Below are 144,179 nucleotides of genomic sequence, written 5' to 3' on the forward strand. Positions count from 1 at the left end.
TCATAATCTTAACCCATCAATCAGACCACTGATGCCTACCTGGAGTCTCTCTGTAGTCTTACAAGCCCTTACGAGAGCTCCCTTCAAACCCTTAGCAACAGTCAATTTACGCCTTGTTTCCTGGAAGACAGCGTTTCTTGTGGCGGTTACTTCAGCTCGAAGGGCTAGTGTACTATGCGCTCTCCGCATAGATCCTCCTTACCTGAATTTTCACAGAGAAAAAGTTGTCTTGCAATTAGATCCATCTTTTCTTCCCTAAGGTAGCCACCTCTTTTCATGTGGGACAAGACATTGTCTTACCTGCCTTTTTTCTGTCCCCGACGACTCCTTTAGAAAGATCGTTGTACTCACTTGACGTTCGGCACTGCCTAGCCTTCTATAGATTGAGGACTGAGTCTATTCGACGCTCAAATAAACTCTTCGTCAAATACTCCACCCGAGATCAAGGCGATCCGATCACTCCTCAGAGGCTTTCCAAGTGGACAGTCCATACAATTACCCTGTCTTATCAGCTGGCTAGTATTGACTTACCTACAGTTCCTCGAGGCCACTTGCCTAGGGCTGTCGCTACATCCTCTGCTTTCACGTCAGGAGTCCCAATGGATGACGTATGCAGAGCAGCTACTTGGGCAGCTCCTTGCACTTTTGCTAAGCGTTATCGCCTAGATGTTCACGCTAGGCAAGACTGCTCCTTTGGCAGGGCCGTTCTTTCATCTGTTCTTCGTTGAGGACACCTCCCCTCCTCCAATAATGGTAAGCTTGTTAATCTACCCATATGTGTGATGCACAGAGGCCACGACGAAGAAAAGCAGGTTGTTTACCTGTAACTGATGTTCTTTGAGTGGCCATCTGCGCAGTCACACAACCCACCTGCCGGCCCTGCTCAGTGTCGGTGAGTGGACATTTTCGTCAATACCGATATCATTTATAGTAGGGATATTTTTTCCACATGGGGGCGAACGTTTGGTCTTCAGAGACTGAACAAAATGGCGGATGCTCCGCTCTTTATAGGCTAGAGGGGGAGGGGGAGCGGAGCTTTTTCCCGCCAAAAACCGTTAGCTATCAATCTCCGGCCAAAAGCACTGCGCAGGCGCAGCACCCATATGTGTGACTGCACAGATGGCCACTCGAAGAACATCAGTTACAGGTAAGCAACCTGCTTTTCCCTCCTGTGCCACCACTAGACTGGATTCTGAAGTAGCAGGAGTATGGGATCGTCTTTGGGGGCCACCCTACATAGAGTACATAGAGCGCTATTCATAGGAGCCATTCATTCCACGCTTTGGATGCAGATCTGCTCTCCCAGAGAAGGGGGGCTCTGGCCAGGTAAAGTCCTTCTGATTTCCGGGGGCCTGCTGCCCCCCACACCACAGCTCACCCCGTCCAGCATGTTCTGCTGCTCCTCTGTGTAGCACTATCGGGGCTAGAGAGGCTACCATGGGAAGAGGGGCAGGGAGATTCTCCCACCCTAGAGATCACCCCATTCACAAGGGGCTCATGCCTTTCTATAGCAGGGCGGTCCAACTTTTTGTACCTCGAGGGCCACATGAGGACTTCAGCACAGAACCTGGAGGCTGCACAGAGAGTACATTTAAAATATGGAAAATTAAGTGTATAATTTAATATAAACAATTAACGGATTTAATTAACTGCTAAAAGCTGGAGAATTGATTTTAAGAGGATTTTAGGACTAACTGAATGAAAAATAACACTTTGTGGGCAGCTGTTTCTCCAACCACAGCCCAAGCACAATGACCGCTCCTCTAGGGTGGCCCATCCCTTTCTTCCCTGTTTCTCCCTCCCAGAAACCCTCCCATGGGACCCCCCCCCGGCCCCCGCTTCCTTCTTAGAATTGGCGCACTGAGCCTCTTCTGTTTGAGCTGATGAACTCTCTCCAGCATGTTGACAAGGGCCTTTGCGCCCATCAGCTGGAGAGGTGCATGCTGGGATGAGTTCTTGTGAGGCTGCCAGCCTGACCTCCTCTCTGCCTGATCCTCGGAAGAGAGCGGGACTGGACAGTGGCCTCAGGAGAGCTCACTGCAGCCATGCTTGTGCCATCACTGGGATCCAGACCGGGGAGGGGAGCGGGGGCTCTGAGTGGCACGAGGGCCACAGAACAAGGCCTCTGGCTTCAGCTGCTGGACCACCCCACTCACTAGCATTTACAAGGTGTGGCCACAGAGAAATGGGGTTGGGGGGGTCCATTTCCATCAGAGCAGCCAATCCAGCATAAATCAGGATTCAGCCCTAGATGTTATGAAAGTATGCAAAACTGTTGCTCTGTTCATTAGCAACCTGCCTCCCAGGGCCACGGGGGCCTACTAGCTGAAGCTGAAGCTGGTTAATGGTATTACAGGCAACTGAGAATATCTGAGCTGCCACAGGAAGACTGGGGTACATCAGACCTTGAATGCAAGCGTACACTTCCCAGGTTCAAGCAAGCCAGCATGCTTACTGCAGTTAGCAGTTTTTTTATCATCAGCCACCCAACAGCCAGTCACCTGTTATCACGGTTTCCATCCTCCCCACTCCATCCTCCCACTGTTGGCATGTATCCCATCAGCCAGCACTCCTACAATCCCAAGCTGCATTGCTCCCTGCCTATGTCTCCTGCCTCTTCCTGATTAGTCCACATGTCTAGGCTAGACGGCTGGGGGACTTCCTAGAGTGACTGCTGCTTCCATCCACAATCTTAGGTTTAGACAACAAGCCATGGTGGTCCAGATAACCCGTACAATAAACTGGTTTTTATCTTCTTTTTGTGATTTCTTAAGACCAAATTTTGTTGTAAGCCGCCCCGAGGCTTCGGCGAATGGGGCGGCATAAAAATGTTTTAATAAATAAATAAATAAATAAATAAATAAATAAATAAATAAATAAAATAAAGTCATGCCTGACTTGTCGGGATCCTATAGACCACAGCATGCCATGATGAAATACCACAACTGAGTTTGGGTAACACAACTGACCCACAATGGTAAAAAAAAAAACAAACAAACAAAAAACCCCACAATGGCTTGTTGCACTGTCTGAACTCAGCCATTATCTACACAAGAAACATGAATCATGCTGCTAGTGAAGAAGGCATGTCATAAAGTCTCATAGCACACTGGTAGCATATCATCGTTATCATCATCATTGTCATCATTGTCATCATCATCACGTTTGACCTAGAAGTCATGCTAGGGTAAGATTATGAAACCATGGAAGTTTGTAAAAAGAGGAACTAAACTATGTGCAAGAACTAGAAATATACTGAAAAAACAGACTGGGTATTTCAAAAATGCAAAGAGGTCAAAAAGGCAGCATTGTGATTGAAATGTCTTAATGAACCCTCCTGAACCCTCCTGAGGGAATTGAAGGTTACTGACACTTTGGGGAAAAACAGAGATGTAGGAAGAGGCACAAGAAGATGGGAATGGACCAGAACAGGAGAGGTACAGAAGGCAACAGATTTCGGAGGATGGCAGTATCTGTTCCAAGGCTGGCGCTGCTATTAGGCCAGTGAAGCAGGCGGCAGATGCTGGAGGCGTGGAAGCGAGCACTGTGTGCCATAGGGCCCGCCCCGTTCTCCCAGAACGAGCCCGCTGCCTTCAGGTGCAGGAGGGCGCCATGGCCAGCATGGAAGGAGGAGTCAGCTGCCAGTCCAGCCAGCTCATGCACATGGCACGGGAGCGGACGCCACCTTGTTCGTTGCCTCGCAGGGCAAAAGGGCTTGGGCCACCCTGGTCACATGCGATGCGCTGGCTGGGGGAAGGGGTTGAACGGAGCATTTGCGGGAAAGGGGGAGGCGGCTCCCAGCACCGCTCACCTCTGCCAGCAGAAAGTATTCTTTTAGGGTGGAATGCGCACTGAGAGCTGGCTTTAATTCCCATAAGCGTTTGACAGGCTGCATTTTATTGGAATGAAAAGCTATTTTATGGGCAGAGATCTCTAAACCATGCTAGTAGCTTGGAGCTGAATGCACTATAAAAATGTCTGGGCTGATCAATGTGCTTTGGGTTGAAAGTCGCCTGTTTTTAGGAAGAATCAGTAATTAAAAGCATGAGCAACTGACTGTATACCCCATCCTTCTTGGCTTTTGGAGGCGCGCGTGCGCGCGCGTGTGTGTGTCTAGGCTGTCCTGCCTCTGCCACAAAACGAATGAATAATCAAAAACTGGGCAATGATATGCAGCAGATACTGCTAACATGCCCAAAGAAGCAAAGGAAATATTATTGTGGATCAAAAGTACTCACCTACTGAGAAGGAGGACACTTAGCACTGCCAATGGTGAGAGAGAGCGAATACAGAGATGCTTCACTATTGTCTTTGCCTGGAGTTTAAGAGGTACCAAGAGAAGGTGTTACCCCTCTGTCAGACTCCCTGCCCAGTCAAATATGGGCAGCACCAAGCCTTACAAGTTTTCAGCACCAGCTCAAACCAGTTTGTTCAGCCAATCTTTTGACTGAATTTTCCTCTCTTTATCCTGTTGTTTACAGCATACTGTTCTTCTGTGTTTGTGTTTTTTTCCAGAATGTTGTATAATTTCCCTGTGCATTATGGCTTGCACCCTGCTTTGGGATTATTTTATAAGGAAAAGCAGGTAAGAATGAATGAATGAATGAACCTGGTTCCCACACTTGCAAAGAAATGATAAGCAAGGAGCAAAATCTTGACATCACTGATGGTAAAGATCAATGACTAACCTCATAAGAAGTATTCCATCACCATTTCTCTCTTCTGTTTTTTCCCCGGTCTTGTCAGTCTCACTTCTATTTGCAGTGTAATTTCTTTCCCTTTTGCTAGAAGACAATCTTCCCAAATATCTGACTGGCCAGTACACCCAGTTAAGCAAGAAAGAAAGAAAGAAAGAAAGAAAGAAAGAAAGAAAGAAAGAAAGAGGGAGGGAGGGAGGGAGGGAGGGAAGGACGGACGGACGGACAGACAGACAGACAGACAGAAAGACAGACAGACAGACAAAGCAAGCAAGCAAGCAAGCAAGCAAGCAAGCAGCTGGTCAAATCCGTTCATAGCCTGTGCACTGGCTGCCGTTCCTGCTTGAATGTTCCACATTAAAATATCCAGTAGCTTGAAGAATTTCCTTCCCAGAGGCTAGAACTTTAGGGGCTGAAACATATTTGATAGCTTTTTCCTCTGAACAGTTGCCGTGCTGTTCAAATTCCATACCTCTTATAATTGCTAAAGTAAAGGGAGAGAATAGAATGATAAACTGGCAGGTTTTAAATCATATCCGCCTGTCTTTTTCCATCAGCCTAGCTCTTTCCATTAGCTTCCAGGTGTGCCATAATCCCGCGTGTTGGTTCTGAGTCTCTGCAGTCCTCCAGCATTTTACATCTTTCAGGGCCCCTGGGTGGCTCAAGAGCCACCACTTCCCTTTTCAGAATCCAAAATAAAACGGCACCGTGAGAGGCCTTAGCGCCAGCCAGGATCTGACCTCTCTCACACAATGCTCTACATGACTCACACGACAGAAGCCCCCGCTTGCTGGGAGCTCTGTCTCCTGCCACTCTGTGCTGCGTGGCAAGGCTATGCTAAAAGGGATATGCATCCTCCTGAGCCTCGCGTCCGGATTGCTGGGTTCAGAGCCCAGAGCACTGGCCCAGAGACCACGGGAGCTGCTAGGGCAGAGGTTTTCTGCAAGGTGCCATCCGAACAGGGTATAATTCACCCATAGGCCAAACGTTTGCCCAGAATGGACGAAGGACCTTCTTTTGCCCTGTGGCCAGGCTAGAGGAGAAGAGAGACCTGAATGAGACCCTCACCCCACCTAAGGAGACGAAGGGCTGAGACGTCGCCCGAATGCCAGCTCAGCTCACCGGAGGCACAAGCAAGCGTTGGTGAGCCTGCGACCCAGGACTGCAACCCAGAGCCTGCAACCCTGCAAGCCCATTGGCCTGCCTGGACTTGGTGCCAAGCCCTCTCGCCCTTGCCAGTGTCCCCACCTATCCATGCATGCACAGAGGCAAGCAGGCCTCTTGCCCCAGCCTTCAGCCGCACTTCTGATAGCGATGCTAAATCTGGGAAAGCTGCAGGGAAACAAACACTCACCCATCCACAGCTCCAAAGTGGCACTCACGCAAAGTCACGACTGGGGTGGGAAGCCTAGATCATCCGCCTACAAGTTCTGGCCTTTGGCTGGCTCAGCCACAGCACCCAGGGCGTGCCTGGTGCCCCCTAGCCACCTTTGCACAGGCGAAGGGAAACGCCTTCCTCACACGGCAGCCACTGCCCCCTTTTCCCCAATCTGCAAAGGAGAAATGACACTTATAAGTGTGCCAACCAGAACTCAGACCCAGAGTTTGGAAATCTTGCATGGTGCTTCAGAAGCTCGACGCGTCTTGTGGGGAGCTCCAGTGCTGCCGCCACCCCCACTCCGTGCTGCATGGTGAAAGATCTGCAGAAATATCCCGTCCACACGGACTTTCCTCTTTAGACTGAACTGCTTCTCTTCAAACTGCTACATGTCTCAGCAGAAGTGCAGGCCCTACAAAGACTGGATTCAGAGCTGTGCTGCCCATTTCACTGTGCTGCTCATTTCATTCTGGGACCTGCTGTGGCACAGCAGGAGATTGAAGCAGCAAACCACAAAGGCGGTTGTGTGTTCTTTCAGCCCCCACCCTTTTGCCCTGGAAGTGGGGAGACCCTTGCTTTGTTCGGCACTTGCTTGCCCAGAGTTGGAGCTCCCAACATGTCAGGCTTGGACACCTCCAATGTCTGCAAAGTCAGTGCTTAAAGGACACCCTGATTTTTAAAAAATTTCCCCACTTTCAAAACAGATTTGTTTGAAATGAGTATAGATCTCTTGCAATTATGCATGGGCTTCAGCAAAAGTGGACCGGGCATCCAAAGAAGTAACCCTTTGAGTTGGCTTCCCTGACACGTGTCCATATTCTGTGCTGCAAGGTCCTCAGTCCATTGCATTACAGTGAATATCATCCATACTATTTTGTAGAATCAAGTTTTTAGCCAGCAAAGGATGCAGAGAGTCCATTTTCCCCTCCATGTGTTCATGTGCATGAAGCCAGCAGAGCTGTGTGCACATCAGTAGATTTGAAGTCTGTTCCAGAAGAAAATTCATCTGCACATCCTCCTCCCAAATAGAAAATACGTGTTTAAAAAGAAGCATTGGTGTTATTGCACCCCCCAAAATAGCTGAATTAGACGGTCCCTTATTAAAGAGTTGTTGCATTGTCCAGCGCACACAAAACAACTATTTTTGCTGACAAGACCCATCCTATGATGCTTCGATGGGACAGGTACATACCAAAGTGGCGATCCACTGTTTAGGGACTCCTGCTCGAGAAGCTTTCATTTAGGACATGAGATATCCCTGGAAAAACTCTGGCAAGCCCACGTTCAGAAGCCCACCTTTGGACCTGGTTCACAAAACTGGAAATTTCACACAATGCTGCTACATCCCTGATGCAACAGAGAAATCCCCTTGCTGGGAGCTGCCTCTTGCCAGTCTGCACCACATGGCAAGAATGTGCTATAGATAAAAGGCCTCCTCCCACATCCAGTTCAAGGGGGCCCTTTCACAAAGGCACTCCTGGGATTCTGTCCATGATTTTCTCTTTTGCTGAGGCAAGTGCCTTGGCTAGAGAAGCTGTTGTCCTACTCTTGTCCCCCACTTCCTGTTTCCTGCTTTCAGCGACAGCCTCTGGAAGCTCGAAATGCAACCAGCGTGGTTGCGTGTTGGACTGGTCCTTTGAAACCAACCAACTCATGGAAGGGGCCTGACCTTCTAAGCTCCGTAATCCCCTCTGGGGCACTACTAGTACAATCAGAGCACGTGCCCCCTTGAACCACTCCTGAGGGTCGATCCTTCTATGCAAAATCACGTGCAGCAGTAAACAGGTTGTCTCTGCACTCAGCCATCAAAGCTAAGGCTGTGGTGCCAAGCTGCTCTGCTCTGTTGGCCCCAAGAGATTCTCTGACAAGTAGCACTTCTTACAGGGTCGAGCTTGTTACTCGCTGAGCACCAAGAACCTTTGCCTAGAGCAGGCAACTTTTGGCTCGCCCGGTGTTTTGGTGAAAGTCCCAACAGCCCTAGCCAGCATGGCCAGTGGTGGGGGATAAAGCGAATTGTAGCCAAAAACATCTTGCCATTCATGGCTGGAGGAATGATGTACCTTCCCTGCCTTCAAACGAAGTCACGTTTAGCTAGTTACTTGGACTTGGTGATAACAATAACACGCAAAGAGGATGTGAACGTATTTCCTGCTAAAGAGCTGTCTCCCTCCGTGAGACGTTTTTTCAGCTCGAAGAGAGAAATTCTGATTTTAGACAAGTGATCTTGGGGTGCAATCCTGTGCATGCGTAGACAGAAGTCCTGACATTTCTCAGCCAGCATGGCTGGGAACTGAAGGACTTTTTTCTATTCAGACATGTACTGCTGCACCCTTAATGCCATCCAACTGGGGACAATACATGTTGCTTAAAGGAGAACAGACGTGGTAGAGCACATAATAGAGTTTCCGCAAAGCTTCTTCTTTCCCACTGAGCCGACTGGCCAAATATTGCACAAGAATGCCACATCAGAAACCACAGGTTTGTAAAGTGCTAAATAGGCTTTATTTTTTTGCTTATACTTTATACACACATTGGACAGCAATACATACTTTATACACAGAGAGACCAGAAAATCAGTACACTTACATCTAGTGTTTCCCTTTCCAATAGACAAAACCCGGGGATTTGATGCAGAAAGCAGCACCTGAACCCCAAATCAAGTCAAATGCTGCAAGGAATGCAGCAGTCCTGAGCGAATCGGAATCAAAAGACACTGGGAATATATTGGGAGCAGTGAGACTGACTCTGGACTCCCTCACTACATTCATATGCACCTGATTTTCTCTAAGGAAAGCGTCCCAAACCTTGTACCCTCCAAATGCATTGGAATCCAACTCCAACTATAATGGTCATGCCAACTTGCTGAGTGATGGAAGTTGTAATCCAAAGCATTTGGAAGGCAGCAGGCTGGGCAGGTTTAGGCAGATGTGGTGTGTTCCAGATGTTTCGTACAACAGTTCCCACAATCCTTGACCAGTAGGGACTGTGCTCTAAAATACTTGGATGGCCTCAGATTTTATGGGGGATTTTGAGCAAAAGCACAAAATTGGTTAGCAATTCTCAGGCTCTCAAGAACACCCCCAATTTCTGCAGCAGGTGCACGGAAGGAGGCCAAAAAGTTCCCTTTCTTATGGGTGAGGGTATGCATGGACAGCCGAAGGCCTGAGTGTCTGTGTGCTACCCCAGCCCGAACCCTCACCCAACACAGAGTGGGGCACACACCCCATGGGGAAGTGTGGGAAGGGTCGAGTGTAAAGCCTGAGGCGAGGCCTGGTTACTGGCAGGCACTTCCGCAGCTCTGGTGCAAAGCCATCCCTGCAGAACCAGGGGAGAATCTGCCATGAACTCCATCTTTGGCTAAAACTGCCTTCACCCACAGTTCCTCCTGAGCAGCTTTATGCCATTATGGCGAACAAGGACAGTGTTTTATGCTATAAAGGAATTGCACACAGTCATGCCAGCCATCCAGTGTGGTGCTGCTAGAATATCAGTGCACCAACTTGGTTGCGTGAACTAGTCTGGGCTATTCCCTGAAGCCAGGCTGGGCAGATGACAGGTCTCCAGATGCTTTGGACTTCGACTCCTAGAGGCTTCTGCCACCCTGGCCAAAGGTGAAGATGGCTGGGACCTGAAGCACAAAACATCTGGGGAGATCGACTTTCTGCCTGGCCCAGCTCTAAAGCACTTGGTTAGAAGGCATCATCCAATTACTTTGAAATTAAGTTAGGCAAAAGACATGCCTAGCCCTAAAGCAGTTTGAGGCAGTTCAGTGACTATACCAGTAATACACAGTAGTACAGAGAGTATCAAAGAGTAATAAAGAGAACACGGACAGTGCTCCAAGGGAATCACGGGGCTTATTTCCGTGAACTAAAATTCAACTATGAGTTCACTACAATACACAAGTTGGTCAGAATACAGTTGCTACTCCTGTCTGTGCTCACAGAAATGTGTGTGCACACCAGTGGAAGTGCTACTCAAGGAGCATGCAAGGCACAAGTATTGTACTGGGGAAGGGCAGAAATGTCCTGCTGCTGAGCAGCTATTCCACCATGCTTCATCTCTGAAAACGGAGAGTAGCTGGAACTCCAGAAGTACATACAACCCCAGTAACAAGGGCGGACAGGGCAGAAAGGTCCGCATCCTCACACGGGGTCAATGTCAGCAAAGGCTGCACAGAAATGTGTGTGGTCTTGTCTGTGATCTGCACTTGGGTGACCCCTTAAACCATTTTCCACAGGCTGGCCAACAAATCCTCATTCCTTCATCCTCCCTCAACCTGTGCCATTCCTAAAGTCAGGTCACTTAGGAAAGGAAGCACCATCTGGAAATAAAATGCACAGATGGAAGGCACACCAGCAAATAAACACAGTGACCACATAGTGCAATTTGATACCAACACCGGATGTACATAGTTTTGGAGTATTCCAAGCCTCACTCAAATGTATCTTAGGGTACAATCCTATACATGTTAGGCAGAAAAAGGCCTATAACATCCAGCATTCCCCAGACAACATGGGAAATGCAAGTTTTGTCTAAACATTCATGGGATTTTCATCCTTAATCAATTAAATTGTCTGAAACAGAAAGAAATCCCTACAAGGGTAAATATCAACAGATTCTTTGGGTTCTTTTTTTGTACAGGTTCTTTCCAGTTTTTATGATATGAGCTTTTAAAGCTACTTCCTTCAATCGGTTTTTGTCATTATCATTTTACAATTTATTCCAAGCCGCTGTATTGCCTGGAACAAAACTCTGCAGCCAAGGATTCAGGTGAAAACTGTACATGAAATCCAAGATGTGCACATGAACTGAAATACCTGAAACTGGAGGGCATTATTTACTATCATGCAGGTGGCAATCTCATGGAAAGGCTCCGTTCTATGTCTAAGTCTCTGAATCTCATAATGAAATGTTTACCTTGGTCATAATTCTTCCCATGACATTGGATAGGGACAATGGAGTTCACTGAGTGCATCTCAAATTTTATGAAGACAAGAAAAAAGCCAGTTATTAAAACGGTGGCTGTCTGTACTGCAATCTTGGCATTGGTTCAAAAAGGCATTAATTGTGTGAAAACCATGCAACTCTGCTGCAAAGAAAAGAGGTGACAGAGCAATAGTCTATGTTAGCATACAGTGACCATTACTATATTCTGCAAAAAGGCAGAAGCCACCTTGAGTTTAGAGTCAAAATGTCAAGGACTCTGTCTATTTTTGGAAGGGCTGCTTTCTTTTACAAATAGAAACATAGAAACAGAATGAGAGCGAGTCAGAAGAGGCCTCCCAGGCCATCTAGTCTGACCCCGGCTCTAGTCAGTTCCGCTCACAACATGCCCACCATGTGCTTGTCCAGCCTATCCTTGAACACTCGCACCGATGGGGCCTCAGCCACCTCCTGTGGAAGCCCATTCCATCCCCTAGGAAGTACTTACAATTGGACAATTTAAGAGCATGTTGCTCAAAATCAATATTCAGTGCATAATTATGACAAACTACCTAATCTGTACAATCCAATGTGCTCACTTACTTGGCTTGACATAAACAAGGACTCCCCCCAAAAAATTTGTTTGACTTCCAAACAAAGAAAGAGCAACTGAGGTGCATGTTTTTTACTTGAAAGTGAATTTACAAATGGAAAGTCATTTCTCTATAGATGGACAGACGGATGCAGATACGCACACGTGTCTGTCTATGAGCCAGTGAGAGCAGATCACCGATGTGGCTGGAATCAGACTGATGCTTGGTGTCACCTTCCCCAAACAACTCACTGTGCAGTCTGACATCTCAGTGACAAGCACGCTGCAGAAACAGCTTGTTAAGTAAATCTCTGTCTACCGAGCTACATAAACACTGGCATTTTGCACCCATCTGCACATGGATGCTGCCTAACATAACACCAGAGTGCTCCAGATGGAAGAGGGGCTCTCCCCCTTTCCCCCTGCATTACGTTTAGAAGTAGTGCATTGCATTTAGCTCTTGTGAGCATTGCTCCAAGAAAGGCAATTTCTTGGAAGCAGCTGATGTATTGGCAAGATGGTTAGTGTGACAGATTCAAAGCGACTTTCTGATTTGGAATAAAAGCATACATTTCCTTGCCCTTAACTTGGATCTTCCAAGGGAGCTCAGAAGCTGCCTGGGGTTGCCCCAAATTCCTAGGCTTTGTCTTGCATCTCAGGGGCCAATCGTACATTGCAAAATTTGTCTAATTATCCCGCATCATCTGAATGTGCTGAGATGTGCAGCACAGTTTCAAAGCCACCCGAGAACCCCCATAGCTTATTGCAGCGTCCCGGGGTGGCTTATAACCCATATAAGACTGAGCTGGGCACCTACAACTGCGATACTAATTCTCAGTGCAACATGTGTGAAAAGCAAGAAAGAGCAGATCAAGGAAGGAACAAGCAAACACCAAGTAGCTGAGTAGGAAAGGAGAAGAGCGTGGTGTTCTCCTGCCATCTTGTGGTGATTTCAGGCACTGCACGTGGATGAAGCAGCGGCTGGGTGCGGTCTTCCAGCTCTTTTACATCAGAGCTCCTTCTGGCTCTTTCAGACTAAGGCACCTGACAACCCGCGCTCTCTCGCTCTCTAGCAAGAGAGAGAGAGAGCGAGCCACAGCCCTGCTGAAATTAAACAACAGTGGAGCTGTTCCAAATTAAACAACCCATTGCTGCTGCAGCCAAATAAAGACTTCATTCAGGATTAATATTTTCCCCCATAATCTCTAGAAAGCACATAGGCTTCTAAAGATTAGAAGCCTTTCCAAGATATGCATGAAAAGCCCTGGCCATTATCCATTCTACGGCTTCCCCACCATCCATGGTAGCCTTTCCCAACATGATGCCCACCAGATGTGTTGGACTGCACCTCCTGCAGTCCTCAGCCAGAATGGCCAGGCCAGGTTGGGAGAGCTGGCTTTTGGCTCTCTTCATTACATAAACACACCTCAAGCTTATCAATTCCCCCCTTCTGCCCTCCAGAGCAGCTGGAGGAGAATGGATGCTTTCCATTTTTAACGAAACACGGTTTAGTTAAAAGCCATCACATCCAAACCTGGACAAACTGGAGTTACTCTGAATTTTACACTCTTAACTATGGATTCTTGAAATGAGCCAAGTTCTAATTATGGTTTAGAAAGCCAGGCTACTCCCCTAAACTAGGAGTGAGCAAACTGAGGATATGCTGATTGCAGGCCACAATGTCCGGAAGGCCATCCCTGCCCTAAACCATAGTAAAGACTAACCACAGTTCAAGATTTGGACGAAGCAATGAACTTTGGTTAATTGACCACAGAAGCAAAAGCTTCTGATCCTCTTTCCATGCACCAGTGGAGGAGAAGAGAGCACACAAATCCAAGGCTGGTGCACAGAACATGCAGCACCAAATTTCACGCCTGCACATGGGCATGCATCAGACTCCAAGCAATGTTCTAGGAGCATTCTACTAGTCTAGTCAGCTCACCCGTTTTATATGATTGACACCTTACAAACAATTAAATGGACATACATAATAGGCACACACACTAAAGGTAAACATGCATTTGGTTCCAAAAGGGGGGGAGGGGTTTTCTTTCCTTTTTGGTTATATATTATTAACACTGCTATAAGTATCATTAGATATACAAACAAAATTTCCTAAAACATGCAACGCCTCCTTGCCCCCATTTCATCATAAATACACGAGCCAGTCAGGGCTTTGGACCATGCTGAATTCCTTCCCACACGTTAAAAAAAAGTACCCCTGGAACTGGCATAAGAAAAGACAAGGAATCTTGCACAGCAAACAAATCTATGACAGTTTTTCTTTTCCCCGGATTATTCATGTCACTCTGAGCTCCTGGAGTACATAAGAACAGAAAGAGAACATACAGTGCTGACCTTTAAAAGTTAAACTACACACTCCATGTCTTAATAAGGCTTTGGGTGCATTTCTTTCAAGTCTTGCTGATACGTTTCAAGTGTTGCTCAAAAAAAATGTTATCTAAAGCCAGCGGTCTTTGTGCTTCGCCTTGCAATTGCTAAGGGATTAGCAGACACACCAGGAAAGATGTCTTCTGTGGACACTTCCATTAGCAGCTACACAAGCTTTACATATTAAGTGGAATCCTTGGCCGGGGAAGGAGCGGCATCCAGTGCAGCCCATGAAGCCGGGAGACCCCCGCTAAGCAACTGGAAATGAGATGAGGTGGCACCTTCTAGAGCAGGGCAGGCCAGTGCAATTGGAAAAAGGGAGCTCCAAAGACTGGAAATGAGTGTTTGGGCCGGCTTGTCGGGCTTCCTTAGGAAACGCTACTTTCCCGTGGGCCAGCAGGTGCAGAGCAGTGGGAACGTGAGCAGAACGGAAGGCATCTCTTCTGCTCGTCTCCGTCCAGCAGAGGAGCTCGAGGCAGCTTCCCCGAGGGTGAGGACGCCCTTTCCCCCGACAGGCGACGGCTGGGCCCCAAGGTGCAGCGCAAGCACCAGAACAACACTTGGCCCCGCTGGGAGTGGCGACCGCTTTGTGCCTCCTCTGGACCAGAATCACGTAATACTTGAAGACCTTGCAAAGCTCAGGGCAACACTAAAATGCAGGTATGCTTGTTTTCCCACACGATAAATAGGTTGCAATAACATTGTACAAAAATAAAAATATCCCCCTCCCACAGGAAAAAGACATATAGCTGACATTCTGAAGTCCCTTGGAAGCAGGATGACACACTGCTAAAGCCACGCGGTTATATCTTTGGTATAAGAAAACAGCATATCTCCTTGCAAAGCTGCCTTTCCAGGGCCAGGGGCATTCAGTGCCAGCCAGCAGAGCTAGTTTACCCCCGGTGTTTCCTCTACGAGTCTTCCATGTATAGCATGCAAATGTTCCTAACGTGTCTTCTTATGATGATTGGGGAAAATCCCAGCACCTTCCTGGCTCCTCCCAGGACTTTTGAATCTAGGATGAAACAAAAAATGGAAACACGATGAAACAGAAGACAGCAATGGGATGACACATTCCTTGACATGAGCCGGATATGCAACCCTCACCATCACCACAATAGCAAATGGCCTCCGGCAAACAATAGGTTGTCCCCTGCCCCCTTAATTAAGAGAATTTCTCTAATTAAGCCTTCCCTACTCTGGTGCCCTCCAGATGCATTGAACTACAATTCCCATTATTCTTGGCCAGCAGGGCCACTGACCCAGGTGAGGAAAGCTTTTCTATTCAGTGCTTTGTAGATGAAGCAACAGAATGGTCTGTGATTTAAAGAAGAGTTCTTAACCTATCTTTGAAGGAATAATTATGTTATCATGCATGGGATATGTAGTCATAATCACTTATTTTACTTAAATTCACAGTGAACTATACATTAACTCTAGAGTTCTGACAACCACATTGTAGGGCTCATGTCAGCCCCAGGTATCTGCATCTTTCCTGGTGGTATTTCCTTCCCAGGTATGTACACAAGAAGTGGCCCATTACCAAGCATATGAGGAAAGGTGGTTCCCAAGAATGCTCATGTCTGGATTATTCTATGCCCTTCCACAAAATTACTAGATTATGGGATATAAAAATCATTACTTCGAATCACAGCATCACACAGCATCGAACAAGAAAATGTCAGGACTCTCAAACCTCAATGTCTCAAGTAACAGAAAATTTAGGATAGTAATACAGTAAGTGAAATCGACTGAGTGGAGGCCAAAGCCAACTAGATTATTTCAGTCTCTCCGAAATCAACAAATGTAGCTTATAAGAGAGCATAAAGAACTATCTGTGAGGTACACAATCACTTAAGGCAGAAGATTTCAGTATAGAAAGTATAGGGGGAAAATACCTGGAAAAATACCTGGCAAAGAGACATACTGAAGGAACAGCACCCTGGCCAGCAGAAAGGCCTAGCGATGCAAGCATTTCACTCAATTCACCTCTCTGCCAAGGCTCACCCGCGTTGCCCAACACCTCTTGCTCTCGCCTCCCAAGATCCAACAGCCTCCCCCAGCCTGGCACCTTGTCAGCCTATAACTCCCATCAGTTCCAGCCAATATGAGTGGTAATCCAGCACATCTGAAGAGTGGTCAGTTTGTACTAGTATACAAAATTATATATATGAATACAAAGGCTACACTAGAATATGAAATAACATAGCATGACATTGTATAGAATAACCGTGATAGGAAATATGTGATGCAAGAATGATCTCATGGGTTGGGGTAGGCTGTATTGAATATGAAATGCGTAATCTAGTATGAAATGATACAAAGTCACATAGTTTCTCTCTTTCATGGTGAAATGTTCCCAGTGATGAAGTAGAGAGAGTGTGCACCTGCATTCAGAAAAGCTGATTGTGGTATAGTCATCACAGAGCAAGCCATCAGACATCAGAACAAGCAGTCTGTTTTCACTTCTATCATCATTGGTGGCATACAGATAGGGACCAATGAGAAATGAATTTCAGCCCATTTTTATTAGGATTTTATCCAGTTCATACTTTTGGGCTGAATGCAGTTTCAGACACAAACTGCAACCAAAATGCATACATTTGCAAGCTTGCAGTGTGATTTGCGGGCCAAAAACATCATTCAACAATATACGTACGTTTGAATAAAAAAACAAAAATCCATCCTTTTGTTAAATGCACACAAATATACTTCAATCAATCAGAGAAGGAGTATGTTTCAAAAGTGAGCACAACTGCATTTAGAAAAATACATACTAATACATGGCTGTATTTTTATGTATTTTTTATTTGAAAGCCCCAAAGTTCATAATTGATATGGACACAAGTTGGAATGAACTTCGAGATGGAATTGGTGGAATTTCAGGGAGCCTGAGTTTTGCAGATTCACACATTTCTACAGACAGATGGAATCCATCAAAGAAGAGTCCTTTCTTGTTCTGTTTATATTTTCAGCCTCTAGATGACTTCAGAAGAGCTTGCCAGCCTTACCAAATGTGTAAGTGACTTCGGAAGAGCTTGCCACTGGAGTCTCACGGATCAGTCACATCTGAGAAGTTCCTTCTTTACCCATATATAGAACCTTTCAAACTATGTTTATGTCAAGAGAAATAGGCTTATACACCTACTTACTAAAACTATTTAGTAACTCAGAAAAAAAATAATTTTAATTGATTGTTTAATTAAAGCATTAATTACCTGGGTTGTAGCAATACATGAAGAAGGCTAAACCTGCAGCAACACTGAAGCAGGCAAGAAAAAATGTAGGACCTAGAGAAGAAAAGAGAAATCAGCCACTTATTAAAAGACCAGAGAAACTTAAAATTATATTTTTGAATTAATAGTTCATTGGCTGTTTTTCTTGCTACTATGCTTAACTACATTGATGTGAATGCAACCAGAATAATTATATTTGCATTGTGCTTCATGTACTATAATATGTAATCTCTAATTGCTGAAGTAATATTTTTTATTTGCAATTAATGTGATTATGAGTATGACTGCTTCTGTTTCTTGTAACTTGCCAGTCTTTTACATTTAATATTTGCAGGACAAAAAACAGAACATTTTCTGAGTTTTTACATGAAATAAATCTGGCTTTCCATTACGTACTTGCTTGAATATCAGATTATACAAGCAAACAGCCTCAATAATTGCCCTGTGGCAATCTGGGGTATCTCTGTGAGGACTGTACCAGTGGGTCCCTCATTTTCCATCCTGGTTTAGGAAAGATGAGAAGGAAGGCCTCCTGAGCAGCATGTGGCCTGCCGAGAGCTCCACTGCAGAACTCCAGAGGAGCACGCCTACTCTTCCAGCCCTCGTACCCCCCAACCGCAAAATGTTGGTGGTTTCCCAGTGTTTGCACTGCTTTCCTCCCATTTAAAAGACTGAAATGTCTCTCCTGGAGTTAGGCTTTTACTAGCAAATATTTACTAGCAAATATTGCTGATATTTTGGCCTCCTCCCCACGGGAATGAGGTCCCCAAGAGCTTCCCCACAGCGGAATTTGGCTTGCAGGCAGAAAGAGGTTCAACACCCCAGCAGCAGAGGCTGCTCCATAGAGACGGTTCCTTCTCCCTCCTCCTCCTGTCTTCTCCTCTATTATTTCAGGACAAAGAGTCAGAGCCACCTGCTGATCCTCATTTGCATGGAGGCTTTGCCCATGCTCCCACCTGCACCTAAAGCTTCTGCATATGCAGTGTAGGCTCCATGAAAACAGTGTAGGCTCCTTGAACAGAAGGCGCTCAGGGCAGGGTCAGCTGATGCAACCCAAGATGAGCCTGTGTCTTGTAGAAAACATGGGGATCACAGGTGAGAATGGAGAAAGAGTAAATGCCCAGCTGGCAGGAGGTCACGGGTACCTGGTCCTCTCCCTGCCTTCCTAAGATGCAGAAGAGGAGCCAAGGAGGGCCAGTGGTGGAACTTGGTGGAGCTGAGCAGGCATCTCAAATAGTCATTGCAGAGCTATTTTAAGATAATCTAATGTACATCTTTGTAAACCCCCATGTGCCACAAACAAACCCAGCAGCTAACAGTAATTGCAGGGAGAGGGAGATTTTTTTAAATTAAATTAAATAAAATTAAATTTTATTTATTTAAAGTATTCATATGCCATCCTGTCACGAAAGCCTCAGGATGGCTTACATAAATGAAACACAATAAAATAAAATATAACATGAATAAATTATCGACCCACACTGGCTGTAGTTAAAAACATACAGGACACAATATTAAAACTTATTAAAATATTGCTGAAATAAAAAGGTCTTAACCTGGCACCGAAAAACAAATAACGACGGCGCCAGGCGGACCTCTCTGGGGAGCGCATTCCATAGGCGGGGCGCCACTGCAGAGAAGGCCCTTCTCCAGGTATTTTCCCTCCTAATGTCTTTCACAGAGGGTTCCCGGTGGAGGGCTTCTGCTTAAATCTTAAGATTGGCTTAACCTTAACTTAAACGTTTTCATATGGAATCAGAACTTATTACAATATGTGCAAATGCTCAAAGCTGTCAATGCAAATGTGGCTTAGCAGGCTTTGCACCTGGAGTCCCACTGTGGTTAATATTTTGGTCATCGGGGTGCAGACCTTTGGGATATCCCCTGTGCAAGGACCCTAGAAATTAATGTGCTTTAGCACAGCACCCATTAATTCCAGGAGTATTAGCACAGATGGTGTGTATCCTAAATTGACCCCCCCTCAACACCTAGAAAATCTTGGATGTTATGACATCAGATTATCAATTTGGATAACCTAGGAACTACCATCCGGAAAATACATCTTTAATCTATTAAAATCAAAATATGTGTACACATCGAAGAATTTAAAATTGTCATGAAAACGATTATAGTAACATAATTATTTTCCCCTGTCCAATATTGATTCAGCCAGTAATACTTTATGCATGTTATTTACCCCTGTTATTTAGAATATATTTCTCCTTCTCAGGGTTTATCCCTGTGGGATCTGAGGTTTCTAGAAACAAAAGCAACACACCAAGAGTTAGTATTCAGTTGTATTCAGTCCAGCATACTCCGAAGCAAGTCATGCAAAGTGGAAGGAAAGGCGTTACTGGTGTTCAATGTAATATTCTTTGACGCAAAATTGCCACTGTCCCCTCCCCTCAACATTATGCTATGCCAGCCCTCAGACAAGGAAGGGCGGGAAGGCCTAAGTAGCCTACAGGCTTCGTGCCCTGACTCTCCCTGCCCCAATTTTAGCTAAATGATTTGCTTCTCCCAGAAGCCTTCACAAAACTATTGCTAAATGAGCCAAAGCAAAAGGTTGGGAGGCCTGCCATTCCCGAATTTTAGCACGGTGTGACGGTTTAGCTGTGGTTTGGTCCAGTGAACACAATCACAAAATAAATCGGAATCTGAGGCAAAATGCAGCTTCACCTTCTGTACCTCACAGTATATACAGAGCATCACTCCTTTCAGAAATGGCTCATCGTTCAGTTGGCAGGAAGCAACCCACAACTGGTGTGTGGCTGTTTCATTGCTGAAATCATGCGCTGATGCAGCTTCAAAGCATTCCCTCTTCCGTGGTGCAGGAGGCCACAACGCGCAGGGGCCCCACTGCACAGCTACAGGGGGAACCGCCCCTGAGTGGGGCCGAGGTCTGTGAGGACAGAGGTATGTTCTAGCGGAGCCGGAGTGGTGCTTCTGTCCAGGGGCCACATGTAATGCCAGGGTTGTTCTTGGGGATGACCTGCTAGTGGCAGGCAAAGGCAAAATGAGATGGGGCCAAGGCAATAGGACCAAATATCGCAAATTCCAGCATATTTTAGCTTCAGGTCCTTGCTGTCACTAGCTAACCTCAGGAGAAACATCTTGACCTTTTAGAATAAGGGAAACTGGGCAAACCTGGCAAACCACCAAACTGATGGTCAGGGGAAAGGGATGAGGTCTTCTCAGGAACCCCACAGATTTGGCCCATATCCCTGTGCTAGGGTGCCACTGATCACATGGTGATAATTCCAGTGAGGCTTTGTGTGAGCCCCAGGCCCAGCCAACACATCCCTGCAGCTGTGCACTGCAGGACAGACATCAAGGCATCTTCTGGAACTCCTTGTTCTTTACCATCGATCTTCTCACAAAGTACCTCTGAGAACTAGATGAGGCATCTTAGTTTAAATCCTATGTGGCATAATTGACCCCAGTGACAAGACCAAAAAGCAGAGGGAATACTGCAGAACTCCAGATTTGTCCCAGTTCAAGGATTTATAGGGCAAAATGCAACCAGCTTGTCTTACACAAGTGAAGAATTACAAGAGGCCAATCTATTTTACTTTCCACCCTGAAAAGGCTTTAATTACAGAAGGTGCCATTGTTTAAACAAATAGTAACTGACTGCAAAAAACATTTCTTTAACTATATTTATTTATTTATAGCCAATTCACAGTCTGTGGCATTTTCCATGCACTTTTCCCCTCAGTTCCACCTGCAGATAAATCTGCAGGCAGCCCTAAGCAGAGCAAGGGGAACGTTGCACACAGAGCTGAACTTCCCCTTTTCTTAAAGTCAAGCAGGTGGGACCCCTCACCTGTGAGCAGACTTTTCTACCTCACCACCGTTATTACTAGCAGCATGAGAAACAGGCTACCTAGCACGGCAAAGATAGACTCAGTTGCAACAATGGAAAACTCCATTTTCTTTGTATTTTCAATAAACTCATACGCAATGTACATGTGTCAAAATCATATACTCCTTAGCATTTGACACTCGCTTCAAATGCTGCAGATGTACAGCAGGACAAATGCCAGGTGTTTAGAATGAATTTGCCAGGTAAACATGGGTTTGGACTGCTGGCAAGAGGTTACAGCAACCTGAGACGACATCCTTTCCTCCTGCCTCGTTTCCTACACAAACTGCTCCCTCCAAACCCAGAGGAACCCCTTCTCCAACCTGCTACCTCCGGCCATTTTGGACTGGGACTCCACGGATCTCTGACTCTTGGCTGCGCTGGCTGGGGCTGATTTGAGCTGAAGCCCGTGAAAGCTGGACAGCACCAGGTTGGGGAAGTCTGACACAGGCATTGTGTAACTGAGAGGGAGACCCCGGGACTTCATGACTCACTCAACTCCAGCATGATGTGAGACTTGCACCAAATCACCATGCAAAGTTTTAGCAATTTGCAACATGTAGATGAGGAGGGGAGGGGGTCTGAAGCGTGAGTTTAGGGGGAAGCTGCTTCAACTTTAAAGGCAGCCCAAAGAGCATGTGGCTGACTGTTCCTTCTGCTTTGTTATTCAAGCCTGCTGAGCCACAGCTATGGATGGAATTAATTAACTTTTGTGTTCTCAGAAAGGCTAAAGAACAGAAGCTTTCCAGTACTGCATGATTAAGAAGGTCTGGAAAAAATCCTGGAAACTATGCAGGCTTTTGAAGACACGCATGCAACCACATTTGTCTCTTTTAGTAAAATGGAAATTGCACAAAAGCTGCAACAGACGAATGGCTTCTATTGGCCAAGGCCTGCGGCCTTCCATTTGCAAGCTGGGTTGTTAATATACTGAGTCAAGGATTCAAATTAGCTGACCCCTGTTGCTATGTTATGTTATGCATTTCTATACCACCCAGTAGCTGACACTCCCTTGGCAGTTCACAAGTTTCTCAGGCAGGACCATAATGCAATAGAACAACTGTAAAATGTATAATATTTCTAAAATGAGTAGGTCATACTAAAATTAGATACAATATCACCAATTTCTACATTAATCTTTCCATTGTACAATGAAATGCCTTAGGTGAAAATAGCTAGATATTTTACTACCACAAGTGATGAGGCTGATTACTATTTTGTCCCAATAATACTGTAGTGTTACAAAGTTATAACTGTATTCATGGTGCAAGCCTATGCATGTTTGTTCAAAAGTAAGTTCCATAAAGATCTGTGGAAGGTGATTGTCTATGACTGCATTCCAGCCTTCCCCAACCTGGTGCCTTCCAGATGTTTTGGACGGCCAGGGGATGCTGTGAATTGTAGTCTAATACATCTGGAGGATAAAAGGTCAGGGAAAGTTAATGAGACTTTACCGTGCATCTCCTCCATACCCAGATTACGCTCCACCGTGTTTAACAGGGCTTACTCCCTGAGCACTGAGCAAAGGACTGCAGCCTTGTAGCAGCTTCAGTGTACAAGGTGCTTTACAGCTGGGGCGCAGAATCTCTTTCAACAAGAAGGCTGCTTTTCCTTTCAGAGAAGGTTTCAGGGACCACATTCCAGTAACAGTGGGTTGCTGACAGCCAAGAGGGCAGAGACCCATAGCTGCAGTTGCAAGCAGTAAGGAAGTCTTAGGAGAGATTTCAACCTTTTAGAATGGAGGAAAAAAACTGCACAAAAGTCAAGAAACCAGAAAACAAGCCACCAAAATAAAATAAAATAAAATAAAATAAAATAAAATAAAATAAAAAAGGGGTGGGCCATCTGGGGAAATGTAGGAGGGCTGGAGTTTGAGGTTGTCCACTCCTGTTTACAGAGCCGCGTGAACAAAGGGTCAGTATCAGTGATGACATGCAGGGCCACTAGCAGTGAAAAAGCTAGTTTGATAGTGGAAATAATTGCATGGTGAGACTGAGAGCCAGTTTGAGACAAAGCAAATTTGGCTTCCAATCTCTGCTCAGGGTCTGCTCTTCGCACACTATTCTTATTTTAAGAGTGAATCTCAAACCATAAATCTACAAATGAGACAATTCATGTTTGGAAATACACCTGTTATCTGGATGCACATCTCAGACAGCTAAGAATGATTGCAGTTCCCTCTCTTGAGTCACACAGACCTGAGTCTGCTGACACAGAGAATGTGTGGAATAGCCTCCAAGCTCCTTTGACAGATCTGGGTAAGCCACTGGCTGGGTCTAAACAACTCCTCAAAGGATGTGTATCAGCTACGTGTGGACGGTCCTTTGGGGTGTGGGTTGCTGATGCTACAGAACCATGAGTCGTCATGCTGTCTGAACCCAGCTGTAGCTTGTTAATTATGAACAACCCATGAAGAGAACTCATAGTTTGTTTGGGTATGAAATGTGGGTTGTTCACCATGGTCTGCTATCTCTGCTGAGTTCAGACAGGATAAGCCACATTTCAGTAGCCACCTATGGTGCAATGACAACCCACATCCAACCCTTCAGCATGGGGAAGCATGCTGTCAAAAGCAAGCTACTTCCTTCTATCCTCCCTCCCTCTCAGTCCTGTCTGTCTCAGAGTTTTTGCTCCACTGAATTCCCTAGAAAGAAAAGGCAGGATACAAATATGATTATTATAATCTTATCAAATCAACAGAACACAAGGAAGGACAGTGCTGACACAAAGCTGCTGCCTAAACTGAACACTCAAAAAGTATAAAGGAAAAATAGTCCATCTATGATTCCTCCCTACTGCCTGCAGTGTGTCCCTTAGAAAACCCTACCTTAAAAATCAGTGCAGATTTCCCTTTCTGTACCGATAAATAAGATACCATGAATTGAGAAATCTAATGAATACTGATGTGCCTTCCTCTGGATACAGCTCAAAAGTGACACAGGCTGAACGCTTCAATTTGCCTGGACTTTAACCACAATCAAGGCCAGCCAAAGGTCTCACTGTGATCAGGATTTGACACTAGGTCCTTCCTGTGTAGGATGGAACTGGTCAGGCAGACATGATAATTAGCCAAGCTAAAAGGTGTATTCCTGTGCCTATTTAGACTTAAAAGAAAAAGAAAAAAGAGCCCTGCAACGCCCAGCATTTCCATCCCCACTGCTTTGTGTACAGGATGGAGGAGGGCCGTGGGCAGAGGTGCTACAGGTGCTCTGCATCCACGGTGGACTGACCCATTGCCGACACCGATGCGGCCAATGGAGGGGCATGTGCAAAGCCGGTGGGAGGCGGCTGTGGAGTCGCGCAGACAGGGCACGTGCGGAGAAGAGAGCTGCTCGCATACACCACTTGGATCAATCTTGAACTCCAAAGATTAGCTCGGTGACTGGAATGAAGACAGACCCAATACACATTTGAACTTCGCAAACCAATTCAATCTGATTCATGAGTTGACTGATAACACTGCGCTAATTTAATTCGAGCTAATTTAAATGTGGATATAATTGTGCTAGTTTTTGCCATGGCTACAAGGCAGAAGCAGTTTTGTCAAAGTAAGCTAGCTTTTTTGCAAAAAGTGCCAGAGGTATTTGTACCGGGATAGAAAGTAAGGTGAACTGCATGTGTAGGGGAGAGTGAGGGAGGTTCAAACTGTAACTTACCATGCAGTAGCTGCTTTAAAATGTGCTGTATGCATCACATGCGGACTCCAGCAATGTGGCAAGCCCGCCGTTAACATCGTATGCATTGATTCCCTGGAAGTCACGGAGGTTATATTACCAGCAACTACACATGCCCGCCCTCCATGCAGCCAGACCGATGACATCCTAGGTGCAAGGAACAGAACTGCTGCTCCACTACACTGCGCAAGATCTCTTTGGAGTTCAGCCAGTAGGATTAAGGGCGCAGTAAATATTTGCAAAAAGACAACATCTTCTAAATCAAGTGAGAGACTTATGGAAGTAAGTAATTCTAGTCTAGGCTATAACTGTTTATAACTGCTTGGTCGGAAGGCTTTCCATGCGTTGCTTTCCATTGAGTTGCTTTTTAACAAGAATTCTGGACGACTAGAATCTTACCTTTCACCAACTTTTACCAATGTAAGTTTTACCAAAGACTCTCACTGATCGTAACTGGCTGTCAGACTGAAATAGTAAGGGCGCAGTAAATATTTGCAAAAAGACAACATCTTCTAAATCAAGTGAGAGACTTATGGAAGTAAGTAATTCTAGTCTAGGCTATAACTGTTTATAACTGCTTGGTCGGAAGGCTTTCCATGCGTTGCTTTCCATTGAGTTGCTTTTTAACAAGAATTCTGGACGACTAGAATCTTACCTTTCACCAACTTTTACCAATGTAAGTTTTACCAAAGACTCTCACTGATCGTAACTGGCTGTCAGACTGAAATAGTATAGGTCTTCAAATACATGGCTAGCTGATTTGCAAATACATTTGCCTTTAAAAGTCAAATGGAACCCTGGAGACTGAAAAATCTAATGCTCTTCTGGAAAGTAAATCATCCACCATGTTTTTCCATGTGATTCACTCAGGACCAATCTAGATTAAAAACAGCCTTGCTTGGATTCTGTGTAAAACTGACCTAAATAGGTCATGGTAGGCATGTCATGAGTAGAGCTGGCTGGAGCCAGGGGTCTGACTAGATGGCCCAGGAAGCCCCTTCTGACTAGCTCTGTTTCTATGTTCTATGTTTCTAAATATCTGAAATCACTGGACACACACAGATCCAGGTACTAGACAACCAGTCAACCCCAAACTCTGATTCCAGAAGCTATTTTTCAACATTTGTAAAAGAAAACACAAAATAACTGTGTGGAGTCCAGAGCTGCTAAATTTTAAAAATGCCAAATCAGTGTGTAGCTTCAAATAAAGCAGATATAAACAAACACTTGGCTGACAGATCACACAGGCAGCTTTGAACATAATAACAAAGCGACTGAATAAAAGTGTTAACATCCCAACTTACTTAAAATTCTCCTGCTTGGCAAGTTGTTATACAGCTGCTGGGCATTGATCTGTAAAGCACGGTAAAATTCTTGACATGGTTTGTCACCCTGCTTCTGCAGGTGGGCTAAAAGGTTTGACAACCGACTATGAAGAGAAGATTTGGGATTCCGAAACTGCAGGAAAAAGCACTGATTACAAATACAATAAAAGAATTGAATCCAACTTTCAAATCAAGTAACAAAGATGACTTTAAGGCAGCCACTGTTTCACTTCAATGACATAAGAAAAAGTCCAAAGCTGGCTTTGTAGCATGTTTAAATGTACCGAACGCAGAGCATAAGATTTTATGCAAACTATGTAGGATGTTTTACTGATGTGACAGGCAGCTGTGGCCAAGGAAGACTAAATAACAGGATTTCTCCATCATCTAACACGGACCAGTCCACACTCCATTGAACAAACACACAGCAGTGATCAGTCATTATGTGCATGCATTAATAAGGACTAAATGGGCAAATAAGGAAACACCAAACATGAATCCTGCCACTTTGGCCTTAGGGACCAAGTATGGCGATTCCCTTGCACACAGACATACCAGCAGGGGAATGTCAAAGCACTGGGGCCTTGGGGCTGTGCAAAGGCAGGACCTCGCTCCAGGCTGCTTTTCTTCACATGAGCTCAACAGTGTTGTGGCACCAGAGAAAACCAGGGACTTGGCTGGCACCAGGAGGAGCTTCTCTTCCTCCTGCTGTTAGCTGAGTCTGTTTCTCTCTGCTGGAAGAAAGTGTGGAGCTCCATGCCTCTCCTAGCACAGAAAATGAGAGACAGAGAGAATATGGAGGTGATGATTTCAGAGAACGGTGAATGGCACTTCCCTCAATATGACTTCATACCCAGTATGTCATCTGGCTCACGGTGGGCCTGGCAGTCTGGCCAGCTGGCCTCCCATCTCAAAAGGGTACTTCACCTCCATCCTACACGTTCCCCACTTCCTGATTTGACAGAAATCCCCAGATACATAAAGAACAACTTAACAGGATGCTCACTGAACTTGCTCACAACGAGAATTTAAAATCCCAGCCAACGCATCCATCACAAGCATTCGAATGTGGAAGTGCAGAAAGGTTTAACTGAATGGGTAACAGTTCTATTTGGGATATAATTGCTATTTCATTAGTATTAAAAACTATGCAAATATGTATGAGTATAAACAAGACATAATTGTATTTAGTGGGATAACCAGATGTTTGGATTGCACACAAAGGGTGCTCTGTCAATATGAACTGAACCCATGGAAATGCGAATGGCAGTTTCAGAACAAACACGGTGGGTGTTCTATTCACAGTACTTTGAGACTTGGGATTGTCAACCTTGATTTTTTTCCTGGCAGAGTACAAAGTAGTCTTGAGTGTGCTGGGAGTGGCAGGCCTCACTTTTGGTCTATGTATGCCCAGGATTGCACCCTTTCTTTAAGGTGCTAAGGTACAGATCTGTGATTCAGCACATGGATCTCCCTCCTACATCAAATTACACAGGACTTGCTCTTAAATGGTCCTATGCATGCTTATTTGGGAGCCAGAACAACTAGGCTTAGTGCAACTTGACTAGGCCTGGACTATCCAAATGAAGAAGCAAATTCCAAGATCTGTAAAATGGGGTAAATAAGTTCTGGGAGATCTTCCACTTGTTTTGTCCTTTAAGTATACGCTGCACATGAGGCTCTAAGCCAGGGGTCTCAAACTCGCGGCCCGTGGGCCAATTGCCGGGACGGGTGGGGCACGGGGGAGGGGTCTTGCGGCCTTCAAAGCGCCGGCCTCCAGGAGCGACACGGGATGAGCAGCCCACCACCACCACGGTGGTGGAATACTTGATGCAGCCCAGCCTCACCCAGACTCTATTTCCAGCGGCCCCCAGGTAAGTTGAGTTTGAGACCCCTGCTCTAAACTGTAATTTGTGGCATGATTCACTTCCTGCTCTGCTGCATTTTGACTGAGTTCACCAGAATTTTAAACTTGAATGGGTAAAGCAAAAGTAGAGGGGAGGAATGCTGATATCATGTGTGGACAAGATTTTAAATAGGGACAACAGATGTATGTATACCTTGACTGGGCAGAGAAAGGTTTTACTTCAGTCTTCACCCTCAGATCCACCAGAATTCACTGCTTTTTGCCCCCCTGAAGTGGGAGTGGAGAAATTTGGATCTTCTAGGCACCACTGCCACTATCCCAAACCAATAAGAAAACTTTACAAATTGGTGACCCTAATCTTGTCAAATGAGTGACCTACAGCACATGATCGATGTCCAGTGAAAATTAACATATATCTGTAATAAGATATATCTTCATTTTTCAATTACCTTTTCAGCTTCTTTATTGGTGAGAATTTGGGGGTAAACTCTGTTTAGCTGAAGGATAATTTTGTCAACCAGCTGCTCATTCAGTCTGCCATTGCTCGTTAGAAAAGCTGTGTCCTGCCGTAAACGATCGCAGTAAGTCTGATCTGCAAAACAGAAATGGCACTCTTGTAAACAAACCGCCATTATCACACGGAATGACTCAAGTTAGGTGCCACATAAACCACTTTCAGTTCTGAAGCTTTCACACCAGGACATGACTTCCCACGCACTGTCAACCTTCGGGCACATCTTGCAAGCAGTGTAAATGCACGCAGCCTTAGAGAGGCTGCCCTCCTGAGAGGAGGAGAACACAAATGTTAATGAATACTTGGCTTACCTACCACATTTTTCAGCCATTCGGAGTGCTACAGATACAACCTGCAAACCAGATCTGTATCGTTATGGTATTTATTATGCAATGTACTCACCTGCCTCCAAAGAGCTCAGAGTGGCATGCACAATTCTCCCCACACCTATTATTTGTCACAGCAACCCTGTGAGGTACGCCAGTCTGGGCACTGCAGATTAAATGCTCTTAGCTACACTGCACTGGATCCCATCACCATATCAGAGATGGAGGCTAAAGATGCAAGGTAGGAACTTGCCAGGCCACCTGAGAATTTCAAGGCTAAAGTAAGCTTCCTAATTCACACGTGTAAGCACTATGCTATACCAGAACTCTTAGGTGGTGTGTGTGTGTGTGTGTGTGTGTGAGTGTGTAAGTGGGCCTTGTCTATTTCTGCCAACACAGTAGCTGCTACTAATGCACTGCAGACCACAAATGAGTTACGGTTCACTGCAAACAAAGCTCCTGGGCTGGAAGAGATTTCTAAAATCTCCACTAATGCAGAAATATGTGTCCTGCAAGCTGCTCAAAGCCAAAGTAAAAGGTGTTTGTTCTTTTAATAGCTGCTTGGCCAATGGGGTTAGAAGGCCCATAGAAGCACCCCTTTTCCCCAGGATTTGGCACAGAGGGGTGGTTTTCAGCAAGAATACTGCGTGGACAAGGCCCCTGTTCCCACTGTGGGCTTTAACAGGGATGGGCAAATAAATGACATTACAAATCACCAGGAGTCCTTGAACACAATCTTATCCCATGCCCAATTCCCATTCACCATTTCTTCCTACACTGCAGAAACATGAAACTTGCAAAAACTGAGCAAATATCAAACAGGAAATTTGTACAAGTTTCCTCAAACTTCCATGGTTTTTCTCCATAGTCTAAAGCAGGTCTGATTCAGACCACAGAGGGAATTTGTGCAACTTAACATGCCTGTGCAAATCACACTGGGAACCTGGAGATAAATGTATGTGAACATGCCTCCAACTATCTGCAAATATTTCTGGTCAACACAGCCTTACACTCAGGGTTTGAATGGGGCATCCTCATGTGTTTTACAAACAGAAATGAAATCACATACATCTCTAGTATGTAATGGTGATGGAAATTCTGTGCATGTACATGCACACACAAAACTTTGAAATCACACACTGACAAAACACCAACTTTGAAAAATGAAAAGATGGAGAAGAGCTGCACCTAAGAGAGGTGGACAAAGGGATGGTGCATACAAACAGGAAGGAAAATATATAGGAAGAAGCCTGGATACCCCTGAGGGCCTGTTCATGCTTAGGAGATTGTCCAAAATTACATTTGGACTGCATTTAGCTGAAAAGACACCGGAAAATAATGTGGGCATGATCAAATTCTATATATCTCCCCTCAAATCCTATCCACGAAAAAGGAAACTGTGCTCTGCTTTGACCTCAGAACAATTTCAATTTGGTATTTTATTGCTGCATAGTCGACTGTGAGATTGTCTCCTAATCAGTGCTTCAAAATCCAGAGATTCCTGCAATAAAAAGAGTGTGGGATGGCCTTAACAGAGAAAGATTTTGCCATTCTGCTTTCAACATTTTATCGCCTTCAGATTCTACATCCTTTCTTTCAGTGTAATTTTCCATAGGGCCAAAAATGTATTCATAAAACCTCCCATAATGATTGTAATAAGTTAGGGTTCTTTGAAGCCTGAGTCATTCCCATTAAAATAAACCAAGCTATTTTCTGAAACTGCACAAGTTTTCCAAGTGCATAAACTCCACTGGAACTGCTGGCAAAAGTCACCTGGAGGTCTAAGCTGAACTGTCCGCAGAATGTAGATGTTATCTAGCAGTACTCCATGTTTCCATCTACACACCAGCAGAAATGGGGGGAACTCAAACCAGCAATTGGAGGCTGTTTGAGGGCTGAACAGGTGCAACCTTAATCCAAGCAAGACAGATTCCAATGGGTTTGGAAACCAACTAATCTGAATGGAGATCCACAACTGCTCTGGGACAGGGTTGTACTCCTCTTAAAAGAGAAAGCACATAATTTGGGAGTCCTCTTGGACTCTGAACTGACTGGACAGGTGAAGGACAAGTGGCATAAGTGAGGAGGGGGGTGTTTTACCAGCTGAGGTTGGAATGTACAGAGGTTGCAGCCCAATCCAGAGAGGATGGGCCCTGACTCAGCATCTGTGCGCCAGGGTGGGTCACTGACCGGGCTGCCTTCAAGGACAGTTCAGGAACTTCTGCTGATGAAGGATGCAGGCACCTGAATGCTGAGCTGATCAGATGGCGCCATATGTGGCTGCTGCGTTGGTTAGTGCATTTCTGAGCCCATACGCAGCTGCGGCGTTGGTTAGTGCAGTTCTCAGTGCATTTCTGAGCCTCGTTTCAGGTTTTGTTTTTGATCATTAATGCTAGAAATGGTTTGGAATCAAATTGCCTGAAGCACCACGTTCACCCACATGAGTCTGCCTACCCCTTGAGATCAATAATACAGGCCCTTCTTGATTGTCCACCTGAGGGATAGTATTGGGGCATGTCTATATGAGAGGATTTTTTCTGTAGTGGTCTCACACCTCTGCAATAGGCTACTATCAGGGATACACCAGGCCCCCTACTGCAGCCTTTTAAGGCAGCCTTGAAAACCTGGTTCACTTCAGCTTTCCCCAGTTATGTTGCAGTAGATCATGGGTCCTCAAACTAAGGCCCGCGGGCTGGATCCAGACCGCCATGCCCATTTAACTGGCCCACCCCACAGGTTTTGCACCTGCCGGGTGTGCGCGGGCACGCAGCTTGCTTGCAAGGAGGTTGTTTGGGACTAGCTCGGGACAAACTATCTGCTTGTGAGCAAGCCGGCGTCTCGCCATGTGCGCCCCCTCCGTCCCCGCCTCACTTGCGCATCCCCACCCCCTCACCGGCCCGCGCCCCCCCCACTAGCACCACCTTGGTGGCCTGTGCCCACCGCTGGCACCTGTCAACTGGCCCCCTTTAGAAAAAGTTTGAGGACCCCTGCTGTAGATGATTTTATTGCTGTGTCTGTTGTTCATGAATTTTATATTCTTTTATTACTGGATCAGAATATTTCTTTGTGTATAAACTCACTGGGAGTGGCCTTACCCTGAAAGGAACGGAGGCCTAGAAATATTTTAAATACATAAATGAAAGCACCATCTGAGGGGCCTTGGGATCCTGAGGACTGTCTCTCTGAGACACAGAGTTACAACTTCAGAGATGGAGGGTGAGCTCTGGCCTTGGAAAGAGGATGGAGAAAGGGCAGTCTGCCAGGAGGCATGATGGGAATGGGAGGGCAGAGGCCATGAACTCTCTTGGCTTTCATCCTTGTGCCCAGCAGCCAACTTAGATGCAGAAGCCTGGCTAGTGAAAAAGGCAGTAGAGGATTATGGAGAGGCCAAAATAACTTCTGCTGCTCACCCTGCCGAGCTGGCAGCAACCTGGGGGACCCTGGCTGTTTTTTGACGCCTCCAAGATCAAGCCATCAATCATTTGGGCAGCAGCTTTGCAGAATTATGCCTTTACTGTTTCTAAGGACAAGCAATACTTTGCTTCCACACTGTCTTGGTGTAACTCGATAAACACAAGTGCGTTACCATAGAACAAACAGCAGAACGTAAAGAGGCCCGTACTGCTTCAGACCAGCTTAAGCTGAGATCCCAGTAGTCTGCTTGTACTAAACATTGCAAAGCCCATTCCCTCCACTGGGAGAAATTCTTTCTGAAGGGCCCTTTTAACCACCCTAAATAATTTGGTGTCATCAACCAATTTGGCCATCTTGCTGCTCACCCCTAATGCCAGATCATTTATCAACCAGTTAAAAAGCACCAATTGCAACCCAGATCCTTGGGAGACTCCACTCTTTACTTTCCTCCATTGCAAGCACTGACTGTGTGCTCCTGCCCTCTGCTTCCTGTTCTTTAATTAGTTCCATAAGGGAACTTTATACTTATAATTGCTACATTTTCTAATGTGTCTTTGATGGGAGACTTTATCAAAAGCCATTTGAAATCCACATAAATAAGGGCTATGGAAATTGCATTTCTGCCACGACTGGAACATAAACGTGTCTGCCCTACTTGAGGCTGAGGAGAGTTTTACTTGCAACTGCGGTTCTTCGAGTGGTCATTCATGCACTGACACACTCACTCCCTTAGCCCAGATTTCTAAGGGAAGCCCAAAGGCAGGCTATGAATGCGGTATGAAATCAGGGAGGCACCCAAAGGAGGAAATGTCAGAGCAGCATGTGACTTCAGCTGGCCATCATGATCTCGATGACTCACAGACAGGGCCTGATGTGCTTGTGCAGAGCAGCACTCAGGATATTCTAGGGCTAAACTTTTAAAGAGCCCATCCCTTCCACTACACATGCTCCAGGTGTAGTACCTGCCTGCCTTTCAATTCCACCTCACAACAAGAAAAGTAGAAAAACGTCATTTCTTCTCTCCTTTCTTTTTTTCCTGCCCTCTGAGACACCAAGCTGAGTATTCTTCTTCAATCTTCTACCCTATTTCCTCTGAGCTCCTTCTCCTTTCTTCCTTCGCCCCTCGGGACGGCTTCAAAAGTGCTTCCACTGCAGCGGGAAGAAAGCAGCATCATGGCATTGACCTGGAACGGAGATGCAGGCAGCAGGCATTCCTGGCACATGCACAGAGGGAGAGGCTGGGGCTCCCACCAGAGTGTTCCGAATGCTGTTCTGCAGAGGCACATCAACCCCTATCTGTGAGTCACAGAGATCATGATGACGAGCTGAAGACCCCATTGCAATAACGTTTTCTCCTCTGCACGCCTCCCTGATTTCATACTGCATTCCTATCCCGGCTATGGGCTTCCCTTAGCACTCTGGCTGGCCACTGCAGGAACAGAAAGATGGATTAGAAAGGCCTGATCTAGAAACACAGAATCAGAGTGAGTCAGAAGGGGCCTCCCACACCATCTAATCTGACCCATGGCTCCAGACGGCTTGGCTCATGACATGCCTACCGGTGCATGTCCAGACTATCCTCGAACACCCTCACTGACGGGGCCTCAACCACCTCCTGTGGAAGCCCATTCCACACCCTCGGGGTCCTGACTGTCAGGAAGTACATCCTGGCATTCATATTGAACCTTGGTTCCCTGAGCTTTGCTCCATCTCGACCTGATCTGATCTAGCAGGGTTCTTCCTATGTTCTTAACTCGTTGCACACTCTTTCCTAGGAAAACCACTGAGCACAGAAAAGCCTATTTTTAGGGAAACATGCACAAGTTTACAGGGAAAATGTAGAGGAACTGTGCAAGGCAAAAATGCAAGGCATTCTCTTTGTTCTCTCAACATCCAGTGCTGCTCATGCAACATGCAACAGCATATAACAACGAAGAAAAGTTACATCAGTTTGTCTTTTCCAAGAACACATTTAGGAAAACTGGGATCATGCCTATAGTTGCAGCTCCCTAAATTATGCCTCTAAACAATTGCTATCATTATCTGATGCTTTGTGCTGATGGATAAAAACCCTGCATTTTAGGCAGCTGAGATAAATATGCAATGTAAGCTTTTTTGGGCTTTTAGATGAGCTTTTTAATTTTCTTCAATCAACAGCAAATGTGAGATAACTTTGCATACAGTAATGGGAATACTCCTCTGTTTCCCCATATATAGTATGTCTCTCCTGTCAGCCCCATCATCACTGCCACCACGCATACACCCAATTCTGTTGTAAATTCAGCCAGCTCAATTTCCTGACAGGCTCAGTTTGAAAGTGTTAATTTGATCTTTGTAACTTAAAGGTGTATTTATGGAAAAGCTAGCCTGGATACTCTTACAAAACATAATTAAAGTTATACATTATGTTTATCCAGATCAGATCCAATGGCATGTCCTGTTTACATGTATATTGGATAACTAACGTAGTAGTAGTAGTTGTTTTTACCACATATTTACCTTTTTCCCTGTTGCAAGGAGGGACTGCATTCATTCTTGAGACTTCTGCTACCAATTTTACCCAAATCATCTTTTTTTCTAACACGCACATCCTGCTCTAACATTTATCATTATTTCACCAGTATGTACTCCTGAAGAGCTCACAAACATCACAATTTGAGGATGCCAAAGACAGTGCTCCTAATAGTATTTGTATTTGTATCCTGCCTTCTTCCAGGAAGCTCTGAGTTATGCTTGTATGTAGTCCTCCCTCCTTTACAAATGAAGTTCCCAACAACGCTGTGAGATAAGTTAGACAAGAAGTGAGTGACCAGCTCACAGGATGGATTGGATATTCAAACATGGGGCCCCCTCATCCTAATCTTTCCCTCTCTGACCACTAAATCACACTAGTTCACCACTATATCAAGCAGTGGGCGCTTTCAGCCTTCTGGGAACTGTTTCCTTACTGACCTGAACCCTGCTTGGTCATCCTCTCTCCCCACTATGGAGGGGACTTTCTCACATGCATTTCTAATTGCCCAGAGAAAACAACGCAGCAACTGGGCCTTGCTTTGTGCTTGGGCCAGCTTTACTCTGCCCGGGCAGAATGTGAGCGAGCTCGTTTCCCTGTGCTTTTCCACTGCCTTCTCTCTACAAGGCACCCAGCTCTTCTGACTAGAGAGCTCGGCCTCCAGCCTCTCCAAGCTAGACTCAGCCCCTGACGGACTGCATCGTTTCCTAGAGCAGAAAGAAGCCTGCAACCTGGAACAGCAAATTGCAACCAAAAAGACAATATCACAGTGTGTGTGTGTGTGGGGGGGGGGCGGTTGTGGAGTGTCTCTTTAAGGAAGACCCACAGCTCGAGTTTCATAAGTAAGGCAGCTGGGGGAGAAACATCATTTGCATTCAGGTGTCTGTTGGAGGCAGTGGGGCAGGAAGCAAGTGGGGCCAGTTTGGGAGCACTGCAGAGTAGAAGGTGCTGTGGCCGTGAGGGGTGTCCATACGGGTTGCAAGGACAGCAGGCCTGAGCTCTTTGTGCTCTTTGCTTTTCCAGTCCTCCCCTGCCTCCGCCTCCGCTGGTTCAGCAAGAGCAACCCTGGAGGCAGCAGTCCTTCAAGTATGGAGGGGTTGCTCATGAACGCTGATGAGCTAATGGAAAGTGGTGGGTTGTGGAAGGCCTGGCTCATGATACCAAAGCCTAGTTGGATGAAGAGGGAGGTATTACTTCTCCCCAAAGTGTCTTCCTGGTTAACTTTTCCAGCATTGAGTTCGACTTGGGTACAGGAAGGGTGGTTAGGGTAGCCCTGGTCTCAAAGGATTTCACCCCTCTGCTTGCCATGGATAATGGAACTCTGGACTACATGTTACCTCTGCAGGGCTGTAGGCCTGTGACTGAGTTGGAGATTACTGGGGCTCCTTTCTGCAGCGACTTGATGCCCCTGACCCCACTTCCTGAGCCTAGACCAAGTGCCTTGGCTGTGGTCTTGAGTGGCTAGGGCATACGGGGAGAGAAACCCTTCTCCCTGGAGCTCCCTGCTGCCAGCCCTTCTCCTGGAGTTGCGTAGGAGAAGGAAAAATACATTTATTATAAATATTTTAAAAGCTTTTACAGCACTCTAAGAAAAAAAGAAGCTGCAATTAAATAGAAAGCATTCATCTGCACAGGTTCCAAAACTTCTCCGAATGACAATCACTAGAAAGCATGTCACAAGCTGCCACCTCCTTGTTCTGGGAGGGAGCCAAGGTCCAGCTGGGCCCTCCCTGTGAAAGAAGCCACCATTCAATGTCCTTTTCTCAGGGCTGACCCATGAGCACGCCTCTCCGGAGGAGCACATAAATCTAAGGAGGAGATTCCATGAAGCCAGCTCCCGTGAAGGGGGCTTGGCAGAATAAACCAGGCATGGGAGGGCAGCTCTGATGTGATCATCCATCCCCAGCAACTGATGAATACAGATGCTCTTCCAAGGCCTTTGGGGAACCTTTCTACAGGCTTAGATCATGGACTGATTGCTCTGGATGAGGGGATGACCCTGTGATTGATAAAATCGCTCCCAAACGTCCTCGATCCAGTTTTATAGCTGTGTCAGCTCTTTCATATTCTGAGGAGCTGAAGACAATAAATGGCAGGACAAACCTTACACTAAGAATGCCACAGGCAAAAGAAGCATAATAAAGCAACCTCCCATTTTACTCTGTGGCCAGATGGCCAGCAGGAGGGCAAAATGAAAGCCTTTCCCTCCACTCAGAGGGATGCTCAGGCATGGGGGGAAATGTGTGTGCAGAGGGGTATGCCCCAGCTGGGTCATACGAGATGCCCACTCTTCCTCTAAATTCTTTGGGTCCAGATTTGTTTCCATTTATATCTGCCAAGTCCCAATTCTAGGCATCCAAGAATTACCCAAATATTCTAGGCAGCCCTAAAGTCCCCACAATTAAGTCAGAACCTTGCACAGATAGTGCTATTTGGCTTAATTGTTAAGGTTCATTTTGTTGTTCTTTCATTTTTGTATCACTTTTATTTTAACTGACTTCACGCAATATGCTACAATACAGTGGCTTATAAGCCACTCTGGCTAGTGTGTCATCTAAACCCATGATGAATTTGTCACAGTGGCTTAAGGCGGTCCTCCAGGACCAGGAGTTTAATGGCATAAAATGGGACATGTCAGCTGTTTCAACAGGCCTAGTTTTTACTGCAAGTGTTTTCATTTTTAAAGCTCTTTTAAATGCCATACCAGAATTCTATATTTCATTTTATTCATATCTTAATATTTATTTGTTCTTATTATCTGTTCTATTCGTGTATCTATTATGAATTGCTGTGATTTATCCAGACAGCCTCAGCTATTAGATGGCATAGAAATGAAATAAATGATAATTCTAGGATGCAGAGTTCAAGCAGAACACTGGCTTTGGCCTCATAGTTGCTCTATCCGGACACAGAGTATGACTGGAACCATTCCCTACAACTGCACCCTTTACGGAATGATTAACAGGAGTAAGCAAACTCTTTTTCAGATTAGTTCCCAGCTTAGTTTTCTTTAATATGCTTGCTTTTAGTTTGAATGTTATTTATTTGTTTGCTTGTTTATTTATTTAAAACATTTTTATGCCGCTCCCATCGCAACAAAGCCTCGGGGCGGCTCAAAAAATATGCTGTTGAGACACAGATCCAGAAAGGGTGTGTGGGAGAGGGAAGGAAATGGGGTAAGGAGGAGGGAATAGGGAGAGAAGATAGATGGACATTGCTTCATTACATTTTGTGTTAACAAAGAACAAAAACAAAAAGAAAACACAAAGGAGGGTTATTTTAAATGGCAGGGGATTTTTAATATATATATAATGCAAAAAAGCGAGACTCTAACCCCAAACTGTGGGGGTTGCATGCAACAAGGAAGGTGTTCAGCAGGAGGGGCATCAATACTTGGTGTGGAGGGCTAACGAGCTTGGAACACAAATCACAAGAGAAGCTGAGGGAATGGAGCATTAAAACATTTGAATTTTAACTATTGTTGGTTTTCATGACTTGCAAGCCACCTAGAGCCTATGGGTCTATGGGTATATAAAAATCAAAATAAATAAAATCAATGAATAAAATAGTATTTGTGTGCCATTACGGATGGAGAAATCCCTCTTAGACATCCAAAGTACTCTACATTCCCCAGAACTCAGTTTGCAAACATCTGCATTAATGTTTCCCACCAAATCATCCATTCCTATCCAATTACATCCAGCACAGCTTCATAGAAATGGGTGTGAGGATGTGAACTGCCCCCGTTAATATCATGTTTTGCCATTGGCTTCACTGAGATACACATCACAACTAACAAGACAATTGTCTGATAATAGCAATCCTGCAGATAGATGATTAATTATAATTCTGACTGCACTGACCACAGAATCTTAAACAGGGCTCTATTGTACAATCTTGTCTGAATGGGACACCAATGCAAAGCTACTAACCCTCCATGCACACAGCTAGACAGAGACAAAATATTTCATTCTGAAACATCACTGTGGATCAACTATTTATCTTTCAATATTTCTGCTTTGACAACTGTTCTATCAACATTTGCAAAATGCTTTAAAAAAGATGCAGAATATAATCTTTTAATCCAACTCTAGCTTTATTCCTTCATGAAGCAATAACTATGGCAGATCATAGACTTTAGAATCACTAGATACTGAAAAGAATTCAGCCTTATCTTAGACTCTACTGTGGAAACAGATATGCAAGGTGGACTACTGAAACCAACTGACAAGAATTTTAAAAGGCTCTGCTATTTTATCAGATTAAAAGAACACATTTTAAAACATACATTGAGGAAATAAATCTAAGAAGTCCTCTGGAATGGAATGGAGGTGCATATTCCTCTTTCATCTGCTACAGAGTTCCTAATTTTGCCCAATCAATTTTGCCCAGTCAGAGTAAGGGTCATTCCCCAAGGTCTCTCTGGTGAAGGTATTCTCTCCATTTTGCATTAAGAGGATGCACTTGCTAATTAGGGAGTGAAAATTATTTTTTTAGATCTTAGTTTGCATTATAATACTTAATACTCCTTCACTGACTGTCCCGCAGTCAAGCATTGGCCACCTCTTTCTGGCTGGATGGTGTTAGCATTTAGGTATGCTAAGAGATTTCCCCAGCTGGAGAGAAATGGCATACAATGACTAATCAACAGTAGTTTGATCCATATCCTCCCATGATAAATTAACTTTATTTATTATATTTATATCCCACCTTCCTCTCACTGTGGAATTCAAGGTGGCAGTTCTCAGGTGATCTCCCCTCCAAGCTCAGGCCAACCTCAGGCCTGCTTAGCTTCAACATGGTGGAAGCTTGACATGCCTTCAGACCATACTCTTCACACCATTTATGGGAAAATCTAGTTTGGAAAGCAAAGAAAGAGCCCTTTCTGTTCATTGGGTTGACAGTGGAATCTCTACTTTAGATCAGCTAGTAGGATCAAACATTGAGTTTTTATGCTCTTCAATTTTGTGGCTTAAGTATCACACACCAGCTTGTAATGGGTGGCAAGATATCCATCAGCATCCGCCGGAGTCTATAGACAGGTCATGCACTTCCTATATTTGGAGAATTTAATGGGGCTTTACAGAAAGCTAACCCTACAATTATTGCTTAAATGTCTTTTGGGATGCAATAGAGCTCGGATTTTTCAAAAGAAAGGAGCACAGACTCAGAATGTTCCATGCAGTCTAGTCAGTGGAAAGCTGTTCTAACTCGCCCTATTGTAAATGTACATTGAAGTCTGGCACAGACTCAGTACACAAATTGTGTGCATACTGGACACCAGAGAGGCTTGTGAAGAAGAAGCTGGCTAGCTCTGCTAGTTGCCACTAACGTAATGTGGATAATGCCTTGATGAGGCATGTGATGCTGAGCTTGGCCTGCGGTGGCTCCTCTCCGGTTGGAAGTCATTTGGATATCAGATTTGTTCTTGCAAACTCTGTGTTCATTGTGGATGTCTGGGTGCTTGTAAATTTCATCTCTGTAGTGGGGAATTAACAGAGAGACAGCAAAAATGGACTTTCGGGGCCTTCTGCAAAGAGGCTCAAACATCAAGCCTGGACAGACAGAAATGTTTCCTTCAGAATCTGAAGTTCTTCCTGCTGCTGGTGCATTTGAACGTAAATTCTACAGTCATCAATTTCATTGGGATGCTTATTGAAACATCTGGACTGCTTATATTGATTATATAATGGAAAGAAAAGTGTCAAACTCTTTCTGTTTTTCATTAATGCAGTTGTGAAAGTCTATGCTTTTATGTCACATTTTTCATTTTCTTTCTTTTTCTCTTCCAAAGCTGATTACTCCTTTCTTTCCTTTTTGTCATTTTTGCAAAAAACCCAAAAAAACAAAAAAACACCTATACTTAACAAAAGAGAAGCTTTGCTACACAATTTGAAAAAATATGAAAAAGGTAAGTATCATCCAATATTTAATCAAAAGCCTATTCCAAAATAAACCACATCCCCATAGATTACACTGGCAAACAATCCAAGGAATATGGAAAACAATAAAGCAGGTATTTTAGTGCGCCAAATAACAAGTAATGCTAACAAAGCAAATCTTCACCAGCTCGGCCTCCAGGCAGAACTTAAAATGACAGAACATTACTCTCCTCAGAAAGCAGGCAATTATAGTACTAACAGTGACTGCTGAATGACCAGGTTATTATGGTAACTGCAGATGGTTTAAGGCCCCTCCCTTCATAAATTCTGTTCTTGGAAAGAATCAAATGAATCCATAGTTCATTTTAGACTCTGCAAACAGACGGAGAATCTGATTGCTGCTGGCCACAAAGTATACAAGGATATAATTATATGGGCATCATTATATGAAAGAAAGAAGTTACAAAGCTATTAAAAAACACTGCTTTCCAGATATAGATTTGGCGGTGGGAGTGTTCTTCCCCCATTCATTTTTGATCCTTGAGGACACAGAATTGTCCCATGCGTGTGCTTTTCTGCAGTCCCTCTGATCACTCGCCAGTGGAGGCAAGCCATGGAGAAAAACCATCTCTTCCCTGCTGCACTTGTGAGCTTCCCTGGGGCATCCAATTGTAGAGAGTGCTTGGCTGGACTGACAAGTATTCAGACTGAGCACAAGCAGCTCCTCCGTTGATACATAGTTCTTAAAAAACACAACAACACTTAAAAGGAAGGCACAGAATCATTATGGGCCAAGGAGCACCATGAAGCTACTCCCCAGAGGGACTTGCCTGGTGCCTACACCGTGGAAAAACCACAGTGCTGGGTAAAGACCTTATTGGCCAGGGCGACTTCTTTTATATTGTTTATTTATTTTATATTGTTAATTTTAATTTTTATATTGTTATTTTTGTATTTTATTGTATTTTATTGTGTTGTAAGCCGCCCCGAGGCTTTGGCAAGGGGCGGCATAGAAATGTTTTAATAATAAATAAATAAATAAATAAATTTATTCTCATGGGCATTTAAATAACTGTTTCAGCTGCCTTTAGTACTTTAGTGTGTTGCTGGTTTTACTTTGGTTTTATGTGTTGAAATAGTTTTATTCTTCGTTGTTCATTTTATTGTGCATTCGTTTATTTTAAGGTATTGTAGAGTACCCAGAAGCTTCAAGAGCATGTCCTGTTAAAGGTATATTTTAAAAGCTGCACTGAGGTAAGAATTGGACAGATGTAGTTTTCCTTGCTACTCTCTGCTGTGACTTGCTGCACTATTCAAAACTATTACAATGTCATCCTTATGACAGCATTTATTTGTTTGTACAATACATTAAAAACATAGAGCCCACACAACACCACAACAAAATAATACTGAATAAAAAGCCATCCTGAGTGCTTGTTGGAAGGATGGGATATAAATGTAATAAATACATACATACATACATACAAGATAAAACTAGCAACAAGGAAGAAAACCTTGTTTTAAAACCATTACCATACCATGAAACCAAGTTGAAGCCAGTATAATAAACAGAATGGGTTTGGAAATGCCATAATGTAGAAGCCAAGTGAGCCTCTCTAAATGTAACTTTCCACAAATGGGGCGCCATCACAGGAAAGGCCTTCTCTCTTGCACCCCACCTGCTTTATTTGGCAAGGGAACCTGGAGGTGCTCTCAGAATGCCTACAATCTGAGGTCCATTTTCTAAGTGCTTCCCTTTCCTTTGTTAAACCACTGCCATGCCTCACAGGACAACTGCCAAAGGAACCCAAGAGGCCCATACTAAAGTTCTTCCTAAGGAAGGAAATGTGGACTTCCCACATTACCTTTGTCAAAAGCATGTCCTCCTTCCTCAGCTGTCACCACCAACAGCCCTTACAGCAGGCTGCACTCGGGGGGTTGAGAAGGCGATTCCACCAGCCCTGCTGAAAATCTAAGGGAACAATCCTATGGTCCCTAGGCGAGCATTGGTGGAAATCCCTCCAAAGCTGTGGACACTCCTTCAACCTCAAAAGCAGGACTGGTTTGCAGATGGTGCAGAAAAACAGCTGCAGCTGCTCTCCAAGAAAGGGCACGTCTTGGTGGACAGGGAGTTGGATAGAATGGAGCAGCAACTTATCCTGGGCCTCCTCCAGCCTTCCTCCAAAGCACTTTGCCTGAACAAGCTAAATCGTCAATCTATTGGGCAGGGAGGCAAAGAGCCCCTCTAGGTCCTCCTTTCAACCTGCTGGCCTCTGAGTTCTGAAGCTTCCAAATTTGTATTGGAATTGTGCCGGTGATTGTTTTGTTTCCTCCCCATTCCTTTTTGTTGTGTCTTTCTTGATCGTAAGCCTGCAGGCAAAGACTGTGTTATTTTACTGATGCTGGTCTATGCTGAGGAGGAGAATATTTACGCATTTGAGAATGAGCAGATGCCTGCAGCCCTACATTTACATTTCTCCTCCTCCAGGATTTACAGGCACCCGGATATTGCTGGCACCAGCTTTTCCAAGCTGTTGCTGTCAGCTAGCCATGCTGCATGGTCCACCTGCATTGGACTCTCTCCATGTGTAAACTGCTGCAAGAGTGAAAGCCGTGTCTGCTGTTGCCATCAAGAGAACAGAAGCAGAGCAGGATGAGAGCACAAAGTGGGCGACGGGCGTGCAGAGAGATGGACCCAAAGCAAGGAAAATAGGGATAAATAGATAGGGGTGCACAGAGGAGAAAGCAAATGCTAAAAAGGAGAAAGAAGATAGGTTCAATGAAGATGGGTATGTGGACATTTGGATGTGAAAAAAGAAAGGAGTCTTTGTCCTATGATATACAGAAAGAAAAAGAGGTAGAGTAAAAGTGTTTAAAGCAAATCTATAGTTGTGCATAGAGAAAAGATTCTGGGGCACCGAGAGAAAAGAGAAATAGTGAAAATAGCACTAAAGGAAACACTGATTAGAACAGTACCTAATTCCTGTTCTGCAGTTAAGGCAGACACACAACACTCCAGGGTTAATAAAAATGAAAGCATGGCCTTGGAGAGACGGGTTGCAGCTCTCAGTTCTAGGCACGTAAGTACTTCAAATACACTTACGTGTTGAAGTTCATGCAGGGTTGGGATGGTAAGTATAAAAAAATGGTAAGCAAGGATAGAAAAAAGGGGAAAAGACACGTTTTACTTCTTGGATAAATATTTTTATTGCAATGCATATAACACTATTATTTCTATTTCACTAGTTTCCCCAAGTAGTATTTGCAACGAAGTGTTAGGTTGTAAAGTACTACACCGAAGCTGACTCAGTTACCAGTGACTCACACAAATAAACTTCCTCAGTAGACATAATTAATTCCATCTTGGAGGACTTAAACTGGCCGCCTACATTACAGTTTTGATGACGATGATCTACTACGAACCCTAAGAGAACTCAAGAGTTTTCAAAGTGGATGAAAAGCAAGTTTTTCTCTCTCGCGCGCGCACACACGCATTAGAAAACGTATAGAAGGCGTGAACAAACGTATACCAAGTAAACAACAAGACTATATTTGTAACAGAGGCACGGAAGCAGGCAATGCTCCCACCTGCCTGGGAGTAGGTGCTGTGGAACTCAGTGGGCACTTATGTGCAAGTATGCAAACGCTCAGTGGAAGGCAATCCGTTGCAGACGTAATATCTGGGAATAAACCCCACTATCTTCTCGAGTCTGACAATAAGAAGCGGCCTCCCCTGCAAGCAGACAAAGCCACGGGCGCCGAGCGGGGCGCAGCGCGCGCTCCGCTCCGATCCGCGCCGGAGCTTTCCCTCCTTTCCGCCGCGGGCTCTTCCCGATGCGCCCCCTGCAGCCAAGACTTGGCGTGGCCCGCGTCCCTTCCCTCCTTTCGTCCCGCCGGGAGAGGCGCGTACTAACCTGGCATCATGGCGGCAAGCGGAGGAACCCCAGCCTCGGGCGGCGCTTGGAAACTTCCTTGCGTTGCGCCGCAGCGGCCAGTCCCGCCCCTGCGAGTGCCGGTGGGCCTTCGCCGCTCCTTCGCCGGCGGGCAGGCGGCCCTGAGCTACGCGGGTCAAGTTACAGGCGGGCCTCGCCTCTGCACGCCTCTTGCGCAAGCCTGCCAGAAGAGGGAGCCGTCCCGAAGTCGCTCCGAATTTGCACTTTGTTTCGCGCGGGATATTTCTCTCTTGCCCAGTCTGAACAGAAACGAGCGTGTCCAAATTCTCCTCTCCTCACAAGCGGTTGGATTCGAAATGCCAACACCTACAGCTTCATGCAGTGGCACAGCGAGGTAATTTGAGACCCTGGACTTAATAGTCGTATTGGGGGCCTGCTCTAGATAGCCCTTTTGTATTATTAGGATTGGGAAACGTTTTGTTCAGCTCCCCCCCCCCCCCCCACACACACACCATTCCACACTCTAAACCTGTTTTGGCATTCCTGTTGCACTACAACAGTGATACTGTCTACCAAGCCTGTTTTGAAGGCTGGGAGCAAAGTTGATTCCACCCATCTCTTATTATAGTCTGGATTTGGCATCAGTTGGTTCACACTTTCTTGGTGAATAATGTACTATGTCACAGAGAAGCCGTGGTCTGAAAATTGGATCCTACTCCATTTCCTACTTGCCAGGTTCTCCCAGGTTTTCTCCTTCCCAAATAGCTATATGCTAGCTATCTGGATGAATAATTACTTACTGTTGCATTCTGTTCACTGACACCTAGCATGTGATTGTTACATAGGTTGTTAACAGTGTAGAGGATACCTTAGCAGCTGTGGCTGCTGACACCAAGGCCGAACTCAAGAGGAACTGTCTGCAGTGCTGAACCTGGTTGGGGGAAAGGGTTCAGCACCACCGATAGCTCCTTAGACTGAAACCCAGCGCGGATGTGCCACTTCACTGACCTTGAACCATCAGCCTCCTGTGGTACTTAGAATGGCAGTGCAGTGCCATACTATATGGCAGAGGCTCAGGGCCTAGGCCAATGCTGGACCTCTGGGATTCTTGGGAAGGTCATGTCCCGTTCACCAACACCACCCGTCTTTTCCAGGCTGGTGGTTTTCTAACCTTTGTGCAGTTTTTTCTCCATCCTAAAAGACTCAAAACACTGGGAGTACATCTGACTGAACTTAAGGAACTTACTTCTGAGTAGATAATGTTTAGGTTTGTATAGCAAAACAGATTTGCAGAAGTCATTGTTCAAGCTGTAAAGGGTTACATTTGCAAATTCATTAATTTGAAGGTTTTGGATGTGTTCTTTCATTTGAGATTGTTCCTGTTAGCATTTCCAATTCCCTTAATTGTTCCTATGAAGTGAGATATTGTACTCCATAATTCTATTTCAGGACTATGAATAAAAGTTGGTGGCAAACTTAATTGTCTGTTTAGTTTGAACTGTGAATATGAATTTAGACTTATAAAATTAATTGCCATAATTCTGCAATTCCTAATAGCAATTTATTTTTAACATTTTTTAAGTGTCTCAAATACTATTTTCTACATTTTGTCCTAGTTTGCATGTGTATTTTATTATTTACATGCGCTCGTTAGTTGAATAGTGCAATTAGAAACATGAACTCATCTATCTGTGTGCAGCTAGGAAATATAATACATATTAACAGTAGTTTTGAAAGTGTTTTTGTAGTCTGAAACAACTACTGCCTTACCTAAGCTTTGAGTCTGTAATCCTGTGCACACTTGTTTCAAAGAAACTCTATGGGAACCAGTGACATGTAGAAATAAGTACATTTCTGATCTGATAGTGATGATTACGTTGCATTTATATCCTCCCCTTTTCCCTCTTGTGTGGAATCCAGTGTGGCTTCCATAGCTCCATGTTATCCTCATAGCAACAACAGCATGGTGAGGAAGGATAGGCTGAGAGTGAGTGACTGTCTCAGAGCCAACCAGGAAGCTTCATGGCTAAGCGGGGTCTAGGGTGTATGGCAAGCCACCCCTGGTCAAGGAGGAGGCACTTAGCCAGCAAGGCTAGTAGCCACTGAGAGCCCCCTCCCTTATGAATCTGTCCAAATTGGTCCAAATCCAAATTGGTGGCCAGTTTGAATATATGGATTGAATTTCATCCACAGTAAACAATACTTTTTGTGCTTAATACCTTATCTGCCTCATGGATAGTTGACCTTGCTTCCATCATCACATATCCTGAGAAAACAGCTGAATTACAGGCAAGGCCAAGATCCTTAGGTACCCAGCATTTCATTCTTCAGCCTTGAGAGGAACGGCCGTGTGAACCATGTCTTCTTAATATCTCAGACTGAATAGAATGCTGTTCTAAATTCAAATGTCAGTTTGACAATTATGTAAGATATTTCCCAGCCCACAGCTCTGTGAGCAAATAGACTTCTGTTGTTCTCACATTTCACAGACATTCTCAGAGCGGCGTGGCAGGGCCTTCCGCAGCCTCCGTGCTGTGTTGTTAATATTAGTTATGTGGGCATAAATCAGTGCAGATGTGGGAAAGCAGTGGAAGAGATGGGAAGATGCGTGGTGCATTCATCTGGAATAGTATAGCTGCTCTCTCATTTTACCACCCAGTGTGTTGGCAAAACAGCTCTAGCCTAGATGCAAGAAACTGCAAAGGCTCAGGAGACATAGTTCACAAGAAAATGTGGAAAATTATTATAGCAGCAAGCAAGAATTTGTGGCAAACTAATCATATGATTCTCATCCCAGCAAACAGATCTACAATATGGTTGTTCATTGGAAACACTGACCATGAACTAGCAACCTCCGAAGCAGCCTCCATAGTTTAGATTATAGGAACACACCCATAAAGATTGTCCTATCTAAAGAGAAGTGTTGCTCAAATCCCTTTGTACTTTTCCCCAGAGCTCTGGTTCTCTTCACTGTTTTTACTTTCACACACATCCATCTAAATAATCCTTAACGGTTCTTCTATCCGCCCACTCTGTGGTATCAGCCACAGAATCAATTCTGGGAGAAGTATTTTTAATTGGCAAATTTAACATTATTAGAAAAAAAAAGTTCATTGCTTCATTTCAGGTTGTTTAAATACTCAATCATTATATGCCAAATCTAGAAACTAAAAGGGGAAAGCTTTACACTGAAGGATACATCCCCAAATGGGATATTTTCTATTAAAAGGAGTCACTAGTCGATCTTCCTTGCAATATGAACTGATCTCTTTGTTAAAGGTGCTAAACAGAATACAATTCCCCAGCAACAAGTATGCAAAGCCTATTTCCAAACCGAGGTCTTGGAGTGAATCAGACTTGCAGCAACTCTCTCCAAAGCCATTTACAGCCTCCCTCGTTCCTTAAGCAATGCTTCAGTTGTTGCCTCTTTTTTTAAAAAAATCTCTTTTCAGAAGCTCATTTGTGAACACTTCCTTCAGGAAAAGAATATTCTACTTACATTTTTGGAACAGCATTGTCCACAGATTTGCCAGCATTTCCTGCTACAGCTGAGAGACTCCCATGAAATCTGGCAAGTTGGAAAACTGTCCCACAAGTTGCTGTCAGGGACGGAAGTTTAGTGACGAGCCTGTGAAAAACTGAAAGTAAAATCCCCAAGCCACCTTAAGGCTTTGGCCAGCAGAGGTCTTCATTGTGCCCTTGAAACACAAGCAAATGCCAGCTTTGTTTACACTGGGAGGGAAAGTCAATGTCACCTGATGGTATTTATTTGTCCTTTCATTCCCAAGCGGTGAGATGTCTGCAGTTTTTAAACACTTTAAGAAAGCGCTCAAGCATGTATGAAAATAAAATAATTTCTCTTGAACTTTCTGAGTCTGTACCAACATTTGTTCCAGCACTGCATACATTCTTAAAATGGATGTACTGGCTGATAGTACCATGCTATTAACTCTTGGCTCCACTGCATGTGAAGGTCTCACACACGTACACACATGCACATGTTGCCATAGCTGTAATTCGATACAGTGGCGCTCACTGTCATCCCTTGAAGAAGGGAATTGTGCAGTCCGTCCTCTCAAAGACCGCCCACTCCTCCAGAGTGGGCAGCAAGCTATACTATAACTCTGGCTGTTGGATCTCATTTCCAGCTGAAAAGTTGGCTAGATAAACCTGCCAGCTCATGACTGAAGATGTCATTGCAGGCTTCAAACATGAACACCTTTAAATTAATTTAAAACAATGTGGTTTGAAAACCAAATAACCCTGAAGTGACTCCACCAGCACCCCCTTGGTGCCAAGCTTCGGGCATCTAGGATTCACCGAATTGGCACTGTGGCATAGACAGACAGGAGCATTTTAATTATTATAAACTGGAAGTGTTTTAAAATATTTCCATGGCATAGCTCTATTCATGGCAATACTGGTGCTGTAGAATTTAATATCACTCTTTGTTTGAATTGCTCAATTTAATTTTTTAAATTATTATCTAAAAATGTGCCCTGGCTCCAGAACCTTAAAAATAGGTTTAATTCAAGTACAGTACTTATTCAAGCTGCAGATGAAAAACACTAATTCAAAAATCTCCCTTGTACCTCATGAAAAAGGAATGCCGAACACAAGTGTGGGGATCGTCTGGAAAAAAAAATACGCATCTTGCTTCAGAAATGTTGTTTTACCCACACGCAACTATAAATAGGTTAACTTATTAACCAGCTGGAAGCCATGTAACAGATTGGCAAAGCAATCCAAGCGCTGGCAAGGCCAGCTGAGGGGTCCCTGGATGCTGCCTCCTGCAATGGCACTCCCTTCCCGGGGATGGATTGGCTCCATGAAGCCTCGAACATGGAAGGGCTGAATGTAGCTGTCTGGGTGGGACACTTTGGAGGGCTTTCATTCATAGGGTGGGAGACGACTTGATGGTACGTGACAACTACAGGCATGCCGAGAACTGTCCAGTAAATGGATATCATGCTTAGGGCCAACCTTGCTGGGCCAGCCTCGGAGGTATGCATGACGGGGCACCAGCAAGGGCCTGCACTGCAGTAGGAGCACACTGACGGGAGCCCTGGGATCTTTCATCCTGGCCCCCTGCTCCTTGTTCTGGCCCAGACATCGTGGTGGTGAGGAGGAAGAGGAGCAGCCACTGCCTGGCCTTTATGCTCACTGGCGCTGTCTGCCAAGCAGCAAGTGGAGCAGGGCAGAGGGAGGGAGAGGAGCAAGAGCAGTTGGAGGGCAAGCCACCTGTGGAAGGTAATAAAGAAGGAAGAGAGACACTGCCAGGGAGGTGGGCCACTGGGGTGTTTTGCCCAAGGAGCCTCAGTAACCTGGAGTAACCCTACAACCTTGCCACAGAGTCCAAATCTAGGGACAACACTGGTGATCTGGGTCGAAGTCGGGGCCCCGTCGTGTACAAATGGGCCAAAGGATCAGGTCAGGCAGGTAAGTCCCGCAGCCCAGGAGACACAGTCATGGCCGCACTGGCAGTGACATACTGGGAGGCAGGGACAGGGCTCTGTATCGATCAGCGAGCAAGATGCCCGGATTGCCTGGCTTGATTGTTTTGCAGTGGTCCTAAAGGTAGGCTTTATAGAGCTCAGGTTTCCCTGCAAACTGGGAACAAGTGGCCAGTAATGATTGCATGAGTGTTCACTCTGTCTCTGCCGTACTGCCACAAGGTGTACCCACTAGGGCCTACTGGAAGCCAACCCAATTCTGTGCAGCTCATGCAGTGGGAGTTCGGAAATGGGGGGCTTGCTCGAGGCACCTTTGGCCCACGGCGGTGTGCTGTGTCGTGCTGCAGCATCAGCAGTGGAGCCACAGGCTCTCCGAGTCCCAGCTCATTAGCCGCTAAACACCAGAAGAGGTCAATGTTATAAGCCTGGTCTTTTATGTGTGTGCTTAATCGTCTGAACTACGTTCACCTTTCGCAACTGCTTTTTTCTGATGATACATAATTTTTACATGAACAATAAAAAAAGCTCCAGGGGGTCTACTTATCCTAAACAAAAGAAATTTGCGGGTGATGCACAAGCATCACCAAATCATGTGAATGCAATTTCTTTATACAGTTGTAACTCCACAGTTTATATGAGCAGATTGCTTAAATAAATTACAATATTCTACTAAAGTCAGCTCTGTAAATCTTCCTGCCTCTTCTGCTGCTGTGCTGCTGCTGCTTCTTCTTCTTCATCCTCATCATCATTTCCTGGGTAACTACAGCATCTGTATTTGTTCAGCCTGATAGGTTATTTCCATTTTGGATTTTTCGTTTACAATAGGAGTGTTCAAACTTTTGAAGGGATAAGGACAGGGCCAAAAATGCTGAAAATTATTTTAGCTTCACATTGTTCCTGCCAATAAGCCTTCAAAGGGCTTTCAGTCTTTCAGGCTTTTAGAACTGATAGCAACTGTAGAGAAGTCAAGAAACCACCAGTTAGTAGACAGAGAAAGCTGTGCTCCTGGGCTTCAGCTCTTGGGCCCTTACAGAAATTAAACAGGTAAGTAAGTGAAACAATGGTGCATTCCCCCTCTGTGTCTGTCCTTCTGAATGACCATTTGTTGAGTAAAGCCCATCATGAGCCTCCCCGTATTTGCCTCTCCTCTGGACTCACCTCTATCTGGTCAGACCCCGGCCTTTTCCTTAATCTCAGCTTTCCCCATCTGCTACATGGCGAAACCTGGCATGGGTTAGTGGCTGCAAGGCTAATTCATAAACCAGGAGGTTACTGTCCAAAGGGGCAGGCAACCTGGGGTCTTACAGACTCCAACAAACGGGATTGTGGGAGTTGTAGTCCAAAATATCTGGAAAGCACCAGCTTGTCTTACCCCACTTTGTCTGTAAATACAGTAGATAGCCTTGGGCAAGCTGTTCTTTTAGTCCTTCCTTATCTCCACCTTTTCCACCTCCCCCATCTGTAAGATGATGATAATAAACTTACAGGAATGTTGCAAGCATTACTGATATACTCTATATTAAATATTTATTTATTTGTGATACTTATATACTGTCCTAGTGCAAAAGCCTCAGTACTCTGGCTAATACTCCAGGCACCCTCATGCTCAGATATTAAATCAGAGGTTACTTTAGTTATTTATTTGTTGCATTTGTGTGCTGCTCCATAGCCCAAAGGGCCTTTTCTGTTGTAGCACCTTGGTCTTAGAATAGCTTCCCCACATGTGTGTGCTTTAATATCTTTAAAGCATCTTTGAAAGCTGCTTTATTTTATGGATAGCTTGTTTTATCTGCAGTCATGTTGAAGCTTTTTCACTGCAACATCATTGTTTATGTTTGATTTACTGTTACTTTTAAACTGTGTTTATTTTTATATGCGCCATCCTGGGCAATCATATTAATGAAAAGGCAGCAAACAGGTCTTCTAAATAAATAAATACACCCTTAAAGGGTTTACTGAGTTATAGAAAATGGAAAATTGCCTTATATTCAAAACAATGAAGCCACGTGTGCATTTAAAAATTTGCCTACTTTAGAGAAAACCTTTATTGCAATTTCCACATACTATCGTGCAAAAATACATTTTATTTATTTCTTATATGCTTATAAAAACAGAGGATAAAATAACTTTGCAGTCATGTGCATTTGTCCTTATTGTTTTGCTGTACTTCACACACAGCAAAAATACAAACAGTTAAGAACTGATATGCAAAAACATACCAGAATCATTGTTTTCCAAATATTACTTTTTAATTCATTTTAAGCAATTCCTGGAAATGGCAGTTTACTTTTAAGTATAAGGATGCATTGCTTTATTTGAGTCAAACAGGAATTCATTTTCAAATATTTTAAATAGATCTGTTAAATTTGTAGATATACTCTGATATGCACTATAACAGATACATATAACAACCAAGTCCTTTTATTTCTATGCAGTCTTTAAGGCACGTGCAGCAAGTTTCTGTATTCACATTTTGCTTTGGTCCAGCAAATCCTTAACTGTGTTTTGAGGTTGCTTATCCAGGTAAATGAGTATCCAGTTTGCCATGCATAGGATTGTCATGTCCATAAACCTCTACAATGTGTATTGTACTGATGGTATGTATAGTACTGTGAGGTCCCGGTACTGCTTGTTTACCAAGTGCACTGCTGGCTTTGCTTAATTTGCATTGCATATCATTTCCACCACAAAAGCCAGTTTCTGAGATGTCTCCAACCCAGTCTTCATGGAAGCTGTAAAACAAAATGAAAAGGGAACTTGTTTCTTGAATTCAGAAGAGCTATAGCCTTCCCATCTTGTAGCCAATGAATAACATTAAGTAGCACACAGGCAGGAATCTAGAAGTGCTTATTTACAACAGAAGAGGGCAACTTTGGACACCCCAGCTGCTGGACTGCAGCTCCCATGGTGCCTCACCATTGGCTGTGCTGGCTAGGGATGATGGGAGTTGCAGGCCAACAGGATCACATGTTACTTACCCTTGATTCAGAACCATAGTGTGCACTAGATTCACACAGGGGAAGCCAAAATAAGAGTAAAAATAATAAAGTAATTGTAGGAGTGTAAAGGCATTTATTTAAACTCATCTGCTGTAATTTCCCTTCAGTGGCATAAAGCCAACCCCCACCCCCACGCACGCACTCTCACAAATTAGCCAGATTAATAGTAAGCTTTGATTTGTGGTAATGCAGGGGAAGGTCCTTAATAACCTGCACAATAATTTTGCAAACCCTGTTCCTACATAAAGCCAGAGGAACTAATCACTTGATTCCTCATGAAAGGTGATTTGGGTCCTGGAACTGGTGAGGCAGAATTTGGCTGCTGGAATAACCGGGGAAAGCTGCTTGCACATTTGCTGAGAGTTAGAGTTCTGGGAAATCTTGAAGCTGTCAGCTCTGACCTCTGGTATTAGAAACCTATTTGAAACATCACTGTATGGGGGAGAATCACTGTAGCTATAACTAGCTGCATTTCTTGAAGGCGTCTATGTGCAGTTCAGTTTACCCTTTTTATGCTTCTTACTGTGCATTACCACATTTATAGCAGTTTACTGCTGGCCAAAAGTGAAGTTTCTTCCAGGAAAATATTTTTCTTAGATTCACACTGCAGCACGCTTGGAAGTGAAAAGATGGCATGTCAGTACCATCATATACAGCACCAATTTCTGGTAGGATGTTTACTTGGTCATCACCACAGTGACCATATCAATGCAGGGCTGATCAATTCATCCTCCTTTATATCATTATCAGCTTGCTTATGAATTTATTTCTCACACTTCTAGATCTTATATGCACACTTTGAACAGCTATTTCTGGAGGGAAATAGTGTCAGTCTCTGCAGAGATACGTAGCGTACAGACATGTCTGAAAATTGCAACAGAAGGACATGCTGTGTGAACTACTGAGAATACATTTCCATGGATAGATGAAGGAAGAGTTGCATTGAATTATACTGGCCATATTGGCAGAGTAGGCTTTGCTCCATTTTGTGTTCTGTTAGGACCTGGTTCATATATAATGACAAGCCAGAGTATGGGCTGAGTATGAGTGGTTGTCATTAGATGGGAACCCAGAACCAAGCATTACTTCAATAGGACTCAGAGACATTGGGCGACAGTGTTACCGCTGCAGTGCCACAAAAGCATATGGGGTACAGGGAGGGGATGAGCAAAGGAGAAGGAACTTAAATGACCCAGGAATGGAAAAGTAACATGCATGTTGCACAGTTGTCTGGCAGACAAATCATGGGTAAACTCCGGATAAGCAACAAACATGACATGAGTTGTCATTACATGAGAACCAACTCAGACCTTGATGCCCTCCTAAAAGCATCACTTGAAAAAATCTCTGCAGGCAAAATGCTTTCAGAAAAGGAATTTAATACTTGTTGAATACAACACAATTGACATGAATTGACTTTTTCAACCTAGTGTCTCATGCGAGCTGCTGGAACAATGTTACATAAGATCTTTGTATCATCTCCGAGAGAAAGCCATTTCTCAGAAGCCATATCCACCTTTTTCTTAAATTAGTTCAGCATAGCTAAAGAGGGAATCGATACATTTCAACAGGAAGCGTGTTGGAGGGGGACTGATTGCTTAGCCATTCAAGGACTATACATTGCAAAATATATGGTTGAAAGCAAGTATCTAGAGAAGCTGCAGAAAAATCAAAGAGTAAAGATTTTCTAATCAAATGCTGGAAACTTGCATCCAGTGTAAGCATTTATTGACTTCTGCTTTTTGACTTACAGACAGCAGCTTCTGAGGTGTTAGTGGGGATGGCTGGAACTTAAAAACGTTACCAGCAACATTTCACAGAATATCATGAATGTTGCCAAAAGTGCAGGCTCCTTAGACTCACCCAGTTCAGTTTTCTGGAGGCAATATAAGTCAAAAGTCAAATGGAAATAGCAACAAAAGAAGTGAGGCAGGCAGATACAAAATACTTGAGGGGAAAGGTGCATCTGTCTGCTAAATTTATAGTTGGCTGCTCGATGCTGGATGATACACAAAGAGAAAATCTCTGTCAGGAAGCAGTTGTAACACAAAAGAAATGCCCTCTGAGGTAGGAGTCTAAGAAAAGTTTTGTGTTCCTTACACTGAGCTTGCTTTTTCACTTCTGCAGTGATCGCAGAGGGACATTATTCTCTGCAGTTTTCTGGACTGTGCAATTGAAAGCAAACTAAATCATGACAGTTAGATCTTAGAATATGGCTGCATATTAAGCAAGTGCCATCAGAGACTACATCCTTAAGCCTTGGTAGATTCTGAGCAACTCAACTCAGAACGACCTGATTCAGTATGATTTGTATAGTCATTATTTATCATTATCATTGTTACATTTATACACCATCATTCCTCCTCTTGCAAGGAACGCAAGGCAGTTTACAAGAGATCTCTTCCCCTCCAATTTATCTCTACAAAAACAACCCTGTGAGGTAGGTTAGGGTGGAAGTCTATGGCTGGCTCAAAGTTGCCTGATAAGCTTCATGGCAACATGCAGACTAGAACCCAGCCAGCCTAAGTACTGGTCCAATAGGGTGAGAAGCAGGAAAGGACCCTGCTCCCATGAACACTGGGTGGGTTCGCACAAGATGTGGAGCCACCCTGTGAATCAGCCCACATGGCTTATTGTTTGCTGAAAAGCCCGCTGGATCCCCCCCACTCACTTACTCGTCCCACTGGCTTCAATATGTATCCCAGGTGCCTTTGCAACACAAGCCCTCATTTCCTCGGTCCTGGCATTAGTTCCCTTCCAGCTTGCCAGCTACCAAGCTACCCAGACTTGCCAGCTACCAAGAGAAACACCCGGCCTCAGCATCAGTTTGCCAAAGAGAAACGGGTCCTTGTGAATGGGGAAATGCATTCGCCGGCTTTTTTTTTTTGCGGGTGTGTGTGTGTACTTTCACTGTTGCTCAAGAGCAACGCTCCACCTCTGCTATTTATCCAAGGATCCCTATATCCTCCTCATTCGCTGCAGGTCTTTTATTGCTAGCTAGCAAACACATTTTTTTTTTTAAGTTGTTTCCCATGACCACTGTAAGTATATGCACCCCCAAAGTAAAAACACCCCCCTCTTCAGCTGCTTTCAGCTCTTCCCTGCCTTCCTGCTTGTCAGTTCCCCTTGCTGGGACCGGTCACATCTTGATTCTCGTTAGCCCAGCCCTGCTTTGCATGTACACACTCAAAAGGTCTGTTTAACTGGATCATCGCTGCAGTTTCCATTGCTTCTCGGAATGCTAGTAAAAGCAGGGCACTCAATATGGAGTACACTGATAATGCATTTACATCCCCTTGAAATCAATGGACAGGTTAGAGGGAATTGCCAAACTAAATTCTTCATTTCCACCACAGTTTTTTAGAAAGAAGCAGAATTCAACAGAGCCAGCTGTCAGGCTGGGCCCTGATTCAGCATAAGCAGCTATTTGTCCATGAACATGTGGCCCTGTATGTAAATCTCCATGTGCTTTTAAAAAACGAGCAACTCATGGAACTTATGGCACATATAAGGGGAATGCAAATATGTGACAAGATTCTAGGATAGGGATTTCATGAGATAAGCCTAATCCTGAGCTGTGCTGTTGACATTATTTCCTGAAGAGCATGAGGATTTTCTTCATAAAGGTCTGATCATTTTCATCAGGAGGGCAGCCCCCATAGGGTTTGTGCAGGACTGTCCAGCATATCCCTAAGTCCCCCATCTTTTTAGGGCAGTGGAAAAATTTGGTCAGTCTTACAAAATGGCTGCCAGAGGTTTGCTCATTCATAAAATGACTGTCATTGTAGGAATGGCTGGACATTAAGAGAGGTATCCACAGGCACAATTATTAGAGATCCCAGATACATGGGATGCACAATTATTACAGAAATTGACATATGAATCAACAGGGTTGAGAGAAGTGGCCAAACCTAGTTATTTAATAAAACATAGTATCAGCTTACTAGTGCTCTTCAACCACTGCAGCTTAGGATGGTGTTCTGGAAAGGCACTCTAGAATTTTAAAAGCCCATCTTGGAGATAAAGCTCTGTTAAAGCACTATACATGCTCCATTATTTTCACCCAGTGGCCTCATCTTTCCTTTGTTATTATATTTAAACTCTGTAATACTTTTAATAAAAGTTTTTCTAAGCATCTAGACAGTTTGATATGACACATGTGGGAATATTCTCTGATAGCTATATTACTCTCTTTAGCTTTGAACTCAGTCTGGAATTCTCCATCCATTATTTCTAAAAAAAAAAAAGGCTAGGAAAAGACAAATGAATACCAATGGTCTTCAGAAGAATCGCCTTAATTCCCCTTTGTGTTGTTCCAACCCAGGCAGGATACTATTGCTAGTTGAGCTTGCAATAAAAAGACTTCAGCACAGTAAGACATTATTATGCTCATCTATTTCCTGACTGATGTTCGAAATAGCTTTGCAAGGAAATTTCTTCTGAAAGAGGGGTGAGTGGAAAAATTGTTCTTTTTTAATGCATATCATTTCAGTAGTAATAATGTAGCTATTACAGAAATCAGTATGGCTTCATTATTAAAAAAAGCATGCACCCAGAGTACAATGTTTGCAACAGGAAGATATTACACAATAAGGACAGTATAACTACATCATGACAAATATGACTAGCCACGCTTCCAGATGAGGCAATTATTGTACAATTGCCCTCTATCATTCACAGAATCATACTAGGAGCTCAGATACTATTACATGCAATGTGGGTTTCCCTCCCACATTTTATCAGTGCTTCGCACCTCATATTTCTCATGGGGGGGGGGGCCCTGTTCACAAGAAAATTACCAAATAGGTGTACAATGCCTTGGTTGGAACACAAGGTAGTGGCCTTCCTTTTGGAACATGGCCATAAAGCACAAGCTTCCTGTGATATTTGTAAGCCCCAGGGCTGGCCCAAGACACTGTTGCCTGCAGCAAGGAACAAAATGGGGCCGTGCCCCTGTCTATGGACAGACTTCTGTCGGACAGGCCATTGAAACTAACCTCAAGATGAGTGACAGGACACCATCTACACTACATTTTAGGGCAACATACTCACTTTGGGGGAACAGGGCAGAAACGAGGGAACAGGGCAGGCCTTGAGGGGAAGGTGGGGGTCTTCCACCACTGCCCTATTCACCAACATCTTCTACCTGAAGCACCTGCGTCTCTCTTCCTCATAATAGGGCCAGCCCTGGTAACCACATATCAAGTTTAGAAGTGTTGCTTTGAGAATCTCAGTGTTGTTTTTGATCTTCCTGAGAATGAGGCTATTGTGGCCTATAACTTTCTGACTGTGGTACGATTCTGCATGATTTACACTTTGGCATACTGTGCATGATGTTGTTCAAATAGGCAAGACGTTGCTCGTTTTTCAACTCCCTCAGCTTGTTTACCACAGCGCGGAATGCGGCTCAGTCGCTGTGCTGGTCTGTGGTAGCAAAAGCAGTGAAGTGGCCTGAGCAGCCTTCAAGCTGAGCTCATCCATTGTGACTCAGGCCTTTGGGTACTGGAGTGCTCCTCACTGGATACAAACAGGGGGCAAATGAGCACTTTCTTGGCCAGCATTGGTGTCATTTCCAGAAGAAACACAATCCTAAGCATGGCAACTCTGACATAAGATGGATTGGACAGATTTCATCAAGTTGGCACTTCTGCAGATCCCAAAACAAGCAGCAGCACTCAATTCCAGAAGAAGACAGGCCAGTGGAGCTTGCAGGAGGGGCCTCTATCCAGCACCTCATTCCAGAAAGAAGTGCTTCTGCTCATTCTGGCACTTCCTCTCTCTTGCATAAGTGCCGGTACCTGTTTGTGCAGCAGAGCTGATGGGACCCACCACTTCTAGCTGGAAAATCGGCAGGCAGAAAGGCTGCCTCTGGGGAACCAAGTATTTATTGTATTTAGGTTTAGGGTATTTATCCTGCCTTTTTCCCTTCAAGGGAGGCAAAATTCTCTTCCCCTAACCCTAACCCTGTGAGGCAGGTGGGCCTGAAGTCACCCAGGGAGTTCTAGGGCTAGGACCCAGGCATCCTGAGTCCCGGTTGGCACTCTTAACCACTACTCCACACTGGCTCTCTTTAAGTAGGACAGGAGTGCCAGAGCACTCTCCTGCCTATGTCCCCAAGCAACTGGTGCAAATAGACATACTCAGTGCTTTTTTTGTCATAGAACGCACCGGACGGAGTTCCGGCACCTTTTTTTGATGGATTTTCCAAGTTTTAAAAGTAACTTTAAAATTTAAAAGTAAATTTGATGTTTGGTCCACATGGATTTGAATCGCCCTGTTGAGCGTAGCAGGTCGGTGGCAAAATTAAAACAGTGCATACGGGTTGCTTGTATGTCGAGTCCGATGCATGCGTACTTCATCCGCGCTGGTTGTGATGGCGCTGCGTGGCTTGTGATTGGTTGTGTGGTCGTGCACTGAGTGCTTACTGCGGGCAGCGACCATTATGTTTCGTTACACAACTGATGTGTGTGGGTGTGTGTACAGTGATTGACTACATGCGAAAGGTAAATAATTTATTTTTTAAAAAGTTGGTGAATTGAAAACCTTTTTTTAATTTTTAGTGGAAAAGTATGACCCCAAATTTAAAAATGAAAAAAAAAAAAAAACTAATTACTTCTCAACCACCGGTCCTGCTAATAAAAAGGCCAGAATATTAACAGACACAGTGACAGAACACATAGATACTAACAGCAGGGAAAGGAGTTGAGAAGATTTGTCAGACGAGAATTGGACAAAACTTTGGAATTTACTATGATCATTTGCCTTAAATACAATAAATTAAATTTATGTTAAGAACTGAATATATATTTTTTTAAATAAAAGATTAACAAAATGTGAGTTCCAGCACCTTTTTTCTTACAAAAAAAAGCACTGGACATAATGGCCCAATTGCATAGTTTCTTTTGTTAACACAAACTCCCACAGGCAACAGCCAGTCTCATTTGCATATAATTTTTATTTCTTTCCTTCCAATTACTGCCAAGAGATTGTTGTTTTTTGGATGCTCACTTTGCTTGTTTTCATTAAATGGGCCATTTGCCTGCTAGATTTCTATTTTGTTGGGGTTATTTTTGGCAGGGGGTTGACTCAATACATAGCTTGCTAAAGATGCATACATCGCTTGGTAAATTCTCGTTCTCATCTACCATTTCAGAAAAGCCACTGCATCTAGTATCTCTAGTCCTTCAGAGGCAACATCTAAAAATACCCTGTGAAGACTTCTGTGGGAGAGCAGCAATTAGCCGCCCCACAAAGGAGACTTCGCATGACAATATGAGCGGCTGCATCAGGAGAGGGCCTCTCACACTTAGCCAAATGCTTGGGCTTTTTGCCTTCCACTGGCCATTAGCTCCGCCGACTAGATCAAACAGTCAACAGCAACAGGAAAAGACGCCTTATTTGCCTTTCTGAAAGCAGTCGGCAGTCTACAGTTTGTTTCTTTACTGCATTTCCTTCAAAATCAACCATGCCAGAAAATAGTAATCAGCTGCTGTAAGGCTGGGGCACACTTGATCTTCTGTGCATTTTGTAACCATATTATTATTATTATTATTATTATTATTATTATTATTATTATTATTATAACATTTCTATGCCGCCCCTTGCCAAAGCCTCGGAGCGGCTTACAACACAATCAAATACATTGAAATACAATAGAACATAATAAATTACCATTAAATACAAAAATACAAAAAAATACATTGAGTTACAAACATAATAATATAAAATTAAAATTATCAGTATAAAATAAGTAAATAAATAATATAGGAGGAGAAAAGAGAAGGAAGAAGAAGTTGCCCTGGTCAGATCATATATTTTAACAATTAAAATGATGTTTAAATAAAAAGGTCTTTACCTGGCACCAAAAAACCAGTAACAACACTGCCAGGCGGACCTCTCTGGGGAGTGAATTCCATAGGTTGGGCGCCACCGCAGAGAAAGCCCTCCTCCGAGTACTTACTCTCCTAATTTCTTTCATGGAGGCTTCCCGGAGAAGGGACTCTCCCGCAGATCTCAAAGGGCGGTCGGACATATACGGACGTAAGCGCTCGTTCAGGTAGCCAGGACCCAAGCCGTTTAGGGCTTTATAGGTCATAACCAACACCTTGAATTGGGCCCGGGCTTCAATGGGCAGCCAGTGAAGCTGACGGAGGACTGGAGTCATGTGAGCATAACGCCCCGTCCCCGTCAGCAACCTGGCAGCTCTATTTTGCACCAATTGAAGTGTTCGGACCGTCTTCAGGGGAAGCCCCACGTAAAGCGCGTTACAGAAGTCTAGGCGGGAAGTCACCAGCGCGTGTGTCACCGTCGCCAGGCAGTCGAACTCCAGGTAGGGGCGCAGCTGATTAATCAGCCGAAGCTGAAGGAAGGCGCTCCTCACCACCGCTGTCACCTGAGCTTCCAAAGAAAGCTCCGGGTCGAGGAGTACTCCTAAGCTGCGGACCTTATCCCTAAGAGGGAGTGTTGCACCATTCAGGACCAGGTCAAATCCACCCTCTCCGAAGCCTGATCCGCCAACCAACAGGACCTCTGTCTTGTCTGGGCTGAGTTTCAGTTTATTGGCCCTCATCCATTCCATTACCTCGGCCAAGCACCGGTTCAGCACAGCCACTGCCTCACCTGGATTAGTGGAAAATGAGAGGTAGAGCTGGGTATCATCAGCGTATTGATGATTCCGCAGCCCACACCTCCTGATGACCTCTCCCAGCGGTTTCATATAGATGTTAAATAGCAGAGGGGATAGAATGGAGCCCTGTGGTACTCCATGGCATAGCTGCCATGACGCTGAGACATGGTCCCCCAGCACTACCTTCTGGAATCGACCGTTGAGATAGGAGCGGAACCATTGCAAATATACACTATGCAAATATACACTAAGGGTAAAATCCTAAGTACTCAGCAGAAAATAGTCCTACCACTTCCGGCATGCCCCAGCCAGAGCCAAAGGGCTTTCTCCTGCCTGAACAAACATAAGATCGTGCCCTTAGTCAAACTACCCCTCAGATGCTGACTGCCTGCTCATGAGCTACAGCCCCTCTCCAAACATCTTTTTCTTTTGTCAAAAGCACACACGGAGAGAGCAATGTGATTTGGGGTGCTTCTCTACCCCGGCACCTCTGCTTTCAGTAGGGCGCAATCACCACTGAAAGAGCAGCATGGGGAAAAGGTTAAACCCCAAACCATACATCCCCCATGTAAAAGAAATGACGGCAACTACTCAGAGATGTTCCACATCGTATTGCATCTAGTTTGGCACTGAATTTATCTTCTAGGGTGATCACATATGTATCCCCAAAAGGAGGAAATACTTAACTGAAACTCACTCAGACCTGCAAAATAATTGCATATGCTAATTGGTATACATAGATGTGGATTTAGAAATAATTAGCAGAATCCAAATAGAAAGGCCCTGCATCTTGCCATGTGGGGAAGAATGTGTCCAAGGATCTGTGGCGCCTGTGCTGTCCATCTAGGTGCTAAGTGCTGACAGGCAACCCTCTCTGTTCTTCCTGAAACCAGACTAGGCAGCCCTTTAAACAGGGCTTTGTTTATTCCTACATTGATTTATTACACTTATATTCCACTTTTTCCCCTACCTAATCCTCTCACCTCCATTTTATCTTTCCAACAATCCTGTAAGGTAGGGTAGGCTAAAAGCCAAGGCTGAGTGAGTCCCTGAGCCCCAGTGCAAGAACACTCTGACCACTACATTACACTGGTTCTCACTGCTCCTCACAGCCCTTCAAACATATCTATTTCTCCAGGAAAACTAGGCTAAATGACAAGCAAGTCCAGCTCTCAACATTGGCAGCTCTTTTCTTTTCTGGGCAGAGTCAGCCACCAAAAAGGTGGCACACTTGGAGTTTGGCTATCTTGCACAATTGTCTAGGCTTCCAGAGGCATAACTGTAATGAAGATTAAGGATACAAGAGAATTTTGAGGTCACAAGTCTCTCAAAAAGTACCCCATTCACAACCCTGGTTGTGAACAGGATCTCCTAAAATGCTAGCACATTCTGAAACTTGCACTAGTGTTGACAAAATGTTCACTTTAAACATTCACATATTAAGAAATATGCATGTTTCAAAAAGCACACAGTATAAAAATAAAAGAAGTTTTAAATGTTCAAACAATGGAGGAAAAGGGCCCACTTTTGAAAAATACTTATCTTTTGCCTTTGAAATGCAGAAATGAGAATAGGAGCCCACTGAATCAAGCTTCGAAGTTCAGAAAATCCCAGTAACCACAAGTGCCCTGGTTCTATTTCCCTAGTGAAAATAAGAAGTGACAGTAACGCAAGGAGAGAAACCTTGAGAGCAGTGTGGGAAGATGACACTTCATTTGTTGTGTTTTAGTTTTATTTGTCATATAATGCATTATAGGGCTTCTTCAGATTGCATGGACTCGAGTAATTCCTCTTTACTGCCTTGCTGTTAACAGCGATTTATGTGCTGGGATAATGAAAAAGATTTGATTCTGTCTAATCTATTATACAACAAATATCCCTTAAGTGACATACAAAGCTGGCCTCGCATTTGTCAGCTTCAAGGCTCATTTGCCATGTAATGTGCTGGGCCAGTGCCATACGTCATCCTATCCATATAGGGCCTGGCACAAGAGTGGAAGTGCAGGCTTGCATCAAAATCGGTTTGCTGCTCTTGGTCAATGGGCCAAAGCCATCCTGGGTGCGGCTCTCCCTGATGGATTCACTACATGGCATGCGGAGGTTTATGAACAGGCAAACCACAGGCAAACCACATCCACTGCCGAGTTGGAGACTGATCTTCTACAGGCCCTAAGGCGAGGGTGGCACTTTGGAGAACAACCGCTTAACAAACACACACTAAACAACGTTTTTGCAAGACTTCTCTCCACAAGGCAAAAATGGAGACATCATGAGGGCAGCAACTATGGCGACAATCAGAAAACAGGGAGAATTAAATTGAATAATTTGCTGCTTTTTCATGATGCCCCAAATCAGCTGTCTGAGAAGCTGCCTCTGGCTATACACCGGGGGGGGGGGGGGGGGGAGAGAGAGAGAGTCTAAAGGGGCTGCCTTTAAAGGCCACTTTTATTTATACAAAGGGTTGAATGAGCAGGCATTTGATTTCACAGAAAAAGCTCTGGCAGAAAAATTCAAGGGAGGCAGCAGAAGGAGAAGCGTGAGTGGGCAAAAAGTCAGCTAGTCCGGGGGGAACAGACACAGCAGAGGTCATCTGGGCTCCGGTACCTTTATTTCTGCAAGTGCATTTTTTCTCCAGTTATATGAAAGGCAATATCTTTCCAAATAACTCTCTGTACAGTGGACTCCAGTCCATGAAAGCTTATCATGCCACAGTAAATTTGTGTGTTTTTAAGGAGTCATAAGGTGTTGTGGATTTTGAAGATAAAAAGGTGAGACGCTCCTATCCTCCTCCCACATCTATTTTCCTTTCTAGTGTGAACCCCTGACACCAAGGAAAAATATGCACCTCACTCTCCAATACTGGGCAACATGACTCACGAAAACAGCAAGGTTCTGCCTAGAAAGATGATTGCAGAGCCAAGCAGTCCCAGAAACGCTTGGACGAACAAAACCGGAGAAGTTCCTTGAACTTTTGGGTCCATGGACACATTTGGGAATTTGAGAAACTGTAGCAGCATCACCACAAAATAGCTTCCATGGAGGTCATGATTAATCGCATAATGGCTGCTGTGGGGCCTGGTCAGTCAAAAGCAAACTAATCAGATGGGGGATAGGAATAGCGAGGCCAGAAGAGAGGGGAAACAGCAAGGGAATGGGGTAAAGGTGAGAGGAAAAGCCAGGCTAGAGGCTGGAAAGAGAAAGAAAGAAAGAAAACCTCTCTTAACATTTCCCAAGATTTTCATTTTTTAAAAGGTTTTGTTTGTTTGTTTGTTTGTTTGTAGAAGAAAGGCAGTGAGGAACTTTGGAGGTTCCTGCAGGAATGCACCCTGCCATTGTTGGGAAAATTTGGATAAATCCTGTCAGAAAAACATTGCTTCTGTGTGCTTTTGCATTGTGGAATCAATCCTGTGCTCCTTCTCAAACCAAGCTAAGTCACTGTTTAAAATGGCATTCCTCCCCCGCTCCTCTCACCTTTAGCTGTAAGCTACAGTAGACAGGCCATTTAGTCCAAATATACATTATATACCTTCACAATGATTAAATAATCATCATTGTTGGAATTCACAGTTTACCAGGAGGTATCTTTTGCTAGCCCAGAGGGCTCCATGTGCCCTGGCCATTCAGAATGGTGCGGATGCATTACTTAGGGTCTGAGTCTAGATGAGCTTATGAGTTCATGAATAGTTTCTCAGTAGCTTGAATTTACATGTTTAAGCAAATGGGTTCAAGTTACTCAACTAAAGTGTCAATACAGGGCAATTACAAATATGGTAATCTCATTGTCACTGTATGATTGGCTGATCTTCCTTTATCTGTTCTGTATGTGATGACCTCAGAATCTTATTGTAATGCCTGCATTCTGTCATCAATTGCTCTGTACCTGTGTACGTGACCAGGAGGGTATAAAATACCCTGTAGTTGTATTGAAACCTTGCAGCAAGTTTACCTCTGCCTGCCCGGTAATGCATTATCATGAGTCTACTGAGGGAACCTGGGCCAAACAATAAAGCCACAGATGGTCTGAACGCTTGATCTTTCCCACGAACCCGAGTTTTATTTCCTCCTCACGAATTGAAATTCTGGGATTTCTGACACCATACAGTCATACATGATCTTGGCCCAAACCAATAGACTGCTGCACATTCAAACCATTTCCCCCAGCAAACCCACTTCTGTTTCTCCCAGGGACTGGGGGCTGAGTCAGCTTGGAGAAGTACCAGATGAGGAAGGCTTCTACTCCTGCCCTTCTTCATGTCACCAGTCCAGGCCGGAAGTGCAATTGCCCAGGAGCAACAGGTGAGGAGGCCTCTGCCAAGTCAGGCACATCCTGGGACAGCTGGGTGACCAGGATGCTCGTGGACCATTCGGGACGCTGCAGTTAATGGTCTTACGGCCATCCCAACCCTACAGACTTCATTTAGTTAAAATGGCAATCATTTGTTCCGCCATGGCACAGCTGCTGTATTCCTGCTATGTCTGAGAATCATACTATTAATAATAGCAACTGGGTTAAATAATAACAAAAAGACTCCACAGATGTGCAGATTTTCACATTTCAAACTAAGCTCAGCATGGAGCTCATTACAGATGACCATCTGTAATGGAGTGCAGAGAGAGTTTGGCTAATTCAGTGTGGTGGCCACTGTGGTATTATTAGGTTAGCACCAAGATGGACTTTTGCGCAACTGAGGGAAAGAGGGATTAGTGTTAGAGAAGCGCTATTCTTATTACTCTGCATACGATGGCTGATAAACATCCCTCAGCACTCTGTGCCACAGTTTTTGCAATGCATTCATCTATCAACTCCCTCCATACTTATTTCCATCTTCCCATCTGCAAGAGCTGCAATCCTATGGACATTTACCTTAAATAAGGTAAGGGGACTGACTGCTGGGTTGACATACCTCTGTTTGCACCATAACTCCATTTTTTAGGTATACAAGATGTTTTCCCTGCCCTGTTGCTTGCATGAAATTTGGGGAATGCCTTGAAATAAGCAGGGGTGGGCAGGAACTCCAAGGCTCCTGCCAGTGCCAAGCGGCCTGTGATCTTGCAATCCGGAAGCTCGCCTCTCTTTCCTTGGAAGCAGGAAGGTGCTGCTCTTCCCTCCCCATCTTCTCCTCATCCTCTTCCAGTGGGGGACCTTGCCCCGCAATTGCTAGTGCCTCATATTTGAATGACCATGACAGCAAGGAGAGAAGCACCAGCAGCTGCTGCCGGCAATTCCAGCAGTCGACTTCCCTTTGCAAACTGCTTCATGTATCGTGCGACTCTTCCCCTCCCCTCTCCCGCATGCAAAGCACATGCAAACTCATTTCCTTATTCTCCAGTTGAAGTGAGAAGGTGGGTCTTTCACAGACAGTAACGCTGAGCCACCCAAAACCTCCTCAAGAAGTTCCCCAGCCCCCCGCCTCCCATCAACCTCTGCTGAGTGGTAACAGCCGGTACAGCCTGATGATTTGAAGAGCAGTGCTGAAAGGAAGAGGAAACTGAGGAGACCACAACGCCCAGGCTCCACCCTCCCTGGCTCTGCAACAGAGCAGCCACATGGGTAAGCCTTGCACCAGAGCAGCAGCAGCAGCAGCAGCAGCAGCAGCAGCAGAGTTCCAGCTGCTGCTCGGAAGCCCTGGGCACCCGGGCAGCTCCTTGTCCTGTGCTTCTGCGGAGCTCTGCAGGAGCACCACACAGCCCCCTGGCTATCTCTGCAGAATGCCAAGTGTTACTATGCCAATTACACATCTCTGCTTCCATTGCTGGAAGAATGGAATTACTTAAAGAAAATTGGAAGAGGGACATTAAGCGTAATCTGTAGCTTGCTCCTCCGTTATCTGCATCGCATACGGAACTGCAGCGTAGTTTCACTTCAGTGCCTGACACAGCATCCTCCCAAAGACGACTGCAACACATATACGAAAGTGGTGCATGTTAAATTAAACCAGTGCATCACTGCATGTCAGCAGAGCCTGAAGGAGCAACTCTAAGAATGATCAAAGGATTTCATTTTGTAACGTGATTTTTGGATGGAAAGCGGAACATTTTACAATGCTCCGAAGATGGAGGCATTTACCACTCCGCGGGATGGAACATGTACCATTACACCACATATATCTGCAACATGACAGAGAGTGAAGGTGTTTGTGCAAAGTTCAGAGTCTTCCATCGGCTGACAATGTCTGTCCTTACACGATCTCGTGCTCCTTTTGTGGCAAGCAACGATGAAAAAGCTGTTGAAAAAGGTGCCATAATAGTGGCTTCCTTACCTGCAAAAACCTTGGTTGTCATATGCCACGCCATCATGGTCATCAAACACTGGCTTGCTACATGTATTGTTGTTGTTATTCCTGCCTTTAAAACCAAAGTAAGCTGCTTGCATGTTTTCCAGTTCTTCACTTCTGAGCTGGTACCACAGCTGCATATCCCTGCCAAAACAGGCAGCAGACATCTCATGTGTATCTCCAGATGAGAAGCACATCAAACAGAGCCTGGACGTTGGAAATGCCAGGGCCGATCCACCTGCTAAGCTTTCCCCATGCTGCTGGGAGAAGTGGGTCAGGCGGATCCACAGCCTCTCCCAGGACACCCCCTCTTGGACATAAGCACTTTCCACGGCACAATGGAGGAGCCTTGTGAAGCTGGAGGTCAGCTTACTGAAGTCTGGGAAGGGTGATGCTGGGCATGCATGGACCAGTGCTATGAAGAGAAGTCGACAAAGCATGTGTGGGCCTTCTGGGGACAGAGAATGGCAACATCTTCGGTAGCCCAGTAATTCTCTTCACAGCACTGGGATGAGCACCACAGACTTAAAATTATTACGTTTTGAAGCAATGCCAGCAATCAGGACCCACCTCAGTGCCCAACTGTGCCAGGTGCATTCACTGACTCACTTCTGTTTCAGTTCCTCTGGCTTGACCGGAATGAATGATTTAGGATGTGATCCTATGCAAATTTAGGCAGAAAAAATATCTACCACTTCCAGTACACCCCAGCCCAGTTCTTTAAAAACTAGGCTTTTCCCTATCTACACTTGTGTAGACATTGATTACAAGCCAGTAACAAGAGAAGAATGACTGTGGGTGTGACGAGTAGAGATGGAGCGAGCAGAACCTTAGAAACCTCCTAGATGTCTCCCTGCTATCCCAAGTATGGGAACAGCGCCAAATAAATCTGGAGTAGTAACACTAGACTCAACCTTTGATTCTCTCAAGCACATGCACTCTTTGTAATGCTTATTGCATCATCCATCATCCACGTTGCACAGAGCCAAAACTTATGTAATTGCCTATGATACCAGCAACCTCCCATGGCTTGTTTCCTCCTGAAAGTAAATTTGCAGTGCTGCCAGCTGCGGCTCCATGTGTTGCATAGCTGGCTCCGCTCACGGTGAGGCTGGTGGCTCAGAGAATAGCCTGGCAACTGGGCTGTGATCTGCTCCTGCAACCCACTTGGGAGACTGAAGGGTCACCGTGCGTCAGCATTCTTTCTCAGCATCTTGTGGGAAAAGATCTATTTACTTAGATCACGCATTTCAGATCTTGAAAACATACAGAAATAGGCTGGACTGGCAAATTAATCTTACTTCAGCTGACAGTGGGGCAACATCCCCACCAAGGCCAGGTGGCTACTCTAGGAAGTCACACAGTCCAAACAACTGTCGTCCAACAATGGCTCCTGGTATCCACCCCAAACACAGTCTGCTTGAAGTGGTCGTTTGCTCTGTCTAATGGTGGAGCAGAGCTTGTATCTCATAGGAATCGGGGAACCCTCTCACAAGGCCATTTTATTACTCAGATATTGGGATGGGGTGGGGGCATTATACTGTGGTTCTTCCTCCTCCTCCACTGAGTTTCTGCTAATCCTACCACAAATTGGGATACTGTGATAGGAGGCACAGAGAACTATGGAACCTTCCACTTAGCTTCCCTTTCATCCCTGAACAAGAAATAAATATACAGAGAAATAATGTTCTATCTTCAACCTGATATTTCAACTGTTGTCTTAAAATAGGTGCCCAGTGGCTGAATTCAATTTCAGAAAATCCCTAAAGGGCCATTTTTAAGTGGAAGGTGGCACCACCTCCAAAGTGTGGCTTTGCAAAGGCAAATGGGGTGTGGCTAAAATAGGAAAAAACACCGGCATAGTATAGCTGAAAACTCTTAATCCAGGAACTAGGCCCTAGAAGAGGCGTAATAACCTTTGAGAGTGAGGAGGGACTGCCAAAGGCCAGGAAAGCACCAGGCAGTGGGTGGTTAGGGGAAAAGAGACTAGGAAACCAGCAGCCGCATGATGGGCTTCTGGTTCGGAAGGGGGCCTCAGGAGGAATGGATTTGACAGCCAGGCATGAGGTTCCCAAGCCTTGCCTTACAACCCTCGGCTTAAAATGACTCCCCCTGTCAAACCTGACATACCTTTGAGCTCTTCGTCTCTCACTTTTCTTAACGCATTTGATGAGACAGCAGGTTAAAAAAGCCATAGACATCAGCAGAATAATGGCGCAGCTCACAATGGAGGCAATCACTGCCACTTTAAATCCGAAGGTTTCGTATTTGGATATGGCTGGAATAAAACACAGTCACAGATTGACGTCTGCGACGATAGCTCTGCCTGCTTTCCACACCTAAGCATCAGCCCCTCGCAGTTGGAGTGTTTTGGCTTCATCCCAACCTGGGAATGTCTTTGAGCAGACTATTTAAAAGTGTCCTATTTTTACATGAGCAATGAAATCCTCACAAGTAAGTTGGCACAGCAAGTAATCCTGCGGATGCAGAGAGGAAGAAAGGACAGGGAATAGAAGGAAACAATCTCAGTGCACAAGAACTGTGCAACTTGTGACATCCGAGGTAGATTCTGCTGGCCACCCTGCCAAGGCTCGTTCCGTGATGGGGGGGGGGGCACTACCAATTCCCAGGGACCCGCACCCCCTTCTTATTCTTGCTGCCTGGTCACCTGTCCTGAGTAAATGAGCAGTGAGGGGACAGAAGACAAGCAGTCCTTGAACTGGGTGCAGGTGCAGAGAGGCGGGGAGAGAGGCAAATAGATGGGCAGCAGCATCGCCACCACCCAGAATGAGCCCAACACAACTTAAGTACTGTTCGTGTTGAGTGTCAGACTGCCCCCTCTTCTTGGAATCCCAGGGAGGCCAATAACAACAGCAAGGGAAACAAAGAGGATGGAACAAACGCAGCTCCCAACAGGCTTCGATATAAGGCAGGCTGGCTTCAGCACACTTTATGGCTCACAAGTTGTCCGGACTGATTCAATATGTCACATGTGCTGGAGTTTTTGGAAGAAAACTAGTCTTAACAAGCCCTAGAAATACAAAGGGGGAACCTGGAATGCAACTAACACCACCTTTTAGGATGGAAAGCTGGGATGCAAATTGAAATCAACCAACTAACTCACCTCTAAAGCTGAGCTTAATGGTTAAACCATCTCCTAGATTAATAGATCACCTGGCAGTCAACATTTAATGGCCAATGTTTGTCTCTTGCCCTTTAGAAAGGGTGCAAAGGTCCGTCTTTTCCATTAAAGAAAAGCCTTTTAAAATGTGCAGTTGTTAATGTTTTTGTTTTCATGGATCTTGCTTTTATCATGACAAGGTTTTATTGTTTTGAATTGTTGTACGCTGTCTTGATAGCTATTAGCAGATAAGTATTATTAACATTTATATATTGCCTTAACAAAGATCTTAACTGATGGGCAGATCAGTGTGGAGGGAGGCAGTCTTTCAAATAACCTGGTCCCAGTGCAGTACCTTGAAGTGAGCCCAGGAATGAACTGGTAACCAGTGAAGAAAAGGGCAACTAATGACAACACCCAGAGCTGTTTAGCGTAGAAGAAAAAAGGCAAGTAATGGGGATGGGGGAGTTGTAAAGTCTATGAATACTGGGACATTTTTCTCCCTTTCTCATAATACTTGTACCCAGGTCATCCCATGAAGCTGACAGGTGGGAGATTTGGGACAGATAAAAAGATGGCTTTAAACTGCATTTGGACGAATTCATGGAGGAAAAAGCTATCAAGGCTACTGGTTCGGATGGCTCTGTGCTTCTGCCAGTATCAAATATGCTTATGTAGGCCAGCTGCTGGGGAACATGGTTCCTCCACTGGTAGCTGGTTGGCTATTGTGCGAGCAGAATGCTGAATTACAAGTTTCCCAAATAAATAAATAAATAAATAAATAAATAAATAAATAAATAAATAAATTAGATGGATGCTGATCTAGCAGGGTTTTTCTTAAACTCATATCTAATTTATGAAGCTGTCTTAACATGTGCACAAAATGCTCCTGGTGCTTGTTCCTGGTTGGCAATGTGGCATCAAGTTTTCAGCTGTAGCTTTCAGATTCTCCTCACCAGCAGCTCCCTGCACAATGCAGTAGAGAAAACTGTAGTGCTGTAGTCAGTCTAATATTAGACTGAGTTTTTAGACTGAGCACGGATCAAATCACCTCTGACAAATGCAGAAAGGCTGATCTCTTGGGTGAAGCTAGGACCTCCCTAGCTTGAGAGGGCATTCATTCACCAATAGCATCTCTGTGTCATTTGAACTGAGCTTCGGTTGTTTAGTTCTCATCCAGTCCCCCCACTGCTTCCAGAGTGCAGAATATCTGCAGCTCCACCTGGATGTAACAAGGAAAAGAAATTGAACTGAGCCATCAATTGCAGACTAACTGATTCACTTAACTGGATGGCAAGCCTCAACACAGGGCTAATTAATGTTCTAATGAAGTATCTCTTGTGCAATGGAGGCTGCTGACTCCAGTGACTGTGGATCAGTAGTACCACAGCCCAAAGCAGATTCAGCTCCACGGGCAGTTCCTTTAAAGTTCCAGCCAAAGCCTGGAGTGGGTAAGCTGCCCTGCTGACAATGGAGTCCCCAGACTCCGCTGCTCTTGCGTCATCTTCCAAAACCTAACAGCAGCCACTTCCTGGGAAAGAAAGCTCCATTAACCTGGCTGTACAACTGTGGTTCAGGATGACAAGCAAGTTCAAAGGATCAGGGCACTGCCTGTCCACTTCAGATCTGTCAAGGATTTATAGTGCTGGAAACCTGGCGCTTGGTGTCAAGTTTCCTTCCCCAGCCCGATTCTTGTCACTGGTGCAATAAATAAAAAAACCATTGAGTGAAAAGACAGTAACATCATTGCCATTCAAGCCCAATTTGTCAATATGATGGCTGCTTCTTTCTGCTCTTCACAGGCAATAGCCTAATTGCACTTTACAAAACTCGCCACTTTCCAAGGAAATCAATCATTTTTCCAAAAGTATGGCATTAAATAAATAAATAAATAGATAGATACACCTATTCACAATCATATTATATACAAGAAGCAGACATATTGCAATTTTCGAGAAATGGCATGTCTTAACAGCTACAGGAAAATAAGTTCAGGAGAACTTTGTTAAAATCAGTGGCATTTATATCCAGCTCACAGGTTTCTGAAAGCCATTCTTTTATGACAGCTATTGATGTCAGAGTATGATTAGAGTACTCTAGATGTCAGCAATCATTTCCCTCACATCATTACCTCACATCATTACCAGTTTGGCCAATGCTATGGATAACTTATATGTCAAAAGAAAGATATGGAGAAGAATGACACACACTGCTTACAAACAAAAAATACTTACGTTTACATGAAGGAATGTCTGCTGTCCACTGTGTACCATTTCCTTTCCAAATGCATGTGACAACTCCTTCTCCAATCAGCTCATGTTCTGCAGAACACTGGAATGTTATTACTGTGCCAACGCTGGTACCGTTGCCATGGATTAGCTGTGATGTGCCAAGGTGGGGTGGGAACAATCGGTTGCACTGCCCTACTAAAAAAAAAAAAAAAAAGAGGGGGGGACACCAGATGCTTTACTCATATCACCATGCTGTTTCAGCAGGTCTATAAGCGGAACGTTCTTTAGCATTAACCCATCTTCTTAATGCCACAGGAGTAAAATAGCCTTGAATGAATTAAGGACCCTGGAACTCCTGGCTTCCAATTCCAGATCAGCGACATTCACTAGCCAGTCACTCAGCTTCTGTTTCCCTTCCATCCCTTCCATCCCCTGTCCTTTCTTCCTCCCTGAAAGTTCCACTCAGTGCTGAAACTGAAAGCTCATTCCAGGGCTCACAATGTTTTAATGCTAAGTACATGTCTTTTTGCACTTCATGTTTTAGTAAAACAACAAGATGTAGACCCCACAATCCTGAAGTCTGTTCGCTCTTGCAATCAGGGATGATTGTGCTGGCCTACATTACAGAGCTGACATAAATATTACTCACAGTATGTTTATGGATTGTTTTACATGCTTGAAATGTGCTCTATAAATGTTAAGTAGCAGCACTAAAGTATCAGAGTTGGACAAGAAGATTTACATGGTCTGGATCTTTGCCTCAAAGCGGGGACAAGCCGGATTGTAAGTGTGGAGCTTCCGGACCTTGACAATCTCAAAGAGATCTTTGCCAGCTGGACGTCTCACCCCACATCTAATTTTAAAACCAAAGGCATTGATAAGGCCACATATTTCCATGCATTAATGACTTAAGACTTCATTTATAGAAGTATGTTCAAACAAAAATTGTTTAAATATTTCATATCGCCTTGTATGAAGGCTAAAAGGTATGCTAATTAAATATACAACATAATATTGCTGACACTGATGTGCCACTTCCTGCTCTTGACTCTGAAATATTATGGAATGATTACAGCCACAATCCAGTGCACACTCTCCTGTGAATGAAACCCATTGAGCATGATGGGCCATGTACTATCTCACAGCGGATCCAGCAATAATGTAGTTTCATTATAGGATATCCTACATTTCTTTTACCTACACAATGCAAAATTGCAAATTCTTTCTTTTAAAGGATTTGCCAGCATTATGGCACTTTTCTTGATTTGGGATTGACCTGGACAGTAATCTCTCTTTTTCAAGACAGGAAGTCTGAATTTTAATGACTGTAGTTCAGTGTTGTTTGGACGCAGTTGTACTTATATCTCCAAGAAAGCGCAGCAACGCCTCCATCAGAGCCAAACAAAATGAAAGATTGAATCTTCCCACCCCTCCTGAACTACAGCAGGGTGCTCACTGGGAAGATCAATCAGGGCAGGGCAGGGCAGGGCAGGGCAGGGCAGGGCAGGGCAGGGCAGGGCATCCAAAATGAAGCACCACTGAAAAATGTCTTCCTGCCACAAGCTGATTTGCACCAGGGCCGCTACCCAACAGCGCCAGCCCAGCAAGCAGCCAACTGGGGCTTCTACAGCACTTCCTCCTCTTTGCTTCCAGCTTCGCAAGTGAGGACTTCCACTGGAGGGCCAAGGACATAATCCAGCAGCACAGCTAATCACCGTTTTCACAGCTACAGAGAAGACACTCCTTAGGGCTGAGCTGTAAAGAGTATCTTCCAGATTGCACTCCCAGGAGATGGACTGGTGCCCTCCATCTATAGGATGCCGCCGCTGCCTCCTCCTCCTAACGACATTCAACTGGAGGGCCTCTAAGCCCATCCAGATCACACACCAGCAGTGGGTGGTAATGGCGATGAGGAGGCTGTAAGAGCCTGTGGCTCTGTGCTTCTCCCTTCTCTGCCCTACAGAACACCCCCTTGACATCCTGGCACTCTCCACAGTGCCTATGAGAGGAAGGGAACAGCCCAACAGAGTCCTCTTCTGGATGTCATAGGAATGTCCACAACCTTGGGAGCAGAATCCATTGTAACCTTTGGTCTGTGGGATGGCCTCACAATGACCATAGGATTAGCCTGCCTACCTATTTCTGAAAACAATCGTATTGTAGTCTATGGCATCTGATGTTCACTTGATGCCATAGTCTGCAATGATGAGAAAGAAAAATATATTCAAATGTACACGGAGAATCAGGGCCCACAGAAGGTGCAGACTGGATAGGTTTCTTCTGGAGCAAGTCTATAGCCAAGGAAACCGTCTTCTCCCACCAGTGAGCCCATGCCAGGCATTGTTCTGGCAAAACAGGCTCTGTGGTGACAGAAGCAAGAGCCCCGTGCAGGCCATTCAAATAATCAGAGCCCCGGGAACAGAGTAAAGGCAGGGGAATAGGGTGGCCACACGCACACCACCCAGGATGCTGACATATATGCCTAGATGCATGTGTAAGGATGAGGGGCTGGATCCTGCACCATTCTCCCACGGATGGGAGACGCCTCTGCTCAGTTTCCAGGGACCCCCTTCTCTTCCACCTCACAGTTCAGCCCACCCAGCAGTGTCCACCCATTTGTAAGGGGCTGGAGGGGACAAGTGGGCGGGGTCCCTTTCTGCCAGCTCACGGGATCCAATCCAATTGCTGTGACTTGGATGGCAATGCAGTGCGTCTCCCCATGGTGGGAGAGGACGATGCCCGGGAACTTTGTGTTCCTGCACTCTCTGTTGTTGCTGACAGGACGCCGCTCTCGCTCCACACACTGCTTTTACCTTGAAACTCGAACAACCCACTGAACAGAGGCTGCCTCCAAACTGAGGACCATCTTCTGTAAAATAAGAAGCCCCACACGCCGCCTCGGTCCTGAGCAGCAAGGAGCATAGCTGAACTTTCATCAGTTCTCGCTTGCCTGTAATCGTATCTGTAGAGTAATTAAAAGGTCCTGAGCTCCTCAGCTTTTCTTCTTGAGATATTTTCAAACATCTCCTTCACTTGACCTCTTCAAAGAGTGCTTAAGAGCAGTCGGCTGGTGATGCGCTAAGCTGGATGCACTTCCCCTGCCGTGCCCTTCTCACCCATTACCTCTCGGGCACGTGGAAGAGATCTAAAAAGCACTGTTGCTGTCAAGAAGAGGTGGGCAACATGGGGCCCTCCCAATGTTTGGGACTGCAAGTCCCATCCTCCCTAGTCAGCACAGCCACACATCCCCCACCCCTGCCCTGAAAGATGCTTTCAGGACCTGAGTTCCAAAAGGGCTGCCCAGCGTTCAAATGCCTTTCTGAACTGCACTGCAGCTGCCCAATTCTCTGCCCATGAAACAGAGCTTAACAGCTTCCTAGATCAGAGTCAGTATTTCTTCCCTGAGGCTCGGCTGAAAATGTACAGTAGGTAACCAAATTTATCAGGGCAGTCCTGACTTTCTGTTCGCATGTAGATCAGTGTCCTAATTTTGTCCCTGTTTCGTGCCTTTCAGGAATAGTATCTTCTTAGTTCTTCAGCCGGCAAGTTACTAGTGCTGTCATTTTTCAAGATGATTCAGTTCCCTCCCTTGGGGCACTGAAAGTGTACAGCTGGATAAAGACGTATTGTCTTCAGGGTACATGTAGCCAATGTATATGCTTAAACACCAAGGCAACACACACACACACACACAAGTGTGGGCACACACACTCACAGACATGTGTACACACATGGCAGCATATGCTGCTGAGGTCTATTTTGACTGTTGGTAAGGTACTGTGAAAAATGTTGTTTTTCAAGTTTCCCTTTAACAAAAACAGCAAATATCCAGCAAACTCCAAACTGGTGGAAGATAGGCAAATGCAGACTAAACATGACTAACCTAAGTCCTTTTCTCACCTTGTCAAAGGACGAGATGCCCCTCCACACACTCACTCTATGCACAGAATCCAGCTAGACCAGCATTTGCCACTCCATCTAAGGTCAACAGAGAAGCACTCAAAGCTCTGGCCCCCAGCAGAGGAATCAGTGTGGGGCTCAGGAGGAATTGGCTATGGGACCGCCCTGTTCTTCCCCACATGCCTTTGCATAGGCCACTTCTGGTGGCCAGCTTCACTGGCCAATGGAGGGACTGGTCCTGAAGACCACCTAAAGAAGGTTTAGGAGAGCCAACAGTGTGCAAGCAGGAGGAGGTGCAAAGAGCCTGGAAAGGGATTCTTGGGAACAGGAAAACACCCCTTCTTTCACTTCTGAAATTTTAGGGGGGTCTATATTGGTGTCAGCAAGTCTCTTTGGGCCAAAATACATCTTCTACTGGAAGTTCTGAGATTGACAGCCTAGTTTTGGAATCACAGTGCTGTCCTAGCGGTGAGGGATGGGGAACTAAATGGTTAGGGATATTAACCCTGTCCTCTTAATAATTTTGATCATTTCCTGATCAAAATGCCCTCCCTTAAAAAATAAATCCGTTTTCTCCAAGGGCAAGGGAAGGATTTTTTATCAGGAAAATGGCATGCGGAGAAAGTGTTCAGCACCATTTAATGCTCTGAACACACTTGGATGCTGTGGCTGTTGCAATTAGAAAAATCAGTGACGACTCTTTTGTTCTATTCATTGGATGAAAACATTCTGTACCAGCTGATGTTTTCAAACCATCTTTAAAGGCAGCTGCATATAGAGTGCTTTAGAACAGTTTAGCCAAAAAAAAAATGTTGTGTGCTTCTGCTTAGAGATGAGCAAATATATTGTGGCATATGCTTTTGTGGACTAACATTCGCTTGGTCTGAAGTGTTATGTTTGGATGCTGGCTGGGTGAATAAATACAGGTATATAGTAAGAGGGATAAAATACAAGCTAACAGACACAGCTTGGGATTTTGTAAAAAAAAAAGAATAAATACAAAAATATAAAAGGACAGCCCAAAAGGCCATAGAAGTAAAAGGGCAGCAGTACGTCTACGCTATTTTTAAGCAGTGCCTAAGCAGAATAGAATGGCCCATTCCCAACAGCACTAGTGATACTGCAGTCCTACTGGTGACGGTTTCTACATTTTTCATGACCTTTGAGGCACACAAAATGCACTGCACTACCTGGGACATGTGCCAATCACCTCTACTAGCTGAGCTGCTGGTGTACATAGATCAGAGGATGCAAAAGGAGAGGCGTCTTTTCCTCCAACACCACAGGGCAGTCACTTCAGTGTTTGCCTCCCTCTAACCGAGATGCCATAGAAATGCCATCATATCAGGAAGCCGGCACAGCAACCATAGCCCTTCAACCATCATTTGCTTCATCCGTGCCCTTCGCCTTCCTTTGCCAGGACGCCTCTCCCTGGGACTGCAATACCTGAATAAGTAGCTGGCTTCCAGGATTCCGCACAATTAGAAAGGAAATCATCTGGTACAGAAAGACCAGCAGGGCTCTTTACTGGAGAAGGACTCATTTTCCAGCTACTCCCCACACCCACCGTGGTCACTCAGTGCTGCCGCTGTTGATATCTCTGAAATGGAAAAAGGCTGGTAATGTGTCTTTATGCAATGACACAATTTCATATTAGCCTTCATCCTCTGGGTTGCATCTAGACTAAGTCACGCTTAAGAGTGGGCCGCAGAAATCATTAGGTCATGTTACTTACGACTAACTTAAATGGCATTGATTGCAGCAGATCTAAATTTGACTAAGCCTGTGTCCAACTCATTGGGCAGGGTTGTACATCCTGCTAAGTCACCCAGAGAGGAAGCCCCCCCGGGGTTGGTTGTTAATTGCTCTCCTGACAGGAACTGCCACTTTCCACAGCTTGTTTAGTCTCTCTGCTGGCTCCCAGCATGTGTACCAGATGTCTTCATTTCCTCAATTCCTACATCAGCACCCTTTCCTTGCCAGCTCCCATGGGAAACTGCCCCCAAATCAGATCATCAGATGGAATTCTTTTTCTGAACTTATGCATGCATAACAGTTTGACAACCTCCTTAAAACTGATGGCTTCTTGAGCCAAGAAGTACACCAATGTTTAATGTATTTGTCAATTTCATCTCTCATGGCCACCCTCCCTCACAAACAACCTTCTTCGTTGTTCTAGTGAAGTAAAAACACCTGCCCCTGATTAGCCATGGTGGCTTGTCAGGTCATGTGAATGCAGCACAGTTTCCACAGGATGGTTTCTTTTTCATGAACAAGCCACCCTGAAAACCCACAACTTCTTGTTGGGTTGGTCACATGCGTGGCAGGTTTTTGTGACATTTGAGCATGGTGGGGCATGGGTTGTGAGAACACAAGAGTACCTTACAGAAAGAGGAGGAAAATTCCTTACTACTCCTCACAATCTTGCAGCTGCAGTTGCTGCCATTTTCCCACAAAAGAGTGTCCCAAGTACATTTTAATTGCACACGATAAAATGTCCACTGCTAGGAAATGTGTATGATTTCCCCCTCCAGTTTATTGCTCTTCCCTGGGATTTGAACAATCCCTGCCCTGGTTGTATTGCTTTGCCCTGGCATTGCATGTGTTTAGTGACCCTGCTCAGTGCTCTGTAAGCCAGATGTTTATGTGCCATCTGGAGACCAGTGAAGGGAAGTATCAAGCATGAAAGTGAGGGCCAAAGGTAGCTGCAGTCACAGGAGAGGAGAAGTTTGAGGGCCACATCACACAAACCAGGTCTGTATCTCTGTTATAGTAAATAAGTGTGTGTCCTCCAACAGAAAATCTTTAAGTCCCTTCAAGCGTTCTCATATGGAAACATCATCCACCCTTAGGTGTGGGTTGACTATAAATCTCAGCAATTATTTCAAGTTATGCTCTATACAATTAGGAAACTCAGTCTGGGATTCACAGAATAACATCAGAGAGTTGGAAGAGGTTGTGGGTAGTAGATCTTCAGGTATTTTGGATTTTAGCTCCCAAAAGTCTGTGCTGGCATGGCCAATGATTTGGAATGCTGGGAAATGAAGCATGGAACATCTGGAGATCCACTTTATGCCTTGTTGTAGGACATCAAGCCGAACCTTCTGCTGGATACAGGAGTTCTGGAGCTAGGACATCCTCAAGAGATAGCACCTCAGCTTCTGCTTCAAGTTCACCGACCAGGAACTGCTTTGGATAAATTGTTCCATAATGGAACGACTCACACCATGAAGGCGTTTGTCCTAATATTCAACCCAAATCTGTCCTCCTGTGACTTAGGCCCATTTTGAGCAAAGCATCTCCTTAAGAAAATCCTAAGTATTCTGACCTAAAGAAAGACTTGTGAATTATATCAGTCAAATATATGAAATATTTTCAAGGAGACTTTTTGTATTACTTTCTGAGAAGGAGATGACCTGTTCCCACTGCCACATTTTCTCATTTACATCAAAGCCAGATTTGATTAAATAAACTGTTGATCTCACTCATGGATCAGCAAAGATACTGAGTCTTTTTGTATTTTCTTCCCCCTGAAAACAACAATTTGAGAAGAATTAGCCAAATTAAAATGATAGTCTATTTAAAGAAAATGAGAAAACCTTTGACTATATCAACTCATTTGCCAACAACACTGAAAAACTGATTTATAACACTTCGGATAAATATAAGAATGCTCTAATTAAAGCAGATCCACAAACCAAAGATGTTGCATAGCTGCATATTGACTGTTATTTTCTAGTTAAAAATAGGCGGCAACGGATATTGCCAGAACAATGTCCTTATAAGCATGCTGTTTGCAAATTGGTTTTACACATGGAAGAGATGCAAACTGTTCTCTGTTTTTCTTTTCTTTTCTAATTAACATATATCGCAAGTTGCTAAGTCTGATTTTTCTCCTGCAGCCACAGGGGGCAATTTAACCAGGTGGTATACTTTCCATCATTCTACTGAAAAGTAAATAGGAAAAAGAAAGGCCAAGTATTTAATGAAGCACTTAATTCTATATTTAATAACAAGGCAATCTAAGGAGGATCAAATGGAAAGCAAGTTTTACAACTTTTAAGACATGCAAATATTGCTTTCCTTCCATCATTTTAATAATAGGCATATAACTGTGGGGCTCTGGTATTTGTCCCGTCCCTAAGTAACAGCTGGTTCTACAAAGGGACAAATGCCAAGTTCTGCACCTAGGAAAAAGAAACCAAATGCATAGTTACAAGATGAGGGGGACTTGGCTCAACAATATTGCAAGTGAGAAGGATCTCGAAATTGTTGTAGATCACAAGCTGAATAGGAGTCAACAATGTGATGTGTCTGCAAAAAGGGCAAATGCTATTTGGGGCTGCATTAACAGAAGCAGCACTTCCAAATCACATGAAATACTAGTTCTCCTTTACTCAGCACTCCTTAGGCCTCATTTGGAGTACTGTGTCCACTTTTGGGCATCACAGTCTAAGAAAAAATGGCTGCCTGGGCTCCCCCAGTTGGCCTTGCCCCCAGCCCCTTTTCTCCAACCAACCATCAGTTGTTGGCTTCTTTCTTTCTTTCTTTCTTTCTTTCTTTCTTTCTTTCTTTCTTTCTTTCTTTCTTTTCTTTTCTTTTTCAATTTATATCCTGCCTTTTTCCTACAAAGGGCTCAAGGCAGCTTACATCATTCTCCTCCTCCATCTTATCCCCACAACAATCACCCTGTGAGGTAGGTTGGGCTGAGAGTCTGTGACTGGCCCAAGTCACCCAGTTGGCTCCATGGCTGAGCGGGGACTAGAACCCAGGTCGTCTGAGTCCCAGTCCCAGGCTCTTAGCCACCACACCACACACTGGCTTGACTTTGCTACAATCCTTTTTCATTTTAAATGGTTGAAGGCTTGGTTAATGATTGCAAGAGCTTTATGCTAAAATTGGCTTCTTTATGAGAATGTTGGCCTGATGCCTTCTGCCTTTGACCCCATATTTCTGCCTCTTTGCTTTCTGCCCCATATACCACTGACTGCTGAATGTAGGCCCCGAGAGCTTCTCTACAGTGGAATTCTGCCCTTAGACTGGAGGAGATTCTGCATTCTGACTTCCAATGTGTATACAATCAGCACAGCGCATGGAGCCTGCGATGGCAGCGACAGACCCCACCCCCAAGCTCAGCATGCTGGTCTTCACACGTGCTTTAGGCCTGCAAGCCGTGTGAACAGGGGGTCTGCATTCACACGAAGGAGAAACTGATTCACACAGATAAGGAGCAGGGTCCGCAGACTGCCGCTCCCATCCCCATGTGCTAACCACACGCCTATTTTAGTTGTCCACACATGGTTACTCTGAGTGGTTCTTCTGTGTTGGAAAAGTAAGCTAGTTCCTGACCCTGGCAAACAGGACATAGTCATTCTGCTCTGAACATCGCCTTACTCTATCGGACCAAGGAACAATCCAGGCCTTTGTCGTCAACAAAGCACCACAACAAGGAATGGCAATCCTCTGCCATTCAGCTCCACCACCTGGTTCATCAGTGACTTCTTTTTCAGCCCTGCCCTTTCTCTTACAAACCTCACCTTGCCCCTTTGATGTTCCAGGCAACATGCAGAAAAAGGCCATCTGGTTATTTATTTATATATTTATAACTGCATTTATAATCTGCTTACTCAAGAGTCCAACAGGACTCTCTAAGCGGATTTGCAAAACTCATAAAAACAAACAAACAAAGAATGAGAAGAAAAACAATATACACGACATAACAATCAACCAGAACAACCACTCACCACCATAGACACAAAGGTTATAAAACCGTGGGTTGGGGAAATACATAATATTGAAAGCAGCCATATCTAAATACTGTTTTGCTGTGATGATGTCCAACATCATCATGGGAAGAAGACAACAATTCTGATGATGAAGATTGGCTCAAATTATCTAGGTGTTTCCTTGCTAACGATTCCTTTAGTGCTCAGTGTTTTTGCCCTGGAAAAGAACATTAAATTTGGGGTGGGCAGGGAGGAAAGGGGAGAGGGTCTTAGTGGAGGAAGATTACATTTGGAGTAGGCTGGGAGGGCCTAGCACCAAAATTTAATGGCCAGAAATGGCTGTCTAGAGAAAATGCCTGCTGCAAGGCACAGCTGAGGCAGACATAACCACTTCCGTGCCTCATGTCAGCATAGGATGCACGTAAGCTGCTTGTTGTAAACTGTCCCGAGACTCCAGCAATGGGATGGTATATAAAAGCTTTAAATAAATAAATAAGCTGAGAGGCTTCTGTGCATCTCCCATGATAGAGACAGGACTCTATCCTTATTTTTTATGGAATTTTAAATACACATGCATGGACTTGTATGAAAACATACAGCTTTTTAACAATTATGCATAGGTTTCAAATCAAAGCAGACCAACTATCCAAATAAATATCTGTTTGATGGGGGCTTCTACATGCCACCCATTCATAAATTGAAAGTGCTGGAAAGTCCATTGCATTAGAGGAGGAGTTTATCCTTCCAGTGATGTAATATTAGTCTTTATGCTATTGCAGGAGTGCAGAGAGTCCTCTTCCACTGACCATTCATTAACTTCCATTAAGCAGTAAATAATTTAAAAGACTGCAAGCAAGAGTGAATATTAAAGACTGTTCCAATACAAAATATATCTGTGTAATAACCTTCCCGCCAAAAGAAGCATCCACAGGACACTTGCTCCACCAGCAAATAACTGAATTAGTCCATCTTTTATTAAAGGCACTTGCAGTGTCCAACAGACATGAAAAAGCAAACGTTTTGCTGAATAAGATGTCTTCTACAGATGCAATACAGGGGTACCAAAGCAATGAACCCCTGCTGGTGCCCACAGCAGTTTTTCAAATTCCTTAAATATGTATCCTGGTACGGGACTCCTGAGCTAAATGTTGGTCACATATTCTAAGGGACAGCTACACATAAACCTTTTTGGACGTGCAGCGGCATCAGGATCCTGTCATATCCAGTCCATGAGCCCCGATAGGATGAGATCAGTCAAGGAGGAAGAAAGCCAAGGAAAAGGGCACTGAAGCGGCAGCGGCCAATGTTAATGGGTCTACAAGTGGCCATTAAGTGACAACAGCAGAGGATTGTGGGGTTTCCAGGGCGAGAGGTCTCACATATCTGAAACATCTGTTCCTGAAGCAAGAAGAACGCTTGGCTCAGCCCTAATCATTATTCTCGACAAGCGCTCATGAATAACCTCTCATTTGTTAAATGTGAGCAGCCAACCATGGAACTTCTGCAGCCGTCACCAACCGTACGTGGGGCCCATTAACTCAAAACCATATTTTATAATGGAAGCAGCAATGAGCAGAAAAGTTAACTTTCCCATGCCCACAGTAAAGCTGACATATTATCTGGGGATAATGTTCAAATTATGTTCAACATTTCCAACAACATAAAAGAACTCCATGTCAAAGCGCTCCGATGGAGTGGGGAAGGGGGGACCAAACAAACCTCAAAACCTCTTCTGCATTTCTAAGGCACGTATAACATACTAATAAAAATTCCAGTGTTATCCTGCATCTAAACATTGTGCTGATCTATGATTCAAGATTCAATAATGAAACGATGCTTTTTTGCAATGAATCTCTCATTAGGTTTGGTTTTATGTGCTTGGAATGTAAGAGTGGCTAAAATCCACTCATGATGTTCCTACTGTTAAATATGTTTTCCTCTTCAGTAAAAAAGAGAGCGTTGTATAGAAGGTAAGATCAAGTCTTGCTTTTTGTTATTATGGAACATGTAATATAATTCTGCAAGAAGCCACCAGCTAATAATACCAGCCAACCACAACAAAACACTTTAAATTCCATTGATTTTGATGAAAATTAAGCATACACTTAAATCTTTCCTACTGAAATAAACGGAATTTAGCAGTATTCAACTACTGTTTGGTTTTGTTTTGTTTTTAATTTGATTGTATGACCATCCTGAGACTTTTTGTAATAGGATGTAATGGGAATAGGAAAGCTTTAAGTAAATAAATAAATTTATAAATAAGAATGTTTTGACTTATGCAAATTAATGCAAAAATAAGCCTCACTGAATTAACAGAGGACTCCTTCCCTGCCCTGCCTGCATACCCTCTCTAACCATGAAAAGAACCCTGCAGGCTTAAAATGCTAATGCTGCAGAGACAACAGTTCTGGTACATCCCCAGCAAGCTAACCTGCCAAACTGTGTGCAGTAGGCAAGTGGTAATAGGTAAATATTATGCAGACTCACAACTTAACAGCTCCAAAATAATGGTAATAACAACTGTAGGAAGAACATGAAACAAAAAAGATGGCTAAAGATAAAAGCACTTAACGTATTGTACAGGAAAACATGCATTTCCTGCCAGTGGTATTGTGATAAATGCTGAAGTTCAGGAGCTACTGATGACAGTCATATAGTTACACACCCAGATATGTCTCTGTGTGTGCATATCCTGCCTTTTTATTATTTATTTGCAAAAAAGCCGCACTCCATCATAAAGCACAGACATCCTACATAAGCTCCTTAAAAACTCTCCATTAAGTTTGCAGGGCATGACTGCCCTCCTATGCATGGTTACCTGGAAGCATAACCGCAACATGCTGCTGAAGTAGGAGCCCCATCAAAAAGGAAGGCAGGATCTGGTCTCTGCCTCTGAAACTTCCTCTACTCAAGTCTGCCGCAAACAATAGTAAAACCGTGAATGCCTTGTTCTCTCTTTATTCATTTGCCAGAGCTAGGAGGGCTGATGAATGATCCTGACACACTGGCAGGTGGCATCTTCACTCCTGCTTCAGAAAAAAGACAGTTTCTTCGACATTCACCCCCCATTGTGCCATTGCTACCTGCACTAAAAATGTATTGGCAGAACCAGCCCAAGCCCAAGGCATTTTGCTGCCCGGGCTGCAGGACAAAGTAGCACCTCCTGCTGTCCTTGCTAGGATGGTTTTTTAAGAGAAATTTTCACCGGTTCCCAAATTTTCAATTCACATTCAAAAAAGCTGTTTAAAATGCACATTTTGATGCTCTCATCGGGAAGGAGAAAGTGTACACTTTTGAAAAATACGCAGAAATAGTTTTCCCATTTGTAATCGCATTTAGTCTGTCTGAACAATTTGGAAAGCAGATCAAAACCAAAAATGGAAGCAAGCCGAAACAAATTTCATGGTGATTTCTAGATAACTTAGTTGAACTGGAAAGTCACTGGTTCTCCTAAGATTTCTTCACCGCTCCGCAAAGAGCTCTCAAAGCAAGGAGCCCCAGAAACCTGTCTGGCACCAGCCGCCCATTTTACTCTTCCTAGTTGAAGTGGAGATTTCAAAATAAAGCATGGCTTGTTCAGATAATCCACTTAATATGCACTTCCTCTTTTGTCTAGAAAAGAAAAGATCCCTCTCCCCGCCCCACACACAAAAGAATCACATTTTCTCACTGGCTTGGCATGACATCCAATAGCTGTCCTATTTGTCCATTTCTGTTGCCCCGAAAGAGACTTTCTTTTGTGTTATTGGGCTTGCACTAAAACCAAATCTCAACTAGGGAAAGAAAGCAAGGTGGAAAGGGAAAGGGCATATAAGGCAAACAAGGTGCTTATTCATCCCAAGTGGATGTTCTCTCTCTAGGAAGCACACAGAATACATCAACAGGCTCTTAATCCCTGCACCGGTTAGAGCCATCTGCAAATCAGAGACTCTGCTTTTCATGCCTCCCCAGGTATGTTGAGCTGGAAAGCCACTGTTCTCAGCCAGTACAGCCACCGTATCCTGGGACGATGGGAGTTGTAGTCCATATATCTGGAGGGCGGTGGCTGAGGAAGCCTCTGTTAAAGCATGTCCTGACTTAAGATATGAGAGGAGAGTGGGGAAAACAGAACTAACTATCTGAATACACATGGTGGGAAAATGAACAATAATAGATAGCGGCAACAAAGTACAAACTTTTTTTTACCCTCATTGGTTTTGATGGTTCATTTAACCTCCAGTTTCTAGGCTGCAAAAAATGTATGATGGGAAAATAAAAGAAAATCCTCATCTCAGCAGCTTAGCTTTTTCCTTTTCAAGAAAGGTATAAATCTTACAAGCTAACTTTCAAAGGAATGATTGCTATAGGGCTTTTTTCTTTCAACTGTTCGTAACATCTGCAGTCTTATAGCAGCTTGTTCTTCCATGCAGACATCCAGGCGAGTCCTGGAACGCATCCACAGACTCTCCCGTAGGAGCAGAACTGCGCCAGTGTTAGCATGACACGCGTTCCTGGGTCTTGCAAGGCAGGGGAACTGTCTGAACGTTTGCTGGTCGCATTCCTACAAATGGAACAAATTCCTCAATGTAATCGCGAGGCCTGTTAGAGAGACTCACAGGGAAAGTCACACACTGCGCCTGGGAAGGAAACCATAAAGATTTATTTCAGAAGTGATTTTCTAGCAGAGAAGGAAGGGCAGTCTTCCCCTCAAGACTGGTTGGACTGCCAATTCCATCTTCCCCGGCCAAATCATGCACACTGGCTAGGGATGATGGGATTTGTGGTCTGACCAGTCCAGGCTGGGGCATGCGGTCCCAATATTCAAGATGTCTCAGCTGAAGGGCACTGAAGGCCGTTCCCTCCCCCACCATCCCAATCTCCATTGCAGAACTGTCTGAGCTTTTGCTTATCTGAACAAAAGAAACTCTACTGAATATCAAAGGGGCCACTGGGATTCTTATATTAAAACGTCATAAAAATAGCAGAAACAGGGAAGCAGACAATCGGTTACACCACCTAAATGCTTCTCCATTTTAGAAAAAATAAGCTCTGGGCTGGGCTATTCTTTTGCACAGAGAAGAAACAGCAGTAGCATGTTCTGCTCTTTTGCGTGAAACACACAGTGCAAGAAAAAGGCCTGTGCTTCCCAGTGAGGAACCAGGCACAAGGAGTCAGGTATTCTTTTAAATAAGAATGTGTGCGCATTTATTTATCATGACACTTATATTCCCCTTTGATATGCATATGCCCGCCCCCCACTTTGCTCAGGGTGCCATAGGGATTGTAGCTCTCACACAAATAGGAACACATTCTGCCTCTTCACAACAACCTTGTGAGGTAGCACAGGCTGAGTGGTGTCTGGCACATGGTCATACATACATGTGCCTCTTTTAAAATCAAAATCAGTACAAGGCCAGGCACTAGCACTAGTCATAAAATGACTGCACATGCAATGGCCTGGTTTGCACATAGTGAGAGCCCAGAGTATAGATTGGGCATGGGTTGAGTATAGCTCTCACTGAACCATGGATTATTATTGAATCACGGGTTGGCATTACAAGTGAGAGCTGTACTAGAGGTTAGCGGTAGATTGTTATCCACAAATATCCCATGAATGGTTTGATTTTGGGTTATGAACTCTTGGTTGTGGCTAAGAACCAATAATTAAACCAGGGTTCAGGGTTCACACATGTTGACAGCCCGCAATTTAATATAAGATATGATTCACTGACAAGCAGATCAATGAATGTGCACATGGGTTGGAGAATCTGTGCAGTTCCGCAGTTCCCACCATCTTTGTACATTAAATCACTAAATAATATACACTCAAGCCAAGTTTGCATTTTTTTAATGGGGAATCTTAAACAGTCAAGCAGTTTTCATCCTATTTCCCATCTGCAGAGTGGTTTTAGAGAGAGAAACAAATATCAGGGAAGGAGCGTCTATTAAAAAAAACCCCTTGCATCCCAATCAGAACATTTAATTAAGCTAGGTCTGTCCTTTAAATCTGTAATAAATAATTAAGCCAGAAATCGATTCCTTTAAATGGAAGACAAAATCATACTAGGGTCCAAAATGCTGTGCAGAATAACCATTCAGAACATCCAACCCTGGTGAAAAATCATGTATTTCCATTTGCAGGTAAGTGTTATGGACATGCAGTGCCATTATTTGGCAAAGCAGGAATAGCCATAAAAATACCAAGGAAGTTTTCATACATTCTACAAATGATTAAGGAGCAGAATGCAGACTTTTGTTCTCCTGGTTGCAGGGAATTAGGACAAGATGACAGGTATCAAGAGCAGGTTAAGCTTGTTTATCACTGTAATGAAAAGGAAGGCAAAGTGAAACTCTACAGATTGGTGCTCACAGACTTCCTCCTGTTTTGATTTAGTGTAGCAAAGCAGAGCTGCCCCTGACCTTTCTAATCAACAGAAGCACATCTGCCTAGGAAACAAGAGAGTTTGGCTAGAAACATATTTGATTACTTGCTCTGTGAAAATGCAAAACTCATGTCAAGCTTCAAGCATGGCTAATTTTGTCTGCAAAACACGCCACACTGAGAGGCACTTGTGGCCTTCTCTGGCAACAGCTTTCATGCACTGGAGTTCTCATCTGAAGTGGACCAGCCTTCCCTACATTAGACTAAAACGCCCAACCTGCACGATCATCGATGCTTCCTTAGGGAAGACTGAAGTCAATTCTAGTCAACAAAAGTTTATGACAAAACAAATGGATAAACTGGCTGTAAGACACTTCATTATTTTTAGAACAACATGGCCAATCTGTGCAGGTTGTTTGCAGGTTGGTTTGTTGTGATGTGCAAACTTACCCATTGACTCTTCCAGTCTGCAATCACAATTTGGAAACTAAGCCTGTACTGCAGATCTCAAGGCCAAAAGATCTGTCCTCATTTTCAAACTTTTGTTGCTTCCCCAGGTCTTGCAACTTATACCACCTAGCGCAAGTTCTGAAGAACCTGAACATTTGTACATTCTTTAGGAATGTTTGGCTGGTTCTAATGGAGCACTGTGCTGACAGAAAGATGAACAAGTTGATTCTAAATTAAATCAAATCAGAACTTTCCCAGGAAACAAAAACTACAAAAGGAGGCTGTCATATATTGGCTACATCATGAGAAGACAAGACTCATTGGAGGAGACAATAATGCTAGGGAAAGAAGACAGTAGATGAAGAGGCAGACCAAATCTGAGATGAACTGATTCCATAAAGGAAGCCAGAGCTTGAGTTTCCAACAGCTGAGCAGGGATGAAAGGACAGAGCATTTGGTTGGGCATTCTATGATCCATAGAATCATAGAATAGCAGAGTTGGGTGGGACCAAGAAGGCCCTCAGATCCAACCCCCTTCTGTTGCTGGCCACCAATTTACACCATCCCACTCAGATGACTGTCCATTCATAGGGTTCTCTTCAGTCACTGAAGAACCGATGGCACATAAAAATAACAACTGGCTATGGATTTTGGGATTCTTACTCATAGATCAGTGCAACTATCTTTGTGCCCTAACATTTGAATTCTTGTTCAATTTCCAGTTTTGTGTTGTTCAAGAAAGGAGGAAACGGCTTTTTGCCACTTTGCACAAGCCACACAACTTAACACTATTGCAAAACTGATGAGGAAAATACTCTCAGGGCATTAATTTTCCTATTACCAGCACTGGATGTAACATTCTAATGTGGCATATTATGCATGTACATTCCAAGATGTACAGGCCCAGACAACAAATCTCAGAAGTGAAAGCAGGATGGGCTTCCCTGTGTTGGATGTCATATGTATCATTATGCCCACTACATGCATGGCCAGTGACATCAGAGGCAGACATGTCGTGGGAGGCGGGAGGAAAAGGGTGCGCAGGCCAACTCTGCAGCATATTCCAACTCCCCAGAATATACACAGGAAAGCATCATCTGGCTCATTCTTTAAGCAATGAAGAAGCAAATGATACATTTATATGTGTGAAGGAGCTCCGTGTTTCATTCTGAAGTTGTGACATCCACCTAGAGCAGAAGACAACCCTGCTTTTTGTCTATATGGACCTTTAACACTTGATGGTCCATGATGTGAAGTCTTTCAATTCTAACTTTCGTTTTATGCCTTGAATATCCTGCCAAAATGGAAAGTGAAACATGCTCAGGGACTTTCACCATGCAAATGTCCCCCAGATTGTCCTGTGGTTTCAGTTTACTTATAATTCTGTCATTCTTTTGAAATGTAACCCAAAAACTTAATTCATATGCCATTATTAATGGAAGTGTTCATGATGCTTGAAATATGAAAGTTCTACATACCAAAGATGCTTAGAAAAATTCTACAGACTTCAAGGGTTTATTCACACACAGAGAGGGAACAATAAACAACTTTTAAAAATGCAAGAAAATATGTAATTAAATTATTTATTATATTTGTAATTTCTGTAAAATGATGAAACATGTAATTGATTAGGTAATTTATTTTGATCACAGAATATAGGCTTTTCCCTTAATGAATTTCAAAAACTTTAGAGCAACCCAAAGCATAACCTTCTTTTAAAAATATAAATTGGCTCTTCACAACAGAACAACTTGAGGTAATTTCATGAAATGCAACAGCAACAACTTGGATTTTCCTCTCACTGCACACTGCGAGGCAAACCCTAGCCAGTCCCAGCTGTCTGGGGCGTATATAAGATATGTGTTTCAAGCGCTGCTATATTACATTCATATTCCATTTCTTTTGGTGCGTCCTTTAAGAAACCTTAGATATTCACCGGAAAAAATACTGTGAAAAATCCCTTAACAAACCAAGTGCATGAAAAACTGGATGTGTCTTCTTTGTACTTTTTTGCCAAACTCAACCTGTTATACAAACATTTCAGGGCTTTTGTAGCTTAGCTCCCTCCCTAAAATTGTAAACCAGCAAGCAGAGAGACATCCATACCAAACTGCCGCCTCCATGGAATTCTGCCAGACCAACCTCACAAAGATCCCTATATTTCCAGTGGTCCAAGGAAGACAAAAGAATGCTGAGAAACAGGGACTGGGCAAGCCAAAAATTCCCTCTGTAAGCACAAGCAAGGCTTGCAACAAACTGCTGAAGAGGACTGTTACTGCCAGAGTTCCAATCAGCCACCCAGTCTTCGAAGGGTAGCCACATGTTTTTCTTAAACATGTTATTCTTCTACTTTGAAAGTTTCCTTTTTGTGATGGGCTTTTGAAGAACTATAATGCGGTGAGAGCAGAAGCTGAATTGGCACTAAAAAGCATACTGAGATTAGCACCTGGTCACAGTCTCCCCCATTATGGTGAAATGTTTTTGTTTCCAGAAAAAATAGTTATTTTGCCTGTTTTGGTATTATACATGTAAATTAACACATGTAAAAGTTATGCAAACCGGTGTCCGTTTTTGACTTTTATTGGTGATACGTTTCCCCCTTTCGGTGATGTGCAGTGGCCACCCTGCCTTTTCGAGGGTGTTCCTCACCCCACACCACTTTTCCAGGTTTGCACCCTCCAACCATCAGCCAGTGTTCCACTGCCACAGAGTACATACTTGATCTTCACTGGGCTTTGTTTTGTATTTGTGGAAACCCCGAGGCACCCTGTTGCTCTCCTCTTCTGCTCAGATGGTGGCATTTTGCCTCAACACTGCTGGAGTTGAATTCCCCATTATAAAATCAGTTGTTAATTCCTTCCACACAGTTAGCAATCCTTGATGGCGGCTTCTAGCCAAGGCAAGGAAGCAGAGCGTGTACAATACACCTACACCTCAGGTAATACGTTACTTATAATGAGGTTTTCCTCGCTTCACTCACTAGGAGAGGGAGCCAAGCGCTCGTGGGTTCCACTCGGCTCAAACGGATTCCTCCAGGCAGAAGGGCAGAGTTGGCCAGGTGACCTGGCAGTTCAAAGTTTCTCAGCACAGATGCTCAGGCTGAGCATGAAAAGCAGCCTGCCTTAGAGAAGGGGAGCTGGGGCAGGAGGCTGAAGGGGCACACCTTGACCTGCCGAGAGGCAACAGGCAAGACGAGTGGATCAGTGAAGACGTGCCCAGAGCTCCACAAGAAGCAGTGGCCATCCCGAGGGCAGAGTCAGAAACTTTCCAAAAGGGAGGGAAGGAGGGGACACTTCGGTTTGAATTCCATTCTGCACATGGGCGGATGCTTCTCACACTTCTCGAGGAGAACACTAGTCTGATGTATGCTGTTCGCAACCTGTTAAGCCTTCATAAAAGGACTGTGTTTCTAAGGTCTCACCTGAGTCTCTTGGAGTGAGGGAGAGAAGGAGTTGCTCATGACATTGTGAAAAGCTACTGCTAGCCGTACCTTGACCTTTGTGTGGTTGAACAGCAGGCCATTTTCTAGAAGTGTGTCTGTTGAGGGCCGCTGCTCCCAGAAATATGAGCTTAGCCAAAAAAAAAAAAATCACAGGGCCACTTAACTTAGGTCTGACAGATCAGAAAAGAAGACATTCACCTAGAAAAGAACGCAAAGAGGTGGTGTGCAGCCTGTGGCCCACAGGCCTAATCACAGAGGGCCCAGATCCGGCCCACCAAGCCTTCTTGGATTCCCATGTTATCTCAAATCAACAATGCAGGCTGCAAGAGGCCGATGTTACCTTCTCCACCCTGTCCTGGCCCTCTTGCACAGTGTGCTGCCCCTATGAAAACACAAACACGGAGTGAGTAAGAAGGGGCCTCCCGGCCACCTAGTCTGACCCCTGGCTCCAGCTGGCTTTGCAGGCTGTCCATAGCTGGAATTCATCTCGTACGGGAGGGTGGGGGGCACTGCTCTGGTCACCTGCTGCGTCCCTTCCCACATGCTAGAAAAGCAAAATGAGCTAGGCCTGGTGAGAGACAATTGTGTCTCCATCCAAAAATGATCCAGCACCCCTGTCAGAGCAAGTGAAGACATCTTTCCCTTAAATATCTCTAAACATTGCTCATCCGTTCAGGATTCAAACCATTTGCAGGTGGTTAAGCAACACAGATGGATAATAATGTGCTTCACAATCTTTGCATCACCAGGCACAGGCCTATGAATGCACATCATTTAAAAAAAATACCTGGCTTTGTAAGACCCAGTCTAGCAAGCTGGGGAGAAGGTGTGGCTCTGTGATGCATGGGATCCTGGAGCACACCAAGCATTTCAGAAAATCGGTCTATGCTTCACAGACTACAGCAAAGCCTTTGACTACGTGGATTATGAGAAACTATGGATGGTGTTCAAAGAAATGGGGGTGCCTCAGGTCTCACTTGTCCTGATGCGTCACCTACATTGTGGACAAGAAGCTGGTGTTCGGACAGAATACAGAGAAGCAGGGTGGTTTCCTACAGGAAAAGGTGTCAGACTACGATGTATTTTATCTCCTTGTCTACTCAATCTGTGTGCAGAACACATCATAAACATGTTGGATCAGAATCAAAGGAAGGAATGAAGATGGGCAGAAGATAATTCAGTACTTTAAGATATGCAGTTGATACCGTGTGACTGGCAAGAATCAGCAAGGAAGAGAAATGAAAGTGAAAGGACAGAGTGCAAAAGCAGGACTGCGCAGGAATATTTGGAGGAGGAGGACATGACTACAGAAGAATTACAGACTGTTACTGCACAGAAGACATTGCAATGGTGAAATATTTTGCATACCTTGGCTCAGTCATAACTTCGAATGGAGAATGCAGTCAAGAAATAGAAGAAAACTTGAGATGGGAAGGGCAGCGATGAAGAAACTTGAAAAGATTATAAAGTAAGGAAGTTTCACTGGAGATCAAGGCCAAGATCATCCACACTATGGGATTTCCAATCTCTATGTATGAATGTGAAAGCTGAACAGTGAAGGAAGCTGACAGGAAGAATACTGATACGTTTGAAATATGGTGCTTGGTGAATACCCTGGATTGACAAAAAGACAAACAAGAGGGTGCTGGATCAAAAGCAAAAACGGCAACACTGAAGCTGTCCTATTTTGGGCACATCACAAGAAGGCAAGAACAGAGAAGACAATCCTACCAGGGAAAGTCAAAGGCAGAAAAATTAAAGGAAGGCCAAATGTGAGATGAATTGACTCCATGAAGGAAGCCACAGCCTTGAGTTTACAGGAGCTGGCCAGGGCTGTCTGGCACATGGCATTTTGGAAGGCTTTCATTCATTGGGTCCCCCGAAGTCAGAGACCACACCACATAATAACTACAACAACAGCAGCAAATTTGCCCAAAGTGGTCGATACCTAAGACACAAAATTCCACGTTAGTTCCCTTCACCTATATTCCCAGCAATGCAAATTTGGAAATGGATGCCACAAAAACTTGTAATGGTTTTAAAAGGGGATTAGACAAATTCATGGAGAAGATGGCTCTTCCCATTGTTTCTGGTCATGAGTGAAGATCTCAATGCCACTATCTGCATGTGTGTAATTTTCCTCCTGTCCTGACTACGGCCTTCCCACATTCATCCCGTAGCTTCTAAAGCCAGGGCTAAGGAAGCCCTGGGGAACCACTTCTGCAGCCAGCGTTGGCGAGACTGGGCTAGGTGGGCCAATGCTCTTGGTATAAGGCCGCTTGCTCTGTTCTGTTGAGGAGCAGCTCCCACCCTAATAGGAAAGGGATGTGAGACCTCCAGAATAGGCAAATGCCTTCATCCCTTCTTGGTTCCTAATGCTATCAGGTCATCTGGACCAGCTGGCTTCCGTATCCCTAGCAAGCAGCGCTCCAAGCCAAAGGCATTGCCATAGCAGTAAACACATTACTATCCATCAAGGATACTGGTCTAGACCCCAAATAGACATGCAACCCTCTTTTGCACTGAGCATTTCTGTTGGGAAAACCAAATCCTACATAATATACATCCTTCTCACCCCTCTGTTAATCTTAGGGAAACTTGCTTTCACCACACACAATTGCACACACACAATGAAGGCTCTGAAAAGTTTTGGTCTTCCTACTCCTACTTGAGTCTCATCAACGTGCTGCCCCATGTGCCTCCAGACCATGTCCTAAATTAGTTTTGTTCGCGCACCAACCTTGCCTCTCCCAGAGTAGCCTTCCCCAACTTATGGTTTTATTATTTTGTGCACTGCTGAATCTCACTCTTGTGCTCCCCCTCCAAGTGAACCCCTGGCAGCGTAAGACTTAAGCAACCTGCAAGGGTTCTGCCTGCCCTCAGATCTCCACTGCACATTTGCCAAGGGGGACAGAAGTTACCCCAGTGACCTTGGGGAAGGACAATTTCCTGATCCATGACATTTCCAGAATTGCATTTTACATGCATGAAGAAACATTTACTTTAATTCAAGCACTTAGGGTTTTTTTAAAACAATCCCCATATGCCACGGGTAGTACAAATGGCATTTCATGATCATGACTCCTGTGAAATTATCTGCTGCTAGCTCTGTAACACCAGAACCCTGTGAAAATTCCTGCTCATAAATTAAAGGTGCTAATACGGCTTTTAAGTTAAAAATATGATTAGGTGAGCAATCTTGTGTCAGGAAAGAATCTGCACACTTTCCCATATAATAGAGTAGTACTAAAGAAATAAAACACTAGCCCTGAAGGATGTGGCAGGATTGGGTGGCATATATATCTGGAATGACCAACTGGTCACATCTGATTGCTGAGCCCAAATTTTCATGATAGTTTGGGAAAAAAAGTCCCACTGTTAAGACGAAAGAACCCTCTCAAAATGTGAGAGAAAGAAAGTCTTATTTTGCATCTTAATGCCCCGTTCTTTTTTTGCATGATGCATGTAACACACACATATTATGTGTAAATGTACATATCTGTATGCCAAATATGACCATATATGCTTCATATCTATAATGCTCCAGACTGCTTGAAGGTGCCAATAATAGTATAAGGGGAACCCCTCATACAGCAAAGTACACTCTCAGCTGCTGGACCACCGTGCGGAAAACAGAGTAGAACCTGGAAAGAGCATTAGCCTTCTCATCGTTAGCCTTTTTAGAAAGTACAGCCTAGGATTTCTGAACTAGCATGTGCAAGCTAGGAAAGCTGCATATCTGCTTTCTTTCCTAGAAGACAACCAGAACAGAAGCCGAAGAAGAAAATACAAAGAATGCAAACAGATGAAATAGGAGCTACCAGAAACACCATGAACTCTTTGTTGCTTAGCTATAAAACCTATAGATATAAATCGTATTATATTAACTAGTTTATTCAATCTCCTTGTTCTCTCCCATGTCACTAATAAATGGTTCCCAGCTAAAGAACAAACAGGAGTTGGTGCTTGCAGAAAGGCCAAACAGATTTTTCTGGCTCCAGCAGCTCTTTTCAAATAATAACTCAACTCCAAGATAAGCTATCTGTGCTTCCTGAGCAAACAAAATCCAAAAGACTGATTTCACACTGTCTCTCCTGTGATGATCTCTTCTACTCTTTTATAACAAAAAGATTGGAATACCCATCCCGATGAATATCTGGACTGGGGCCACTATGGTAACCTATCTACATTTGGGAAAGAAAACTGAAAGCCAAGGTCTCCTGTCTCCACAGAGTTCCTTAATGTTTCCCATAAAAACTAATTGTTGCAGACTTTACTATTATTAAATTACAACGTGGGTTGCCTTTAGCTTAAAGCAAAACCTGGCCAGAGTCTTGGACAACTTGACAAAGGAGCCCAGGATTTTCATAATGGGAAATGTCAGAAAATAGCTTCTTGATCCAAGTTGGCTGTGGGATGGTCTTAATATGGAAGTAAGGGAGGGGTTGCAGGTTCCTTTCCCAGTAGCTAAAAATGATGCTATCTAGGTCTGTGTCTGTGAAGTGGGACACACTACACTTTCTTTTTTGAAGGGGAAGGGAAATTTGGGAGAGTTTATACACTAAGAGCACTGGCTGCATCCTTCACTTAGAAAGACCTGATGCAGGAAAGTAGAATTGGCTGTTGGAATAATTAATCTATTCATCTATCTATTCTCAACCTGTATATTTGTCTAGGAAATCTATATACATCTCTCTATCTATCTATCTATCTATCTATCTATCTAGGTCACTAATGATCTCCTTCCAAAAAGAAGCAACCCTAGTTCAGCACCAAGTCCATTCTACTTTTTATTAGACAGAAAAATAAGGCGAGCATAACATTGTGGTACAATGACTGTTGACACAGCTGTGCAGAAGGCTAGTCACTCAGAGCATGTAACAGTTTCTTCTAAGCAAGTCTGCTCATGGTTCAAGTCCTCAGGATGCAGGGACACATGTGAGCAAGCGGGATGGTATAACCACTCCACTGCTTTGGAGTGGAGGTAGCGTCATTTTCTTAGGGCAGGTTTCAAACACCAGGCAGAGAGAAGAAAAACGCCACAGGCACGGGCCCTGCTGGCTGAGTATGATAGGAGCTGTAGTCCAACACATCTGGAGGGAACCAGGATGGAGGAAATTGCTCCGCAGGGGAGGCATTAGCTGAGCAAGGGGATGGTGCTCACGACTGCGCGCTTCCGTTCCAATCCTTTCTTGACTGCAGGTAGGACGGAGGACGAGGATCAAGGCACATGCAACTTATCACACGTGTCACTTGACTGGTCCAACGGTTACCTTTGCTGACAGTCTGGAGAGGTTCAGCCAACCTTGAACAGACCGTCCTTAGTGCGCGACTCCCCTGGGGGTTCCATTACTGTACCATAAATAGCCAGGCAAAGCCCACAGAATCAGGCTTCATGCGAGCAAAGTAGATTACATTTCTAATGGTGCTACAACAAAGCATACTACTAAAAAGGTGTTAAAAGACAAGCTGAAGCTGCTCCGAGACCAACATACTTTAGAGGCTCAGCATCTGCTCCAGGAATGTAAGTTTGGGCTGTAAATGTAGAACAATTTGTCCTTCCTGTTTCAAAAAGAATTCTGAAATAGCCAGAGAGCATTAGCTGTTTGTACAATCAGGCACTGGTGGATTCTTTCTGCAGATATACATATACAATTTTAAAGAAAACACAGCTGCAGCTTTGGAAAACTGCATGGCAAGCAAAGATACTTTACAGGTCCTAAGCAATCAGCAGTCATTTTCCTAACCAAATTATCTTGATCGAGTCCCCTTCTTTTTCCATAGCGTTTCATCTTGACAGCTTTTCAATACGATTATCCCAAGCACAAACGAATCCTTTCAGCCATCAGTTTCAAAAGTCAGGCACTAAAAAACTATTATGAAGTGACGAGTGGAACATGCACTGAAATGTTGCAGTGGGGAAAGTGCCTCTTCCAGCTGGTCAGCCCTGCCCTGATCCATTAGGCTCCATTCCATTTCCTCTCCCACATGGTCTCCTTTCTCTCCCCCCCCCCACCCGCCCCGCAACGGCCAGCATGCTTCATCCCCACTGGGCTGATCTGCACCCTACCCTTGTTGGATTTTTTTCGTAAATGTACTTCTGCAAACCTTGGGGTTTCCTTTGACCCGAAGAAATCTTCCTCTTGTCCATGGATGGTGCTGTTTTGGCTACAGTGGCACTCACCTTCAAGCATCAGAAACAGAGTGAACAAGAGGGTCTCAGCATTTATTTATTTATTTTCTGATTTATATCCTGCCTTTTTCCTACAAAGGGCTCAAGGCAGCTTACATCATTCTCCTCCTCCATCTTATCCCCACAACAATCACCCTGTGAGGTAGGCTGGGCTGAGAGTCTGTGACTGGCCCAAGTCACCCAGTTGGCTCCATGGCTGAGCGGGGACTAGAACGCAGGTCGTCTGAGTCCCAGTCCCAGGCTCTGAACCACTGCACCACACTGGCTCTCAAAAGCATCACAATGCTTCCATATGGAGTGCTTCTCTTAGGGTTCCGGCTACTCCATTCCATTTCCCCTCCTTCCTGCCCCCGCTGATGTTCCCAAAGAGCCAATCACCATTCCATGCCCACTGCGCATGGCTGTCTGGGAGAGGGGCAGGGAGTAATCACCTTAGTACCCAAACCCAACTACGTTAAAAATTGGAATTTTCCATTGATTTCTATGGCAGCTCTCACATATGTTCCTGAGAACACTTAAAAACAGCTTTTTGGTGGGAAGCAAGAAATCTCTTACCCAGACAAAGAGGTGACTTTCTCTACCATTTCAGCTTGCATAGATCTCCTCCTCCGTCCTCCTTTTCCAGCCACTCCATTCCATTCCTGCTACCGCCTTGATTCTACTCATGTCTTCTCAGAAGCCAGTCGCCATTCCGCAGCCACTGAGCATGCTCAGTTCTCCCCAGGAGGTTTTGGAGAGTTCCCCCTGTTCTTTAGGGTTATTTCTCCTCCCCCCGTGTATATGTGGTGCAGTTGTGGCTGCATAAGCGCATGCACAGGAAGACTTGAGCACAGTAGTCGCATACAGATGACTACCGCAGAACTGAAGCCACATCGAGGACAGACTGGTTTGCAAAAGATTTGTTTCACCGCCAACTATATCATTTAAGCTGAAAGTATGAAGGTGATTGCTGCGAAAAGCAAAACCAAAGATGCCCACTAGTTTTGAGGCAAGGTGCAAGCATCCGCTCCACTTGGAGTTCAGGACAGGAAAAAGGACACTTTGTCATCCTCACAGTGAACTGCAGGGCTCACCCACCCTTCCAGCTGCAGACTTTTGAAACTGCCATGAATCCTCTAATTCAGCTACAGGGTATAGGCCATAAAGTTTATTGCCACAAATGGCTGACTTCTCAAGAGCGCTACAGCACAGTCTCGCCTGTTTTTCTCCGAGGTACGGAGGAACTCATCACTGACTCTCAGTGCTTACAACTGTCCCGCTCACTACAACGGCTCGGCGTGTCTGCAAGCGCACCCCATTAATGAACACGGCACGAGCCCTTTCAACACATCCTCTCCCTGCGGGAGGCCAGCTGATTGCCTGACCCCAGCTCACATCACTCCCCTCCTGGCAGAAAGCATTCTGAAGAAGGGGAAGTGTGTGGCAGCGCAGCGAGGAGAGGGAAGTTAACAGTATCATTTCAGCCTATTTAAAAAGGATGCACACTCAGCTCTGTTCAGAAGCAAGAGGAATCAGCAAGCCAGCGCAGGGTTCTCTTTGTCTGTCCCTGTTAAAACATACCCTGCCCCTGTTCCAGGCAGCTAACAGGCTTTGCAGAGAAGTTAACTCGGGGCTAAAATGCACACAGCACTTGGAATTATGTCAGGTTTTTAAAAATGTAAAGGCAGGCATAGTAAGGGGCAATTTTCAGTGGGAAAAAGAGGGAGCTGAACAGACGGTGAGGGCTGTCCCTAAAGCAAAAGGAATGTTTTCACCAAAATCAATGTCCAGGCCTGAAATGCAAACATCTCCTCTCCACCTGCTGTTGTCTCAATAAAAATGGATGCATGTGACATGTTTCTTTGACTTTTTTTTAAAACCCTGATAAGTTTTGCATCTAGTTTTCTCATCAGTGGTGTAATGGAACCAAGGCTCCCAGAAATGTAGCTCTGGCGCCCTTTTCATTGGCAGGGACAACTGTGTCATCATCAACCCTACACACACACCCCTCAGTTTCATTGCCCAATGCATTTTCCCCACAATGTATTACTCCCTGCTGTAATATAATGTGTTTTGTGGTGGATTGGTCTTGCATAGGGAACTAATACCCAACAGCTTCTTAACAGACCTGTTCCTCATCACGATTCCTGACTGTTGGTGCATTAGAGGCTTCATTAGGTACAATGGAACCAACTACCAAGGGAGTTGTGGACCCTCCCAAGATGCAACTGGGCAGCCATCTGAGAGGGATGTTTAACTTGGACCCCTGCACCGAGCAGGGGGTTGGACCCGATGGCCTTCCGGCCAATTCCAACTCTACTATTCTATGAGTCTATGATTCTGTGAAGTTGAAAGCTGCTAGAGCTGGTTCGTTGATGCAGCTCAACCCAGCTGCATGAATTTTTGGGTTCTCCTTGGGGGCATGACTTTGAGAGCTGTCTTGATGAGGGCCTGCACTTAAGTTATCCATGCGCTGGTAACCTCTCGCCTGGATTACTGTAATGCGCTCCATGTGGGGCTGCCTTTGAACACAGTCCAGGCACTTCAACCCATTCAAAACAGAGCAGCACAGCTATTAACAAGGACCGGCCCTCGAGAACATATCACGGCCCTCCGCCAACTGCACTGGCTGCCAGTTACCGCCCAGGCCGAATTCAAAGTGCTTATGCTAATATATAAAGCCTTAAAGGGCTTGGGACAGGGATAGCTAAAGGAATGTCTGTCACCATATAGCCCTAGCAGGCCACTCTGATCATCAGCTGAGGCCCTCCTTCATGAACTCCCCCCAAATGAAGTGAGGGGAAACTCAAGAGGAAAAGGGCCTTCTCTGTCATTGCACCTCACCTTTGGAATTCTCTTCCAAAAGATGTGCAACTGGCACCCACATTATTTTATTTAGTATTTGTTTTTAGGACTGTGTTTGATTTGGTTTTCCACTGCTTGTTTTATTGTTGCTTATATTATTGGATATCCTCCTGTTTGCACTCTATATTTGCACTTTACATTTGTTTTACATAATCATGGTTTTAGTGGTTATTGTTTGATCTATTATTTTTATGTGAGCTGTGATGCTATGTTTGCGGTGTGAGCCTCCCAGAGAGCCCTTGGGCAATGGGGCATCATAGAAATGCAATAAATAAATAAATAAAATTTGTCACTACAGCACAGCTTACCAAACACACCAGGTATGAACCAGCCAAAGACAGAAACCTTAGATCATGTGGACTCCAATGGGAGACTTAAATATGCCTAACTTTCTCGTATCAAACTTGTTGGGATTTTAAAATCCCTAATTCCTGTTGTGTTGGGCCATTCCTGTGGGGTTTAGCATCAGACACACTATGCTTAGTTGCATGAATGAAATTATTATCTTGACTCTATCGAATATTATGATGGGTCCCCAAGCTGAACTACTTCCTCTGATGACAAAGGGAAAAATATTTTCTAGACAGATCAAAGTCCAAGCTACACTTTATGCTGACATCCATCCATCCATCCATCCATTTCTATTGCCACCCCACATAAATCTCCCAATGTTTGTGTTTTTACATGCAGCCCCCAAGCTGGGGAGTGGAGAGAAACCATTTACCAGGTTTCTTCATTCCACTGGGCTTGTGCTAGGTGGACAAATCCCATAAAAAGATCTCGTCCTAGGCTATCTCACATAATAAGTCTGGCCCTAAAACAAAACTCTTTAAATCAGAGTTCAAGTTCAGAACTCCTGAGTTCTACACCAGGTAGCTGGGCTGGGCAAGATGACACATAGGCAGACCAATACATATCACAGCTGTTACAAAGCTGGAAAAAATACACAAAACCCAGGCAGAAAAGATCTGACATGTTCTTCAAGTCCTCCGGCTGTACTAGTGCCAGGCTGCATCATGTTGCTAGTCAGGCCAGGGAGATGACCCAGCCTAGTCTGATGTCTTCTGACTGGCAGCAACTCTCCAAGGCCTCTTCTTTCCGCCCACATAGCTCAGATCTTTCCAGTGGAGATGCCAGGAATTAAACTAGGAAACCCTTTTATTCTGGGCATGTGCCGGACCACTGAGCTGCCGTTCCCAGGGGGGCCCCAGGGCTTAGCCGAACCCCAAGCTCAGCGTATTACCAGGAGCACACAGACTATGGGTCCTTCAGCACTGAGCGATCACACACAGTCAAGCCCTTCAGACACCAAAAGGACAGAACTTCCAAATAATTGCCTACATTGGTGCATATACTGGAAAGAGAAGCGCCAAATCCTTCGTTCCTCTCTCTTAATTAACGGTGAGGAATCGATTATTGTGATAGATGTGTTTTATGCTACATTCTTCCTCTTTTTTCCCCTTCTGGAGCTCCCCCTCCGGGTTTGCTTTTCTCTATTATTCTTAGATTTGCAAATTTAGAAAACAGAAACCCGCTCCGGTGAGCGCGGCACCTCCTCTCCAAGACGAAGACCGCGGAGGAGAAACGACAGCAGGCAGAGGGGAGGCAGGCGCGCCGGGCGCGGGGCAGCTTTCGCGAGCGCAACGAGCGCGCCCGGCACCATCGCGCAAGCCGGGGCGCCTTCCCCGCGCGGCCCGGCCCCCTCCGCGCCCGCTGCGCCGATCCCCAGCGGCGGGCGCCCCGTCCCCGCCGCCGCGCAGCCGCCCTCGCGCGTCCTCACCCGTGTAGTTATTCCGGCCACGGCCGGCGTCCTCCCGGATCACCACCGTCCTTGAGACGTCGAGGATGGAGGCGGTCGCCGTCTGCATGGCTCCCGCGCCGTCTCTCTCCGGCTGCTCGCGCGCGACCCTTGCAGCGCCCGGCCCGGAGGCGGCGCGGACGGCTGGCGCTGCCGGGCGAGCTCAGCGGCCGCTCCTCGCGAGCCGGGGGAGGAAGAAAGGGCGGGAGGCGCCCCTCCTCCTCCTCCTCCTCCTCGCCGCCGCCGCCTGCGATCTCCGGCGGCTGAGCGACCCAGGCGCGCCAGCGAGCGTCCCCCCGCATGCAGGGATCCTCGCGCGTTGCCGCCGCCGCCGCCGCCCTCTGCCCGGGGAGGACTCGCGCGAAGAGGTCCCGGCCCCGATGCCGCCCGGCCGGCCCTCCGCGCGCGGGCTCGCCCTCGCCGCACTCTTACTTCCCGCTCTTCGGTGGGCGCGCGCTTCCCCGCCGCCTCCGCTTCCCCGGCGCCTCGAGCAGCGAGCGAGCAGTGGCTGGCGGGCGGGGGGGGGGGGGGCGGCGCTGAGCACCTGGAGACCCCGCCCTCCGCCCCCACCTCGGCGGCTGGAAGAGCAGCCGGGAGGCGCGGCGCGTCGGGCTCCTAGTTCAGCCGCGCCCCCAGCCGAGCGCGGGGGCTCCGTGGGGAGGATCGGCGCTTCCCACCCGCGAGAGGCGCGCGCGAGCCCGCCGGGCCGAGGGGGCTCCCTGACCCGTCCGCGTTCGCCTCGGCGCTGCTTTGGCGTGTCCTGGCGGGGCTCGGTGACTGAACGAGCGGCGCACCTTTCCGATCCGTTCGTGGACGAATGCTTCCTGAGCAGGCACGCAAGCCCCCCTTGACGCGCGGATCCGACCCGCGAGCGCCTCTTTTGCTCGCCGGGCTGACTCGGGAGCTTCTCCGAGTCGGACCCGGTGGAAAACGGACTTGTACGCGGTGCAGTGGAGCAGGACTCTGCAGCCTTCCAGTGCAACAGGACTGCTGTGTCGGGAGGGTGGTCGGTGAATTTTGGATTCGGTCCAAAGGCACTGCTCGGTCTAGAGTCTAAAATTACCTAACTGCACACAAGGGTTGTTGGGTACTGCATACGTGGAGCTGGCTGGAGCTGCGGGTCAGACTAGATGGCCGGGGAAACCCTTCTGACTTGCTCTGTTTCTGTGCTTCTAAACTGCAAGAAAGGCATAATAGTGAGGGCAAAATGAAGGGCCATTCCACACATTAGGCCTGGTGACACTGAATGGGAATACACTGGCAATCAGATGTCCCGAAGGCATTAGTTGGATCCAGAGATAGTCCCATTGAAAGCAGTGCAACATTCATGAATAACTTTAATCCCACTGACTGCAATAGATCTACCCTAACTGTGATTAAATCTGGATCTAGTCCTATGCCTGTATGTTTGCAAATATGATTTATACTTTGTCTGAATTTATTTGCATATATACATGATATTTCAGTAAAAACATCTTTGATGCGCATCAGAAAATTTAAGTGTCCTGAGATCTGTGGATTTGCAGCTCTTCACATCTCATAAAATTCCCCTATTACCTTGGTACAGGAAAAATGTATATATCAAGTCACTCTCAATGGCAAAGAAAGCAACAAAAAGGAAAGCAAGAACCAACCTGGAGGAAAATATGCGGTAACAAAGGTGGTGAACCATAGCCTGACTTTCCCTTGACCTTAACACTTGACATAAACCTACATCAGGTTGTATCCAATGCTATTTAGAATGCTTTGCTTGAAATTAATGAGACATTGATTGCATTCATTTCAGTGGGTCAAGTCTAACCAGGGCTAACATTGGCCACAACCTATAATGCGTACCTTTTATTCCAGAAATTCACACCATTGCTCTGTACATGCTCGCAGTATCATAGAATAGTAGAGTTGGAAGGGGCCGGAAGGCCATCAGGTCCAACACCCTCCTCTTGCAGGATTCCCTGATAAACTTCACTCTCATATGGCCATCCAGCTGCCTCTTGCATGTTCCAAAGTAACACAATTGTGGCACCTTGAAGAAAAGCAAAATGCAGCATGGCATAAGCAGTTGTGGACTGGAGTCCACTTGATCAGATGCCTGAAGGGTTGTGCTGCATTATATTTCCTCAAGCTCAGCACACTTTGGCTCCAGCATGAGCAGGTCATCTGCTCACTTCTGCATGGCACAGATTGCATCATTTATACAATGAAAAATCACTGGTGCAAGATACTGTTCTGTCCATATGCAAAATCGTCACATAAAGCAAATCTCACATTCTTCCTTATCTGGAATGAGTTTGGATGAAGGAACAGCCTTAATGCCATCTTTCCGATTAGTGCGAGGCCACGGTTGCATCCAGGGAGAAGCACGGTGGGCATGCATGGCGGGTGCTGCCTTTGTGGCAGGATCCTCCTGTCCCCACCCCTTCCCCTGCCTGTGTGCAAGTGGGCAGCACGGGAAGGCAGTGCAGGAAAAGTGTGCACCTCACACGCCTAGTCCTTCCTTCCATCTTGATACAAGCTCCTCAGGCTGTGGAACCTAACTCAAGTCCACCACAAGAAATGGCTGGAGGAACAGAGGGCCCCATGGAGCTCCTTTCTCCATGGGGTGCTGCCTGGTTTCTGCCTTTGCTGCCTTTCTCCATGGGGTGCTGCCCAGCATTTAGACTGCGGCGGCAGTAGCCAAACTCAGTTAAGCCGATGCAGATCTGCCACACAGAGGCACTGGATCATGTTCTAAGTTTCCAATTATTATTATTATTGGGGGGGGGGTGAACCTTTTAATTGTAAAAATGCATACCATCTAAGTAGAAATCCCTCTCTTTAGCAATCTACAGTCTTACCTGAAGAAATAAAATCAGTTCATGACAAATCAGAATAAGTTTGAGTTATTGCATGAAATAAAGCTGAGCTAACCCTTGTTTCAGTACTCTCGTATCGTTTTCCATTGCAAACAAGACTTTTGCCCCATTCAATAAATTGGTAACTGAAATACAAGAAAGGCATCTTTCAGACACAGATCCTTCACCAAACTGAATTGTTCCTCTGTATGAAAAACTGTCAATGAATTGTGCTCTTTGGCTTCAGGGAGAGCTCAGAAAAGTGTTGGTCAAGCTGCAATCCCAAGCATTGCTGTCAGTGGGACTTATTTCTAGAAATTGCACAGGACCAGGCCAAACCCTGCATTTATTTCTAGAGAAGCATTATATACATGGCGGCTACACAGGAGTGGCTTTGATTGTAGTCAGCACTGGAGGGTTAAAAGGGGTGAGTGAACTCTTAATGAATTTGTCACTATTAATCCCTGGTCTTGGAAACGATAACATAATCCTCTCCTAGTGGTTTTCACCACCACCTGACCAGCTGACTGGCAAGCTACAGAAAACTAAGCTGATCTGGGATGGGCTGTGTCTGGGCAGGACCATCTGCTTGTATTACTGTATCCTGATGGACAGGAGGCACAAGGCAATCCTGAAATGAATGTGTACTCCTGCGACGCATTCCTGCCAGACAGCAAAAACGAGGCAAAGAAAAGTGTGGGGAGCAATACACGTGGAAAGGAGGACCAGCACATCCAGCCTGAAACACAAAAGCAGTGGGGCAGATCCAGGACCCGCCTTCTGGAAGACTCGGGGACAAATGGAAGAGCTTTGCTTGCTCGCGGAAGATTCTGGGGATCTTCCATAATAGATCAGCCCACATGGTGGGCTCTCCTTATTCTCTGTGTGCCAGGAAGTGTTGCCATGGCACTGGGAGGACCGGGATGTCCACTTTCTGCAGCATTGTTCATCCAGCTTAAATCTGGTCCCACCATTCAGCATGAGCGTGCATCAGGATTTCTGAACAAGACTGTTACTCTGCTTTCAGTCTCGTTGAAGAATGAAGATCCCAGCACTGCATGAAGAGCATTTCCTTTCCTGCGTTTCCATGATATACCTCTAGGTGGCACCAAAGAATAAAAGAATAGCACAAATGCACTAGAGGAAACAGTACTTTCTTTTACTTTCACAATTAAATGCCTCATTTTCCTTTCTCTAAAACAACTCACCAGATGTGCTGGCTAGAAACAGAAGCTAAACTGGAGGGTTACAACATAGCTAAAGAATCTATAAATGACTATTAATATGGAATGACAATAAATGCCACATGTAGAAAAGTCACCTCTGTATGTACATGCACATCTAAGAGTATTTTATCTTGGATCTATTAGGGCTGTGAACTGAATGGGTTTGCATTTGAATTAAGGAAAAATAAGGGTGCATAAATGAATCTTACTAGATATGGTCTATTGAGCCTTTCACCACCTTATAGTTAGCAAGTCTTGAGGCTGTGATGGCATGAATGGCCATTGTTGGATCCATAGGAAGATGCCTCATACCAAATCAGACCTTTGAAGATCCATCTAGCCCAGCCTTGTTCAATGGAAGCTGCTTTAGGGTGTCAGGAAGAGATCTGCTCCACAAGTGCCTGGAGATGCTGGAGACTGAACTTCAGCACACACACCTGAAGGAAAAGACTGCAGCCTTCTTCTCAGGATGGTGTTGCTATAAAGTTCTATTAGCCATTGGACCCACCCATGGGACTGATGCAGCAGTGACTTTACAAGTTCCACATCAGTCACCCCTGCCCCAAATAAAATCTAGGGGAAAGTAATTTATTTATGTATATTATTGAATCCAGCTTTTTAAAAAAATTAGCTTCTATACCACCTGACAGCTGAAGCTCTCTGGACAGTTTATTCCACCAGTAGGAGCATCTCCAGAATGGGCTGCCACTGAGACAGCTCCTGCCAGAGGAATCTGATCTGCCAACAGTATTCTGGAGGGGCCCCCAACTCTCTGAAGCAGATTTACCTGTGAGATTATGGGGTAATGCCAATATAATTAAAGACTAGAGTGGTTGTACAATACTTACCTGAAAGCAAGCCCCAAATAACTCCACTCAGTAACCCAAATGACTTACTTCTGTATAGAAGTGCCTAGGATTGCACTGTTTGCCATCTTGCTCACGTTCTGAATTTCTTCTACACACGCTTTGGACTTACAGCGTTACAATTCTGCACCATTTCAAAGAGCTGTGTTGTCATTTTCCCTACCAAAGAACAGTGGCATTTTAAATATCAAGCATTCTTGGAGGATCACTGTCATTTTATCAGCTGCTGTCAGCATATAAAAGTGCCTGCCTTTCTTTTCTTCTTAAAACAATATGAGACTATGCTGGCCAGATGATCAAAGGTTTGCTTTTCCACATGTAACTCCAAAGATATGGGAAATGGACAGTTTTGCTTCTTCACACACAGTGATTCTCAGCTGGACTCTGTTGCTTTTATGCTTGTGTTGAGAAATAAGATTGGCTTAACCAATACCAGCAATATCATAGTTGCTACACCATCTATCCTTACCTGAGAACAAGGCCCATTGCCTCAATGGAACTTGTTTTGGAATAGACATGGGTAGGATATCAATGCTCTTACACTTATTTTAAGGTTTGTCTTATTTTCTGTTCCATATTCCAGCATGGCTATTTTGGAGTAGCGTGCAAGAGAAGATAAAAACAGTTAAGAATTTTAAAAAGTGAAAAGCAGATAAAATCAGGGCTGGTTGGTTTGGCAAGGCTTCCCGAAATAAAAGTGCTTTCAGGAGGCACCAAAACTGTTTGCCACCTTGTTCTGGATTTCTGCTATTCACAAGTTTAACTTAAAGTGATGAAATTCTGCAGTGATACAATACAGTGCACTTATCTGTTCATTTTGGAACCTTATCAAGGATGACAAGGAAACATTCAGCTACAGTAATTCTCCTTTCTGTCACTGCATCAGTAGCTCCCTTCCTGGTTTCCTAGAGGTGGTTCTTTGGCATTCAGTTTTTACCTTTCTTATCTCCTCTTGACTGGTAAAATGTTTACCCTAAATTCTGCCATTCTCTCTAGATTTCCACAGTGGGAGAGCTATCTTGGGTCTTTAAAGAACTCCCACAGTACAGTGGTGCCTTGTACTTCAAACTTAATTCATTTCAGGATGTCGTTTGAACTCTGAATCATTTGAAGTCCAAAGCAATGTTTCCCATTAGAAATAACAGAAAGTGAGTTAATCCATTCCCAGACCCTAAACAATACCCATTTCAATAAACTTAAATAGCAAGTAGGCATAATTATAGGCAAAAATAGCATGATTTCATGCCAAAATTATTTTAAAAAGCTTGAAAACAATTGAAAAGCTTGAAAATGATAAAAAGCATATACCAAAAAGGTGCTGAAAATGACTGAAAACTTGAGCACACAACCCATGACCGCAGCAACCACATTTATTGTACTGCTTGTGCAGTTCAAACATAGACGCATCGTTCAAACTTCAGAACTATTTTAGCTCAATTTTAGTGTTCAAATTCTGGAAAGTTTGAACTTCCAAATCATTCAAAGCACAAGGCACCGCTGTATGGAAAAGAACCTGAAGCACAAAACTAGATGAGCCGCTCACCATTTGAGTCTGCGTGCTGTCCTCTTTTGCCTCTGATGGGAAATGGACTACTAGGACATGAAGAGGCTGAGAGGAAGCTGAGATTGTGCAAGGGTCAAAGAGGACAATATGGCGCTAGAGCAGGGATAAGCTCCCGTTCCAGGCCATGGGCACCACTGGCACTTGGAGCAGCTGTCCTACGGGCCACTGCAAAATGGCTGCCTTGCGGGATGTGGCCTAGCACAACGTCAGCCCCATGAGTACAAGGCATGGGGGGGCTCGAGCCCTCACATGCTCAGTCACTCTTTGAACCCAGTTTTCAGCTCCAACAGAAAGTTATTTCACAGCAATTCCAAATGCTGTTAAGAAAACGTATATTGGAAATATGTGGCGGAATGGAGCACCTTTGGGGGTGGCAAGGAGGGGCTGGAGGAACCAGTGGTCTGACTCCATAGACAAAAGTAGAGAATGACGGCAAAGGTTCTTTCATAGTCTGGGCACATCTTCTGACGGGGAAATTCCCAGTAAATGAGAGCTTCCCTGAAATTCTCCTTGCAGTCCTTCCATCTTGTGTCTGTATCACATTGTGACTGTTTCTGGTTTGTCTAGTGTGCCAGAATAATCATGTGTATTTTGATGCACAGTTATTCCAAATGTACCCATCAAATTGTAGCTTTTTAAACATGTATTTTAATCTGTTAATTAAAGTGTTTTAAACAGTTTTTTTCCAAATTAAGTATTTTATTTCCAAGTGTGTTCATTTCCAAGACATTTTTCCTTGGTCCGCATATTGCATGACCAACTTGGAAATGTATGAACTTTGATCATAGATTGTACTTGAGGCTTTGATTGACTTTGGAAGGTGTGAACTAGCTAAATTCTGGAAGAAAATATACGAAGTTTTCTTACATCCTTATCAAGCAAATAGTTGAAGTTGCTTTCCTTTTATTCCTCCCCTACTCCAGCCAGAAGAATGGAGCAGGCTGCATGCAAGCAGAAAAACAGTAGAAGTGTTTTGGGAAACTGACAGAGTCAGAGGGAGGAGGGAGAGAGAGAAAGGGAGAGACAGACAAAGAGACAGCGAGATGAGTTGGGGCTCTGGAAGGCACAGAGGCATTTGAGGTGTTGACTGCCCTCTCTGTACATCTGATGTATGGCAGAAGAATTTGTTAGACTGTTCAAACCAACCTCCAACCTGGTGCCATTCAGATATGTTGGATTGCAAATCCCATGATCCACTGCTAGCATGGCCATTTGCAGTGCAATAGAGTTATCCCAGGTTGTACAAGGTTAATTAAACTCTGTGCTCCATCTGTATGTTTGTAAATAAATACAAATATTGTCAAACATATTTATTTGGCAGTGATATTTCCAAGGAGACCAAACCTTGGTAAGTGCCAGAACCCTCAGGGCATTGATCTTGATAGACTGATGGTCTGACCAAGTCTAAAACAGCTTCCTATAACCACCCCAAGCAAACCAAAGACCCTGTTGTGCATCTGCTTGAGCTGGGAGACTGTTTTTATCAATTTATCATCTATCTATAATTTGTCATTCATTTGACACTTCTAATACTATAGCACTGAACAGCTGGTTATTTTATGCACTCTTGGTACACTACCTTCTCTTTTGGCACCATGGTGCAATGAAGGATCCCTGCCCTTTTACTAGGTGAAAAAGTCATCTGCCCAGGTCCATTAAGTTTGTCCCTTGATTTTCCCCAGTGTTGAATTTAGCCCACTTCATTCCTAAGATGGAGGAGCGCCCCCCTCTAGAAATGAATGTGTGACTGTCGCTGCACATGATTTCCTATCACTTGCGTGCAAATGATTCTCTCCTGGTAATGCAGAAAAGGAATTAATCGGTGCTCTGTGTGTAGAAAAGATGGATGCTCAGAACTCTGACCCGTTGCTACTCCAGCCCATGAATAAGCCAGGGCCCTCTGGGGTCCTCTATCTGTGCGGATCCATCACGCAAGAGGTTGTGTCAAGGATGCTTGGGGGTCATAGCCCATTGCACAGCTATCACACTGTACACACCGCATGGGCAGTGAGGGGGGTAGGAAGACGGCAGCAATGGCCTCGCAGCTGATTTGATGAGCAAGCTAATTTCACCCAGCTTTCCATTCTTTTATTCATTACTGTAACTAAGTGTATTATTACTTCCTGTGTGATTTTTTCAGTAGACTTTCTTTTTAATACTAAGAGACAATAACTTAGGCTTCGGCGAATGGGGCGGCATAAAAATGTCTTAATAAATAAAATAAATAAATAAACTTGAAGTATCCTAATTATCATCATAAAAAGTCTTAGATTCCACTTACCCAGAAGTAAGTTTCATGGAAGTCACTGTAGCTTGTCTCTGATTATATTGGTGATTCATGTGCAGGACTCCGGGTGAGAACAGTCTCTGTGTTGCACTGTGACTGGACCTCCAGGAGAACTGAGCAAATGTCACCATGTAGACACATGAAAAGTGGCTCTGAAAACCTTCGCACTAAAGGAACATTCCCTTTTTAACCTTCACTCGAAATAAATGTTTTGTCCTATGAGGTAGGTACATCTGTTTGATCCAAGCCTAAAAATACCACACTGTTTCCTGACATCAGTTTGCTCTGCAAAAATAAAATCAAAATCAATAACTGACATTTCTGTGATTGATTTGTACATCACATCCTCTAGACTTGAAATCACATTCTCTAGCATAGAACTATTTTGTGGACACAGAATTCGTTTCCTGGTATGCTTGAGAATGACAACCCTCAAAGTGGGCAGGCCCATACACAGCCGAGGCAGCAGCCTTGCACCCGAGGCGGAAAACGCAGCGTGCGCAGTGCCTTCTGTAACCCCAGGGCACCAGTCCCTCTGCCCTAATGTCCCTCATGCGGTGCTAGCCCAAGACATGTTTGCTGCCTGAAGCAGAGCCCAAATGTATCCCCTGCTCTTCGCCTGCGAGGGCCATCATCCTCTTCCTCATCCACATCTAGATGGCTTTCTCAAAACAGATTCAAAGCATCCTCCACCAAAATTAAAGTGTACCAAATTTAAAACAAGTGAAAGGAATCATCCACTAAAATATCACTAATCCTCATAAAACAGCCAAACACCGTAGTTAAGGCTACGATGAACAATTTGACAGATCCATTAAAGAGCCCACCAAATACCACTGAATGCCCAGGAGTAGAGGAAAGTCTTCGGTGGACCCAGAGGACCATGTTGGCACCAAGCGCTAGGAGAGCATCCCACCATCAGGGCTCCCTCTTGAGGGAAGTAACTCAGGGACTGAGACACAGAGGGGCAAACAACCAGGCCATGAAGCCCGTCTGAAGGAGCGAGGAGGGGAGAAAAAGAGAACTGGCTTGAAAGAAATCTGCTGCTTCCTATCTCATCCTCCCAGTAGTTTTGAGACAGGGACTCATAGGGCAGAGGGGAGTGAGAGAGGGGTGAACTAGTAAACTTGTAGCTATAAGCACACAGGTGTACTAGGTTGATGAATATTAACTCACACACATTGAATAGACAGTGGGCTAATTATAATGCACATGTGATGTAGTATGTAGAGGTATGTAGTGGGATGAGATGGGAAATATGAAGTGGGCGGGTGGAAAGACTGTAACCTCCTAGTACCTTACCCAATGAGGGAAAGCGGGAGGACTGTGGCAGACGGGTTGAGGGGTAAACGGAGCTGTTTTGCGTGTTTGTACTTTGGAGAGGTTCCGATAGAGCAGGCTCTCCCCGTCCATTGTGATAAACGAAGGAATCGCCTCACTCTGTTGGTAGTCTTGGTTATTTAACTTGAGGAGAAGTATTTTCACAGCTTTTTGCATAACACTCTGAATAGCCCACACTGAAAACAGCTTGCTGCATCAGAAGCCAATTCCTCTATCGCCAGCACCAACCATTCTGCCTGAGACAAACAGCTGCGCTCTGGCTGGCCTGGTCACGCCAGCCAAAGCACCCTGCCCACGTGGCCACACACGGGACCTGCGGTTGTGCTACAGCGCAGCTGGGCCACTGCCTCCCCGGGAAGCCCTTCTACTCATCCCTAACCCCCAGTGCCCCTTTTCTCCAGGACCTGCTGCTCTTTTCACATGCCCCTTCCTAGGGAAAGGGATCCAGGGCTATCCTAAAAAATCACAGGCTCCTCTCTGCATTCTGCTCACCACGCACAAACATTGCAGGATTGCTCCCAATACCACAGGAGGCTCTTGGATGAGTCACTGTCACAGTTTCTTTGTTTTTCCTGTTAGTAAAATAGGGGAAATAACATCCTGCAAGGTTGGCTTGGCTGCTGAGAAAATGATGGTGAAACACTTGAAAGAACTAAAGTGCTTTTTACACCACATGAAATTCTTACCAGACTAGCGGAGCATAACAATAGAAAGGTGGGCTAAGATAGATAGATGGACAGACAGACAGCCCTTGAAAATGGAGAAGGAATTTGGGTGTAGGCTTCTCACGTCAAATCGAACAAAATGATCTGGTTCATGGGATCACGAGCTGGTTAATAAGCCAAGGTGGTTGTTTAACAACTTTGCTCATGCTGACCAGATGGACGTAGCTACCCGAGCTGGCACAGTTTGCTGTGATGTATGAACCAGATGCGAGGGGATAGTTGGAGCCATCAACAGACCACCCAGATACACTAAAATAGGCCATGGCTGCTAGACTACGTGCATGAATGCTAAAGGGCTTACACAAAGTACATTTTCCTTGAGATGTATGTTGAACGTTATGACTATCCAAACCAAGCTGAATACCTTCGTAGACTATACACTTACAGTGTTGTATATAGATTAAAAAATGATAGGCTAGGATATTGGCTAGAATAAATTTACTCATGAGCACCTCCTTCCCTATGTGCCTTCTCAGCCCTGAGATCTGAGGTGGAGGTCCTTCTCCTGGACACTTCCTTGTAGGAGATTAGGAAGGTGGCTACCCGGAGGAGGGCCTTCCCTGCAATGGCGCCCCGATTATGGAATACACTCCCCTGAGAGGTTCACCTGGCACTGATGCTTTCTTCCTTTCAGCACCAGGCAAAACCCTTTTTATTTCCCCATTATTTTAATGTTTAATAGGTTTTAATGTGGGTTTTATTATATTGCAAGCATTGGATACTGTGTTCTATTTCATTTGTGTTGCTTTTATTGTAAAACCATCCTGAGATGCCAGTAGTTGGATGGGATATAAAAGCTTTAAATAAAATAAACAAAACAAACATGAGGAAGAAAGAATAAAAAATGTACTGGGATCCAATATGGAAGGGGTCTCTCTATACCAAGAGACAATGTGGTGTAGTGGTTAACAGTCTGGGACTGGAGATCTAGGAGCTCTGGGTCCTAGTCCCTGCTCAGTCATGGGGCCAACCGGGTGACCTTGGGCCAAGCACAGGCTCTCAGCCCAACCTACGTCACAGGGCTGTCCTTGTCAGAATGAGACTGAGAGGACGAAGAGAATTATGTAAGCCACTTATGGAAGGTGGGATATAAATATAATAAACGAAGACTCATGGAGGCAAATGCAGCCACTATTTCAGTGTACCTGTTCCAGCTCTAGAATCGTGATGCCATTATTCTGCCGTCTTTAGAGGAGAAGGAGAAGGGGGCTACAATTAACATTGCAGCTAGAAATACAGCAGACTTATCAAGCCAGCTCGGAAGCTGAACTCCCTCCTTTGGCTGATCTCTTAAGACAGCAGAGCAACTGCTTAGAATATGGAACAGTCATTAAAGTGCGCCGCCAGTGGGAGCTTCTGAGATCATTTGAGTTTGATTAAGCTGCCAAGAACACTAGGAGGGAAAAACAGCCCCAGGCACCGAATCCAAGCTTATTTCAGGCAAACTCTACAACTCTGACAAATCTCTCCAGATCTAGTTGGATTAGCTGTGCGATTAGTGAAGGAGCAAGGTCTGCAGTCTGATCTTGAACCTCTGAAGAAGATGGCATTTGCAGGAGTCACAATACAAACAGGATTAATATCTGTCCCACTGGGGGGACAGGGCACTGAAATTCATGGGAGCTTTGATTGCATAGCACCACAGCCTTCAATGGGGAGGAGCAGTGGGGGGGGGTGCGGGTGGAGAACCCAGGCATATCAGGAAAAGATAGTCCAAAATGGCTTGCTTTGAATGCAACAGTGAAAAGGGTTTAAGCAGGGTCCAAGTTGTTATTCTGTACTTGATTATTCTATACTTGCTGACCCCTGTTGAATGTATGGCCTGACCTCATTAAGAAGAATTGCATTTGGGGTGGTAATCCTGTTGGCTTTGCGCTCCATTAAATGCTCTTCCCTCTGCTTTCCTTCTTCTGCGATTTAGGATCCAATTCTCTAGGCTGTGCACATCTCACTAATCACACAGCTAGTCTGACTAAACCCGGTGAGATCTCTTAGCAAGGTGGGGGTGGTCAGAGATGGATGGCAAGCTTAAAACAATATATGACGTACTTTTGCCGATGTGTGAACCAGCCAGGGAGAATGATGGCCCACCAGAGTCTCGCTCAAAGAGAAGGCAATTCCTGCTTGGCAACGCCTGAATGCTGAGGCCCCAGCAAGGCCTCCGGCCTTCTTCCGCCTTTAACCTTGAACTGATGCAGGTCTGTTGCTCCCATTCACTCTCAATTTGAAGAGACGATGAGCCATTTGTTTGCATCATTGGTTATTTATTTATGCACATAAATAAAGCAGATCTTTCCTTTGGTTCATTAATATTTGTCTGAAATTATTAGATGAGCATCAGGGTGCCTGTCAAGTTCTCAACTCACTTTCAAAAAGAACAAGAAATATACTACACCTGGGATGCATATTTGACATGTGTTGTGTGTCCTGGAACGCTTTCAGGATGGGTCCTGGCGCAACAGATTGTAGTATCCATTGTACCGTCTGGCAAGTGGGAGCAGAGCCACAATTCTCCAGTTCCTCTCCTTTCTGCTCTTCTTTCCATGCTCCTAAGTTGTATTTCAGAGTGGCAGAGGGCAAGGAAAGACTGTAAGCACGTGGCTGGGATATCCCCTCACCAAAGTCCTCTGTCTGCTGGTCCCTGGATGACGTATAACGCTCGTGTTGAGTGCAGCCCTGGCCTCAAGTCCTGAAATAAGGACAACCCAGTTTTGCACATAAGGACAACCCAAATTTAAATTCAGTTTTAAAACTGGTGGGTTGCTGGAGACAGGATGGCTTCTTCTGCCTTATTCCACAACCTGTAAATGATGGAGTAACCCATGATCAGCTCCTGCTAAGTATGACTTCCAAGCATACGTAGATCACCAGGTTCTTTGGGGCTAAACAGCCCAGTGGTTAACAGCAACACAGCAGCGGCCTGGGTTCAGATATCACATTCAGAGGGAACAGACAGTGAGTTGCAAAGCCAGTCAAGGCTTGCAGAAGAGGTGGGTGCCCGCTGGCTCCCATTTTGCATAGCATCCCATCAGTTCTTAAATCTATGGATTGTTGTTATCCACAAATCTGGTCAGAGTGTGTATAGGATCATCAAATAGTTTAATCGCTAGAAGGAACTGTACCTAGTTGTACGTTGGTAGAGCTGGGCATTTCCAGCCGCTGATTTGCTCCTGTTTAAGAGAGCCACTGACAACCTCACATACTGTCCCTACCTGAGCAGTCCATTCTTTAAGGGTCCCTCTTTCTCTGCTGCTCTAATGATGTGGTCCTTTTCAGGTGAGGTTTGCCTTGCTTCATTCATGGAGTTTTACAGGGGGCCAGAATTGTCTTTTAGTTGTGCTCCCAAGTTTGTCCACTGTGCTTCTTCCACCTTTTTTGTTATCACAAAGAATCCATTACAGCGGGAAAGATGAAACAGCTGCACAATGTCTTTTGATGGGTAGCAATAGGAAGCATTTGTTTCGGAACCCCTAAATATGTGGGTCTTCTATTCTAGAACTGGGAATAATTGCATAGGGGAGAACTGGTATGAACTATTGAGGTGAGGGGAGGGAGGCAGAAGGGATCAATTCCAGATTTCTCTGCATCTTTTCTTTCTTTTGTATGTAGAAAATTGCCTAATGATGTAGGTAGGCATTATCCAGGAATAAAAGGTCTCTCATTGAGATAGGTCTGCTGCAACTGCTTCCAAACGGATTATACTAATGAGCAAGACATGGAGAGAGCCCTTAAAAGGGTTCAGAACAGTAAAATAATTAAATATTTCTAAAGGTTGCTTTATGAAGGATTTTAGCCTTTCCTATATATCTCAAGAATAGAAAATGCTCAGAGCTTATATTAGTATGGCATGAATTTAAGAAAAAGATTCTTTGGAGTGATTCCATTAACCACAGAAGACCCTGGTGCTGCTTCATACAGAATGCAGCACTGCCACTCACAGTGTCCCAGGACCTTCCGTATGACTTCTACGAGGTATTAAATTCTTTGATGTGATACTTTTTGTAAAAGTAGCATCCACAGGCACACTGCACCAACTTCGTATTTTCCCCAGATTTGTGTTCCTGAAGAATATTAACATTTTAATATGTCGTCAGATCCTTACCCCGTCCCATCCCATCCCTCCATCCATCTTTATAAAACAGAATCTGCTCTCTGTCTGGTAATCTACCAGAAATAAAATTAACTGAAGAACATGGCTATTCTGGCTTTGACTGTCCAAATCCTACCTGTTAATTTGACTTTTCTTTCACTTGCATGACATTTGAAGTTTTTCCAGTCCTAACATGGTAGGGTCTAAAGGGTTGTTCTTGTTCTTGTTTTGTTGCTTTGTTTTAAAATGCATATATTCAGCCTTTAGGTTTAAGAAGGAAAAGATTAAAACAAATCTCCACCATATCCTAAAGGCTTCAGAGACAGCCAGTCAAACACAAGATTCGCCCCCCCCTTTAATTAATTGTTTATAGTCTGTCACTGGATCCTGCAGATAAGCAACTGCTGAGCATAAAATCACAGGATGAAGCTGCCTCATCATAGTACAGCACAGCTAGCCCACCCTTCACCATTTTCTGCCTTTGCCCACTCTGCTAGTCAGTCCTGTCTCCCTGCACCACAATAAATGCTGTTATTCAGAGCCGGTTCACCTGCTTGCAGTACTATTACTGGGCACTTAAAAATCACATTTCAAATTGTCTAAGCTCTTGATCTCCCCAAATCTCTCCCTAATCATCGCAACAGCCCTGCTCTCAGTGATGAGTAATAGGTTTATGCACACCCTCAAACAGGCTTTCCTCAACCTGTGACAAATGTGTGTGTTGGACAGTGACTCCCACCATCCCCAGCCAGCTGGAACCAGAGGTCTACGTGAGCCCTGTGCTTAGTGGGTGGAAGGATGGAGTCTCCCCTTTTGCTTTCTCTTCCTCCCAGTTCCTGATGGGGCAGTATTGCCCTGTGCAGAGCCATCTTGCCAAGGCACTTTATGTCCCGCGTGGGGACGTCGGGTGCCCTAGCGAAAGCGCAGGTCCCCAAGTCCCTATTGCACAACGCACAGCTTGACTGACCTGACTGCGAGCAAAGCGATCTCCGGCATGGATTCCACTCCGAGCTCAAGCAAACCCGTGGGGGAATGGAGTCCGGTTAGGAATAAAAGTGCCATGACAAGGGATCAAATCCATATTCCAGGCCTAGCACTTATTATCTTTGGCAGCATCGTTCATCCTATGCCTCCTTTCCATGCACAATGGCTATAGCTTTGTTCCCACGTGTCCTACTGGCCCTTGCAGCTCCTGCAATATCTCCTGCCATGTCTGAAAAAGCCCTGTTTGCTCCCCTTTCCACCCTGTACTCTGTAAAACTGCCTCCCCAGAAGCTTCAAAAATGTTACAAAAATGATAGTAAATACAAACTGGGACAGATCAAGAGCTCAGTCGCGTGGAAACTCAACTGCCTATAAAGCTCTGAGAATGCAATCTCAAGAACTTCCTTAAGAAATCCAATATTCTCTGTATACTAGTATTATTAGCAAGTTAGGTGATTCTGCCTTTAAATGATCAAGAGCATTTGTTTCTCACAGAAAACGCTTCACTGGGAGCCTGCAAAAAAGTAAAATTAAAAATAGAGGAAATAATAATGACCTTGAGGGCAGTCACCTTCCTTAATCAATTGCAGGCAGTATGCTCAACTTCTCTGTGTTTGAAGCGATCCTTTACCTTTCTGGAAGAGAAAGGAAGTGGAAAATAAACTGGAAATCTAGATAAGAAGTATTTCGCATCAAGAGTCCTCCCAAATTAACCTTCTTTCACAGGGGGAAGGAAACATAAGGGAAGTTAAGAACTTTAAGTGGAAACTCTACTAAAGAAGTACGTCCTAATTGGTCAAAACTAACTCATCAAAAGCCACATTGGCTTTCCCTATGCTGGCCAGAGATGCTCGGATTGATAGTGTCTGGGGAAGACACTGACTCCAATGCGCACTGCATATTGCCTGCATTGTGAGAACCTATATCCAATATCACGTGAGCAAATTCTCACATGCACAATAAGATTTCCCCTCCTCCCCTCCATCCCACCATGCATCCCCCAACTCTAGAGGGTCCCAAAACCTTCTGAAGAAGATTTAGGGGCACATATATGGGGCTGCAGGGAAGGGCAATATATTCAGCTAATGGTGTCTGTTCTGTTGGTGGACAAACACCATTGAATCCAACATGATACCTTTTCTTTCTGGCTTCTGAAATCCCAAAACATTGAAGTCAACCTAGATTGCTCCCGGCCCACTTTAATCATAAAATAGACAAAGTATGTCATATACTAAGCTTCCATGAAGAAAGTAAGACAACTCCATACAGACCACTATTTTTTATTCTGATGTCCCAAGCTTTCCCAAGATTCAGGAGTGGCTTTGCCTATTTGTATTGTCTGCTTATCACTTCCGGTATTCAGGCTGAACTCAGCATGCGGAAGCACAGACCTCTAGTTCTTCCCAAGTGATATGTGTAGTATCTAAGGTATTCTTAAATGAGAGTGAGTCTGGTCCTTGCATAAGTTATTTGACCCCCTATCCCTCTCCTTCTGGAGGCATAATCTCCAGAAATATTGCCTATGCCAAGAGTGAGGAACTTGTGTCCCTCCAGATGTTCTTAGACTGCAAAACCCATCAGCCCTAGCCAGCATAGTGGTGAGGAATAATGGGAGTTGAGTCCAACAACATGTGGAAGATCACACATTGAAGGTTGCTGGTTGACACCAATATCACTGAAATCAACTGGACATGGTGCCAGTCTGCTGCTTCAGGCAGACATCTTGCTAGTGCCAACACTTTGAAAAGTCTTGATGGACCATTGAGACCAGTTTCCGACTTCATCTCTCCCCTCACCCTGACAGCAGAACTAACCCTGATGAGACAAGTAAACTGAGATTGTGTGAACAAATCCTATCCCATCCAATGGGGTGCCCAAACTTCCTAGCTGAGCTCTCACTTAGATTATGTTTTTCCATTTTCCTGACATGCCCCCTTTTTCCTGAGTCAGGAGTTGTGTTGGCTTTTCAGGCATATAGAACAATTATAAAATGCTAAGGAATGCACTATATCCTCAAAACTTCAGTTTTGTGTCAGCAAAACCAAGCACAGTGATAATCACCTTCTAAAAGTCCTATCCAAACGAGTTATTCCCCCCCCATGAGACGTACCAGTGCAATTTAATACACAATGAAAGTAATTAGTGGGATGTTTATGCTAAGTTCTGTTCCCAACACAAAACAAATCTTGATTTCTCAGCTCTCCAAAAACTGCCCAGTGTAGTTTGGCAGTGTGCCACAGGCTGCTGATATAAATCCCAAAACAGTTAGCAATTTTAAATCTACTCGTTTTTATGATACCTCGATGCCCTGTGAAATCATGCAGTCCTTGATAATGACAACCTCCAAAGAAAGAAACATTTTTCAGGCTCAAGTAGTGAATTGACACATCAGCAGTTTTGGCAAGTGCGGCCTCCACTTTGCTTGTGGCCGGAGCAGGCCAAGTGGATCCCATTTCTGTCGAGTTTATTGCACCAAATAAAATACAGTTGTGCTTCACTGAGGCTACTTCATGGTGGCACTTTTCCGTAAAGGCTATTTATCAGAATCTTTCATAAACCAGGGGGCAGGAAGAGAAGAGGATATTTGGCCCGAACTGCAAACCTGTTAAAACTTTTGTCATTAGAGACCTTTGCTATTAAATCCTATGAACAAGGGCCGTTAAGCAACATGATTCGCTTGATTTAATGATGAAAAATTCTACCTCACTCGGAAGGAAAAAGCCACCATCCTGACCCTGGCCTGCCTGCTGACTCTGTACCAGCAGAGGATGCTTCTGGTGGTGGATTCTTCATGATGTCTTGGTATGGCTTAATTCAGGAAGCAGCAGCTTTAAGTGAGAGCTTAGAAGCACTGTCCTTGTATTAGAGCATAAGAGCTCACAGAACACTGCAAATCAAGGTAGCATCTTGCCTGAGATGTGTGAGAAGCATCTGCCCATGTGAAGAGCGGAATCCAAACCGAAGTGTCCCCTCCTTCCCTCCCTTTCAGAAAAGCTTCTGCCCCCACCCTCAGGGTGGCTCCTGCTGCTTGAGGGCCAGATACTGGGACAGCCGGAAGCTTCCTCTCTGCTCCACTCACTTTTCCTCTCGTGGGGCAAGAAACTCCACCTCAGTCTCCCCCCCGCCCACCCTGGAAGTTCTCGCTGGTCCTTGCACTCTGTCTGAGCAACTCCGAAGTGGCAGAGTCACTCTGCCTCCTCCTCAGAATCAGGCAGGCCTTTCTGAGCAGACCATGAAGGGCAAGGGCTTGGCCCCCTCCCACACTGGACATCGCTGATTCCTGAGTGCATAAAATGGAGTCGGAATTCTCCCCAGCCCAAGGGCCAATTCAGCACTGGGCACACCCTGGAGGGCTGCATTCCAGAGTGGCGGATGTGAGGGCCAAGTGGGTCCAAAAATTAAAGAAGTCGGGCCAGCCTGTTGCCGCTAGAAGCTCTTCCTGCAGTAGTACAGCCTGAGGAGAGGCTGTTCGACTTCCTAGGAAGAAGAAAAACTGCCCCAAAGTCAGAAGACCAGCGAACAGGTTGGAGAAAGGGGGCACAGCCGGCCAAGGGAAAGAACATGGCCATCCGGGGAGGCCCAACCTGCTGGGCCGGATTTCCCACACCTGTCCCTTTATGAATCACCAATGCGTCACAAAAAAGGACAAAAGAGGAAACAAATTAGCCTAGATTTGCATACGCTAATTTATCTTTCAGAATATCTAAACAGAAATACAGGACATTTCACCATAATGTGGAGAATGAGGAACAGGCAGCCCATGGGCCGTGCTCAGGCCGCCATCCAGGTGCTGTGGTTCGGCAACTTCCAGGCCACTGGTGGCGCTTTCTCTTCAAACTGGACTTGGACTGGGCAGCTCTTCAAATCAAGGACACTTTCAAAACAGAGGACAGTACTTTAAAAAGGGAACACCTGGTCATCCTAAAAGAAAAGGCTTCTGCCTGTTTTAAGACACTGCAAAGAACTAAGTCTGAGACTTCCTGTAAGCCTAAAGTTGGCAAAGGTATGATGCAGTTCCCAGGTTATTAATGAACGCTTCTTTCCTTCCATGGCTCATTTTATGCCCTGCATGTTCTGCGGTTGGATCTATGAAGCCTGAAACATGGTAGCTTCCTCACCACGGGTGTCAGCCTTTGAAATCAGTTGCTGTAAGGCTTTGAAATCCCAGAGAATTGCTATGCAGTGGTCCCAAGTGAAGTCTTTCCTTTCAGTCCTGTGCTGATCAAACTGCACCTTAAAGTCAGAGTAGGCCTCAGGAAGAAAGTTCTTTTTACCAGGGGTGCTACTTCAAAGGCAACATCTACAGCTGAGTCAGGATCCATTTGCAGATTGGACCTTTCTTATCTCTTCCTTCCCAGAAAAGGCTTGTGAAGCAGCTCCCATTAGGGTTCCGGATGATTCACTGCTGCCCAGGAAGCTGCAGGTAGAAAAAGGAATTAGAGAAAATCAGAGAAAGTTCCTGGTTGCAGCAAAGCTCTCATGGACGCAAGCCAAATAGTACAATGGCACACACAGAATTGTACGGAAAAGTCACGCATTAATGTCCCATGCTCAGTGTATTCTGGTTGTCCAGATATGGCACAGACACAAAAGGTGGGCTTAATCTTTGTCCAAAATCTGGCCCAGACACAGAGCATGTCCTTATGGACTTTGTGCCTTCCAGTGCAGGGTTCCCAATGGGTGTCCCAGAGGTGTTGGACTGCAGCACCCATCATTCCCAGCACGCTGGCACCAGTTGGGAAAGACTGTTCTGGTAGCAACAGAAAAATCAAACAGTTTGTTTCTTAGCAGGTTGGAGCATACAAAGTTCTGGCTAAAATGCTGCCAAAAGCATCACACAGAAACACTCTGGCGTTTCAAGAGCTAATTCCATACTGCAGCTCTTGCTAAGAAGGCAGAAGAGGAGCACCTTTTAGGACCAATTCAGCTCCTGCTTTTACTGTGTAACCCAGCTAGCAGGGTTGTCTATGCCTTCTCTCAGCATGGACAAGAGAGAAGGAACACAGGAGTTTCAGTCCAGCCCTGGGGAGAGGGCCACACAACCCACAACCCACCTTCCTGCCACATGACATACAATCCACCTGCCTGCCTGCCAGAAAGAAGATGTCTTTCCATTTTTACTGAAATTCTGTGTTCAGCTAACTTTCTGATGTAGTCAAATGGTGTGTTCTGATCAGTGGGAATTTCTAACTAATCTTACCTTTGTGTTTTCTTCAGACAAGTTTCCCTGTTGTATAGTCTGTGTTTTTATATAATGTTTTGCTTTATATGATGCCATGAATGTTTTCCTTTAATATGTTGCAAGGCATTCTACATTACCCTAGATGCTGAAAATAAATAAATATGGAGTGAATCTATGCTCAGTCTTGGAAAGTTGGAACCTAGAGGTCAGAAGCTGGCAGAATTCAGTACCTCCTAGCTAGATCTCCATCTGTGCAACAAGAAGAGTCCTACTACTCCTTTACTGAGTAAGTAGCAACACCTATTTATTCATGTTGTATTTTAGATGAAGCAGAAGCAGTGGCAAAGCTGGAGCGGCCTGGTGCCATCTCCCCTTTTCTCAAGGGACCACCTGGAGTGCCACAGGAAAGAGAGGGATGAGAGCACTTCAAAGATGCCGCGCTAGCAAGGCTTGAGTCGGACAGATACACACCATGACTGAAGTCCATTTCCCAGTTGGAGTCACCTCTGAAGCATCCCTGCACCGAAAACTGTTCTGCAATTCCATACACAAGCAAACAGGCATAATTCTTGGTAATGTGTCCAGGCCCTGTTGCATAATAAACATTTAAAATTTAAATGCAGCTGAAATACAGTATGATGGAGGGGAAAGCAAGGAAATGTGTTCTGTCAGAATCCCGGAATCTCAATTTGAGAAGAGGAAATAAAACTCAGAGGAAATAAAACTCGTGGGAAAGATCAAGCGTCCAGACCATCTGGGCTTTATTGTATTTTCCCAAGTTCCCATGGTAGACTCTCACGATAATGCATGCATTACCGGGCAGGCAGAGGTAAACTCTGCTGCAAAGCTTCAATACAAGTAAAGAGTTTTTATACACTCCCAGTCACATACAGGTATAGGGCAATTGATGACAGAATGCAGACATTACAATAAGATTCTGAGGTCATCACATACAGAACAGATAAAGGAATGTCAGTCGATCACACAGTAACAATGAGATTACAATATTTCTAATTGCCCTGTATTGACACTTTAGTTCAGTAGCTTGAACCCATCTGCTTGGACATGTAAATTCAAGCCACTGAAACTATGCATGAGCTCAAGACTCTTATCTAGACCCTAAACATTCTGAACTGACCAGGGCACATGGAGCTTCTGGGCTAGGAAGATACTTCCTTGTAAAACTGAATTTCAGCAATGATTATTTAATCAATGTGAAGGTATACAATGTAAATTTGGACTAAATGGCCTGTGTACTGTAGCTTACAGCTAACGGTGAAAGAAAGGAGTGGGGGATGAATGCCATTTTAAACAGTGACAGCTTGGTTTTGAGAAGAACAGGATTTGATCCCACAAGGCAAAGGCACACAGAAGTAATGCTTTTTAGACAGGATTTATCCAAATTTTCCCAACAGTTCTCTTGGCAGAATTTGGATAAGAGTTTTTGCTCATGGGGTAGAGGGGAGACAGCTTCTGATGAAGGCAAAGAAGAGGAAAGAGGCAGGGGCAAGCTGGGTTAAGCTAATGGGCCAGAGGCCTATGGCTGATTGAAATAAAGATTCAAACATCAGTAGTGCTGCATTCCTATGCGTACCGAGGCAGAAAAAATCCCACAGCTAGGCTAAGGAATGCTAGAAGGTATACGGCCTCTTCTGATTAAACCCGATAGCATTGTGCTCCAAATGAGTGGGCTGGTGTACCCTGGGGATCTGCAGCGACAGGGGTTGGACCCAGTGGCCAGATCTCAGGTCAGCGGAATGAGAGAACATGCACTGGGATCCACGCCAAAGATGCCATGCTTGGACCTCAGCGCTTTATTGGCAGGTCACCCAGGTACCCCTCCAACAGAGACAAATACACCAGCGCTGCTGGGTAACTAACCCAGTTATTTCCCGGACAGTGTACCTAACTGTCTGCAGGTTCCTTGAGCATACACAGAATGCTTTATAGGTTGTGGATGGCGTACCCTGTAGCCGGGAGATGATGGGGGGAAATGGGTACATTGCAAGGAACAATACGGGCTCAAACAGAACACATCAACTTTAACAGGGGAGAGGATTTGCAGGAGGTTGCAGCAATATGGGGTGACTGGCGATTAATGGCAAGGCAGGCAGTTGAGCCATATGAACTGCAACAGCTCCCAGGGGTGGGCTCTGACATTCAGAGAGGGATGCTCGCATCAGGCAGAAACATCCATTCAGGGGCTTCCTGCAGCCAGTTTGCTGGCGGGACCCATTGTTTTGGCTTTAACTGCAGGGAAGCTCAGGACCGTAGCAAGTTTCTCAGTTGATGGCTAGAGCCCCGAGCAGGCATCCCTGAGAGGATTAACTTTGCAACATTGTTTCAAAGCTGTTTCAGAGCTTGCCTTATCCGAAAAGCCGGTGGAGTGTTAGCATAGCCTAGGGCTGTTTTTCCTTTTCCCCAGAGAAGGAGCTAAGAAGGAAAAACCTCGCAGATGGGAGGCGGGGATGAGGGCACTGCTGCCAGATTTTACATTGCAGGACATGTAAAAGCGTATCTTCTTATTTGTGGATTAATTTGGACTTTTGCAACACCTTCTTGGCCCCTCCCAACTCGACTGTTCTATGAGTCTGTGCTTTATTCTCTAATACTTTCTATAAATGCGATAGTAACTGTTAGACACACATGCGTGCGCGCACACACGCAAGCTTCCTGGTTCATGCATACGGCTCACAATGGTGCTTCCTTCTGATGAAGTGGTTTTCTGACTCTGCTGAATTCAAGAATACGCCCAAAATAACTTAGACCAGCAGCTGCAGGCAAAAGAGCAGCTGCTTGGCTGCTTTTCTTTCCCTTTCTTTCACATCTATCAACCAGGGAGGAAGTGCACAGATCTACCGGAGATGCACATTTCATGTCTGAGTTTGGGAGCCAATAAAAGAAACATTTGTGATGACAGTTTATCCATAGGAGGGGGTGCAGGTTGCCCTTTTCTGTCACTTTGCCGTAAATGAGGCACCTGAAAGCAATCGTTTAGCCCCAGTATAAACGCAATGCACCATCTCGGCTGACCTGAGCTGGTCCCATTAAGCAACACAGTGAGGACAGAGCCTCTCAGTTGCTTGGATGGTAGCAGTAAGCACATTCTGCAAGCTGGTATGGTCACAAGTGATTATATGGTCAAAGTCCGTGAGATAACAGGAAATCTTCCCTGTCTGTACCAGCCCTACCTGCGTACCTTTCTATGTCTATGGGACTTTTCCCATAGTCTATGGGACTTTTCTGGTTGCTGTCAGCTATTAAGAGAGTACCGTGGCAGGGCTGGTACGAAACCTGCTCCATTCAACACCCTCTCCGCAACCCCCTCTGCCACAGGGCGCTTCCTCCTCCCGTGTTCTCCTTCTTACACAGTGACACCCAGACCTGTTGCTAGTGCCAGGCCCAGCCATGGCTTCAGGCCAAATGCAGCTGCAGCGGGTGTGAGGGATACACACCTCTGTCAGCCTGGAGCAGTGGTGTAGTGGAGCCGGGGCTCCCAGGGACAAAGCCCCAAGACCTTTCAGTGAGCAGAGACGGTGATCTCAGCTGTCCTGCACCACCAGACTTACTTCCCTGTGGCTTCTGCACTTGGCAGCCATCCTTGCGCTAGTGGTGGGGGGATGGTTCTCCCAGCAACAAACACACCTTTGCCAACCATCCCATGAACAGGCAGGAAGCACATCCCCATACCTGGATATGCATCCTCAGGGTGGGCGACATGTTTTCCTTCTCCTTGGAACTATGGCTCTGGGGGACTGGCAGGATACGCAGCTGCACCTCAGAATTTACCACCACACCACTTGGAGTCGGACTGCTTCATGGCCTCAGAAGTGCTTTCCTCGGAACAGAGGTGCTAGGAATTCATCACACGTATACCTTTGCATTGCTCTAGCTAGGAATGGCTTAGCAACGGATCTTTAGTACTGAAGACTGCTGATTGTAAGTCAACATTTCCAAAGCAAACACAGCTTTTTATAATGTATTATTGATAGCTTAGCCCCATTATTTCCCCTAAAATACAGGAAAACAGAATCATTATCTTTTATCTGCTTTATTAAACATCAAGTGTAAATATTAAAGCTGTGAGTGCTTGATGGTGATTTCTGAAGCATGAATACTAATGCTCTTTCTATGAGTATGTGTGGTGGAGGATAAGTTGCAATAAAACATAGGAAGATTTTCATCACAAAAGCCTGAGGAAATAAATCTGATGTTGGCTTCCTCAGCGGATTTGCCTTTGAAGTTAGGTAAGAAGTCCTCATAATCCAATCAGCCCGTCCCATCAACAGCATGGCTTCGGTCAGCAAAAGGGGAGAAGGGACTGCCTGCTCCTCTGCAGCCCCGGCACACACCCCAAAGTTGTTTGGAATGGGTGAAAACGCTAAGGGGGATTGGGGAAGTGGGCGCTGCAGTAGGAGAAGAAAGGGATCCTTTTTCCAGGGTGAGCCTGGGGGGAGGACAGGCCTGCAGACCATGCGACATTCTCCACAGGCCTGTGGATCAGAGGTTGCCCTCCCTGATTACACACCGCTCTGCCTCTCCTTGCTGGCTCTGCATGTCTTCACCCTTTGTTGCTGAAGAAATTTGCAAATGTATTTCCATTTCTGGCTCACGACCACACGTGCACCAAAGCTAAAGCTGGTGGCTATTTTCAGTGTAGATTAGCATTGGTGTGGTTGATTGCCAGAGCTAAAAGTTTAAGAAACTTTAAAAATGAGTCATGCTTCCTCTTTTCATGCCTTTAGTTATGCTGCAAGGTGCTGGCATCAAGCATCTTCCCTGTGTCACAGAGGCAGTGTGATTCTCACACCCATCCTGTTGTGCCAGGCCTCATCGTGTTCAAAGCAGCAGTAAGTCAAGTGCTACAGTCAAGATTATGTGGACCATGAGTGGGAGGTTCGCTGGCTGAATTAAGGTGCTCCTAGAATCACGAATCCTAATGTCAGGTGATCTTCACTCTTCCTGGGCAAGCTACAAGAGGAATTGCACTTGACTTTCCACAACCACAGAAAATAGCAGTCAATTGCAATTGACAACCAGAGCTGGAATGAACTTTTGCTGTGTGCAGATCCTCTACATGAGAGGAGTGATGCAGCTATGTGGGAGGGGAAGGAACAATTCTCAGTGACCCTGTTTAAAATATTTTTAAAATCTCTTTGTGTGTGTGTGTGTGTGTGTGTGTGTGTGCACGTGCATGCACATGTGCACATTGAAAAGCTTTTTATGTAGGATCTCTTCCAGGTTTACTGTCATGGCCCCTCACAAATTTATGGAGCTGACCAGAAAGGCCCTTGTGCTTGCTCTGTGTGTGTGTGTGTGTGTGTGTGCGCACGCGCGTGCGAGAGAGAGAGACAGAGAGAGAGAGAGAGAGAGAGAGAGAGAGAGAGAGAGAGAGAGAGAGAGAGAGCGCGAGCGAGCGCCAGTTCTTTAAGTTCTACCAAGAGGTTCACAAACATGCTGATAAACCGTCAGGGGAAGTGAAGCTGTAATGGAGCGGACAGGTCAGGACAGCCAAATCAAAAGCGCATCCCTTAAATATGAATTAGGGTCCACATCTGCCTCTCTTTCAGCCCCAGGCTGAATTACATCCTGCAGCAGCTCTTGGGGGGTGGGATGTAAACAAAAGGGGCAGTGCCAAAGGCAAAAGGGGTGGGCAAAGTTGCCAACATTTTTAGATGAAGACTCTCCCTTCTAGTAACTAAACCTTAGAAGAGCCATTTCAGCCTTTTGGAGAGGGCAGAAAACTGCAGAAAAGCCAGGAGACTGCTGTCAGGAGAAAATGGGCAACAACTTTGCCTTAATATTGATAGATGTGAAAGGATGATTTGAAGCAAGGGAGTAAAGAGATTTAAAAAGGTAACAAAGAAAATTACTTAGCCCAAAGGAGGGGAGGGGCCAAAATCAGATACCACAAGGTGTGGGGAAACAGGAAGGAGGGCCAAATCGGGGGCAGGGCTGGATTGGGAAGAAGGGCCAGCGTTGGGGCAGCGTGGAGTAGGTGGGCGGAAAGAGTGTAACCTCTCAGTACCCTATTAGCCAATTAGGGGAAAGGAGGAGGGAACAAGCAGCTGGGAGCAGGGCTCAAAAGGGGTGTGTGAACATGTGCTCAGGTGAACAGAAAAATGGGAAGGAAACCATTATTTTCTGTTCCCTTCATTGCAATAAAGTTTTAAAAAGAACTCTCTGCAAGCCTGGAATATTTTTCTCTTCTGACGGAAAGGAAAGAGTGTTTATAACAATATGGCTGCTCAAAGCCTGGCTCTGTAAGAACACTTTTAGACTTGAAACGGGCCTCCTGATCCGATCAGGAATCCATGTTACAAGCCTCACTTCCACGGACACCTTGGAGATGCTGATGCCCTGCCCTTTGGAGACACACTCTTAGAAATGCTAATGGTTTACTGGCCCCCAGGCTTCTTGATGTACTGTGTTGCCTTAATTCTGTTTGTTCTACTCTAATATGCCTCTAACACGTTGTGTACTGATTCCCCACCCGATTCCTCACCCTCCTCCAAACTGTCTACATAGCTAATCGGTTATAAAAGCATCTTGTACAGACGTCATCTTTGGAGGCCCTTCAGGGATTGCCGACCTGCAGCATGTACTCCCTGTATGTCCGGATAAACTGTAGATGTTCTTTTGATTGCAGACTCTCTCTGGGTGTTTTTTTCTCACTGCTGCCACTGTCAAAGGATTTGGGGCTGAAGGAGAGGGATGGCGTACAGGAAGACGGAGTGTGGCTTCCCAGATTGGCACCCCAGAAAGGCCAGAGTTGGTCCTGTGGTCCAAGATTCTCCACCCCTGCACTAAACTGATGCATTGCTATGGAGGAGGTGCTTCTGTCCAATTTCTTCCTGCACCCCAACATTGGATACTTTGCTGTCCAAGAAGAGAAGGCAGAACCACAGGGAAAACACGGAACAGCTCTTGGACCACAACAAGGATGGGGATCCTGCTGCCTTCACATGCAAGAAATGCACAATTACTTTTCCTTTGAGCATGGTAATAAAGGAACTATTAATAAAGAATTAATTAGTTGATGCTTAATAGTTAATTACCCATCAAGAATTGCTGTGTGAAGTGTGGCAACTCCAGAGAAACACCAAGTGTTGCAATACTCCTGAAGAACATAGGAAACCAGAAGCAAGGGGTCTGCATGCCAGCTGGCATCCAGTGAATGTTTTATTCATTTATTTATTTGGGATTCTTGTATGCCACCCCATTCGCATAAGCCTCGGGGCAGCTTCCAACAAATAAATAACAATACAAATATATAAAAAACTGGAAACATCCAGGAAATAATTTAAAACCAATAAATAAATTAACAATTAATTAAAATACCATTTAAATAAAAACGTCTTGACCTGGTGCCGAAAAACAAATAACGACGGCACCAGGAGGACCTCTCTGGGGAGCGCATTCCATAAGTGGCACGCCACCGCAGAGAAGGCCCTTCTCTGGGTACTCACCCTCCTAATATCTTTCATGGAGGGTTCCTGGAGAAGGGCCTCTCCCGCAGATCTCAAGGGGCGGTCGGGCATATATGGATGTAAGCGCTCCTTCAGGTAACCAGGACCCAAGCCATTTAGGGCTTTATAGGTCATCACCAACACCTTGAATTGGGCCCGGACTTCGATGGGGAGCCAGTGAAGCTGACGGAGGACTGGGGTTATATGAGAGCAATGCCCAGTCCCCGTCTGCAACCTGGCAGCTCTATTTTGCACCATTTGAAGTATCCGGACCATCTTCAGGGGCAGCCCCACATAGAGTGCGTTACAGAAGTCTAATCGGGAAGTAACCAATGCATGCATCACTGTCGCCAGGCAGTCGTCCTCCAGGTAGGGACGCAGCTGATGGATTAGCCGAAGCTGATGGAAAGCGCTCCTCGTCACCGCTGACACTTGAGCTTCCAAAGTCAGCTCCGGGTCAAGGAGCACTCCCAAGCTGAGGACTCTGTCCTTCAGAGGGAGTGCTACCCCATTCAGAACAAGGTCCAGGTCCCCCACCCCAGAGCCCGAATCACCCAACCACAGGACCTCCATCTTGTCTGGATTGAGCTTCAGTTTGTTGGCCCTCATCCAGCCCATTACCTTGGCCAGGCACCGGTTCAGTACAGCCACTGCCTCACCTGGATTGGTTGAAAAACAGAGGTAGAGCTGGGTATCATCAGCCTACTGCTGATTCCACAGCCCACACCTCCTGATGACCTCTCCCAGTGGTTTCATGTAGATGTTAAATAGCAAGGGGGACAAAATGGACCCCTGCGGAACTCCATGGCATAACTGCCATGGCGCAGAGCCATAGTCCCCCAGCACCACCTTCTGGAATCGGCCATTGAGATAGGAGCGGAACCACTGCAAAGCAGTGCCTCCAACTCCCAGTCCCACTAGCCTATCCAGAAGGATACCATGGTCGATGGTATCAAAAGCCGCTGAGAGGTCCAGGAGAATCAACAGGGACGCACTCCCCCTGTCTCTCTCCCTGCACAGGTCATCATTCAGGGTGATCAAGGCAGATTCTCCCATCCTAAACCAATTCATGGTCTTGTTGGAGTTGCCCTAATACAAGTTATAAGTTTGACACTTTAGAGAACTGCCTGTTTCCCTTCCTCCCTCTCTCCAACCTGCAGGGTTTTTCCATTCAGGTTCCTTCTATAGGAAAAGGGGACCAAGCCTTAGGACATGAGAATAGATCTGCCAGCTCCCCCATTGTCTTCCTAAATTTCCTTCTTGGGACTGTAAGAAGCAAAGTTCAAACCTGTTAAATTCTGTAATTCTGGATTGTTTTATCTTGAAGTCTCACAATGTTTTTCCTGATTTCTCAATGTTTCTGTAGTTTCCTTTTGTGCTTCTATTATTCTTGCATATAACTCATTCAAGGTCTCATCCCCCTCCCTGCAAAAGCGTAAGTGGCTGCTGCTCCATAAAGCTCTCCGCACATGTCCTGTTTCCTCATAGCCAGTTTTTGTACTGCTACCCTTCAGGGATTTCTGTTGCTGTAAATAAAACTGTCGAGTGCTCGATTTCACACTTCCACTGAACCCGGGACAATCCAAGCAGGTCTAGAATCCTGATACGCTTTAGGTCTTATTCTGCAGGAACATGCCCAGCACAAGTTCTCAGACCTTTGCTACTGTAAAGCTGCACTCTGATACTTCTCAGTATTCCTGGGATCAGCCCGAACACCTCCATAATGAAAAGGATTTCAGGAAAAGCATTTGCTGATGCTTTCCAAACTGCTGGCTCGCAACCTCATGTTCTTTTGCCCTGAGGCAACAATTCCTCACGATTTTCACAGGATGAAGTGATCTTAAGGAAGCATCCCCAAGTTGCCATCTTCTAACAAGGCTCTTGGAACATGTGCTTACTAAAATTTAGAGAAATATAACATATCATTATCATATATATTTTAAGTTGTTTTAAGAGTGGAGCCGGCTGGTGCCGGAGGTCAGACTAGATGGCCCGGGAGACCCCTTCCGACTCTCTCTGTTTTCTATGTTTCTAAGATAATTTTATCCTGTATGTGTGCTTGTGAATGTCTTACATTAAAAAAAAACTTTTGGTAATTGCCCAGAAAGCCTTAGCTATTGGGAGGTATAAAATATAATAAATAAGCAAGCAAGCAAGCAAGCAAGCCAGCAAATGCACTTAGCAGGGATATGTGAAATACAAGCAGCGCCCTGGTGCTCGAGAGTCAGCACTCTCACGCCAGCCCTCTTTGGTGCTTGGAGTCCTCTGTGTTAAGCATTCAGGACTCAAACCGCCATGCCGGGCCCCAGTTATGAGTTCATCACTCCTGCTGCATTCAAGGTAGATACTTAAATGCTCCACTGGACTGAGTTCAATGGGCTCGGGCTCAAATCTACAAGGTATCTCCGGTTTATAACAGCTGGAATGCTCCATTTGCCATCGGTGCTACATGGCTATCATACAGCGATGAGCCGTCATTTGCGTTCTCCCAGGAATTCATATTGATTTCAAGTTACGTACGCGAAGCCATGTGGGAGGGCCAAGGGATCCTTTGGTTTCTAAAGGACACGCAGCCTTTTGCAATGCGCCCTGAGCGAGCTGCTCTTACAGGGCACAGCAGACATCAGCACCCTCTGGATCTGGCCCAAGTGCGGCGGTTACGGCATGATGCCCCACCAGTCGTGTCTCCTTCTCTTCTTTCGAAACGACGGGAGCAGGGTAATGTTGCACTGCACAGCATATGAAATATTAAAGGGCCCAGCTTCCAAATTACAGCAATAAAATGTAATTGGCAGAAAAGGGAGAATAAAAATGTGTGGAATGGATGGAATATTTCGTGAGAGAAAGAAGGTTCTGGTGGAAAACCTTTTCAGGTTGCTCATTGAGGGCCAACCGTGCAGGATGTTAACAGTCCGGAGGCAATGAATGTGCACATTTTTTTCTTGGATCAGTAGCAGCCCTGGGGAGGTCTAAGAAAGGGCTGGATCTGCTCCCTCCCTGCCACAGTTGGGCAGAAATTGCTTCACTGAAGCCTTAATTGCAAGCCAAGGGAAGCTCCCCTCTGCACCAGTGAAGGTTTGCTTGAAATGCGAAAAGAAGTTGCAGAGAGGTGATTTTGTCAGGACGGTGACAAGGAAGGAGACATCCGTTCCCAACTGCTCAGGGTCCCAAGACAGGTTAGGCTTCACTGTGGTTACTGTTTGCATTTTAAAATACTGTGTATGCTGGATACCAGGCAAAAACTGTCTTATTTTGCCAGGCATTTTAATCTTTCAGTTTCTGTTGTTTTAAATCAGCCAGCATCATTTAAAACATTGCACTGCTAAATTTCTCAACATTTAAACCTTAAAAGAACAGCACCAGCTGCTTCCTGTGGTTAGGAAAGCAACCTTCAGAAGGAGGAAAGTGTTGTTTGTGGGGGTGGGTTGTGGAGGGGAGGATGTGGCAGCCAGATTACGGAGGGTCTGAAGCTGCCCCAGCCTTTTCCCCTCCCCTTTTGAAGTGCTCCAGGCAGATGGCTGGAAATGACCACCTAGTCCAAATGGTGAGCATGAGGACTGGGGAGGCAAACATCACTACCATGCTTCTCCCATGATGCACTGGGTGAGCCATAGCCTCAAAGTTCAGGAGCGCACCCCCACCTCACCCGTACGTCACATGCCTTGCATCCCAGGCGCCTGGCTCATCCTGCATTGTACTCGCCCCCCCACCATTCTCAGGGGTTCTGCATGAGTTTAACCTGGAGGGGAAAAACAGAGACTCATGATTGGTATTCAGCATGGAGTTCATGAATGTGATTGAAAACTAAGCCAAATTAATTCAGTCCTCACTCAAATATTCTTTAGAGGGGTTTTGTATTTTTATTTATCCTTGTTTGCCTTGAATTTGAAGGGAAAGAAAGGCCAAGCTCCCGAAAATGCAGACTGCAGTCAACACACCTGCTTTCTGCAGGTCAACAGAGGCTTCTTGCAAGCACAGGGTCTGTGCTGGGGGAGGGCCCTGCATAGCCCGTTCCAGAATGCAGGTTTTCTTCCTCTGCACACAAGTCAAGCATCTTGGAACCATTTTCCAAGCTGAAATCCAAAATGAAACTAAATGCAAACGAAAATTATTGACACAGTTTAAATGACACAGTTTGAATCCCCAAAACAAAGGAAAGAGGGAAAACCACGTGTGCAGGTTGGGCGATGAGAACCCATCACAGAGCCGTACTCCACACCTGTCCCTTTTTGCCACTGCAGTCCTCCTTCCCACTTCAGTAGCAACGGAGTGGCTTCCTTCTGTTTTCCCTCCCTGGCTCTGCTGCTCCCTGCTTTTCTTCTGATGAAAATGACCAAAGAGGCGCCCACTTTACGCTGTTCTCCCCCCACCCCCTGCCCAATCCATCCCTCCCTCCCATATACATTTTGGCTCTTCTGAGTTGCATCAGACTTCCCCCAACTTCCCTTTCCTTCCTATCTTGACCCTTAGAAAGAGCGATGTTCCAAGTCAGGGATGGAGGATCTTGTCGTTTGTCTAATGTTGTTAAGGACCACATCCCCTTGTTCCAGAGATGGACAAAGGAGGGCTTCTGTGCATGGGGAAGCGCTCCCCTTCCCTTGCCCCACCGGCGGCTTCTCCCTCTGCCTCCACAGTCCACCCGCCCCTTTGTCGCAGCAGCAGAGAGACCGGCCCAGCGGTCCTGCTACTAGCCCAGCATCGTTGGCACTAACTGCCGGGGCTTTAGGAAAGATTCCCCACTATCCCCCAAGAAAGGTTGGGCACCAGGATTGGATCCAACCCCTGGTTGAAAAGGAAAGTTGTATTACATTAAAGAAAAATAGCTGAAAAGATGCAATCACAATACAGAACAGGGACTGAGCCAGGAATGAGGAAATCATGTAAAATATTTTTAGAGAGCCATTTACGTTCAAAAGCAGCTGAAGTTCACCAGGGTCTCCAGGTGAGAAGGAAAGAGATCAAGGATAATTAACTCAACATAAGGCTCCGAACCTTTCCAGGCACCTCCAAATCCCAGGTGAAGCTGAGCACTTTTCACTCTCTTCATTTTATAAATGGCTGAGTACGCTCAGCAGGGGCCTAATTTGCATCGGACATGAGGGCCTTCTGCGGAAGAGTTTGATAATCTTTCAAAAGCACCATACTATCAGCTTTGCGGGAGATTGCAGGTTTTTGCTTTGTGAGAGCCAGTATTTATGGTATGGCCAAATGAGTTCAGCCTGTTGCAGATGGGGTTGCCCTCCCCTTAAAGGAGAAAGTTCACCTCCTGGGGCTTCTCCTTGATCCATCTTTGTTACCTGGGGTCAGGTGGCCTCAGTGGCATGGACCACCTTCTACCGGCTTCAGCTGGTGGCCCAGCTATGCTCCTGCCTGAATGGGGTTAGTAATCTGTGCCCTTGTGATCGCTGCATTATATTAGTGCAACACATTTTTATATGGGGTTGCCCTTAAAGACAGTTCAGAAGCTGTAGCTAGGGCAAAATATGGCACCTAGACTAATGACTGGGACCAGAATACAACACTGCTTGCATTAGTGCCCCATAACTCTATGAGACCAATTCTAGATGCAGGTTTTAACCTATAAAGCCCTATATGGCTTGGGATCACATTACCTGTTGGAATACCTGACTCGAATCTACCTGGACCATGTGATCTGCATCTGGGACCTTCCTCTGGTTGTCAACTCCAAGAAGGGCCTTCTCAGTGGTAGCCCCTAAGTTATGGAATCAACTCTGCACTGCTCGGAACCAACAATGTTGTCTTTTTGGCATCAGGTTAAAATTGCCCTGTATTCTGAGACATTTAATTGCTTATGATGGGTTATGTCAACCGTTTTAATCAGATCAAGTTAAAAAAAAAACATTCTTTTAGATGTTTACAATGTCTTAAATTTTGTACATTGATTGTTTTGTTGTTATGTGTCATCAAGTCGTCTGAGCCTTACGATGACCTTATATACGCAAGTTCTCTGAAATGCCCTGTCCACGACAGCCTTGTTCTGCTTTTGCAAATTCAAAAGGAGTCTTACACTGGTCTTCCATTTCTCCTTCTGCGTTCAGCTTTCCCAGCATGATTGTCTTCTCCAATGAGCCTTGCCTTCTCATGCTGCGCCCAAAGTAGGACAGCCTCGGTTTGTCATTTTTGGTTCTAGGGAAAAAGCTATTTCAAATTTGCATACTGGAATTCTACATTGTGTTTTATTGTATCTCTATTTTTAACTGTAACTCTTTATATTCTGCCTCAAGAAATGGTTGTGCATTGCTCAGAGGATTTCAGCTATTGGGCAAAGTAGAAATTAATGGCTCCTCAATGACAAAAGTTGTTCTCCATGCAAAAACAGAGAATGACAATAGCAACAAAATGTATTTCAGTTTGCAGCTGCTTTCCAAAGTAGTCAGAAACATGTTTCACAGGAAGCGCTAATAAGATGGTGCCTGAATGTTGAGACACTCTATGATGACTTGCTATTAATTCTACGCTGTCTGTCTATTTGTTTCTATGCTGTTCATTAGCCACAGCTCTCTAGAGCTCTTGTGCATGGCCCTTTACACATTACCCCGGGGCTGGGGGTAAAGGGGGACACACAGAAGTCTTGCAGAGTTCCCAGGAGGAGGGAACAGAGTCAGACAGAGCCAATACCACCAGGAGAAGAAGCTCTTCATAGCTAGATGGCCCCTTCCGTGGGAGTGCCTGCCTTTGGGACACCTTCCCCAGGGGGCACTTGCTCTGTTCTTCTGTTTGTTCTTCTCTCTGGTGTCTGAGCCTTCTTGAGAGCATCCCGAGTGCCATGGATGGGGGAGACCTGCGGTAGGTGAAGTCAACCTGACAGCTCACCGCTGCTAGTTCAGCTTTGTTCTCCTTTTGTCTGGTTTCTTTACCAGCAGTCTCTCTCCTCATCCCCCGCCCCACTTTTTTTTGGTCTTTTATTTCCATTGAAACCACAGAGAGATTAACTAGGCCAGTCAAGGACTATCACAGTGTCAGGGCCTATCTGGAGGTATGTTGGGACAATGAGACCGTTAAGGTTCCTCAGATCTATGTCTTTCCCTGAGACCCTCCAGCAAGTGCCCAGGCATCCCCGTTATTGCCCCAGTCTCCACGCTGCAGGCAGGTCAGTGGTGAGAGTTTCTGTGGAGCCAGTGCGGCCCAGGGCCTCTCAGGGGCCATCTTGGGGAGCACAGACTTGCTGCCTGAAGCAAATCGGGCTGCTCATTCCATTACACCTCTTTCCTCTTCTTGGTGCTTTCTGCTGTTTTTAACCTTGCATGTCTGACTAGATTATGTGACGCTGTTATGCTGAGATAGCCCTCTCTGGAAACCATCTGGTTTAAAACCACAAGAAATACATTTAAAAATGAAGGGTGCAAGTTTATACCACCTAAGTTTAGACTGAAAAAAAACATAGAAACCAAGCAAGTCAGAAGGGGCCTCCTGGGCTCCAGCCAGATCTGCTCATGTAATCCCCAAAATAGGGTTGTCCAATGTTTCCTTGAACACCCTCACTGATGGGGCCTCAACCACCTCCCTTGGAAGCCCATTCCATGTCCTAGAGGTCTTAACCTTCAGGAAGTACTTCCTGGCATCCAGCCTGAAGCCTTGTCCCACTGGGACATGTCCTGCCCTCCACTGCAGGGAAGAACAGGTCACAGCCCTCCTCCATATGACATCCCCTCACATACCAGTAAGTTGCTAAATATCCCATCAGAGATTCTTCTTCTCCAGGCTGAAAAGACCCAGTTCCCTCCATCTCTCCTCATATGTGATCCCTCTTAACCCAGCAACCATTCTTGTGACCCTGAGCTGAACTGATCCTAACCTAGCTATGTCTCTCCTATAATGTGGAGCCAGCACTCTAGCTGTGGGTGCACCAGAGTCATGTAGAGTGGCATCAACACCTCCCTCAATCTGGAAGCCATGCTTCCGGCTATACATCCAAGGCTGGCATTTGCCTTCTTAGCCGCCATGTCACACTGCTGGCTCATGTTCAGCCTGCTGTCGACAAGCACCCCACGATCCCTTTACAAGCGCTGCTCTCCAGCCACTTCTTCCCCATCCTGTACCTGTGACACCTATTCCTGTGTCCCAAGTGCAAGACCTTGCACTTATCCACACCGAATGCCATCCTGTTGCCCGCCACTCACTCCCACAGCCTGTCAGGATCCTTCTGGATCTGGATCACCTGCTCCCCAATTGTGGCCACTGCCCCCACTTTTGTATCATCCGCAAATTTAGTTAGCGAACTGGTTATCCTTTCCTACAGGTCACTGATAAAAATGTTGAACAGAATCAGTCCCAGAACTGAGCCCTGGGGGACTCTGCTCATCACTGGCTGCCACTCTGATGATTCCCCACTGATAGTCACCCACTGTTTGTGGTCCATCAATCATGCCCTAATCAGACAGAGCATCAGTCTATCCCAAAATTCAACCATTTCTCAACCAGGATATCATGCAGCACTTTGTTGAAGGCCTTGCTGAAATCCATGTAGACCACATCCACTGTGCCCCTCTGACTAGCCACCTTGAGACCTTATCATAGAATCCTACAAGGTTTGTCTGGCAAGATCTGTTTTTACAGAATCCGTGCTGTGTGGCTGCCAACCTCCCATCCCTATCTAGGGTTTCTAGAACTTTCCCTATTATGAGCCTTTCCATCATCTTTCCCAGGGGAAAAAAATCCTATTAACTCCCAGTATTCTCCCAGTGTAGAAATTGTAGCATTTCTTCATCTAAACATGCATGGGCTTTCATGCTTAATACATCAAACATAATAAAATAAATAAGTTACCACACCTACTTAAGTTTTATTTTAATCAGAGAGGAGGACTATTTGTTTTGAGAAAGGATTGAAATAAGCAAATATGTCCAGAGATATATGTCCAACTGACAACACTGAAACATTATAAGCAAGGTTTATGTCATGGTTTTAGAAAAATTGTGTTTAAGGGGACAATTTTAAATTATCTTCATAGAATTTTACTTGACAAGTTTAGCCAGAATTCAAAGAGCTGTTTGAACCATACCCAGGACTTGAGTTCACCAAAGTGGGAGTTTTCCCTGTCCCCCTCCACGTCCAGGTTCCCAGTTCATTTCTTGCCTAGGTCCAATTCAAAGTCCTGTTTTCAACTTTCAGATCCCTACACATTTCCTGATGGAGCACATCCACATATGTACCTGGCCATATTTTTAAAATACTTCACGTCATCCACAGGGCTTTCATTCAAGTGTCCTCTCATTTTCAGATTCAGAGGGTGGCAGCAAGAGAGAGCGTTTGTTTGGTGATGACCCCCACAGTCAGCTCCCCACACCCCTTCAGTGCCTTCTTTTCAGGGTTCTTGTTCTTCCAGGTTTTTAAAATCTTTTTGGTTTTATGCAAATGCAAATTCTATGCAAATGCCTTGCATAGAAAAGTCCTATGTCTTTTCTATGCAAGGCATTTCTTGTGTGCTCCTGATTTACTCACAGAATTTTGTGGGTCTTTTGCAGGACACCTTCCCCCTCCCAGGCCTTTGTGGCTTTTTTAAAGAACAAGTTTACTGCAGTATTTTCCTGGGTGATGTCATTATTCCTTAGGGAAGCTTTGTGTAAAGTCTATTTTCCACTCTATACCACAGCACCACCTTGTGTGGTGTAATCAAGTATATAGGATGCAGGGAAAGGCAGAGCAGAAAACTGCCAAGGGCGAGAAATAAACCCTTGCCTGAAATGATGTTTCCTCCTGCAAAGGAAGCAAGAGATGCAGCCACAGTGGAGCACTGGGTTAAACACCTCATGCAGAGAAGTCCCGGAGTCTAGGCAGCCATAAGAGGATTCAGCATCCTATAATTAATATATAGCAGGGAGGAAACTAAATCAATATAAGCCAAATTCATTGCAACAGCACAAATAAAAACAAACATCATAAACACATAGCTACAGAAGTTATCTTGTTCTGTTTGGGAAAATGCCTTAAATAGTGGTGACATCAAGCCAAACATGCGATTGAAAGGTCAATCCGAAAAATGCAACTATGGATTGATTGCTTTCCTGTATATGGATAGCACAGCCACGGATTTTGACGGGTTTATAGCTTCTGTGTGCCCCTGTCAAACAGCTTAATCAGACTGCCTTGTAGCTGCTTGTGCTGAATTCCAACAATTCCCGTGCCAAGAGCCTGTCAAGGGCCTTGATTCACAGCCCTCAAATGTGCTGCTTTGATCTATGCCTACCGTTTGGCCCACAACCTTCGCAAGCATGAATCGTCTCTGTTGATTTCGGTGGAGCGTTGCCACATTACACCAGCTGTAGATCTGGCTGAGATTATTTCCGCTTTACACGCAATATCTTAGAGCATCTCAAATTACTCAGCCTCTTCGTTTTAACCATAGGCTGCTCCCCAGAGAAATGAAAAATGCAGCTTGAGTTCTAGCATCGTTCTCCATCACCCACCTAAGCTAAATACTAAGCAGGCTGCTGCAGATTGCCAGAGAATCTGTTCTCGTGTGAGGAAGCTGGCCTCAAGCTGAGGGGGTCTCCTCCCCGTCAGAGCAAGCCAGCCTGAGCAAGCCTAAAGGCTAAACACAGTGCCATTTTGGTCAGGTGCAGGGCTACGTGGCTCCATCAGCGCTGGAGGCCAGTGCTTGCCTGCCTCGTGCATGTGGACGGGTTCAGGAAGCTGGTCTGACAAACCTGGTCCCCGCCAGGAGTGTTCAGCTCCCATCACTGCCAGCCACGACCAATAAGCGCCATCACCTTGTTGGCTAGGGCAATGAAGGGAGCTGCACACCTGGAGACACAAGATCGGAGAGGGCAGCACCTGAGACCCACATTTCCATTGGGATCCCTTTTTATGCAGAATTCTGTGGCAACACTATCCGAACCTTTAGATTTACTTCAAAGTAGTAAGGAGGGTATTTATCTTATCTAAGGAGGTTTATGACCAAGCCAAGTTCAGCAATCACTCTGACAGCAAAGCAAACTAATTCTGTCTTCATTATAAATTGGGATACCAAGCTGGGTGCTTCCAGAGCATGTGACGTGCGAATAGCAGGCCTGAATTTCCTGCATCCCGAACCAGGCTTGCCTCAGGGCCCTGTCGTCCGTGCTGCAGGCGGGCCCCAAGAAGCAAAACAACTCATATTACTAGCTTAGGCATGACCCACAGCTGATGTACATACTTCTTTAATGAATGCCACTCCTCACATTTCTGGCACAGTTCAATAATCTCCTCACTAAGTGTCTTCAGTAATAAGAAGCCCTTTGAACCTTTTGCAAGAAGGGCTCTCCGCTTTGTGCCACTTTACTATTAAGACAGGAGCTCTGCAAAGACTGCTGTACCGCCAGTGCAAATGCAGGTGAGCTTTCGCAAAGCTCTTCCCCAGCCGTCCACACCGAAATGCGGTGGTAGAGTATTTTCATGGGAGTTAAAGATGGGAGAAATGTCATGGCAGGACCCCAGCTATGCCTCAGAACGCAGCTGCTTCCCTGGGTGAACCATCCTGATTTTTGTGTGTCAAGAAATACCAGGGTTTCCAAAGAATGGATTGTATCAGGACTCCCTAAATTTAATATGCTGAATAGCAGGGTATGCCATTGGAGCACCTCACAGCATACAAACAACATTCATCGCCCATGAGCAAGAGGGAGAGTTTAGGATAACGTTTTATTGCCATCACATTTCAACTTCAAGTTTAAGTTAGCCGGCCTTTGATGAAGTGCACCA

General features: G+C 45.1%; 2 protein-coding genes across 5 annotated transcripts; both read right to left on the bottom strand.

Moving 5' to 3' along the window:
* Positions 1 to 8,554: 8,554 nt before the first annotated feature.
* On the bottom strand, positions 8,555 to 48,114 carry CARD19 (caspase recruitment domain family member 19). 4 transcript variants are annotated; one of them, XM_044451271.1, is made up of 6 exons: positions 47,992 to 48,114; positions 28,401 to 28,543; positions 26,064 to 26,217; positions 19,418 to 19,477; positions 17,203 to 17,274; positions 8,555 to 14,999 (listed from the first exon to the last, which is right to left on the bottom strand). In XM_044451271.1, the coding sequence occupies exons 1-6, from the start codon at positions 48,026 to 48,028 to the stop codon at positions 14,896 to 14,898; spliced, it is 570 nt and encodes a 189-aa protein (XP_044307206.1). In that variant the 5' UTR covers positions 48,029 to 48,114; the 3' UTR covers positions 8,555 to 14,895. The 4 variants fall into 4 exon arrangements, with proteins under 4 accessions (XP_044307206.1, XP_044307207.1, XP_044307205.1 ...); XM_044451272.1 differs by lacking the exon at positions 47,992 to 48,114 and adding an exon at positions 44,514 to 44,598; XM_044451270.1 differs by lacking the exon at positions 47,992 to 48,114 and adding an exon at positions 43,576 to 43,679.
* A 3,840-nt stretch (positions 48,115 to 51,954) lies between these two features.
* On the bottom strand, positions 51,955 to 99,870 carry SUSD3 (sushi domain containing 3). The gene is made up of 6 exons (XM_044451461.1): positions 99,828 to 99,870; positions 99,188 to 99,263; positions 73,201 to 73,392; positions 69,976 to 70,123; positions 67,831 to 67,989; positions 51,955 to 52,677 (listed from the first exon to the last, which is right to left on the bottom strand). The coding sequence occupies exons 2-6, from the start codon at positions 99,228 to 99,230 to the stop codon at positions 52,461 to 52,463; spliced, it is 759 nt and encodes a 252-aa protein (XP_044307396.1). The 5' UTR covers positions 99,231 to 99,263; positions 99,828 to 99,870; the 3' UTR covers positions 51,955 to 52,460.
* Between the last annotated feature and the right edge of the window lie 44,309 nt (positions 99,871 to 144,179).

The sequence above is a fragment of the Varanus komodoensis genome, unplaced genomic scaffold (assembly GCF_004798865.1).
Source record: "Varanus komodoensis strain SLA01 unplaced genomic scaffold, ASM479886v1 scaffold6_2, whole genome shotgun sequence".
Lineage (NCBI taxonomy): Eukaryota > Metazoa > Chordata > Lepidosauria > Squamata > Varanidae > Varanus > Varanus komodoensis.

What these genes read in the sequence shown, in the direction of transcription:
- CARD19 (XM_044451270.1), bottom strand. Translation starts at nt 43,639, where the DNA reads ATGCTTTCATTTTTATTAACCCTGGAGTGTTGTGTGTCTGCCTTAACT. An exon ending in GCCAAGCAGGAGAATTTTAA is followed by an intron (nt 19,478 to 26,063) that starts GTAAGTTGGGAT and finishes TTTTGTTTCTAG; the next exon opens with AAACCTCAGATCCCACAGGG. An exon ending in ATATATTCTAAATAACAGGG is followed by an intron (nt 17,275 to 19,417) that starts GTAAATAACATG and finishes TTTCTTCTCTAG; the next exon opens with GTCCTACATTTTTTCTTGCC.
- SUSD3 (XM_044451461.1), bottom strand. Translation starts at nt 99,230, where the DNA reads ATGGACAAGAGGAAGATTTCTTCGGGTCAAAGGAAACCCCAAG. An exon ending in GGGTCAAAGGAAACCCCAAG is followed by an intron (nt 73,393 to 99,187) that starts GTTTGCAGAAGT and finishes TTTTTTTTTTAG; the next exon opens with TAGGGCAGTGCAACCGATTG. An exon ending in GACAACCAAGGTTTTTGCAG is followed by an intron (nt 52,678 to 67,830) that starts GTAAGGAAGCCA and finishes TTTGTTTTACAG; the next exon opens with CTTCCATGAAGACTGGGTTG.